The 144,179-nt window shown below is 46.6% G+C and overlaps 1 long non-coding RNA gene across 2 annotated transcripts; it reads right to left on the bottom strand.

Moving 5' to 3' along the window:
* Positions 1–27,201: 27,201 nt before the first annotated feature.
* LOC144142280 (uncharacterized) lies at positions 27,202–129,721 on the bottom strand. Of its 2 annotated transcripts, none has more exons than XR_013316935.1 (6): positions 129,258–129,721; positions 108,908–109,056; positions 108,762–108,835; positions 100,538–100,633; positions 48,502–48,576; positions 27,202–27,551 (listed from the first exon to the last, which is right to left on the bottom strand). It is a non-coding gene; the product is annotated as an uncharacterized LOC144142280 (long non-coding RNA). The 2 variants fall into 2 exon arrangements; XR_013316934.1 differs by lacking the exon at positions 129,258–129,721 and adding an exon at positions 126,518–126,647.
* Positions 129,722–144,179: the final 14,458 nt, after the last annotated feature.

Raw genomic sequence — 144,179 nt, 5'->3', positions numbered from 1 at the left:
GGGTGTGCTCTGAACCTCTTGCCCTCAATGGCCGCCGCCAATTTTCGCACACTTACGGCATCGCCAAAGAAGCTGAGCTCCTTTGAATACTGGGCCGCTTCAAGAAGTGCATCACTCTGCACCAACTATCATCACCAAGTTCAGACTAATTACGGATTCTCATAGTGTGGCACGAGCTTAACAATGCACACACTCACAATGCAACTGCCAGTAACCTCATAGCGCTAATACAGACCCTCCAGCAACAAGGCACGATTGTTCGACTTGCGTTGACACCTGCGCCCGTTTGCCCGATCGCGGTAAGTGTGGGAATAAGTTCTCAACTACGACTTCAACTCTGTCTAGGTAATAAGACTTTTGCCCGAAGCTGATACAAAAGCTCGGTTAAGGTAGTGTTTCCGTCGGGTTTTCTGTCAAACGACTTATTTGCCGTGGCCAACTTTGTCTTATTGGCGTCTTTTTCGTAAGCGAGAACTTAATCGTGAACTTATGCGTACGCGCTAACGGGCCCTGGTCACACGGTTGGAGCAGATTGAAATCAGGAAGCCCAAGACGTTTCAAGGGAGTGCCTCCTAACCTCTCCTCCCATGATTTCTAACCCTCTGCCGGCGCCTACTCCAGTAACATGGTATTTGCAGCGCCAACGCTTGCAACAAGTCGGCAAGAAGAATCTCCATCAGTCGGCAAGAAGAAATTTTTATTAACAATGCCTACGCAAACGCGGCATATACCCCAGACGTATCCCAAAGTGGTATCACGGGGGCACTTCCCTCACATCGGCACCCACGTGTACCTTTTGTGGGCTCGTTACAACGCCTAACCTGTATCCTTTAATCTGGCAGTGCAAGGCATTCGACAACGGCGGAGCCGCCCTGCTTGATAAACGGCCACTGCCATTTGACGCTCACCCGCACTTACAGCTACTCCGGAAAAACGCATCCTTACTCGGAGCAATACGCCGATACGCACTAGTAAGTGGTCTCTACAAAGCAGTGTAGAGCGGGCGTCACCATGTGTTTTTTTAAGCGGCACACAAGAACAAAGACGCCCACGAAAGAAGCTGTGATCCGACAATGGACTTTAGGGGTATCCCCTTCAGGCCCTCCCTACATACCTCGTCCCCCTTCCAAAGGGCTTCGTGCCTTCTTTAAATAATTCATATTCTTTCATTCATTCATTCATTCCCGGCACCGCCAACGCTACGCGCTTACTGCTGACTTTAAACAAACTAAACTTTTCAGGTTTTCTTTTTTCCACACACCATCAGTGATTGCAGTGACCTTGACACCACAAATCTGCTGTCATAAACTGGTGTATTACTGTTGAATTGTGTGCACTTGTATCGCCCACCCTGCTTGGACCACCCTGTGTGTAATAAATCATAAAAAAAATAAATAAACAAAAAACAAACAAACAAATAAATAAATAAATAAATAAATAAATAAATAATAAATAAATAAATAAATAAATAAATTTTAAATAAATAAAATGTAGCGTTGATTATGGACGCAATTGGTGTAATTGACACAGTCGTTCATGTAAGGAATATTTCCCGTTAGGGTGTTCGGCATGCTTCACTCCCGACGACGACAATACGGAACCAGCGCTTGGCGCGACAGTGGATCGAGTGCTGCGTTGGACAGCGCTTGCTTGGCACGACGAAGGTCGGCTTCTGCACATCTCTAACTGCTCGCTAATGGTCCAATAACCCCAATTCAAAATAGATCAATAAAGTAAAAATAACTAAATAAATAAATAAATGCTGGAATGAGAATTTAATAGTCGGTTGTGAAGACTTCGGATGAGTAATATAAACGTTTCACTTTGTCGCGCGTCCATGTTCTCAAAGCATGAAGATGTCTATGTAACGGAGGTAAACCTGAGATGCTGCGGAAAAAAGTTTAATAGGGTGGCTTCAAGTTGCTTTATGAAAATATTAGCATAGGTCGGTGCGAAATGAGTACCCGTTCTGGTTCCCTAACTTGCAAGAAGTAAGACGAATCAAATTCAAAATAAACAAGAGTTAGGACTAGTTTTAATCAATGTATGCACACTTAGGGCGCATGTTGGTGCGGGTTTTTAAAAGCTTTTAAAATAGCTTCGATTCCCTCCACGAGAGGGATGTTTGTGTACACTGCGGCAACGTCAGGAGTAACTAGGCGAGTGTCACTGGATAGACGGCCACCCTTATTTACGTATTATAATATCAGGAGGAGAGGGGGTGTTCTGAACAAAGGGAGGAAGAAGAGCCGCACTGTCGTACAGGTAGTGATTCAGAAACAGAGATGAGGCTTCGGTTTGACGGTTGGGTTGGGGGGGGGGGGGGGGGCAGGAGAAACTACGGGGCTGCCAGGAATGTCAGGCGGAAACAATATTTCTACGGGGACTTTGTGGATTTTTGGCAGAAGGTAAAAACGTTCTACCTCCTCATTATTCGGTTTCAAATTGTTTAGGTGAATCATCGTTATTAATCCTGTAGATTGCAGATCCGCGATGTTTTGAAGGATTGTTAGGCTGCACTCTTTGCTCGGATCGCTAGCGAAAGGCTTTCTTTCGCTTTCCTTGTTGGGCTTCCGGATTTGTACTCCGGCTTCCCTTCAGCAATTGCTCCGGAATGCTATCCCCCTCTCCCTTTTTTTTGCACTGCTGTTTCGTGTGATGCACACATCGTTCCCAGATCTTTTCGCTTTTTTATTTTCAGAAAAGGATCTCCCCAAGAATTTTGCTGTTTGTGGCACGTGCAATTATAGAGTTTTGTGGTTTTTTTATTAGTAAGGCATAGCTATCTAGGTCGCGGGTTCGATTCTCGGCCGTGGCGGCCCCTTTTCTGATGGAGGCGAAAGCAAAAACTCCCGTGTGTACGAGATTTCGGCGCACGTTAGGTGGTCAAATTTAATCCGGAACCCTCCACTGTGGCGAGCCTCACCTCCTGCGTTGCGCCGGCGCCATAAACCTTACAATCAATTATTCAGCAAAGCTATTACTGATACCAGCCAACGGTTCTTTAGCGGCGTGCGGGATAACAAACTCCCAACGCAGCGGATACGGCAGCGCGAGAGTAGGGAGACGAGAGTTTCACTCACGGAGCACACTGTAGATGGTGCGGCGAATTTACCCAGCCTTCCCCGCGTGGAGCCAAGCTTCAGCGGGGATGTCATCTTCGGCGAGAATCACATCCCACGCCTTGTCAGACCATGCCATGAATTCCGAGCCCGCTATCTTCGATGGGGAGCTTGGCGCGTTGCGGAACTTTAGTGATAGCCATCGAGCAATCACCTACGGACATCGACGCCCATGTGACCACATTGAACCCTATATATACGAGCAACGCTTCTGCCTGGTGGGATTTGGAGCCGGCAAGCTGGCGGACATAAAGCTGACCTACTGTTGTTCACGCAGGTTGGTTTGGATTATCCCATTCGGGCATCTCGGCTATTGTGTGCGTTGCCGGCTTCTCACAATTTGGCATTTGCTGATGCTCATTGTCTTTAGAGAGCGCGAGCGCCTCGAAGTATGTCTTTTCTGTTCGCTAAAAGGGTGTTTTATTTGTTCTTACTCTTGTTGCTTTCTGGCGATGTCGAACGTAACCCGGTCCTGTTGAAATGGATATATTACAAAGCCTGCAAAAAGGGCAGACTCAAATCCTAAATAAACTTGCTTCAATTGAATCCCGGATTGCAAAGAATGAAGGAATGATAGCGAACATAAAAGACAGCTTTGGAGCACCTAAGAAGCAAAGCGAAGACTTAGGCAAAATAGTTACAGAGCATAAGGATTACATTTGAATTCTGCAGAAAGAGATCAAGAATATCAGGCTAAGAACGTTGATCTGCAAAACAGAAGTCGGGAACAAAAACTTTTGTTTGATGAAGTTGATGACATTCAAGCAGAAACGTGGGACGAATCCGATGAACTGATTAAAAAAATCCTTGGCGACAAGCTTGGAATCGAGGTGGCATCCTTACAAAAGGCACATCGCATTGGTGTATACTGAAATAAAAAAAGCGACCTGTTATCACAAATTTTGCTTCGTAGAAAGAAAGGCAAGAAATTTTGTCCAACGCGACAAATTTGAAGGGGTCAGATTTCAGCATTGATCAGGATTTTGCGCCACCTACTCGGGAAGTGCGAAAGCGACTGTGGGAATATGGTAAAGCTCACAAAAGTGAGAGCACAAAAGTAAGACTGAACGTTGACAGGATTTCCCTTGATGAAAAAACTTACGTACGGGATGACGAGAAGAAGAAAGTCGTTCCATTACGACAAAAATGACGCATGCCGAAAAAAAACACGCCTTTAATTATAAAATAAATTGTATAAGCGTAGCGAATAAAACGGATGAATTGCCGCGGCTTATCGAGTCTGCTAAAGCTGACGTATTTATCGGAACGGAATCGTGGCTGCACCGTAATATCAGCGACTGCGAGGTGTTTCCAAACGACTTTGTCGCGTACCGCAAAGATCGACCAAGCCATGGGGGCGGTGTATTTTTACTTGTGCGAAGTTCTTTGAAATCTGCTACCCTAGACATTCAGTGCGATATTGAATCTGTTTGGTGCCCCATTACCTTATATGATAATTCTTCATTCGTTTTAGGTGCATTTTATCGACCCGCAAACTCGGACTACAATACACTTCAGTCGTTAAATGAGATTATCTCGGAAGTTTCAAGCCGAACATTCATCCTTGCTGGTGATTTTATTCTGCCAGACTTAGAATGGCGTGATGGAATATTATTACGAGGCACTGGGTGCCGCGTAAACATAAAAATGAAAAATAAAATAGACAACTATGCCCTTACCCAGATTGTTACTTGCCCGAATAGTAATAATAAGGTCTTGACCTTGTATTCTCAAATTCACCCTGTTTGGTGAATAATGCCAATTTTATTCTAGGAATCAGCGACCATATGGCTGTTGTTGCAGAAATCAAAAAAGAAAGTAAAAACACCGCAAATAGGGCGACAAGAAAAGTTTTTGTGTTCAGTAGGGGTGACTACACAAGAATAGTCGAGAAGCTAGAAGACCATTTGCCTGTGTAAATTCCTAGCGGAAAACTATAAAGTGAATGATTTATGGCTTAACTTTAAGGACAAGTTGCTAGCCCTCGTAGATAAGTATATACCCACGAAACAAGCCGGCAAGCTTCGTAAACGCAAGAAGGTATGGATGACCTCCAGTATTTTGAGATTAATCCGGAAAAGGCGACGGGTTTTCGGTAAATTAAAGAAATCTTGAAGCAGTGACCACGTGACAGAATTACAAGCGTTAACGGAGCAGTATAAAGCGTGTGTGGAAAGCGCCAAATAAAATAATTCGAAGGGCTCAGCAATAAAATGAAAACTAATTCAAAGTGTTTCTGGCATTATATCAAAGAGCGGCGATCTGATCATGTTGGAGTGGCTGAACTAAACTTTAACAATATGGTTGTACTTGATCAGGAAGCTAAAGCCACTTGTTCAAAGAAATATTTCTAATCCGTGTTCTTGCCCAAGCTTGACATTCCTTCAAAACCGCACCCAAGCACGATTCCGTCGATGCCACCAGTAGAACTCAGTGACCGTGGCATATGTTCTCTTCTTGAAACGCAAGATGAATCCAAAGCAGTTGGTCCTGATGGCATCTCTCCTCGTATTCACAGGCGATGTGCACAGGCAATTTCCATTTACCTTTATATGATTTATTAAAAATCCCTTTCAACGGGAACTTTACCCGAAGATTGGAGAAATTCTCATGTTGTTCCGGTTCATTAGGGTGGCTCAAAAAAAGATGTAACAAATTACCGACCCATTTCATTGACGTCAGTGTCATGCAAAATTTTCTATCGCATTCTATTCAAGCACATATTGACCCATCTTACTGCTAATAATGTATTGATAAAAGAGCAGCACTGTTTTCGCAAATGTTTTTTTGGTACGACGCAACTTGTAGAGTTCTTTCACGAGCTGCCCAGGCAGCAGAGGACTGTTCGGCCTAACTGAAGCCGGTCTACTTTGGCCGGTGACCATGTTCGGCCCGTGTCCAAATGTGGGCCTTTTGGCCGTATAAGACAGTACTCCCATTACTGTCCAACGGCCAGTGTCCATCGGCCAGTCGACCGGCTAACGTTCATACGGCCAGATTCTAGCCGTAGGGCTCCGGCCATCCCAAAGCCACCCGTGTGCGGCCGAAGTACGGCCACCGGAGGACAGCCGAGATGCGGTCGTCAGACTCCAGCCGGACTAAAGCTGGCGGAAATTCGACTGTGCTACGGGCATTGGAGTTCAGCCACAGTAGGTTACCTGTACTGAGGCCGGTGGATGACCACTGCATGCAGCGCAAGCAGATCGGGTCCACTGCACTCACATAACATTGAGCCCGCGCACAACCACCAGCCTTCCAGCCTTCAGCGCAGCCTTCCTGAAATATCAGCGTCAGTTTAAACCAAAATTAATTTATTCAACAGTGCTCGCAAATAGTCGTTCCTTTAATTGCTGTGCCTCTTTTACTATCGAATACAGCAAATATTCATTTCTTAGCAGAGCTGAAATGAATGTATCGTCCAGGTCCTGATATCTTCTGTGGGGCAGATTACCTGTAATAAACAAGAAACCAGCGGGGGGGGGGGGGGGGGGCGGGAGGAGGGGGCGGTGGCAGAAGGCGCATACTTTAGTGGGTTGAATTTCACAAAGATGAAAGTGCCACTTCAATGCAATTTCTTTTAGCACAGTACTTTCATGGTCTGACTAAATCAAGTATTTTTACAACAGCTGCTTGACAAGTTTTTTTTATATATAAAACCGGTGCGAATGCCTTTACGAAGCGGTTCGGTACTCAACAAAACACTCAGCAGCATTCAATATCTTTTCCTTCACACAAAAGGTATGTCCACTATTTCCCCATTTTTTTGCAAAGAAATGTTCTACTCAATCACCTTTTCTGACGATCTTTCACAGGGCTTATCATAGGAGAGATCAAAAAAGTAGTTTCATTTTCAATATATTTGTGATGTTGTTTTCATAAGTTACGTGCAAACCCCTTAAAAGTCCAAAAGAACTTAATTTTACTCTGAAGTCGCACTATGTTAACAAAGTTCAAGACGTGTTGCGAATGACGCCCTGCTTCAGGTGGCTGCAGTTGTATCCCGCTGTGTTCACGCAAGGAACGGCGTAAGACTAGAGTTTCATATTTTGTTTCAAACAAATAACTTAGCAATGGTAGTATTCATTCAGCAAACCTTGCATACTGCAGCGAATAAAGAAATAAATAATTTTTTGGTCACGTTTGAAGGCGTAGGGTTCTCAACCCGTCGGAGGCGAGCTTGCGGCTCCGCAAGCTTATGTATTTATTTTTATTTATTTATTTATTTATTTATTTATTTATTTATTTATTTATTTATTTATTTATTTATTTGATACCTTCTTGCCTTTGCATATGTTACAGCAGGGAGATACATAACACTAAGCATCAAATATCAGACCAAATAACAAAATATTTCTACAAAGTGTGGTGAGAATCGTCATTATACAAGTAGATACAATCATACGTGGAAGATAATTGCACTCTCACATTGATCGAAAATAAAATGAATCACGCAAGGCGTCACCTTTAAAGGAAAGTTAATAATTTGCTTCAAGCTAGCGGACCCACTTTGGGATATGTAGAATGGCGCTCGGATATATTTCTCCCATTATATTCCAGTTTTCGAATGATAGATATTACGAAAATATTTCAACCTCAGGTTTCGTCTTAATCTTTCCCATCTTACCATTTAAGTTTACTTTTACTTTCCGTCATCCTAAGCTGACAGTGCCAATACCTAATACGAATCGCACTGCCCTATTCGGTATGTTTTCGAGTGTATCAACCAGTTCTTTGTTGTAGGGATCCCAGAAAAAACATGTTGACTCCAACTTTAAGCGCACATGAGTGAAATACGGTTCCTCTTTTAAATTAAGTGGGGGTTCCCTGAAATGTTATCACAAAAAGCCATAAACACGTGCATCCGTACTTTTATGTTGTGAAAGTGCTTATTTCTCTAAAAAACTCGTTAAATAAACTCCTAGTTATTTATATTCCCCTGCAATTCTTAAAGCAGTGTAATTTACTGTATACGTATTCAATCGGAATGAAGGTTTTCTTGTAAAGTTGACGTTAACACACTTTCTAAGTTTCTGAATCAGCACTCCACGGTGTTATTAAATTTGAATCATGCTTCAAGTATTCAGAGTCACGTTCATTCGCTAAAGTCCTGTAAATTGCACAGTCATTCGCGAACATTCTGAACAAAGATTTGAGGCCACTAGTAATAACATTTATATATAACAGAAACAAAAGAGCGCCCGCAACTGAGCCTTGGGGAATTCCGAAGGTCGCGGGAATATATCCGGACGAACAACCATTGAGAGCTACCAACTGCGGTCTTAGAGAAATATACTCGGCTATCCATAAAATCACCAATTCATTAAGTTTATTGCCCGCAATGTACTAACAAGAAGGTGATATGAAACACCGTTAAATGCTTTTTAGCCGTACAAGAAATAGTCAACTAATTTAAGCTTATCTATTGCTAAAGCCAAATCGTGCGTGAACTCAACAAGCTGCGTTGAGCAAGAAAAACCCGACGAAACCGTGTTTGCTAGGATGCTGGTGATTATGTTTAACCAAATGAGTCATATCCCAAGTGTTGGTAATCCCAATTTCAAACACCGCAATTAAATTAATATCCAGGCTTCGTCATTCACAAGGCTCTGTTACTATGGCAAATTCAAAATAACACTTGTTTCTAATTAGGCAGTCATGAAATCCCATGAAGTAACACAGTGAAGGGCACGAAGGTGAGCCTACCAATGCACAAGCTTAGCCTCTTCGACGTTTATCACCAACAATATAGTGCAACATTGCTTTTCGCAGTAGTATTGCAAGCAGTATAGCCGGAAGCTTGCGCTTTAGCGCGCCCTTGCCTTTCTTTGGTGGGGAGTGCTTGACATGGCGCCGGTTGAGCTCCTGCGGGGGGGCCGCTTGCTCGACACCTTTTAAGGCCACTTATTTTGGTGAACCACCGCCATCTCGGGTAACACATCGCTGCCGGGTCGATGTCTTCAATTGTAGCCATTTCTTGAGGGAGCGAATAGCCTCGAGCTGATGCGACGACGAGGCTCACGGGCGGGGCGTTCTAGCGGCTATGACTGGCGAGGCTTAGCTCACCCGTCGGCGTGGCACAGTCTTCTTGTGGCAATAAATGGCATTTCGATGACCTAAAACTTTCTCAGGTAATGTCCAGTTAGTCCTTGCACCTTGCCCGTTCACATAGAACACTCATTAATGTTTGACAAACGTAGTTCATTTAAAACGTAGAAACACGGAACGGATGAAAAACGTTCTGCACCATTCGGCCCCTTAACGGCTCATTCTTCACCCAGGGAAAAACCGGTCCTACATCGGCGGGTCTTCTTCCAAACACCTCTGTGCATGAATTCTCGGCGCCCAGACGCCCGCCGTTGTTCGCATAATGACGTATTACCTGATGCCTTACAAAGGCTGGTCTCCTCTTGACACCGATTCCGAAAATTCTGCGGCCGTTCGCTTACCGTAATTCGGCCGAGGAGCGTTAACCGAATGAAAAACGTATATTCTGGGGCCGTAAGTCGGCCGGTCTCCATTATAACACCGGCTGCCGGAAGAAAACGAATATTCTGCCGCCGGACGTGCGATTCACCGTTGAAAGAGGGAATGCGCGGCAGCCGCGCTCCGGCTGGTCTCTTTTCGAACACCAACTGCCACAAGAATACGGATGTTCTGTGGCCGGTCGCTTGCCGTGCTTCGACTGAGCACCGCTTCCCGAAGGAAAAACGGATTTCCTAAAGCAGTACTTTGGCCATTTTCTTTCTCAACATGGGCAGCCGAAAGGCAACTGAATATCTGGCGGTGGGTAGGTGCCGTTCTGCGTCTGAGCGCAGTCGGTCGGAGAAATACCGAAGCGCTGGTTGCCGAATTTTGGCCGTTCATCGTATGATAAGTGGCTGCCAGATCCTGGATGCTGGCTGGACATGCCAGAGAGCGGCCATAGACGGGCCGGTCTTACGACACACTTTCTGTGCCACCTGGGTGGCTTCCAACGTTGATGAAGGTGGGCAAACAGATTGTGTGTTTTTAGATTTTTGAAAGGCCTTCGATACCGTGTCGCACGCTGTTCTCCTCGCTAAATTACAGACTCTAAATGTCGACCAATATGTCCTCATCTGGATCACCAATTACTTGTTGAACAGGCGTCAATGCGTGCTTTTAAATTGGAAGTTTTCAACCTATGTTAACGTTACATCCGGTGTGCTGCAAGGCTCTGTCCTAGGGCCGCTTTTATTTGTTATTTTTGTAAATAATATTTCTGTGGGAATTTCGTCGCGTATACGTTTGTTTGCCGACGATTGTGTTTTATATCGACAGGTTCGGAACGAAGGTGATGGTGCTTCTCTGCAGAACGATTTGGATTGTATTACACGGTGGTGGCAGACGTGGCAAATGACGTTAAACCCAAAAAAGTGCGTTCACATGCGTGTTTTCAAAAAAAAGAAACCAATAGTAACGGCGTAGACCATAGATACACATACTGTTACTACCGAACCAACATGCAAATATTTTGGCGTTGTTTTGTCGCATGATTGCTCATGAAATGCCAATGCTGATCACATTGTTGGTAAAGCGGCAAGGGCTTTAAACTTTATTCAGAGGAACCTAAAAATTAAATATAAAACATTATCAAACATAAAATTAAAAATTAAAAATACAGCCTACCTCACCTGCGTGAAACCGAATTTGGAATACGCATGTCCTCTTTGGGACCCGATGCAGGCGAACTTGATTGATAAGCTCGAAAAAATACAGAAGAGAGCTGCGCGGTTTGTTTTAGCGCGGCACAAGCGGAGAGACAGCTGCACTGCTATGAAAGCTGAATTGGGTGGGGAATTGCTTTCTTCGCGCAGGAAAAAACTGCGTTTGAAATTTTCCCTTTCTGTCTTGCATCGGCAGACTAGAATTGACCGTCCTAATTATTTCAGTGGACCCAGTTACGTACCCAGTCGACATGACCACCGACACAAAGTGAAAGAGTACCGTGAAAGAACGACAAAGTTTTACAATTCCTTTTTCGCGATGATCATTAGAGATTGGAGCCGGCTGTAAGACAAGCAAGTGTGCTGATGAACGAAGAATTGTTTTATTCCATTCTGTAACCCCTGCTGACAAACCGCTGAAAATCAATTTTGCACAGCAGTGATTTATTGTAATATTAGCATGCCCTCAAAAGATTAGCATGCCCTCTTTAGGCACGGTGTAATTTTCACAATGAAAATTGTGTCCACGTGACGAAAGGGATTCCGTGCTTCTCGGTGACTCGAGGTGGATGCGTTTTACAAACTCTGGCAGCCTTGACACCGCGGATAAAACTCCTCACCCAAGGAAGATTTATAAGTCCAGAGTATTTTGGGCTGTACGCTCGTTTATGACCCAGTACGTTAGACCACACTGCTATATAGAAGCCCCCGCACGGTGCACCTTGAGTAATCTTGGTGACGGTGAGCAGCGACACCGCGGAACCCGAGCTCCCACACATAGGCCGTGTCCAAGCGTGGCGAGGTGTTGAAAGGTGAAGGGTAGAAGCCGTAAACGGTGGCCGTCGGAGCCTCGGTCAAGCTCCGGCCGATGGGCTCCCTGCCTGTCTACCAGGCAGGGAGCTCCAGGACCTTTTTGACTACCAGGGTAAGGTCAAAGAAGAAACTACCCCAGTCTTCCTGCTTTTATACTATGCCGTATGGTAGTTACAACCCCCCCCCCCCCAAAGCGTGATCGGTCCCTGAATAGGGGCCGCACCGAAGTATCTTTTCCTTCATTGCCATCTTTGACATTTCCTGAACCAGATCATTACTCTCGATTTCTTGCCATGGAGTCTCTCAACCCAACCCACCCTCTTGCATCTCAGTCAGTCTTCTTGATCGCAAAATATCTTAAAGCCATAGTAGGATAATCATATAAGTGCCAAAAACAAAGTTCTGGTGAACTCCTCATCGAAACAAATGACAAGCAGCAGTCCATGAAGCTTCTAGCTCAGACTAGACTGGCTGATCTAGACATCAGGGTCACACCCCATCGGAGCCTCAACTGCTCGCAGGGTGTGATATCCGAGACGGATCTCCTGAACGAAACGGATGCGGATCTTCTTGACGGCTTGAAAGATCAGGGCGTCACTGCCGTCAGACGCATCACTATCCGCAGAGACAACAAGGAGATTCCGACCAAGCACATTATCTTTACATTTGGCAGCGCAGTTCTTCCACAACACACAAATGCAGGTTTTATTCGTCGCTCCATCCGTCCTTACGTCCCGAACCCGCGGCGCTGTTTTAAGTGCCAGCGGTTCGGGCATGGTACAAACTCTTGCCGTGGCCGAACGACTTGTACAAAATGCGCGGCGCACGATGATCTGACTGACAACTGTCCATCCGACACCCTCTCTTGTGTGAACTGCGGGGGCACGCATGCAGCCTACTTGCGCAAGTGCGAAAAATTTCAAATTGAAAAAAAGATAATCAACATCAAGGTAACTGAGAACATCACCTTCCCAGAGGCGCGGAAGAGGTTCGCCTCATTCCCCCTGGGGAGGTACGCTGACGCAGCTCGTCGGGGGGCGGAGTGGCGTCTGGTGTCCACTGGGACCCAGTTCAGCGAGTTTGACCTGGTCCCGCCACCGCCCCCCGCTGGGTTGCATCACGCAGCCCAATGAGGCAGCAGCGGTTGTGGTACCAACCTCTACCGTTGAGACCGGTGTCGCTCCCGCCGCTACCTCCCCGTCCTCCAGTGCGTTGGAGGGTGCCGAGGGGATGGACATCGGGGACCCCTCATCGGCTCCCACCGTCACCGCACCGCCCGTGCCACTTCTGGCGTCCCCGACGCCCGCGGTGGTGGCGGCTCAAACGAAGGGCTCCCGAAGGGGGACCAAGTCCGGGGGGCCCGGTTCGACGGGCACCCCCTGGACATCTGATGACGAAATGGACGTCGCCCCGTTCCTGCCTGCAACGCAGCGCAAAGAGCGGCCTCCGACGCCCAAGCCAGTAGAAAGGCTTAAAAAGCCTAATCCAAGAGTAAGAGCCCCGAAAGACGACACATGAACACACACGAACACACACACTCTAGTCATTCTTAAATTTAAATAATGGGAACACAAAACATCATCCAATAGAACTGCAGAGGCCTCCTTAAAAATCTTGACAATGTGCATGAGATTCGGCATGCCAGTCAGCCAAGTGTCATGTGTCTGGAGGAAACCCACCTAAATTCTAAACAAACAAAGTTCTTAAAGAGGTAACTGATATTCAGAAAGGACAGGGTTCGCTGCACCCACTCTTCAGGAGGTGTGGCCATTATCGCCAGGAAATCATTAGCATACCACACTCTCTCTTTAAACACTTCCCTCGAGGCTGTAGCGATCCGTACAATAATATTTATTAGGTTGATAACGGTATGCTCCATTTAAACTCTCCTGATTTTTCACTTCTGAGCTCTGATTTCGAGGCACTGGTTGACCAGCTGCCCGAACTATACATACTAACAGGCGACCTTAATGCGCACAACTCTCTTTGGGGCTCTTCCAGAACGGATGCCCGAGGTCGCCTGATAGAGAAGTTCCTTACATCCTCCGGAGCATGATGTTTCAGCAAAAAACAGCCTACATACCATAACTTAGGACACAATACATACTCGCATCTTGACTTGGCTATTGGTTCCGCAGTTCTCTTTCCATGTCTTGAGTGGGGTGTGGGCACAGACCGATATGGTAGTGACCATTTCCCCACTTCATTTATGTATGTAGGTATAGGCCCGAGCAGTCCATCTTCCCATAAAGGTTTAATGAATCAAAAGCAAACTGGAGCACATTCACACAAATATCTAAACTTCACCACACATCCATAAAACACCTACATGTGGAGGAAGCCGCCCAACTCGTCACGGCGCGCATCCTCGATGCCGCCGTAACGTCCATTCCCCAGGCCTCCAGTGGGTCCTGCATCCCAAGGAGGCCCTGGTGGAACAAGGACTGCAGGCGGGCGCGAGAGGCCCAGAACAAGGCGTGGGGTGTCCTTTGCCGGTACCCCACGTCAGATAACCTCGTTTCTCTTAAACGGGCAAAGGCTTTTGTGAAGCGAGTGCGTCGTGAGGCGAAAAGGGAGAGTTGGCGCACCTTCCTCACTTCTATCAACTCATACACTGACAAACACAAAGTCTGGACCCGAATACGAAAACTAAAAGTACAACAGACACACAGCCTGCCCCTGTTTAGTACAACAGGGGACACACTGGAAGACCAGGCTAATACACTTGCACAACACTTCGAACACGTGTCCAGTTCCGCACACTATATAAACACTTTCATGAAACACAAAACATCTGTAGAAAAAAAGTCCCTGCGTGATAACAACAAGTCGCACACTTCTTACAATTCTCCTTTTTGAGTTCATGAGCTGAAGGCAGCCCTAACCACATGTAAGCCTTCAGCTCCAGGTGCACACAAAATCACATACACCATGACACAACACGTACACTCAGACATCCTTGAAACACTTCTACATCTAGACAATAACTTATGGCTTTCGGGTCACATTCCTCGCTCTTGGAGGAAGGCCATAGTAGTGGCTTTCCTGAAGGAAGGGAAGGACCCTTCTTCCCCCGCTAGCTATCGGCCCATCGCCCTTACAAGCGGCCGGTGCAAGCTCCTCGAGAAGATGATAAACAGGAGACTTGTGTACTTTCTTGAGTACAACGGTTTTCTCGTGGGCTGCCAGGCAGGCTTCAGGGCGGGGCGATCTACAAATGACCAGCTTGTCGCCCTTGAATCATACCTAAAGGACGCTTTCATTCACAAACAGTTTTGCACAACGGTGTTTTTTGACCTTGAGAAAGCCTATGACTCCGCTTGGCGTTACAGGATCCTCAGTGACCTAAAGTCTTTCGGTGTTTCGGGCCATATGCTCAACACCCTTTCTAGTTATTTGTCCGAAAGAACGTTTCGCGTGAGAGCAGGTAGCGCACTCTCAAGAGTTCATGTGCAAGAAAACGGCGTTCCGCAAGGTGGAGTTCTAAGCTTCACTCTGTTCATGGTTAAAGGGGTCCTGAAATGCCTTCCGCCGATGCATGGATGTACATGTAACCAAATAAAGCAATGTATTAGCAATCTCCTCGTGCAAGAATTTTGTTAAAGCGATGAGTATTAGCTGAGAAATCGTAAATCAAAAAACGCGCATAATCGTCGCGCCGTATTTCCTCCTCCTTTCAACTGTTTCTTCGCTGTTGGCCTCCCCTCCCATGATGCTCCGCTCCTCAGCGGTGACGTACTTCCTCTATTGCACTCCCACAGACTGCCGTCTGCTACGCGCCAGCTCTTTCGGCTTTTTCATCTTTGTAGACACCATAGACACTCCTCTATAGGCTGGAAAAGCGAACGAAAGACCTGGCCTAATGTGTGCGGCCTGGCCTTGCCCTTTCACGGTGTACGTAGCTGCAGTTGGTATCGGCGGCGAACTCGCAGCCGCGCGGGGAGAATCGTGCGCTCGTTCCCTTTGGTGCACCGCGCACTGTTTATCCAAAAAGCGCGGTCTCAGATGTGGCCCCGCTGGTGCCGGGTGTTATTTTGCGGTGGTTGTAATTCCTACTACCGGTGGCATGTGAAAAAAGACATTTTAAACCGACACAGAACCCGTGCACAAAACGCGCCGGATCGCATCGCTTTATCAGCGGCGATGAACGGGAAGGCGCAGAGGAAACCAACGCCGCCCTCGATCAGCGAGGACCCGTGTTCTGGCAAGCTGCACCCATGTGTTGCATTCAACACTGACGGGAAAGCGTTTGTTTGCACTTGTTTGGATAGTCGTAAAATGTCCAAACACTCCGGCACTCCGCTAGCAGATCAGCCGGCGAGACATTTCGGAAAACATTTGACAGATGGCGCCGTATGCATTAGTGTGTCGCTACGCAAAACTGATGAGACGCTCTACTAAAACAAACTCCCCTCGCGGTGTTTACGTAGCGGGACGCAAAAATTTAGCGTTTAGCGTATGCAAAGGCCACAAACGCTGTACTAAAACTCTATTAGCAGCAAAATAGCGTGCGTATGTCAGACCGCTTGCGTTTACAAAGCTGCACGCCGAGCGCGTACGTTTCAAACCTAGTGACATCGTTTAAATACACTGGCAAGCACAGTGTAACGTAGTCAGATATCAACCGTATGCTCAGGCGACAAGCAAGAGCTTGTTTTATGTGGGGCGGAGATTGCGCATAAAGGCCCGTTCGCACTTGCGACGAAAGCGAGTGAAAGCGGCAGGAATTCCGTCGCTTTGTCGCGCGACGATCGTTTTTGTCGAATGGTCGGGACAAATTTTCGTCGCGCGACAGAATTCCCGTCGCTTTCGCTCGCTTTCGTCGCAAGCGGGAATGGGAAGTTCTGCCGCTGCCGTCTGCTACGCAGCTCGGAGGTAACCGCGCGATCTGCTCGGCCCGGACCACGGTGTAGGAAGTCCTTCCTACACCGTGGGCCGAACGAACGCGCACTCTCCCGCACGGCAGCGCCCCAAGCGGCAGCCGTCCACGTACATCGCTCCCGGCGTCCGCCTGGAGCCCGCCCTCGGCACAGTAGCCAGTATATTTGAAAGGCACTATAATGGAGGAGATTTTTTGCTTCCAATGAACCTAGTTCTTTGCCCCTGTGTTTTTAAATACGTGAAGTGGTTAGCACGTCGTCCTCACGCAGCTCTGTATCGTCGTAGCATCGCTGATTGTCCGAACGAAGCTTGCAGCTAAGCCAATGCAGCGACCGAAGCTGTGTGTGTGTGTGTGTGTGCATCGCCTCCTGTGTGTTGTGGACGCCTTCGTTTCGCGATGAAATGCGACATTGTACTTCCGCTGGTGGATAGTGCTTCCCATGGTCTGGATTATCTTTCTCGAACGACGTACCACTCAACCTCGCATGGGGTATGTGTAGTGTGCCTGGCTAAAAGCCTTCTCGCTTGCGCGCCAGAGTTGTGACTTGCTGTTCGTCCCCGCAAACCGGGTGTAAGGTGAGTGCCGAATTTACGACGGGCAGGAGGAGGCAACCCATCGTCTGTCAATCGCGGTTAAGATTTGAAAACGCATGTTGTGACGGTGCGTTCGTTCGAAACGCATCTCTGGATGGTTTTGAAATTGAATAAAATGTACGCGTCAAACCCGGGCATTCGGCTCAGGGCGTTCTCTGCGATTGCACCAAAGAAGTGCCACGGGGCTTTCTTTATGGTACGTACTCACGTAAGATAAAATCCATGTCGTGTTATGGCCGTGTTGCATTCAATGCAAACGGTTAAGCCTTTGTTTACACTTGTTTCGTTTGTCGTAAAATCTCAAAGCACTCCGGCACTCCGCTGGCAGATCAGCCGGCGAGCCGACGCTGAGCAGACGACACATCTCTTTGCCGGAAGTGCGTGAAAAAGCCGCCCAATCGCAGGATTTCTACCTCGTGACGAACATCAGGGAATCGATGATGTAGACATGTGAAGATGGCGGCGTCCAAAAACACGAAGGAAAGGGTGAGAAAAGGGCGACAAACTTTGCAACAAAAGTGTGAGCTTTCCGCTGCGCGTAAAAGAGTAATACTTGGCACAGGTGACGTTGACGACCCAATCTAACGATTGCGCTAGTTCATTTAGTGTGCTCAAAATGCCTTTCAGGGCCCCTTTAAGATGAACTCCCGTGGGAAGGCATCCCACCTACAATTTCTTATTCAATGTATGTAGACGACATCCAGGTATCTTTTAAATCATGCAATATGTCCATCTGTGAGCGTCAAGTCCAGCTCGGTGTCAAAAAACTTGCCTGCTGGGCAGACAAGAACGGTTTTAAAGTTAACCCAGTTGAATGCACCTGTGTTGTCTTCTCCAAGAAGCGTGGGATCCATCCGGACCCAGACATTATCCTTATTGGCGTATCAATTCCTGTGAGGAAAGAACACAAGTTTTTAGGTGCGGTGTTGGATGAAAGGCTTACGTTCATCCCTCACAATAATCAATTGAAACATAAATGTCTAAACGCTCTCAACATTCTTAAAATCTTGTCACACCACTCCTATAGAACGGACAAGCAACTCCTCTTGCGTATTTACACAAGTCTAGTGGGGTCAAGACTGAACTATGGGAGTGTTGTGTATGGGTCAGTCACTAAAACCGCACCCAAAATGCTCGACCCAGTGCTTCACTCGGGGCTTCGCCTCTCTTGTGGCGCATTCCGTACGAGCCCAGTACAGAGTCTTTCCGCAGAGTGTGACAAATGATGCTTATCACACCAGCGAACCTATGTTGACGTGTTATATGCCTATATATCCACATCATCCACATCAAAGCTCTTTTTAAATCGCCCATTCATTCCTGTTCCCTTCTCGCATAGAGTGAGGGACGAGGTCACTATTCATGAGGTCTCCTTTGTAGACACATTGAAGTCATCTATCACTGATCTTGTAGCACCATGGCATCCTTGTCCTGTTGAATGTGACTTGTCTTTCTTAGAATAAAATAAAAACAGGACACCAAAAAGTGGGATTTAGCAGCATTTCTTGTATGTAAAGGATAAAAAAAGACTGCAGAGTTTTTCAGCGATGCATCGAAAACGTTCACTGCAGTGTCTTGTGTGGTGCATGGGCCGAATTTTGAAGCATATAGAACAATGAATGTACAGCCAAGTGTTTTTACGTTAGAAGCATATGGCATTTTTGTTCTTGTAAGTCACATAGTTGAACATCATAATCCTAAATCCATGATCTATACAGATTCGCTGAGTGTCGTCCGTACATTGTCATCCGGAGAATCCTCGAAAAAGCTAGTAGTTAACCTTGTCTTGAAGTCAATTGTGCTGGCATATTCCTCAAACCTTCAGGTGACTGTGTGTTGGGTGCCAGGCCACTCTGGCATCGGCGGAAATGAAGTGGCGGATGAAATGGCCGCCAATGCTGCACTCCGAAACACAGTAGACATAACAACACTACCTTACACAGAACTCAAACCACACATAAGACAACACTTGCGCCGAACATGGCAAACACACTGGAATGAACAGACAGACAACAAACTACATGTAATAAAGCCATACTTAGGACGGTACACATCTGAATCACATAACAGACACATGGAAGTCACCTTGGGTAGGCTGCGGATAGGGTACACCCATGCAACGCACTCGTATCTGCAGACGGGATCTTCTAGACTCCAGTGCAGCAGGTGCGGGGAGGCCCTATCCGTAGTGCACATACTAATCACATGCAAGGCACTTCACACAACACCTCACAAACACTTCAGATAACTCTACAGACAACATATTCCCCTACATCCATCAATGTTTATAGGTGACAATGCCATGGTTTCCGTGAAACGTGTGTTTGAGTATTTGTCAGACGTCAAGTTTTTAAACCTCATTTCCTACCACGCATAATCAAATCTGGCCCTATAGACCAGCCATCACCATTATCTTTAATTGATTTTACTACGTTCGGTTTATACGTTTTTTTTACCTACTCTTGTGTGGTAATCACTTCTATTTATTAAATAACCTTTTCTCTGGCGCTCTTTGCCCTCGTTGGCCTTGCGCCATTAAACACTAACCATCATCATCATCATGCTATATAGAAGCACGTCAGCGGGGACGAATTATTATTTTGGTACACTCATTTTTAGTCTACGAGTTGAGGTTCGTATCACTACATAGCCAGATAAACTACATTTCTTTTTTTATTTGAACTACGACATTATTTACTACAGTTTCTGACGAGAGACGTTACTAGGAGAAGGCACTATGAAAGGGGAATGGTCATGACCTAAATGGAGATAAAAAAAACAACTTAAAGCATGGAGTGTAATCGGGCAGCGAAGTACCGGACCAGGTGGAAGTCATTGGTAGAGGCCTTCGTCCAGCAGTGCACCTCAATTGCTGTGGAAGATTGATGACTATTTACAGAATTATTTATTTCCGGGTAATGGGGCGCTTTCCGTTGTTTTAAATACTATCTCTTCGTGGTCACGCAGGCTTTCCATATTACCACGAAGTTAATGTCTGCGAGGAAACGTCGTTCCCTAGTCCATACTGTGAGCTATTTTGAAAGCCCCTATCAGTTGAAGATAAATGTCTCGGGGCCGTTATGGCTCCTGGCGAGCTTTGAAGGTGAAAGCATGACAAAACTTAGTCGCGTAAACCATCGAACTGGCGGTGCCGTATTCACAGTACTTTTGTGAAGGGATCTTTCTATTTACACGACGGCCCGTTGTAAAAAAAAACACATCGTTATTTAATATCCGTTTTATATTCATGTTGTCGCAAACCCACCTTAATCTTACTATTATCTACTACTTTTCCTTAAAACTACTATTTTTACGCTCATACATAGTAACCCAACATAATCCCTTACGCCTACACTACTGCTGATTATCAATAACTGCGCAATTATTCATAAATTATCTAATATCCGACTATATCACGACACAGTTCGCAAGCTAAAGTTTGCTTCTAGCTCTCGTTGGGCGTACAAATCGTTTTTGTCAACGGTCACATGTTACACAAAATATGTCTGTTTCGACTTATTACGCATGTTCAGAGCGTAGCAGGCTAAACAGTCTTGATAGCTGCCTCAGAGAGATAGAACCCTTAGAAGTCAACTCTCGACACTTGAGAGCTACGCGTAAGCTGCACTCATTGGGCATGTTCCCTCATAGTAGGCCGCACCCTCTGATCAGGGCGAGCAAAGTGATGGTTACCATTACTGGAAGGAAGTTTGTATAATAACAGCTCGGTCTTTGACTTGAAAAAAAGCATTAGTAAAACAGGCACAATTGCCGTTTTAAACCACTTTTGCGGGTAGAGATTGATTGGTTGAACAGTTTATTTTTCGCCCATATTTGTCGATTAGCCGTCGGTCAGGAGCCCTTGGTTCCTGGCGGTGGTCGTGGCCACCCGGACGAGCAGGGTCTGGACACCCGGACGGAGCTAAGTAGCGCGATCTTCCACTGCTCCTTCCAACCTATGTTGAGTGCAGGCTGTCCTGCCATACTGCTTTGCAGGTCATTTCTCCGGAGGTGGCAAGACCATACCATTTGATGTAGGTCAGCTCTGCCACCACACGCCTTGCATTTATCTGAATAAAGCCCAGGGTAACTTCGGCTGTAAACCACTGGATCGGGGAAAGGATCTGTCTGCCGCTGTTGCAATGCTACTGATTGTCATTTGCTCAGTGTCTTGTCTGGGGCTGGGTATTTTGCCCTTTCTACTCTATAGTGGTCAACTATATCTCTCTAGTACACTAGCCTGTATCTGCCTCACCGTCGTAGCGAGTGAGCGTCTCTGTTAAAAGTGTTAACGTGGGCATGGTCAGCCAAACCTCGAGCCCCGACGTGCGCACACTCATTCCCGGCCCGGGCAGAGTGGCCCGGTGCTCACATCAGTTGTATTTTGCCTCCTAGCTCCATACTCAAGCCGGATTTTAGAATTTGGAACGCCTCGGGTGAGATAGATCGCACCGCGTAGTTTATAATGGCTGATTTAGAGTCACTTACTATAACTTTGCTCTTGAAGGACGCGACCATTGCAAGGGCAATGGCCACCTCCTCGCCAATCTCCGCGTCCGTCGTCCGGACCGAGCCGGAGGTGATGCAATCAGCCTATAGATTCACTACCGCTAAGGCCATAGCGTCGCGGCTAGTATATTCGGTGGCGCCCACGTACATCACGTCCCCGCATTTTGCGTATCGTTTGTGCCGAGCCTTGGCTCTGGTCTGTCGGCACGCCTGGTTATGTACCGGATGCATGTTCTTAGGGAGTGGCGGTATACGTATGCGGGTCCATATCTCCACTGGTATTTCGACTTTCGCGCCTTGCACACCTCTGTAATTTAGATAAGAGAATGTAGTATTTGCCTCCCTTTCTAACTCTTAGAAAGCCGTTCCTTTTGGCCGGTTAGCCGGGCTTCTGTGAGCTCACTGAGAATGTTATGCAGGCCGAGTGCTTCAAACCGTTCATTCGATGCAGTTAAGGAGTATACACAAGGCTTGTTTGTGCGCTTTTCCTATAATACGGTTTATTTTGTTCTCCTTATCCCGCTTTTGTTAAGGTTAGGTGCACCGTATATGATCCTACGTAAAACAAAAGCTTGTACCCATTTCATTAATTATTCTCTTTTATTCCATGGTGCCTCTTTGTGATGCGCGAGATGAGCCGAATTGTTTGATGGACACTTTTTCCCCGCGCCCGCAAGTTTTCTATGTTCTGCCCATTGGCCAGAATTCTTAAGCCCGGGACCCTGATACATGCGTATCAGAGTACGCTGCGCACGACCTGCAAAAAGGTGAATATTTCTAGTCGTCGAGTCGTTTTTGCATGCTCTGCTGGTCGGACGGTGTATTAACAGGTCCGATTTCTGTGGGGAGCAAATCAAGCCTCTCAGTCTTACATGCCCCTCTACAGCCTCGATCGCCCGTTGTAGAGTGTTTTTTGTAAAAGGGCGGGCTAGAGGACAAAACTCTGAGCGGTACCGCTGCTCGGAGCTATAACGTGGCCGATTGCAGCACCCTTACGGCAAGTGTAGCCATTTGAACCGTAAGAACGTTCCTGGCATAAGCAGACGTCTTGCGGTCTTGTTCCCTGTTTGTATATGTTCTCTAAGACAGCCGAGTGTTTTACGTTGTCGAACGCCTGGTTAGGCCAGGCTAGAGAATCGCCCTAGTATCTGAAGGGGAACATTGCTCCGCGTTTATGATATTGTGCTTAAGCCTGAGCAGGACGTCTTGCGTCCACAATTTTGGTCGAAAACCTATAATCGTTTCCGGAAACAGTCCTCCCTCTTCTGCGTATCTATAAGGTCTTTCCAATATCACGTGTTTTAATATTTTACCTGAGCATGAAGTAAGTGATGTTGGTCTTAGGTTCTCTATCTGCAACTTTTTACCGGACTTCGGGATCATCACAGCCTTGGCTGTTTTCCACTGCCCCGGATTTGACCTCGTTCCCAGCATACGTTCATGTACTGGGTCAAGGCCTCGACAGAGCCGTCGTGCAGGTTGCGCAGCACCTTATTCGTTATACCCTCTGGGCTTGTGGAAGATCTGGTCAGGAGGTCCTGAATGGCACCTCGTACTTCCCCCTCCGTGATTGGATGGTCCATAAGTTAATTCTCCTTGCCCGTGTATGATTTAGGCTCCTCTGTATGGTTCGTCCCTAAATATCTATAAGGAAGTGCTTCTAATAGGTCATTGTCCGACACTTCGAATCAGTGAAGTAAATTCTCAAGTTGTGCTTTTGAGTGGCTTTGCTATTTTCCGTGTCACTTAGGCGGCGAAGAATGCTCTAAGTTCTTGCGAGGCCAATCTTGGGTTTCATGCTGTCGCATGTACAGTACCAATTTTGCTGTGAAAACTGATTTTCCTAGTCACCATTCAACCGTTCGAGGCTGCCAGATGTCTGCGTCAATGACGATTTAACTTTTGTCTTTGTAGTCGGCTTTGTAGGCTGGGCTTGGCGTCCCACATATGCAGTCACCTAGAATTGCCCTCACTGAGGTTTGCCTCTTCCGGTATGTCTTTATTCGCTTGGTCTACGCAACTACGTAGCTGTGCTGCCCATTCCTGGATAACTTCACTTTCCTTCTGTTGGGTGCTGGCGTTATCGCTTGACTCAAGTTCGGCTGTTCTGATCTGACGGAAAGTATTCCAGTCCATAATTTTAGGTCGTCTCCCCCGTTACTGTTTTCCGAGCCCGGCGTCGAATCTGGTCACAATTATAAAGTGGTCGATGCCCAAGTTTTCTTTTGTATTTAGCCACGTCAATTGTGTTCGCGTGCTTTTAGTGAACGTGAGGTCTGGTGATGTGTCTCCACTTACACTGTTTCGTGTCCACGTACTGTGCGCGGGGTCTGTCATCAGGGTAAAGCTGTCCTGCTGCGCGTAAAGCCAGAGATTCCTTCCCTTCATCGTTTTCTGCTTGTATATCCACTCACAATGGTGGGCATTGAACTCGCCTACAATTACCGATGTGCTTCCTTTGGCAATTTCTATAGTGTTGCGGAACAGCTTTGCAAATCTGTGGTTTTTACGATGGGAGCTCTATACATTGAGTACGAAGATACTGCCCACCTTGTGTTTCTTGTCTTGTATAATTTCCAGGAGTACGTGATCTGCGGACGTTGTGCCGTCATCAATGTCGCAACCTATGGCCGGCAGGTTACGCATGACGAGGGTAGCCACAATAAATTTATTTTTGGTTCATCATCCGAGGCGTCATTATCCAGCTGACAGTAGGGCTTAAAGCCTTATGATTTTGCTGGGCCACCCGTCTCCTGGAGAGAGATGACGTCCGGGGTGTCATCTCGATTTTTGGTTTTAACAAATTGCTCTAGGTTACTCCTTTTCCCCTAGAAGCCCCGACAGTTCCACTGCCGAACGGCAAGCTTGTTTATCTTATTCCGCGCCATAGTCACTTAGCTGAGCGTTTTCGAGAGTGGCCCTAGCACTTTCCACCGAAATGGGTCCGGAGTAGGGTTTGGTAGCTTTTATTGGGACTGCACCCTCTCCCCCTCCCACGCTAATGGGCGGGGTGGCGGTTTTTATTAGTGTAACTCTCGTGTTCAAGGCATCGATTTTAGCGCCAATGCTCTCAGCGAATTTTTCCAGCATGGCTTCCATTTTTGTGCTTAGTATCCCGCTCAGTCTTTCCCCATATTGATTAATCATTTCTAGCTTTACACGTTCACTTGCCCCGGATGCCTCGGGGTTTCTCGAGAGGCCGTGTTCTTTGTTAGTCACCCTGCGCTTTGGTGGGGGGACTCAGGTAACTCAGGTGTCAACTCCTCCATCTCGTCACTAGACGAAGTTTTAATAGGGCGATTTGTGACAGCTCTTTTTCCACCAGTGCTTTTGGAGATTGATCTTGGATGTTACCCGTGGCCGCGAGGCTGCAATAGGATGCGCCTGAATTCTGCAGCGCGGCCACTTGATTACAGTTTGCGCCCTTGAGTTTCGCTATTTCTGCTTTAAGTGCCTTATTTTTGCTAAGAATTATGTCCAGCATCTTTTTGATTTTAGTGACTTCTGATTCTTCTAGCTCTGCCGAGCTGGCTTTTCTACCACCGCCTTCCGCGTTGGCCCGAGGAGCTGCGCTGTGGGAGACTGCGCTAGCCCAGCTCGCCCTGCTCTGTTGGTTTCCACTTGGCGGAATCTTGGCGCTGCAAGACGTGGACCATGGTTAATGCCTCAAGTCCTGGGCACCCGCTGCGCTGAGGCTTTGGCGTCGAGAATTCGATGTTTATTGGTGTTGTCAAACGGTGGAATCCTCTCGGGCACGAGCTGCGCGGCTTCAGTCCTTCCTGCTCTGGCTCGCGTGAAGAGGAAGACTCAGGAAGAAGCTGGAACGATCACGCCTTTCGCCTTCCGTGTCAAGCTTCCCACCATGCTTAAGTATGAACGATGCCCCCTCCCCGCCGCCGCCCCCCCCCCACGTCGGCTGCAATGCTTTCCCCGAATCGTTTTCCTCTTGGATTTGTTCTCCCAGTTTACGGAATCGTTGTCGGCATTTTTTGCCGCTGGTGGGGTGATACCATTAAGACAGAGCGCATTTTGGCTCGCACGGATCGTTTCCTGGTGGGTTTTTACTGACACAGTTTTTGAATACCTTGGTGTCTGGTATGGGGCGCACATCAGAAAGGTGTCCCACTTTGCCGCGTGCGTCACATACCTCATGCTGCTTCTTGTGCAGGAAGCATCTGTACTCGGCTCCGCGAGAATAGACATAGTGAGGTACTCTGTCGCCTTCTAAAACGCTGATGACAGAGTTGGCGCGGCCCATCCTCGCGTGTAGAATAGCGGGGTTTTTCTTGTAGGCGAAATTCTTTATCATAGCTTTCGCATTCGGGGATGTTGTATCACCCCTTTGGTAGTGTCTTCTGGCGGTGCCTCGTACGCGGTCACCTAGTAGGTCTTTTTTCCAAAGCGGAGCACTTTGATTGCGTTGTACTTCTCTGCCCGCTCTATGCTGGGGTACTTGCAACGATGATGTTCTTGGCTGTGTGGATGGAGAGGACGTCTCCCTCCGCTTACTCGCATTCCAGGCCGGTCGCGTTTAGCACGCCATCGGCCAGACCAGAGACGCTGATCTTGGTGACATCCAGGCCCCCTCTCAGCCGCAGCAGGATCTTTATGTCGTCCTTTGCAGGTGCGGTTGGCGAGGCGCTCACCGTTGCCTCTACAGTTGCTGTTATGCACGTGGGCTCCGGTTCGTTGACCGGGCGCCGCCAGCGTCTTGCTCAAGAGGGAGCTCCTGGGTCAGGTTCCTGTTAGCGATGGTGCGTGCGCCATGTCGACGATGGTTTGTGAGCCAGCCAGCCTCCTCCGTGATTTCTTCTGGCGAGGTGGGCTCACCTTCCACTTCCAAGCCCTCCATTTTGCGACTCCGGTCCTCGGGGGACAGTCACCCGCGAGAATAAGCGGGGAGGCGGCCGTCGCCAGCGCTCCTCGGTGCGCCAGTGTTAGAAATAGGGTTTGCTGGGCTGGGGCGCTTGCGATAGAAATGTGGGCCCAAAAAGGCCATCCAGGGCCCGCATCTTTAAACCTTTGGTGTGCTCAAGTAGCGGATACTTGGAGACACTCGATGCGATGATTCTTTTCTAGATGGTCATGAAAGTATCGCCACAGAAAGTAAGACAATACAGAGCCCATGTGGACTGTACCTGCACGGCTCGGCCCCCTTGTCACCAGTGACGCCAGAACTATTTCTGGGTAGAGAAAGGTTTTATAGAGAAGGTTTAAAGAATGTTTACCCTAAAGGCGACAACTAATCTCTAAAGCCACAGTGATATCATTCCGTCTTTATCAGGGCCTAACAAATTACTGCATAAAATAGAGCATCTGTGACCATGAAAGAAATTTAGAGTGGGCACAAATTTCGCGTTTCATCAAGACAACCAGGCACCAAGAATCACAAGAAAATCTAAACAACAGCCACAAATTTAAAACAAAATTCGAAGTCACCCTGCTTGTGAACAATATGAATATCCGAAAAACAAAAAATACCCCTAAGAGCCAATTACTTAACAAGAAACTAAAAACAGAGCTGGACCAAATTCTTCTTATGGCATTGTTGCAGGAGTCTACACACCGGGTGGACACATATTAGAACTGTAGGATTACCACTGTGGCGTCACCGGAATCACCACGTTTATTGAACCTGAAATACACAACAGGACAGAAACCAGTCTTTTTTTGTTGGATATGTACACACTACGAAAAGGTATGATGAGGCAACATTAGCTCTCCATCATTGGCGTAATAAAGCAGCTTTTTTTCTAAAACATTTTTTGGGATTTCATGGTTGTCGTAGTATACCAGTCTGGTGGTGGGTCCGGGCAAGATGAAAAATATGTTTCTGTAGTCCTAAAATTGTTGCAAATGATCGTATATTGCTTGTTGCATTCCTTTGTTTCGATAGGGTGAGTACTGTTCCCTTGTACCCTTTCTTGGCATTGAATAGTAATTATTTCTGCGGATAGAGAATGCATTTAAAGAGAGGTCACAATAAATCACAGCAAAAGAGAAAACTGGCCATGAAGAAAGGTATATTTCAAATGCTGCTGAGTGAATTGAATATTTAATATGCACACTGTTCGAATTTCTTTTGTTTTAACCGTTAAAAGCGATAACTTGGACAAAAACAAACTTTCCTATTATGCACGACTTGGAAAAAAAATCAGTGGCTCTGCTCGACTATGTCACGATATAGGTAGCGTGAGCTAAGGATAAGCAATCCAATCCAATTCAATCTAGCCCATTGCAGCCCAGTCCAGTCTCTGCTCCTCGCACATGCGCAGCATGGCTCTTCAGGAGCAACGCGAAATGGCTATCAAGCGCCTCCAGTGCAGCGTCAGACCTGGCTACTGCGCAACAGAAGGGCCACACCCGGGCACGCGCCGCCGCTACTGCGTCTGTCCCGGCTATGACGTCACTCCTCTGGAATGAACCGATTGGCGAATTCGCACACCCAATTATCTACACACCCGTACTCCAATTGGATTGGATATACAATCCATTACGTTTCAATCCAATCCAATGTATTACAATTCAATCCATCCCATCCAATCCAATGCTCGTCGGGGTGCGCTGGACAGCACTTCAAGGGCCACGCGAAACTGCTCAACCTCGGTCAGTGTAGCTTACGCTACAAAAGATTTTTAAGCACTGTTCCGAGATTTTACCTAAATACGAAGTGGGACATTACGCGCGTTTTGCAGACAAATTACTAAATATATTGCAGCGCAACCCCCTTAATTCGGAACTCTGTTGATTAACAAAATGCACAAAATATTCGATTGGCGATTCGTCGAATGAACAAAAAAACAGCACACCTAAGTTATTTTATACGCAATTCCTTTTACGGAAAGTCTGTCTGACTGCAGGTGGGCCGACAGAAGTTCTCGGGCGTGCGACTATGCCTAAATGGGACAAGTATTTCATGTACCGTCATATCAGGAATATTCCAGACCTGCGAGACAATCTTTAGCTTTTTTGTCGTTCTAACCAGTGGGAGTACGCGATCGCACGAGTCCACATCATCGGACGCCACATCCTCCACACCCAGAGGATGTGGCCACCTCAACCACGCTTAAGTGGCCGGCGACAACAAAGTCACCATAATTGGCAACTTAGTCAGCAAGCTTAACATTGGAAGAGAGCAGACCTACGAATGTCCCGTAGTTATCCTCATTTTCTGGCCACGTAAACTACTGTCTTTCACATGTTTCGTGTAAAACACTGCCGCTATACTTGAAACAATGTGCTACAGCGTTGTGCTCCCACGTACGGCACAATATTCATCGTACTCAGAAATTTGACATTGCATGTCTTCTTAAGATCTATACAGCGGAGCCTCTGCTCTGACACTTGCTTCCTCCAAGACGCTTGCATCATCTCCAACACCTTATCACCCCACCAATTAGAACAGCTGACAGTGTGCATTGAGCCATGAGACAGGTTTAAATCTCCCACCAGCCCAACGGGCCCGTCTCCAGAAGAAGCGTGAAGCGCACTTCGGGGTTCACACGCCCCTACGTCAATGCATAATTCGGCAACTGGGGATGGGCGTATACTTAGGCGCGAAATACATGGGCAAAACGTTTTTGTTTTTCTGAACGCCTTCTAAACTGAAGAACAATTGCGAGCTCATGCCGGCTTTCCAACGAGGCAAGTTGCTCTTCAACCAACGTTTTCGCTCAGTGGATTTGAGTTGACTACGGCTTCGGCTACATGTCCGGCAGCCGCGGCTTTCGGCAGTTTTTGCGACAGTTTGCGCTTCTGTTGATTCAGAGCGATCATGTGAAAACGTCGTCGCTGCCATTGTCAACGGATTGCAATCTTGTGAACTAGGCTTTGGTGGTAGTAACCTGAATAATAGTTGGGGATAAAGTGCTCAGCGATGATGAGAAGGATATTCGGAGCGGTGCCGAGTAAAGCGCCTTCACAGAAAAGAAAACCGGGGGTGTGCGGAAGGGTGAAACATCTGGTTCCCCGCCGTAAACATGTTTTCTCGGTGTTACCTGTTGTTTTGTCAGATGGGTTTTTAATGTAAGAAGAGGCAGCAAGATTCTTCCGTTTTGCGACAGCTTTTTTTGTTAGGGTGCTCCACTAACCTGTGTCTGGATAGAACCGTAGCGCGGATACAAATGTCATTCGACTGTTGTCTCGCGCTTGAAGCGAATGGGTGACCAGATAGCTTTGATGCACATAAAAGCTGGAAGAGCTTTTGCCTTTGGGCATTCCTTCATTTATTTTGTGATACTCTATATCGCGATGACGGATTATTAAACGTGTAGAGTGACTGTTTGAATTCTGGGAATACACATACTCTGTAAAATGTTTCGGCTATTGCAACTAAAAGTATGCAAGCATGGACCTGGTGTTTGAACATGCGACGTCATCAAGGGCAAATACATTATGACGGCGACTTATAGATTACCACAGCCTTACTTCCGTTTGAGTTTTCATCGTGTAGAGTCTCTGTTGAAAATTCCGTCGACCAACAATCAAGATTCATTGCTGGAAAGGTTGATTGCGTTTGATTTTCGCCTCGGAAAGCTACATGTACGTAAGAAACTGTAATGAAAGCTGCTGAAAGGGAACGCTAGAACGTGTTGGCAGGCATGCTGGCATGCCTGCCAGCATTTTCCAACGGCTTCCAGCACCTACCTCCATGCTGGTAGGCTCGAGGCGCCATGACGGCAGATGTTGGCGTCACAGGGCAAGCTTGATTGCTGAATTGATGATGGAAATGCATTTTCTGAATGAATGATGGCAAAAAGTTAAAATTTATACGAGAGCGAAGCGCTTGTAATAACGGAAACATAGCGGTGGCATTGACCGTTGCGAGAAAATTACAAAAGCTGCCTTTTTGAAAAGGTGTTGCCAAAAACTTAATAGGCACGCTGCGCAATGACCGCAGATGCTGGCGTGGCGGCAAGTTTGACTGCTGTATTGATGATGGAAAAGCATTTTCCGAACGAATGCTGGCAGCAAGCCAAAATTCATTCGATAGCGCAGGACTGATATAATAACAGAAACATAGAGGTTGCATTGGTAATTTTGAGAAAAAAAAACAACTTGGCATATTAGAGAAAAGCTACTTTGATTACCGCTTCTTGTTTTTAAGCCAGAACGTGAAGGGCTGGTATGAACTGTATGCCCTTTATTGGCCAATTTCGGTGTAAGGGGGGAAGTGCCGACCCTTACGTTGAAAACATGCGCAGCGTTTTTTCGCTGCGACAGGGTCAAACCGTTCGTGTTCATTTTCACTGTGCTGAGCCCGCGGACAGAACCATTCGTGGCATGGCTTAAATTGTACGCGGCAGACTACGGGTCTCGCGCTTCGCCGATCTACCTTAGTTGTAATCAGCTGCCTTGAGACAGATCCAACCCGGTATTATTACACAACATAATTTCCATTCCGGGCGCGCATTCCATTTCTCTCATAGCTACGTTGGCTTTCGTCGGAGAGAACGGGGATGTGCGATATTTCTTTTTGGTTGTGATTGCTGGCTACACGGCTAAAGGTGAGCCTCGTTTTGGAGACTGGTGCGTGCCCAAGAAGCGGTATGACGGCCCCAATGGGTTATAATCGAGACGCAGTAAAAATAACTCACAATATTTGTGCATTCATTGGCGATTCAGCTTGAGAAACCAAATAAATGCCGCTTGTTCAGGCGCGCTTTCCGTATGTGGCGGTGCTGCATTGGTAACGCGCTCGCTTTTGTTGCAAAGTTTGGTGGTTTGATCCTCAGTCAGTCTGTTTTTTTTCGCCTACAGCAGGATATGATTTTTCTTTAAACGAAAAATGTGCCTGTTCTTGGTAGTTTTTAATCAAAAGGGATTTCTCCCCAAGTGATGACGGAGGTTTATTCCACCTCTTGCTTATATACAGGATAGCCCAACAGACTCAACTTTTCGGTGGGTATGGGAACCTAATCTTTCTATTTACATGGCTTTGTGTGTCATTGTTCAAACCAGAATTAGTTTCGACGCATTTTGTTCCCTTCGCGACTTGTATGAACCGCGTTACGAAAAAACAAAGGCCGAAACCGAAACCGAAACCCCGGCCTCAATGCTCCACTGCTCCAACCAGCAACATCGCCACGCCATGAGGCAATCGTTTTTCCCTCCTGCTGGCCGCCGACTCGGTGGAGTTGTACACGCTTGTCGAGTGCTTCGTTGTGGTTGTTTTGAAGACATTGGATTATTGTTTCCACGAAGATATACCGCCTGTGATTTAACATAAGTGACTAGGCTACTTTTCCCACGTTACTTGTGTATTTAACATGGCATGGCTGTTCCGTTTCGTGTTAGATGTTTGCGTCGCCGCTTAGCCCTAATGCTTTTTGACAGCGAATGATTTTTAGGGTTACGTAGATCAGCCTTTCGACCGGGGGAGTAGCAGAAGTAGGGCTGTTCGATTTACAGTCCCGTACTCACCGCAAATTCCCTGAAAGCAGTCAGTCATTCGATTTTCTTGTGTATCCTTATGGCTTCGGGGAATCCTCGGACTCCCGCGGAATATCCGGGTTGAATTCGCGCCTGTAAATCGAAGAGCCGTAGTGTTTGGGCCGTTTGAAGGCTTTTTGTTGAGCGAAGTAGGCTCATACTTGTACGTTGGCTAAACGGTTTGTTGCTCGCAACAACCCATCGCCAATACGCGCGGTCGACCTCTCCAGGTTCAGTTCACAACAGTTATGTTTTTTTGTGTGTGGGTAGTTTTTAAGGAATTGCGATATTCTACTTCTTTGCATCGTTTGTCGTACCTGGACTGGAGTGGTATGCTTTAGGTAACTTTTAGCCGAAGCGCATAGCAGTCTACACTACACTGCATGGATTGTCATTTTTCAAAGCGGTCACTCAGTAAAGTGCAAACAAGGCTCTCTGCGTTCCGATTGAGGGTACGATGGCCTAAATTGGCGTCAAACTCGAAGCCCCGCATGTGCAGTGAATGTTTGAGGGTTTCAATCGATCGATATTCGCTTATATGTTTGTGCATGTGTATCAGTAGCACCAAAAACGTACATTCAACCCGACTTTGCTACCACGTCGAAACTACATGCGTATCGTGCGTCGAGTGCAGAGGCATAAGCAATGCTGGCCGCGCATGGGGAGCGTTTAAGCACTGCAACATTCACTACCGTCTCCGAATAATTCGCGGCCACGCGTGTTGCTCAGTTAAATTTTGTATTGGGCTGTCATTCTGTGGATGAGTGCAACCCGCCCAAGAGCAAATGCTTAAAAAAAGTGGGTCTCCTGTGAACTGGTTAATGCCGAAGGACTCTTTCTAGTAGCTTGTGTACATCATTGCACAGCAACGAATACGCTCTTTGTAGAAACACGACTTGATTTAAATAAATATAGTTATAGAAGATATACCGCTAGAGAAAAGGTGGGAGAACAGCCTTTTCTAGATGGTTATATCACACTGAAAGGTTTCTTAATTTTACAGAAGAGGATAACCTCTTTCTCATCGCAATAATTTTTTAAGCACTGGCTATTGTCATGTTTCAAATTTTGCGGCCTGTACCAATGTGTGTCATTTTTGAAAATCGTTTGAATGGGTTTGATGTCAATGTCAGCACAACCTTAAATCTGGTTCACTATGCTTCCCTAAGACATCGCGGACAATATTAGGCCTAATTAGATGCATGTTTTGAAGGAAAAAAATTGTTGCCGTTGATGGTGCCAGTTGAAAACATGCACCGAGACATCATGTGGGATCCAAGCACTGCGTGGGATGGAGAATTAAACCTGGTTTTAGCTGCAATCACCTAGATGAGACTTCAGAAACAAAAAAAAAATCACGCCATATCCACGGAATGAATGATGATAAGTGGGCGAAGCTCGAGAGGGAGAGATCATCGGTAACCGTAACTCTCCCGTGAAAGTTCGCCCATTACATCATTAAGAAAGATGTAAGACTGTGTGCGTACATTGTACAAATCAACTTTTATTTTCGGAGTCAATACTCCCAGGCCCAGACCTGGTGAAAGATCCCGCGCCATCGAGGACTACCCCGTACCTCACCACAATTTGTCACGTAGGATGGGACACAACAATAAAGAAAGAACTTTTATTTAGGGCGAACTTGTGCCCGAACAAGACGAGAGGAAACGAGCAAAGGTCCTTGCGTTCGTTCGATCTCCGAGAACGACTGCCTGCGTTCGTGGCGTGATCTCTTGCGTGATCTCCCCCTCGCAGTGCACGTGCGCTCGCGCCTCCGTTGGCGAACACAAACAAGCTCGCGCTCTCGGTGCCGAGTTTGCGCTGCTGGTTGCAGCCGGTTCTTGCGAGTGCAACGCGGCCCACTTTGCGACATCTCCGAAAGCATGCGGCAGTCACGTACCACGAGACACAAGGGATGGACAGACCCATGACTTAAGGAGCTTCGCCCATAAAATTGCTTCACTTGTATTTTTGTTACAGAGCTCATCACATAGCCTTTCCAGCCTCCTCCAGCATAATTGTTAGGCTGTGTCTAGCGTTCCGTCCAGAGGAAACACAACTCAAGTTGAGAGCAGCCTCTCTTGATTTTTACCCTACCGGCCAAACCGCTACTGCTCATTGACTAGCCAGAACCACTGATAATTAATAATCATTATTATTAATTACAGATGATCGGACTAACTCTAGCTCAATCTGGACAGATCTCTAAGCTGCCACCCGACGCCCAATTCACAATAATTCAGCGAGTGCAGTCGGTCTTAACTTTTACCTAACCGGCCAAAACGCTTCTGCTCACTGACTAGCCAGAGTCACTGTTAATTATTAATCACTCGTAATATTTAGAGGAGATCGGGCGTAACTGGCGATGGCTACGTCGGCCTTGGGCCCAGCGAGCGGGAGTGGTTCGGCCGCTTGAGTAAAAAACCCAAGACCGACTGCTCTCATCGCGTAAATTGTAAGGCGGGCGTGAAGTTTTGCAATTACAAAACGCTAGAAATGGTGGCTAATCGGCTGGTTTTGATTTGGCGTTCAGTCTGGACAGAACTTTTGCAGTTTTTAGCGTTCCGTCTGGACGGAACGCTAGACACTCCCTAGTTGTTGAGGCAACGTTATCATCATTTAAGTCTGCGCTTTGTCACAGAATCGTGGAGGCAATTTGCCGTAGTAGCAATGAGAGAGCTCATCTTGGCACCTTTTTACGCATACATGAACTGGTCATAATGAACGGCATCTACTTGCAAAGAGAGAATTGAGTTAGAAACTTGATCGTTGACATTGCCACTATGCTGTTATATTCACTTCGGCTATCCTTACATCCAGGTAATGTGGTATTTTAGCGTTCTCATATTCTCACTTGGAGTGTGAAGAACACCTTGCTCGGCACCTTAGTATCGCATTTAGAACTTTGAAGGATTAAGCCTAATGCAACTTGCTTGCTGTTTGCCACTCACTTCCGTCTTGCAGGCTGCTGAGTGTTACACCTTGCTGTGGAGATCAGCTGGCATGCCCTACTTTGATGATGTGGATGGACCTCTCATCAGATGTCACTGGCTGTTTTTGGACCGCGAAGGACCGCAGCCTTAGCGGTCCAAATATTCGCTGAGGCTTTTCGGTCCACAGTCTCGACGGCGGACCGCGACATCAATCAGCGTGGTCTGACAGTGGCTGTGTCGCGTGGATGGAGCGGGGTCCAGTTGCGCCAATAGAGAACGTCGCGGGAGCGTGGCTGTTTCGAAGCGATCGAAAGAGCCTGTCAATCACCCCCGGCGGGATAGGCAGTGGGTTAGGCTTACAATCGAGGTGCATACTTAATGCGCGCTTTCACTAGATACCGCTATGTCTCTTACTAGTGCTATGCTAGCCATCATTATCACATTGTTTCACGCATGTGGACCTCAATATAAGGAAAGAATTCGGTTTCAGCGAGCGGTGACGAGCCGTATGCCACCCGGGTCGCCCCGCCGTCGCCTCTCGTGTCGCCGTCATGCATGTGGCTGGCTGTTATTGTGGGGTTGAAATGGTTCGTGCAGGCTTGTGCGTTACATGTTATCGCGGCCAAACGGTGCCTGTGTTAAACCTTCTAGCTTGTGAGTTCAGACGGTCGGCTATTCGTGGTCCGCTCAGCCGGCCCGCCGTGTGGATGCACCTTGCTCTGTGTCGGACCGCAGCGGACCTTGACGTCGCGTCACGTGACCGATTGGACCGTGGACTTGGTCCAACTTGTGTATCGGCCTTTACCAGAACTTGCCAAATTTGACCGAGAGTGAGCTGCTTTGGTCTTCCAATAGCACTGTATATATATGCATGTCGGCTTCATTTCAGCAATGCATTGCTCTCAGAGTTTGGAATCAGTGAATTTGGATGTATTTAACGTCTTTATGTAATATTTAACCTGAACCTTTGCTGCCATTGTTCATTGGACTGCTGAAACAAAATCAAGAAGTTGGGACTTCTTAGTAATAAAGAGAGAACTAGTATGCTCAAAATGTGAAATTTAGAAGTGACACAGCCGCTTGATGTCCCTCTTTTGGTGCAGCCCGCCGAATGGTCCTCTCCAGCTGTGAGAACGATAGTTCTCTTTCCCTCCGCCGCGTCGCCTGTGGCGCGCGCTATAAGTGATGAAGCGGCGTCAATTCGGAAAGTGACCACACCATCACCAATCCGCTCTAGGAGTTCTGGGTTCGGCAGTATTACTGCAGTTTGTCATGCTTCACTTGAGACACCTTGCTGAACAGGTTGCAGTCACATATATACGTTTAGTAGATGCATGGTACTTAATATGTGATTGCACTATTCAGCTCATTCTAGTGAAATTTGGATTATGAAGCGTGTTCGTGAGCTTTGGGCTTTTTCTGAAGGAACTTCGGGCTGCTGATGACGACAGACGAAAATATCAAGGTGGCGCGGGACAGCTTCATTTTTTCCACATTCAGCTCAATGTGCGATCGGCTTAAGAGTCGAACTGCGTTCACAATTCAGAACTTTTGTTGGATCTTAAAGGGGGCCTTGAGAACAAAACATTCCCTAACTTTCTGCATTCCATCAAACATCCCTCTTTCTCTAGAAGATTTGGTTCTTAATGAGGTGGTTTGGTGAAATAACAAGAACGATGGGTCGTTTTCTCGCACTGGATATAGCACAACATGCGGTAGTGTGTTGTCAACCCACATGCCTAGAAACATGGCGTTGTTTGTCTGGTGGCTGTCTGTGGCAATACAGATAATGAGGAACCCCGCCTATTCCACAGAGTTGAGCACACTAAAATTCCGGTTACGGAGCCGGTCATGCTTGAGGTTCATGGTAAAAATATACCCTGAGCAGATAAGACCAGCCGTGGAAAGCCGCCTCAGGACAAACGAAAAGAGCCTGCAGACTATTTCAGTGGAATTGCCGGTTCGAGGTTCACAGCCGATTCAAGGCCGAAAATTGTGTCGACTTGAAAGCCACAAATTTGTTTTTGCTCCATTGACATTTCGGCAGTATTGAGGCTGCAGTATGGCTCTTTTAGTCACCGCAAGGTTTGTCCCTCCACTTGAAGCAGTTACTTTATTAGGTTTGTTACTCGAGCCTCCTGCAGAAGGTCCGACGAGATTTTTAGTCTGCTTTCACACGGCAGCTCCAGCAGTCTTCTGCCCTTCACATGCTCGTAACCTTTACAAGAAGTCGCCTTCCACAGCATTTTCCAGCAACGTGGGTTCCTGCCTAGTCAGCGTGCCTTATCACTATTGATAATCTGTTCGATGACAAATTTGGCACACCTGTCTACTTTTTGTGCGGCTTCCGAAAGGGTCTTTAGTGCTTGCACAGCTCGGTTGTCCTCATAGTGTTGAACTTTCTCAAATTACATCACAGGTTTGCTGAAGTTTTTGCAAGCGTTTGTTTAGTCAGCACTTTCACCTCAAGACGGTGTGTGTTTTTTTCGTCGCTTCAATGCATCCAACCAGGATAATTGTTATCTGGCATTCTTCACCTTTCAATTTACTGTGTTGCTAACCTTCAACACATTCGCCTGAAGCTACATTTTCTTGCGTCTGGTATTCACTGGCTGCGCTTTGAGCGCAGAATTCTTCTAGACGAGGGTGTTTTACTTTTTTGCCTACCTGCTGCTAACGCATGTTCTCTCGAAATTCTTGCTGGCATGCATGTGCGCTTGCGTCTTACTAAAATCCTTTCCCGTGAAAGGCATTGCCACCATGCGATGCATTTTAGAGCAGTTTAGGTCAAAAGCACCCTTCCATGACCTGAAGGGAGTCCTAGCAGGATGGTTTCAACTTAATATGGTGAAAATGTTCTTTTTCTGCACATTTTCCATTTTTATGGCGAAGAGGAGTGGCAGAAGAAAGGAACCACATCGGAGTGACCATCTCCGAATGTTTACGGAGGCATGTGAAATGTGCGTATACGTTTGTTTTGAGTTGATCTGGATTGTATAAGCTTTAGTGTGTAACTCAGTTTTTTTTTCTTTTCAGCTGCCTACCTGTTCGAAGATAGTCACCATATTTGATATTTATTGATAATATATTCAACGTTAAAACGAAGTTTGTTTTGTGTAGTATTTTGATGCACCCTAGCACACACCTCTAAGCTCTCATAAAATGCTTTATAAGTTTCCAGAGCATTGTAGCAGGATAGCAGAAAAATGATCACGACATGAATTGACAGAGCAAAACACAAGTCACGCAAGCTTACTTATTTGTTGCAAATCTTATTTTATAAATTTATTTGCAAGAAGTGAAACCAGTTTTTAATTATCATTGCATAGCACCTTTCCTTTTCTTGTCGTCATCACTTTTGTGCAATTTCGCATATCTGCTGTCGTACCGTCACCCAACCTGCCAGCATCGACGCTACCATTGCCGTCCGCTACCGTCAGCTACCAGCATGCCGTCAGCTACCGACGTCTACCAGCATGCCGACATCCATCACCCTGCCACCACGCAGTCATCTGCCATCATGCCATCATTAATGCCATTACCATAATCCACCATGTTGATGTTTGATGGATTCCATCAACTCCACATTTTCAATAAGGCTGTTAAAAGGTGCAACATTTTGAAATGCATAATTTAATCATGGTTGCATAAATGTCAGCACCAGCCCCTTTGCTAGAACTCTCGTTTTCTACTCGCAGCTGTCACAACCTGTGCGGTTTGCCGCATCCCCTTGTTGCACGTGTATCTGTAAAAAAGCCCCCAGCTTGGTTGAAGTATGTGAGGATTTTTACAATCTTAATACAACAACGGATTCTGGAGCTTTTGTACGGTGCCTGTGATCTGGTTCGTCGATCATCGGCAATTAAAGAGGATATGTGCAAAATCATGACATATCCTACAATACACAAATGGAGTCCTAAGGAATGTATGGCAATAGGAATTTAGCCTGGAACTGTTCCCTGTTAGAACCCGTTCCTTGTGTAAGAACAGTTATCTCGGCACTTTATAATCTGACTACAGGTAACTTCTGTACACACTTGTTTGATTAAGTATTACAATTCTGACAATTAATAAAATTACCACGATAGCTATCGTTCAAAGGCTGGTTGGTAGGCGAACTGTGTTAAAATTTTATTAAGACTTTCTATTTATTCCATCGGTCATTACTTCAGGTTCTTGCAGCAGATGAAGTTGAGCGTCCATCAGAGGCACCAGATACTTTGATAACTCTTTTTGAGAGGAGTTGAGCGTTAGCTGTGGCAGTGCACGAAAATATGTTCGTTGTCAATAAATATTGAATTCTTAATTTGACAAGTTGATTTCCCCATCCAAGCGACATCGTCTTGTATAGCCACATACTAGAAGCTTTTGATTAAATTGAGGACTCAGTTTTTAGCAAGTTCTGTTCTCTGGCGATATCGGTGGAAATCTTATTGAAATGATCCCTTCCATTAGTTAATACTCGGCGCCCTCATCGTGATGGCACATCTTATGGTTAGAAAAGTTCAAAACACCACAGGACACCTGAAAACAATAACCCAAAATACTGCACCCAGGCAATTTACCCTGACTGACGGTAGGGTCTGGGGCCTCCATGGCTTGTAAGCCGGAAACAGAAAAAATTACGCCCACCTCCCCGCGAGGGGAACCCTGTGTAGATGCGACGCATCGTGGGGTTTACTTGGTGTTTCCGTTGGATTGATTCTGAAATCGCGTGAAACGTGTCGGGAACGGGTATGATTATTATGTTTTATGATTAACATTATGTTTTATTGGCCAATCTTGGTCAATCTCTTTAAGTGGTATGCTTGGGGCTTCGCTGTCGCAACGACCTTTACTCCATCACTGCTGTAAGTGGGAGGTTCTTTATTGCAAGTGTTAATCATTGCCCCATCATGCGTGGTATCAGTAGCTTCTTGACGTAGTTTGAATGAGTCAAGGATAAAAGGCGCGTTCTTAGCATTCGATTCTGTCTCGGCTTTGTGGCGCAGTGGGAAGAGCACCATGTACCTCGCGTTCCGCCCACAGGGTCGTGGGATCGAAACCGGACGCCACTAACTATTATTTTTTTATAGTGTAGGGGGAGGGATGTGGACGGACAACGCCGTATGGAGGGACAAGGCAAATGAATGAGATGCAGTCGCATCTAAAAAACTCGAATAAGCCGCCTACAGACACAAATTGCGGTTTTTAGCATTTCTACTGGGAACACAGACACGGGTGGTCATATCGTATGTTTGGAGACTCTAAATGCGGATTGTCACAGTTCGCCATCACCGTGACAAAAGAACATGCCACATGCAGCAGTCTTGCAGAGTTACCACGGCGGAATTGGAATGACTCTGTATTCATCCAACCTTTTCGGGATTCCGGAATGGAATGAGAATAGAATGAGGACACCGCTTGGAGGATTACAATGGGAATTCGATTAGGCGTCTTTTGCTGGGAATGAAATAGGAATTTTCAGGCGACGGCGTCACAATTGCTGGCGCCTTCCTGCTACTTAAAGTTAGTCCTTGGCGATTACTGCGTCGGTATATCTTAAAGGGAGCACGGGTGACGAAAACGAGAACTCATAATTTTCACCTCGACTAACTGAATCCGTGCAGCCAGCCGCAGCGTGTGTGAAAATGAACTTTGCACCGGGCAAGCGCGTCTGGCTGTTGGCGCCATTAGGTCGGCTCTTCGTGCTTCGGCAGGACTTTTGAGGAATAGCTTTCCCAGTACAACTGTCCGTAGAGCGGATGGAAGCCCGGCGTGTCTCTCAGTAGCAGGCGCTGCGTAGCTAGGCCAGCATGCTTGAAATATCATCGATAAGCAGAAAGGGGGCGAGGAGGGATTCGAACAGCGCCCGTCCCAAACTGCAGTATTTCTCACCTCGATAAATGCTGCGAAATCTTGGAGCTACTAGTATACAGCGGTCGCGCATGAAACACAAAACACTGAGTCTGCTTGGAGTACTCCTACCACCCTCGGTACCTGGCACGCAATGAATAGCCTTGGTCCTGGTAGGCACATCGCAGGAATACAGTGCCAAACTGTCGACCATTCGTCCGGGTGTTCCAACGGGGCCCCAGGGTCCCAGCAAATCAAACCAAGCCAGCAAAAATAAACTTGTTGGTCAGCGCTTTGCGTTCCCGGCACCCGCCATAGGCTTAAGAGGCGAGCTTCGGATATTTTACTGAGCTTTCGACCTCCATGTTCTGTTACGGCAGCTACAGTAGTTGGCAGCTGGGATATACGATTGCAACAGATATTATGTAAGACTATGCATAACACGCAGGTACTGAAAGTCGTTTCTTTCTAACAGTTCCGTCCGCAATAGTGCCCTTTTTTGCGAGTGCTTTGACAGATCCTAGCAGAGGGACTCCTTGCTTTGCTTCGACCTGAATGTGCCGCCCTGTCCTCCAGTTGTGCCAATTCGTGATTTGGTTGCTGTGCTTCTGCGCGCATCACCTTTGCGCTTCGGTACAAATGTACCTGATTATTGAAGCTTTAGTCGCCGGCGTGAAAGTGGGAGCATCGCAACTATTGGGGTAAGAAGGCCTTCTGTCAAAATATTGATCAGGTCCTAGTGCACATTGGAAGATTCATGTTGCGGCCTGGGTAAGCCGAAGACTATTTCAGGTCGTTTTTACGTTAAAGAATTAAAGGAATCTAATTTAACTTCCTGTCCATTCCAGGGGTGGGAATGGGCCAAATTCTGTCATTCCGAGTAATTAAAAGGAATGGAATTATGACAAGTTGCAATTGCTCGGAAAGGAATTGGAATGGACTTTGAATGCCGAGTGCGCAACACTGGCGTGCAGGTACTTTGTGGGCTGAATCTTGGGTCACGCTACCGTGTGGGCGCAGCAGCCTCTTTTTTGCGCAGTCACAGGGAAACTTTTTATCAGTATTCCGAAAGAAAATTGGGGGTTAACTTTTACCTCTAATATTAACCGATATTGCTCTCCATAACAAAGCCAACACCCACTGATCTACATCAATATTTTAAGTGGCTTATGTCCTAGTCACTCTTGTACTCAGCAAGTGTGGTGACGAATATCTAGCTGAGAAGCTGTTTTCTTTCTGTATCGAGCTATTGTGAATACAATGTTCAGAAAGATCCGTTTTAAAGGGACACTGAGGTGAATTTGTCAAGCTCCGAGTTTTTCTTGCACTGCGTAGACTGGCTCGAATTACCACACTTTTCATCTTTTATCCGGTTGATAAGTCTGTAATTATTTTATAAAGTGGGAAAGAATAAAAACAACTATGTGCGGTCTGTGGCGCCGCACCAAGTAAAGGCTGTGACGTCGGGAGGAGGTGGCACTGTGATTAGACGATTGCGAAGGCTTAGCATTCAAACAAATTTCGGTGTCGGTTCTGCAAAACAACATGCTTGAGATCCGACGGCAGTGTTGGATGGGCATTCTCGATATCTCAGTAATCGCCGTACCGCGCTTCTGCCATATTGTCGGCTGTTATATGCCTGAGATAAGCCTCCCAAGATGTCTTGGCATCGTATAAAAAGCTAGCCGAGGCTTATGCGGTGGATCAACGCCGTCATCGTCACCGCAGACGCTCAAAAGCCATGCGCTTTTCACGCATATTCGGAGCTAGCCTCGCTCATGCCTATATCGTAAAAAGAGTGCTCGCTCCAGGCCAAGCTTCGGCTGATTCTGGCCTGTGCATACTTCCCGGAAGTAGTCGGTGCTTGTGGAAACAGCACGCCAACGAGAACTTGCTAGCGCGCCAATGTCAGTCGGCGCGCGTTCTGCGAACTCGCTCTTGGAACCGTGAATGTTACGGCCGAAAAATGGTGAACTGGAGTTTAGAAAACATTGGCCGCAAACGAAAAAATAAACTTACAAAAAAAGCGCGTACCCTGGGGGATTCGAACGTGCGACATGCAAAACAACAATCCTAGCGCTTCAGACCCCTCGGCCAGTGCTGCCACGGCTGCATATATAAGATATAAATGTAAAACCAGTTTACTCTTTTAGTTAGTTTTAGCATTTCAAGTACCTTAGGAGACTATTCGTCGTACAGCACTCGTGCAATAAGCGTCCCCCAAACTTCCACAATATCGATCGTCTAGCACTTGCATTTCTTAAACGTGTACGGCGCTATTTCGGGCGAGAGGAAGGAGCCTAAGGCAGGACAACCGTTTGTCGCAAGGTAAAACGAGATTCTATTTTGTGAGCACCGGCGAGACCCCCCGTGTCATCATGCGCCTTCGCGGCCACGCAGCCTGTGACCATGTCGATCGGGCTGCTGCGCGAGGAGCGGTGCTCGATCCAGCGATGTCGCTGGAGCTGGTGCTACTGGGCTCCCCCCCAAGAGAGGAGCGAGAGTGACAATTTGGAAAAGTCATGCGAGGTTCCAGTGGACATGCCGCGGTGGTCTTGTAGGGGGCACAGCAGGTTCGAACGAAGGGACTTCGGCTGTAGGCTCGAGGTACGCGGGCTTCAGTTCATTAGCCACGGTGTCTTGGGTTCCATTGATGTCCACGACAAAAGTGGTCGAGTGGCGTTGAATGACAGGATAGGGGCCATGGTAATGAAGCCGCAATGGTCCTCGGACGGGTCCATAGCGCACGAACACATGCGTGGCAGTTTTGAGGTCAGGGTGCATGTAAGTCGTCGGGTACTTTGCAAGCCATGTTGGGTGAGGCCGAATATGCCGAATAACCTCTCGTAGGTGATCGACGTAGTCACTTGCGGGGACAGGTTGCGAAGACTCGTCGAACAAGTCCGCTGGCAAACGCAGAGGTGTGCCGTAGACGAGCTCAGCAGACATGCACGAGAGGCCCACTTTGTACGTGCTCCCGATACCGAGGAGCTTCAGTGGTAGCCGTTGGACCCACTCGGTTGGGCATCCGTGCGCTGTGAGTGAAGACTTGAGGTGTCAGTGGAAACGCTCGACAAGGCCGTTTTACTGCGGGTGGTACGCAGCTGTTTGGAGATGAGTCGTGTCGACAAGGTGTAGTAGTTCTGCGAACAGAGACAATTCGACTTGCCGGCCGGGATCCGTGACAACAGTGGAAGGGCATCCGAAGCACAGACAGCCAGGTAGAAACAAAGGCTGAAGCTACCGTGGAGGCCGTGATGTCGGAAAGAGGGCAGACTTCGGGCCAACGTGTGAAACGGTCAACACAGGTGAGGATGTACTGGTAACCTTGGCACGGAAGCAGGGGGCCGACGAGGTCAATTTGAACGACTGAAAAACGTACATCGGGCCTGAGGAATGGCTTGGCAAGGGTAACGAAATGGCGTTGGACTTTTGCACGCTGGCATGGCGCGCAGGCTCGTACCCAGTCTCGAATGTCAGCGTTCATACGGGGCCAAACGTAGCGGGACGCAATGAGTTTTTGAGATGCCCGAATGCCGGGGTGGGCCATGTTGCGGTTGGCATCAAACAGGCGGCGACGATGTGAGGAAGGCAGGAAGGGTCGGGGAACACCTGTGGACGTGTCGCATACGATGGTCACACGACGAAACGGTAGGTCTTCAAGCTTGAGTGCTGTAGGTGCTCCACGCAGATGGGAGAGCTCGTTATCGTTGGCTTGTGTCGTAGCCAGTTATTGTACGTCAAGCGGGTCGGTAAGCGCTTCCTGCGTTCTTGGTGAAATGGCATTTACATCGTCCATACGACTCAGCGTGTCTGCAGGTGAATTTGCCACACCACTGACGTGCTGGATGTCAGACGTGAACTCCGAGAGGTATGCTAGTTTACGCACCTCTCGTGGAGTGTAGAGGGCGTCCGGGTGGTTCAAGGGAAACGTGAGCGGCTTGTGATCGGTGAAGATCGTGAACGTGCGTCCATCGAGGTGATGTTTGAAGTCACGAACAGCGAGGTACATGGCTAGCAGTTCGCGGCCGAAAACGCTATATCGTGTCTGAACCGGAGTCTTGCGCTTGCAGAAAAACGCTAGCGGTTGCCATGCCCCTTTCACTCGCTGCTGAAGGACAGCTCAGACGGCAGAACTTGATGCGCCGGTCATGAGTGCCAAAGGAAATCTCGGATTTTGGTAAGCCAATAGTGCAGCGTCGGCGAGAGCGCGTTTGATGGCTGTAAACGCCCTTTCAGTGGCATCGTCCCAATCAAGTGAAGTGGATGAGCATTTGGTGGAAAGCCGACTGTTGAGAGTTTCGAGCAGCGTGGCACAGTTCCTAATAAAGCAGCGGTAGAAATTTACCAGTCCTACGAAATGGCGGAGATTTGCCACAGACACTGGCTTCGGAAAGTCGATGATTGCCTGAACCTTGGCGGGGAGTGGACATATGTCGGTGGCGTCCAAACGATGACCAAGGAAATCCAAAGCAGTGGCACCCAGCTCGCTCTTGGAGCAGTTGATGACGATGCCGTGAGCAGAGAGACGCTCGAAGAGAAGGTGAAGATGCTTCAGGTGCTCTTCCAGGGATGTGCTGGCCACCTGAATGTCGTCAACGTAGGCGTAGACGAACGGTAGCCCGCGTGTTACGGCATCAATGAAACGCTAGAATGTCTGTGCAGCGTTGCGGAGTCCAAATGGCATGCGCAGACATTCAAACAGGCCGAACGGGGTTGTGATGGCAGTTTTTGGGATGTCCTCTTCTGCCACGGGGATCTGGTAGTAAGCACAAACTAAGTCTATCTTAGAGAATATTGTCGCCCCTTGGAGATGGGCGGTGAAGTCTTGGAGGTTGGCTAACGGATAGCGGCCAGGAACGGTCTTGGTGTTCAAGGAGCGGTAATCTCCGCTGCGGCGAAAGCCACGAGTTTTATTTCGCATCATGTGCAGTGGTGATGCATGGTTACTGGATCATGAACGGATGATGCCCAGTTTCATCATGTGCTCGAACTCCGCACGGGCGACTTTGAAATTGTGAGGCGCGAGCCGGCGTGGTCGAAAGAAAACGGGAGGGCCAGTGGTGATGATGTAATGACGGACGGCGTGGGTGAACAGGCTTAGTCCAGTCAGGTGGCGCTGTCACGGTTGGGAAGTCCCGCAGCAAGGTTGCGTACGGTTCATCGGCAACTGTAGGGCAGGATTGTGCTACATTTGCAGCTGCCTCCGCTGACACACCTTGCACTGAGAGGAGTGTCGTAGCGTCAAGTAGGCGCTGCCCCTTTAGGCCGACGAGAAGGCCAAGTGTTGCGAGGAAGTCGGCACTTAGAATGGCGGTGCGAATTTCGGTGACGAGAAAAACCCACCAGAAAACTCGGAGGAGCCCAGGTTTAGTGAGTGAGCGTTGGGGGTAGACGAGTATGCAGTGCCATTCACTGCTTGTAAATGCGAGATGCCACGGGAATCACGATCCGAGCGTGCAGCGGGCAAAACGCTAACCTGGGCACCGGTATCCAGGATTAACCTCTGTCCGGTGGTGCGGTCAGTGACTTGAAAAATGCGACATTCCTGTGTTGGGCCGAGATCGCTTGTCGCCGTTAGCGGTCGGCCAGGTCGTTTCCCGTCCAGGCGCAGGGCAGACGGCAGTGGCGGGCGTCAGCGCCGAAACTCCGGTGGTGGTAGCAAATGCCGTGGTTGGGCGACTCACTGCGGGGGCGTTCTGAGCTTCGGCGCTGCGACGACGAGCGACGACGTTGACGCAAACGTTGCGGCGAGTTATCGCGGCGTGTTGCGGCAACGATTATCGTCTCTACACGATCGCAAAGGCTGTCCAGTCTAGATGAAGCGGCGGACTCCCAGGGTGCTGAAGTGGGGCTCTTTTGGCAGGGAGGACAAGGGGGCGTAGATGATGCAACTGCGGCCACATCAGAAAAGGGGGTGGCAACATCCATGACTCTGTCTGGCAGCGCGGCGAGTGCCTGCAGGTTCATGGCTGCGGCAGTGGCGAGGACAATTTGGACGTTGGAAGGCAGGCGCTCAAGGAAGAGCTTACGCAGTGGTGTGTCATCTATGGCGTGAGAATGCGTTCCAAGGAGTTGCTTCATGCGCCGTAGGAGATGGCTTGGCCTGCGGTCTCCTAGCTCCTCGGTGGAAAGAAGCTGCTGGATGCGCGTGCGTTTCGAAGCAGCTGTGTGCTCCAGGAGTGCAGCCTTGAGCTGGTTGTAAGGCTCTGCGGGGCGGGTGTGCTTGAACGAAACGAAAATGTCGGAGATCTCCTCTGCGGCTGTCGGTGGAAGGGCTCCGACGACGTGGAAAAACTTGGTTTCTTGAGAGGTGATTCCAGCCAGCTGGAATTGCGCCTCTGCTTGCAGAAACCAGGTCGTCGGGTGGCGCTTTGCAGAATTGCGGAAGACGAACGGCCAAGGCGGAGACTGCTTCGCCGGTTTCTCGTGAACGGATTGAGTCCTGGTTGTCGAGGGACATGATTCTACATTAACCTCGGTGGCGTGTTCGATAGGGTCACCAATTGTAGGGCGGTATGTTGGGCGACAGGAAGGAGCCTCAGGCAGGACGACTGTTTCTGGAAAGGCAAAACGAGGTTCTATTTTGTGAGCACCGGCGAGACCCCTGTGTCCTCGTGCGCCAGCGCGGCCACGCAGCCTGTGACCATGTCGTTCGGGGAGCTTCGCGAGGAGCGGCGCTCGATCTAGCGATGTTGCTGGAGCTGGTGCTACAGACGGAAAAGCGTTCGGAGATGCGGTCTTGCTGCCGACCGCTGCGCTTGTTCAATACGCGCAAAAAAGTGCTTTATGCTCCGTTTTGCCTTGTACGGTAAAAGTTTCGGTCGATTTTATTACCTCAGTATCTTTATTGAATTCGCTGACTCTTCTCGCGCCTTCAAGTGGCATTAGATTTTCCTACTAGCTTGAAGTCAGCGAAGCGTCGCATATGCACATGTGCACCACTTGCGTGGAGCGACCCGGACAAGCAGCGTGGTGCAGTGTACAAACTAACAAAGTAATGAAAGGCACATTCTTCCATTCACAAACGTGTATAAGCTTTGTTTAAACTGAGTGAGCTAATTTCAACGATCCGTCGGCGGCCGGTGGACAAACCGCTGGGCAGACTGACTCGGTTGGAAGGTCGGTGAGCCGGGCAGTAGCGCAGCCATCTGCCAGCTCATCTCCGCCTCACGTCACATAAAAGCGCCGCAGAAAATTGGCGACGGTGGAGAGAGGAGGACAGCATTTTCGAATTGAATTTTCTACTAAATAAATTCGCGTAAACGCGCTCTGAGTGGTCGAAACGTGGCCTATGGACTGCGGACGACAATTTGCGCTAGTAATCCGGCAATATTTACAAATCACTTCAGTGTCCCTTTAAAAAGGTTGGAGTGTGGTTGGTGAAATAGATTCGAAAAACAAGACGAAGCAAACAAACTCCTGAAATGTCTCTGATAAAAATGTTTAAGCGAGAAAGATGCTAAGATAAAACGGGTCAGATGAGTCACTGAATATAATGGTAGATGGAGAGGAACTGTTGTTGCTGTAATAATTTTTGTTTTGTAAATGCAATAACAATGGGTTGAGACAGAAAAAAACGCAGACGTTTTGCTATCTTCCTGATGCCAAATTACCGAATATAATTGACTAACAAACTTAAACCAGTGCTCACGTTCGCTAGGTATGATCGTATAAATGAAGTGAACAAAATCTTACCTCTTTCAAACTTCTGTATATCATCTGTGTTGTTTATATGAATCAATTTCGAAGATGTATTAATCGCCTCTCTTACTGCAAAAGAGAAACACTTGTCAATACGTCTCTAGAAACCATATAGCAAAATCAGCCAAACAAAAAACAGTGTAAAATTTCGCTTGCCTTCGCAAAACGGGGTAATCAAGACTTTAGTCATTACATTATTCACAGATATATTAGTTTTTTTTTGTACTGGTTAGCACAGAAATTAGACAAGTCAGTACAACCTTCCTCTAAGAACACATAGATATTGCCATGCGTGCCTTGAGTAGGGCATCCGACTCACTAATATGGTAAACAGTAAACACACTTTTAAACCGTTCGCGAATGCGCAATGAGATAACTTAATCGAACAGAACGGCGCTGTTCTTAGTGGAGAACACCTAGCATACGAGTTCAACGCTTATTTTACTAACCTGCTTAAAAGCAACCACGACGAATCTATCAAGCAGTTTCTGACAACGCCTAATGAAAATAGCGTATTTTTGAGCCCAACGACGCGACAGGAAGTTTTTGCGGTTTTTATTTCGCTGAGCAACTTAAAGTCCTCGGATGTCGATGGTATTTGCATAAGACCAATGAAGTATGTTCTTGACTGTGTTTTGGCAGCGTTGGAGCATATTTTTAACCTACGCTTGCACTGTGTGGTGTTTCCAGACAAAATGAAACGGGCTAAAGTGACAGTTATATACAAATCTGGAGATGAAAACAATTTTTCAAACTACCGCCCAATTTCTATACTTCTTACATTTTCTAAAGCCATAAAAAGATTATATCAATACGAATCATTTCTTTCTGTGAAAAGCATATTATACTATCAACTAACGAAGTTTGGCTTTAGGAAGGGTAGATCGACAGAGCTATAACTACTAATGCAAAAAGACGTTATCCTACAATCACTCGAAGATAATAAACTTACCATGGGTATTTTTGTTGTTTTCTCAAAAACATTTGGTTCTATTAATCACCGTTCACTATTATTAAAACTTCAACACTATGGTTTCCGCGGTGTTGCCTTGTCATTATTGGGATCATACCTTCACAATAGGGAACAGTGTGTCCTGATCAATGAATGTATGTCTAAATTTATGAAACGAACCACTGGCGTTCCTCAAGGTAGTATACTCGGGCCATTACTATTTAATCTATATGTCACTAATGTCGTAAACATAACTTCCGAAGCTACATTTATTATCTATGCCGATGATATGAGCATCGTTATACAATCTAAAGATCTGCATGAACTTTGCCAAATGGCGAACGCTACACTGCACAATCTAAATATATGGAATACGGCTGATTCACATAAATACCACCAAAACCAAAGGAGGTGTGTTTACTCTCTCCAAGAAGAGTTTATATTAGAAGTTTTGCGTTCGCATTGGCCTAAACAACATCGAAGTAGTGTCACAAATTAAAACACTTGGGGTAATCTTTAATCAGAATATGTCTTCGACTTTGCATGTGAACCGATTATTTAAACCTCTGGCTGAGATATCAGGGGCTCTTTGCAGAGTTCATTATATTTTACCCAACATATTTAGGTTATTAGTTCTCAAAGCTCTTTTTTTCCCAGGTACATTATTGTACATTGGTCTGGGGAACTATATCAAAGCAAAATATAAATCAGATCTACTCAGCCCAAAGAAAGTCCCTCCGACACAGAGCAATCCCATGTTATCATTCACCCGTTGACCACCTTTTCCTTTCCTATAAATTTTTGCCGTTTACTTCTTTATACAATTTCAATTTACTCATCATGTACAAAACAGCCTGAAGCATAATAACCCATTTTGATCTATCGAGTTTTCAGAGAGTCCCTAAAACTGGGTATTCTTTTCAAAATTGGGATAATTGTCGTATTTCGTTTTGTAGGACCAACCACAGCTTGGAAATGCTAAACAACCGTCTACCCCGCATTCTAAATGAATTCGCCTCCTAAGAAAATACTTTACCTAGCATTACACCTACTCAACTGAAACTTTATTACCTTCACAATCATTTGTAAACAACGTTTTTTTCTGGTTTCTTTCTTTGAATTACAATGCAGTGTTACATTTGTATTTGTCATTGTGTGTTTGTAGCGTGATCCCAAATTGCATCAGTTCTCTTTTCCTATATTCTTTCTGCTGTATATTCCTGCAATTTTTCCCCGAAGCTAAATTCTACAAATTCTACGAATTTGTTCCAATGTACTACATGATAGTCTTTTTTTATCCCTCTTTACATTGCACAGCAAGTGTCCAGTGTCATGATTTTTTCTGTGAACTTGAAAAGTATGTAAAAAACTTTTTGTTCCAATGCAATTTTATTTTGCTTGGTGTTGCGTTTTTTTCTGCAAATTAGAAATTCCGAAATTGTTCGCTATGTGACCCACTGCTTTGTAAACGGAGTTGGGTCTCTGTCAAGCTGCCTGCGACCAGCTTTTTGCTCTCCTTCCTGCATTTTCTGTTGTTGTTGTGACGAAAATGGAAAATGAAATGAATGAATGAATGAATGAATGAAAAAATAACCGAGTGAGCTTATATTCGGTAAATAATTCCGGGACAATCTATAACATATACGCCATAATGATAGAAAGGCATGTCCTTTGGCTTATTTTTTTTCGATAGTATGCCCTTTGGCATAAAGTCTTAGAGGTACAAGTTGCCACTCGTTTCCCAGAGGAAATCCAGGAGACAGCGGTGGTGGTGCCTCCACAGCCATCGTTGGAGATAAGGTGGTGTCCCAGGATTTAGGCCTGTGCCGCGAAGGTGTCTCGATCTCGATGCACTCAGAGAAGGGCATGTCCATAGCAGGTGGTTGATGTCGGCGTCTTCAGCAGGAACCGTACAGAAGGGGCAGGAGTTGGTAAACGGGCATGGTATCGTGGTGGCCACGCCAGGGCTACCGCAGGAGAGAGGGCCACCCCAACTCGAAGTCTACGTAGCAGGACCTCCTCCCAGCGAGCGAGCCCAAAGGAAAGGTCTGTTCCACACGGTGGGATAATAGCGCGTGTGGCGCGACGCAGATCTTCCTTTAGTTGGACAAATTGTTCATGTGGGTCCGTTGTCAGCAAGGGAAGTGGTCGTGGAACCTAGCAGAGGTGACAGAACTATCCGCCGCAATATGAGCGGTGATAGTATTACGCCGGATCCACGACGGTCAGAGAGGGCACAGTTACATGTCCAGCAGTTTATGAATCTCTCTTGAAACAGAAGAGTTGGAGGCTACACGGAGAAAATCCCGTATGAACACCCTTGAGTCCGTGTACATTTGTACAGTAAAATTTCCAGGGGCTTGAAGTGCCGGTAGTAGCGCTTTCAGACCGAGTCGGATAGCTGTAAGCTCCGCCAGCATAGAAGGCCAGGTGCGGAGTGTTTCATAAACGCAGTTTTGGTTCGCCTCTGAATGAAAGGGACATTGAATAGCCGTACTTGAAACGCCGTCTTGTGCCCGAGCGTCCAAAAATGTATCTACAACCTGGGGCTGGTTCATTGCCACTCGTAATGGTGCGCCCGCGGTCTGCGCGTCTGCGTTCCCGGTCGACCAACTGTGGAGTCTAGTTAGCGGCCTGTTGTCGGTCACTTGATGGTATAGCAAGGGCGGCCTAGTTACAGGGTGGGCTAGTAAGGCGGGTAGAGGACGGCCCATATAGATCGCCAACACCGCTGCCTCCGCAACAAAATTACGTTTGTGCTGACGGGCGTACCGACGCTGATGTACAAGCTCATCCAGGGTGTTCAGTTGAGCTTCTGCCTGAAGAGATGGTATGGGTGTTATTTGAGGGAGGCCGGTGATTGTCCGCATCGCAACTTTATTAATTGATTTAAGTCGGGCCCATTCCGCTTGGGTCATATGCTGGAATTGAGCCTGATAGATAATTCGAGGCTGAAGTATTGACCGCACCAACAGTCGGGCTACTTTAAAGCAGGAGCATCCGGCCTTTTGTGACATCCGTCGGATAAAGTGCAGCATTTGACCTGCTTGTTGGCGGGGAGATGGAAGCTATAAGGCAGCTGACCCTTACGACGAAATTTCAAATTCCTGCACGCGGAGAGACGTAGCCGTGCGCACAGGCTGGCCGCATAGTTATAGCGCGATATAGGATATCTCCAATATACGACGGCCCCAAGCATTGGCAACGGACAGAAGCGCTGTCTTCTCGACTGAAACCGATAGACCAGTGTATTCACACCAATTCTGTGTGTCGGTTAAACCTTGTTGCAGGCTCGCCGAGACAAGTCTGTGTGGACAGTCCATACTGTAATATCGTCCGTGTAGAATCAATCATCGTCAGCGTTGCACCGAAGACATCACCATCATCGAAGCCTGTCGTCATTACACGATCGGCGAGCGCTCGCGCTACTTCTTCTTTTAAGTCGCCATTAAACCTTCCGACCGCTCAGTCGCTCCCTCCCTTGTCTGAAGGCCTCTCTCGTCCTCAGTGGCTTAAGAATCCCACAATCTCGTGCCGAAACCCGGGATACAACGACAGCGACAGGCAGGGCCTGACCACCCTCAACGACAGGGCCTGCTTGACTTTCCACGAACCACCCACTGATGACCCGAGATGACCTCCCTGGAGCGCATGCTGAGGCGCCGAATCACATTGCGAGCCAAGCTCAACGGCTTCTTAAAGGAAATCGAAGACGGCCTACGTGATGGACGCTTGACCACACCGATGGATTTTGCTATTTCCCTCGAAAGAATCGAATTCATGTTCAAGCCGATCCAAAAGCTGGATGAGGACATCTACCGCGAACACCCACAGGAACTCGACGCGGAAGAGACCTCCGACGTGACGATGTTCAACGATAGCGTCGTCAAGATCATGGCAGAGCTTCGTTACCGCTCCCAAAACCATCTGACCGGTGAGTCTCACCCTTCAAATTCATCGACTAGAGCCAACGCTGCTGAGACTGTACCGATACGGACGAAATTATCGAGAATAGAGCTAACGAAGTTTGACGGCCATCGTAGAAACTGGCACAAGTTTCGGAGCCAGTTTGAGAGCTCTATTCATTCGAATCCTGAGTTAAAGGACAGAGGCAAATTCCACTACCTGACGAACCTACTAAGAGGAACGGCGGCTTCTGCTATATCAGGATTACCGATTGCGGATGCCTGCTACGCTGACGCTGTAGAAATTCTTAAAAAGCGATTTGGAGACAGTGAAGTCATCGTACAAGATCACTTGCACGCTTTGATTAACCTGAAACCTGTCTCGTCATCGTCAGACGTAGCAGAGTTACGCAAGCTGTACGACAAAGTTTAGGTGCACTGTAGAAGCATGAAAGCGCTGGGGACGCATCCCCTGACGTACTGCTCAACGCTCCACGAAATCGTGCTTCAGTCGCTGCCTCGAGATATCGTTCTGCGTTATCACCAGCGATCGAAGATAAAACGGAATGCGGCCGATTCGTGTACCACAGAACCTTCGTCGCAGCCAGCGGACAAGCACGAAAAGAAGTTTGAAGACCTAATGACCTTTTTCGGCCAAGAGCTCGAATGTCTCGAAGCGGTAATGCCAGCATTATCGAAGGGATCGGACCCCCCGAGAGCCGCGAAACAGCATGATCTGCGTCGCACATCAAACGTCGATCACTTACCATCTGCGGCAGCTCTACATGGAGGAACTAATAACGTGAAGAAACGTTTCTTCTGTTCGGCTCCACACGATGCAGCTTCTTGCTCATCGAAAGAAATCAGCATCGACCAAAAGAGAGCCCTACTAACAAAATCTGGCCGTTGTTACCGATGCCTAACTCCAGGACATGTCTCGAGACAGTGCAAGAAAACAGTCGTTTGCGGACACTGTTCAAGACGACACGTTTCGTCAATGTGTAATCCTGATATTCTAAATCAACTGCATGGTCACGTGACAACCGCACCTGTCCACCTACTATCTCCACAACGAGGACAAGTGGTACTACTCCAAACACTGAGAGCAAAGGTTTCGGGAAGAGACAAGGAAGAAAGCTGCAGAATGTTGCTCGATGGAGGCAGTCAGCGAAGTTTCATCCGAAGTGATGTCTCTAGGAAACTAAGCTGCGAACTCCTTGGGGAAGAAACACTAACGCTAGGAGTGTTCGGAGGAAAGGAAACGCAAGAGACGTTAAGAAGGGTTCGCGTGTTTCTCCATTGCTCATCGAAGCAGACTACAATTCCCATAGAAGCGCTGGAGATTGAGTCTATCTGCAATCAGCCTATACCCAACCCAAACGAAGAGATGCTAAGGGGACTTCGAAGTAGAGGCATCGACACTAAAAGTATTTCAAACGAAAGTAATGCTGAAGATTCAATCAGCCTACTTATAGGGTTAGACTTTTACTGGGAAATTGTGACGGGAAAAGTATTGACAGTACGACACAGGATGAGAGCCATCGAAACGCGGCTGGGCTGGACTCTACAAGGACCGACGCAGACACCCGCTGAAGTCGTCCACTGCTCCAACATCGTTGTTCTCAAAGCAAATACGTCGCAAATTACAGCCGCTTTGAGACAGTTCTGGGAGCTAGAGAGCATCGGTATAACAGAATAAGCTTCACCGATAGATCTCGTCGAAAGCGATTTCCAGAACAGCAACGACTTAAAGGAGGGCGGTACGAAGTGAGCTTACCTTGGAAGTCAGACGTAGACGTTTCTGACAATTTCGCGGTGGCTGAAAAGAGGCTTCACCAGTTGCTAAAGAAGCGGTCTGCCAGTGCTTCATCTCTGCAAGCATACGACAACGCGATTCGTCAGTACATTTTAGACGGAACTACTGAACGAGCTCCCCGACCGGAACCAATAGATGGACGGTACATCTACTACCTCCCATACAGAGCCGTAATTCGAGAGGATTGACAGACGACGAAAGTTCGAATCGTGTTCGATGCATCGTCTCATGCCAGTGGAGTTAAATCACTCAACGACAACCTGGAGGTTGGACCAAACCTAAATTCAAAGATCGTTGCACTGCTGCTTAGATTTAGGGAATACAAGGTTGGCATGACAGCAGACGTGGAAAAGGCATTCCTTCAGATCAGTCTGCGTGAACAAGACCCAGATGCTCTCCGCTTCCTCTGGTTTGAAACATGCCCACAGCCAGGTCAACCACTGCCTCTTTAAGAAGTGTGGAGAATGTCAAGGGTGCCATTCGGTGCAACTTCCAGCCCGTTCCTGCTGATGGCAACTTTACGACACCATTTTCGATCCCTCCAAGAAGAACATCCGACCACAGTTCAGCGTTTGATGAAGTCAATGTACATGGACGATCTGATTATTGGCGCTACTCAACGCAAGAAGCAATCGAAATGTATCATCAAACAAAGAAGATCTTCAATAGTGCATCGATGAACATAAAGAAGTGGATTACCAACGTCCGGGAAGTGGCTGCTGCCTTTTCTGATTCCGCGGCTGACAACAAAGAAGTTTTGCTTACCTCTACATGGAACTATAAGGTACTTGGATTGCGGTGGAATATATTGACTGACACTTTTGGCTTCAAACTAGAGTCTGTATCGAAGACCTCAACCGGGCGTGCCGTCACAAAAAGACTTGTTCTGCACTCCATTGCAAAGGTGTACGACCCACTTGGTTTTCTGAGTCCTTTCGTGGTTACTGCGAAAATACTCCTACAAGATTTGTGGAAGCAAAACCTCGACTGGGACGACGAACTTCCCGATGACTCACTGCACAAGCGGTTGGATTGGTGCGAGGGACTCCAGGCTCTAAGCGAACTTTCCGTTCCGAGGTTCTTGGATGAAAAACTACAGGGACGCATAACGACGACAATTTTGCACATTTTCACCAATGCTAGTCCTCGAGCGTACGGTGTCGTGGCTTACGCCTGTATCCAAGATACAGAGGGAAACAGGACGACGCGCCTGTTATTAGCTAAGAGTAGAGTCGCACCCGTGAAGGCTGTCACGTTAGCCAAACTGGAACTAACTTCGGCTTCTCTTGCTGCACGAATGAGTACATACATCAAGGACAATACCAACCTGAACATCGTCGAGACGCATCTGTGGTCCGACTCCTCGATCGCGTTGTGCTGGATACGCAAAGAAGCCGATACGTGGAAGACTTACGTGAAGAACAGAGTCCACGAGATAAGGAGTATTACGGCACCCGATCAATGGCGATTCTGCCCAGGTAGAGAGAATCCCGCCGACCTCCTGACACGAGGAAGTACAGCGCGGGAACTTCTACAGTCGACGTCATGGTTGCAAGGACCTTCTTGGCTACCCGACCCAACCATCTGGCCCACCAAACCGGAAACACCTAACGTACAGGCTTGCTATGCTGATGCGGAGATGAACCCGTTGTCACTGGCACTTCCAGTACCCACTTCGGAAGGAACGGATTTCACTCGCTTCAGCTGCCTTCTCCGCCTTCACAGGATGATGGCGTGGGTACTCAGATACGCCAACAATCTTCGAAACCAAGAGAAAGTTTCCGGACCATTGACTGCCGACGAAGTTGAGAACGCCCAGAGCTACTGTATCCGACACACACAAGCCTGCTTCTTCAAAGAAGAGATACAGTGCGTAAAAGAAAACCTCCCCTTGCCTACAAACTCATCGCTGAAGACCGCTCCTTTGTTTCTTGATGAGAACAATCGCCTTCGGGGTGTAGGGAGGCTACAGCCCAGTTTCGAGAATTACGACTCGAGACACCCTATTTTGATACCCAACCAGTCTCATTATGCAAGGCTTCTTGTTCTCGACGCACACGCAAAGCTTGGACACGCCGGACTTCGCGACACGCTTGTCCAGCTTCGTGAACGTTACTGGATTGTTCGAGGACGTCAATTGATAAAGAAGCTCCTGAACACCTGCGTAATTTGCAAACGCTTCCACTCAAGACCACTTGTTCAAGATGAAGCGCCACTTCGTCAAGACCGCGTAACAGCAACGTCCCCCTTTCTCGTCTGTGGTGTAGACTTCGCGGGACCACTGTATACAACAGATACATTTCAGGACAACCGTTGCAACATCGCTCTTTTCTCGTGTGCTTCAACTAGAGCTCTTCATCTCGAGTTGGTGGAAAATATGACTGCAGAGAGTTTCATATGCGCGATGCGTCGCTTTGTCTCAAGGCGTGGATTGTGCAAGACCATCTACAGTTACAACGCGCGCGCATTCAAAAGAACCTGCAGGGAGCTCGCCGATATTTGGAGTACGCTTCAACACCCGGACGTGCAAGCCTATTGTTCCGCTTCCGCAATTTCCTGGAAGTTCATTGTGGAAAGGTCTCCTTGGTGGTGTGGATTTTATAAAAGAATCGTCCGCTCCGTCAAGAACACGCTAAAGAAGATGCTGGGTCGACAGCAGGTGAATGTTGTGGAGCTATCTACAGTTCTCACGGAAGTTGAGGCGATCATCAACTCTCGCCCACTGACGTTTGCACACAACGACGTAGCGGAACCTAGCCCTCTAACACAAGCGTGCTTCCTCGTCGGCAGAAGGTTGACAGCGTTGCCCCCGTCTTTTTACACCGAGGACCTGACCCATGGATCGACGTCCACAAACCTCCGACGGATGTGGCAGAAAAGAGAAGACACTTTAGAGGAATTTTGGAGGCGTTGGAGGAAAAAATACCTCCACGAACTGCACTCTCAAGGCCAGAGACGTCAACCTTCAACCGAGAAGCTACAGCCCGGAGTAGTTGTGCTAGTCGAAGAAAACGACACACCAAGGTTGTTTTGGACTCTCGCCCGCATCGAGCAACTTCACCCAGGTCGTGACAACAAAGTTCGCGCTTGCACACTACGACTCCCAAATGAACTAGTGACGAAAAGACCGGTGCAGTGCTTATATTTGCTTGAAGCAGGCTGACACCTGACATCCGTGGCCGGGGAAGATGTAGAATCTACCATCGTCAGCGTTGCACCGAAGACATCACCATCATCGAAGCCTGTCGTCATTGCACGATCGGCGAGCGCTCGCGCTACTTCTTCTTTTAAGTCGCCATTAAACCTTCCGACCACTCAGTCGCTCCCTCCCTTGTCTGAAGGCCTCTCTCGTCCTCAGTGGCTAAAGAATCCCACAGTCCCCGTACACCAAAAGGTGTATGTAGGTCTGGCATGGAGCCAAGATGCCAGGCAAGTGGCAGCATAACTACGTTGAATAGGAAAGGTGAAATCCCGATCCCTGAGGCACTCCACGGACGGGCATAAAATGGCCATAACTACATCCACCAATCCGTACTGAAAATGATCGTTTAGTCAAGAAGGGCAGTATAAAAGAGCGGTATTTTTCCGGCACAAGTAAGCTCTCGAGAACTTCGTGGATAGTACTGTTGCTGACATTGTAATATGCCTTGTGAATGTCCATGGCAAGCAATGTCCGCACTTTACTATATCGACCGCCCAGTAGCACCATTTATGATAAATTCTCGAGTCCATCCTCTGTCCCCAGACGAGGTCTGAACCCAATCTGTGCCGGGTGGTACCACCGGTAAGTGTCCATCCACCAATGAAGTCGTGTAGCCAGCATTCTCTCCAACAGTTTCCACAAGGTGCACAATAATGCGATTGGGTTGCAAATTGGGGAGATGCTCGGGTTGTTTGTCTGGCTTCGGTATAGCGACGACATCTGCCCGGAGCGATGACTCAGGGATTTGGCCCTAGAGCCACACCTCATTGATGGAATCCAGGAGACGGCTCAGGGTCGGATCGTCGAGGTACTTATAAACCTCGTACGTAACGCTGTCTGGGCCGGGAGATGACCGAAGTTTCGCCTGGTCTATCGCAGCTAGAAACTCTGCCATGGTGAAAGCCGATTACATTCCACAGACCGCGCAATCAGAAGGAGAGGCTCCCACGTGGCGCGGTAGAGGAAAAGGGGCACGGGTTGCTAGCCGGGAGGATGTGAAATGTAGGGCAGAAGGCGCGAACCACATCGAAGGCAAACTGGGCCGGCTTCTTGCCTGATACCAGGCATACACTGGCTGCTGCATTCGGAATGCGGCCTCCGGATTCCATTGCCCGAAACGTGCGCCAAATAGACGATGTGGTGGACGAAGGGCCGAGCGACTCACACCAGCTAAGCCATTGTTGCCGCGAAATACGTTTGTCGTGTCGTCTGGCCGCAGCGGTTAACCGTTGCAAACGCATTCGAGTCGGCACACGTGAGATATCCCGCGAGGCAGCCACATCAGCCTGTGTGCGCTGGGCCTACAGCTGCAAAAGTTGGAGGTCAGGCCTTGGCCAGGACTCTCTACCCCCGTCCTCCGACTGGAACTGCTCAGAGCCTCTTTAATCACAGTGGTAGAGTCGGTGCCGGGGGCCGTCATGGGTGCATTGATGTTGTGCCGGAACTCATCCCAGTTCATTATAGTGTAGCTGCGCCGAAGAAGACGCGTCGAGTTCGGGGCAATGCCAAGCCTGATAGGGTGATGATCACTGCCCCAGCAGTCGGCCTCTCGCTGCCAAGATACCACTGCACTACCAAGCCACCAGGTTAAGTCGGGTGAGTAGGACGGTATCCGGGAATGAGTGCATCAACGCGTAGTACATGATATATCATTTAGAAGTGCGAAGTGGGCATCGTTGAAATGTTCAAATAACGTACGTTTACGTTCACTTGAGGTAGGGTATCCTCAATTGCAATGGGGCGCATTGAAGTCACCCGTTACGAGTATGAGACAGCCAGCGCTCGAACGCCGCAGAAATGCTAGCCAGCCCAATCGCAACAGGGGTGCACGGCCGCTGTGTGGCCGTACATAACACGACACAAGAATTATGGCACTCTTGGGCAGTTGCACCTTTACCGCAACCACTTCCTACCAAGCCGTACACCATGCTTCTAATGAAATCGCAGTTTGTGCATACGCCGTGTGCTCATAAATTGCGGCTTTGCCTGGTGGAGACGTGGTGGAGCCACCGCGCCCATCAGGTATGGAATGCACAGCATAGGCTCTAAAATTGGGGAGGTGAGGTAACCCGTTCGTATCTTAGAGCAGAACGCCCAAGCTCTAAGTTTGCCTAGGCGGAAAAGTTCAGGAAGCTCACCCATCTTCGTTGTGAGCCCCCGGCAGTTCCACTGGACTATATTGTGGGTCAGGCATAGTAATAAGAGGTCTAGCGAAGTTGGGCTGCTCACACAGACACCAAATTCTGTAGCTGCTGCACCACAAAATGAAGGAGCTCTTGCTGGTTGCGGATGGAAGGGACTGGCTTTTGCTGGTGCAGGCTTGGTTGTGAAAGACCGAGCTGACTCGATTGACTTGGTTCTTCTGGCGGCTGACGTTGCGACCGAAGAATTAGCCGAGCACGGCGCTGGCTGAGCTGGGTGACCTCAGCTTGCAGCACAGCCAACTGTTGGTCCACCTCTACTAGCTCGTCTGTAACCGGAGGTGCCTTTCCAGTGAACTTGTGCTTATTCTGCCGGCGTCAAGAGCGACGGAGCACATCGCGGTAAGAGGGCTGTCTGTACTCTTTCGCTTCTGCAGCGACTTCCTCCATAGCGTCTTCGTTATCCTCCACCAAACACTCGAAGCGATCGGGCCTATGGATTGCCTTGGGCTCAGACGGGCGTCACCACGGTCGTCGTTTAGCAAGTGTACCTTTGCATTACGTGGAACATTTCTTGTCCGTAATGTCATGGTCATCGCTACGACACAGACCGCATCGAAACGGACCTTTGGCGTCGTGGCCGACGGGTTAGCTGGCGGTTCCGATTCAGAAGTAGCGAGTGGTTCTGTGGCAGAGGAAGGGCACGAAGTTCTCATGTGCCCCAGCCGAAAGCATCGGTAACAGTGCACCACTCCGGCCTTGAACAGGCGGCGCCGAAGTACGCAGCCATTGTACAAAAGTCGTTCTGGTGGTTCTAGCGGACCACGCAGGGTAACCAGGCACGTGCGGCCAGAGCCCATGTAGCGGGCAAGAAGCACCTGGTGAGTGGCTCACCGGAGGCTGGCACGAAGGACTTCGGGATCCTCGCCAGGGTCTACCCCAGAAACAACATATCGCCGGATGTCACTTCCCGACAGGAGGTACACTAGTACAGGAAGCTGCATTTCAGCCGCTAGTCGACTACGGTGTAGGGAGCATAGCCGCTGGACAGCCTCTAGAGACGGCACCCACACAGATATAGTGTTTGTGCGACTGTGGTAGGCGTAGCCAGTAAATCCAGAGGTTTCCAGGCAGCTGTCGAGAGTCTGTTGAAGTAACTTCGTTGGAAGCGACATGATGTTGAAGCGCTCTCGAGGTTTGATGGCGAACTTGTACGTGGAGGAGCTGGCCGTCGCTGTAAAGCCCCGCGGAGCGGCGGTCGCTGCACGGGTGGTGAACTGCGCTCATCCGACCGCTGAAGTGGCTTGTCTGTGTCCGAGCAACACGCCCGCTTGGCCGCAGGTGAAGTTGAGTCTTCCGTAGTGACTTGGGGTGCCCCCTGGTCAGACGGATGCTTAGATAAACTTAGATAAACTTAGATAAATCCTCTAGCGTCGGGTGCGTAGTCGCTTCTGCAGCAGCAAGGGTCACCGCCAATTGCGCAGACATGTGGGACATAGCTGAGTGGTGCCGTGCCCGCCAATTGGACTGCTATTGAGGTGCTAGGCCTAGCGGCCAGTGTGCGAGATCCGAAGCAGCGGACGTCCCCGAAAGGTAATCCTCTTGCTTTTCGACTGTATGTGGAGGGGCCAGAGACGTTTCAGCGTGGATCAAAAGGCACACGAGGGGATAAACCAGCTGATAATTACGTATTCAGGAGAAAACAACGAGCATGGAAGAACGCAAAGAGACCGCTCCTTCTTCGTCGTCGTCCTTTGGATTATTTGCTTTTTAGGAGTGCATAGATCGACCTCGTTAGGAGTGCATAGATCGACCATAGATCGACCTCGCCATTTTCCAGTTTAGCCTCGCAGTCCTCATACATCTCGTTTACTTTTTTGGCGTTTGTAACCAGGCGCCGCTTGTAATCACCAGTGGCGCGATAGCTGCGCGGCATGCCCACGTTCGGCAAGGGCGATAGGGTTAGGTAGAAAGCAGCAAAGAGGAGGCGTACTTGAGCATGAGCACTGTGCTAAAACAGAGGAGCACGTGCAGCCAAGCACTAGACCTCCGCTTTAATTGCGTGTGTTCACATCAAAAATCATTTTTCCTCTCCCCCGAACTATCGCTCTTGCACTTGCCGCTAGGCGGCCGCTGCCGTTCGTAGACCGGCGGTTTTTGCTCATTCTTGGGCAAACACCACCGCAAACATATATCAAAACATATTGAAATCTTGCCTTCACTTAATCCTGCTTTGTCACATCGCGATTCAAAAACAGTAGGTGTCGCAATGCAGAACTCGGTTTCGGCTTGTGGTTTTATTATTTTTTTTGTTACGGTTACTGAGCACCAAACCGCAGTCGCAACACAAAACAAAGGTTCCAATAAAAGCTGGCGTACTTTTTTCCTGCATGCGGGTGATTTGCTAATAAGCATGCTTCTGAGATGCAACACTATGTTGCATGCCACCCCGCATGCATTTCAACATTCAGTCTTTCCTACGCTCTGAAATGACAATGAGCGCGCGAAGCGTGCAGGCCCATACTAGGCTCTCCAAGCGAACACGCTTAAAGGACGACCACCGGTGACGTGCTCGTTCTGGAAGAGTACCACTCAAGCTAAAACGTCGCTCAAAAACTTTTCAAAAACGACATAAACCTGCTACTTTTATCAGTGGAAGACATCATCTAGAATGTCACTGCAGGAGCCCTTGAAGATAACGCAACCAACAGCCATTGACAGTTACAAATGGTTGGTGTGTCGTCCGTGAGCCATATTTTGAGTAATACAGATTAGTGCAGTGCACGCAACCGGGCAGGTCCGAAAGCCCGAGCCCGGCGCGGCGCGCGTGCCGGGGTCGGGCCGGGAAGGGCGCAATTTCTCAGGCCCGGGCCGGGCTTGGGATTGAACCATAATTTTGTCGGGCGTGCCGGTCCGATACGGCCCGGGCAGTTCCTGAGGCACGGCTATCCTGTGCCGCAAATTCTCAAGTGTTGGCAAGAGAAAGTTTTCTTGTTGACATTTCAGTAAAAGTGAAACCAAAAAAGGAAGTGCTAATTCACTACCGCGCAATTAAAAGATATGATAAAAAGACGATTGCACTTAGGAAGCCTTCAAATTAATAAAACAAACGTCTGGGTTCCATCAGCATCGTAGGAGAGAGCGGGACAGAAAACGAAGTACCTCCAGCCACAGACTAGAACTAGATTGTATTGTTTTTCCTTTTGAAACTAAGACAAACAAAGCAATTGTGACCTGGATTTCGCAGTGTATGCAGAGTTTCAAGAACCAATTTTTGAAGCTGAGCCTATGATTTTTTTGCGGAAGAAGTTTTTTAGAGCCATGACTAAAGGCAAAAAAGAACAGAAGCGGGGATAAAATCATGCTGCCAACGTAACTTGAGGGAAAGACAAAAATCAAATATTGAAACCGGAAGCATCGTCTGATCAAATTGCAGCAAGAAATTGAAGAACGAAAGGTGCAATATCTGTTGAAGAACTGCAATCATAAAAATATCCACTTACTCGGAATCATGTAGGGTATGCTCGGGTGTGCCTCGATTTTGAAAACTGGCAAATGAAGTGGCAAATGAAGTTACACGACTACCGAAAATACAGCTTCTAAGTGAGGATAAGTTGTACAAAGTTTGGTCCAAGTTTAAAGGAAATTTTAATTTAAAGTAGTCGTATTCACTTTGTGCTTACGCTTTTTAGGTTAACAGCAAACTTCTTCAAGTTCACATATGTTAATAACCCGTCGGGCTAGGGATGATATTTAACAACACTCTGGCGGGCTCGGGCCGTGCTCGGGCTCATATTTTAGAACTTTTTCAGGGTAGGGCCGGGCTCGAGCTGAGATTTTAAAAATTCGTCGGGCTCGGGCTCAATTGTTTTTAAATATCTCGGGTCCGCGCCGTGCCTGGGCTGTGTCTTCATCGGGCCGGTTTGGGCTGGGCCCAGAAATTGCGGCACGTGCACTGCTCTAGTATAGATGCTAAATTTATTAACATAAATACGTAGAAGATTTACAACACGAACTGGTTTCTATAGTGCAGTGCCCCGCAAACTAGTGCACACTGTTTTGGCGGCAATTATTTGCACTAAATAATCATCGCCTTCTTTGATCGCACCAGTGCAGCAAATGCAGGTAAAGAGGGCTGTAGTACTTTGGAACTAAAAGAGTGAGGAGTACAAAGAGACCGGTCTTGCCAGAGCAATTCAGTGTCCAAGACATTCTGCTGATGTCACCACGAACACGGGTTCAATCCCGACTGCGGTGGCTACTCGTCTAATTAGGGAGAAGACTGAAAACTCCCCTACATCGATATTTTGTCGCACGTTAAAGATCCCTACCTGGTCAGAATAAATCTCGAACTCTCCGCTACGCTGCGCCTGATAGCCCAGGTGTAGTTTAGGCGTCTTAAACAACTCAATAAGCATCAAACAAAACCAGCCTATGCTGTAGACAAGGCTCATAAAGAGTGTTCAGCTGTGCAATGATGCTAGCACCAGGCCTGTGCACCCTTACAGCTTGCTGCTGTTATCACGGGTCTTCTTTTTCTGTTATACATTCGTCTGCCCTGCGCGTTCGGCACTTTCGCTATACTTTTTTCTCAGTTAGTTTGTAGCACTTTAGATTGCACAGACAAGCAATAAATATGTGCCAGAATTCTAGCGGTACAGCTAGTGATGCTTTCGCACAGTGTGTTTTGTGTAGCACTGTTGCTGCTGACGCCAGCGAGCTGAACACCTCTCGATAACGTCAATATTTTTTTCTTTCTGACAACGAGGCGCAAATATTCTCGCAAACGTTCAGAAAAGAGGCGCGGGAGATTTTCAGGCCTCAGATTCTCCGAGGCTATACGTGATATCGCATCCACAAAGACTATACTTTCTTAACGAACAAAATCTCGAACCTCGAACACCTGTCATTACGCACTTCAAGAAAGACTACTACTAGGGCCCATATCTTCCTGCAAGACAGATGAAATAAATTTGCTGTGATGATTACACAGCGTCTACATTTTTGTTTTATGCACTCCACTTTAGCATTGAAGCCATGCTAAGGGTTCCGTCGGTGAGCATTAGCATTTTTCCGGCTCAAAAGCGGTGCCTGTGGGAACTTAATATGTTGGGGGTAAAAACAATTGCGTAACATGAACGAAAGAAGTGTAAATCCGGTATTTTATTAGTTTTTACATTTTTTGTATAGGCGATATCTCCTTTCTGGAGGTTCGTACACAATTGCAATAATATTGTTACGTGGGACGGATATGCATATTTGCAGCTGTTTACAAGTGAAAATCGGCTGAGAAACGTTGGGTGACCAGCAAGGTGTGTTGCAGCCGAGCATCGTAATTCTCTCGTCCTCTTCCACCAGTGGCACAGTGCCGATGGCATGCTGTCTCCAACAAGGATTTCCCCGTAACATGACCCCCTGGGGAAGGGGCACCGTTTCGGTGCTGTCTCAGGAGAACCGGTCGGATGGAGATGCTATGGCTTGAGACGGGCGACGTTAATATTACTAGTAGGCAGGACAGTAGAAGACGAGGCCCCACCCAAGAGAGATGGTAGGAGTAACCTCTTACATGACATCAGTGAGGCGACGCAACACTTTGTACTGCCCAGAAAAGGCTGAAGCTGTTTTCCGAAGAGGCCAACGCGATGTGCGGTGGACCAGAGCAGGACGAGAGAGCCCACAGTAAAGTGGACCATGTGGTGTCGTTTGTCGTAATGTGTTTGCTGTAATACTTGCGAAGCAACTAGGAAATGGCGAGCCGTTTGGGGGGGTTTATGGTTCCGAACGATAGCATCGCGAGCGAATTTGATGGAGCTGGCAGGAAGGAGCGATTCCAAAGGTAAAGCCAGTTTAAGGCCAAACAATTGATAAAATAGGAAGAAACCGGATGTGTCGTGACGGGAGGTGTTGTACGCAAAAGTGACTTATGGTAATGCGAGGCCCCGGTCTCGGTGGTCAGAATACTTGTAGAGAGACACCATGTCGGTCAGCGCCCGGTTCAAGCGCTCGGTGAAGCCATACGTATGCGGGTGATAGACCGTGGCCCGCTTGTGTTTCATTGTGCAAGAGCGGAGGATGTTGTCGATAACTTTGGAGAAATGTTTTTTTCTTAGTCATTTAGGAGCTGGCGGGGAGCGCCGTTTTGGAGAACGACGTCGTAGAGAAGAAGTCCGCGACGTCAGTTGCGCAGCTCGTTGTACGGAAGTGAGTGACGGCGTACAACGTCGTGCAACCCGTCGCAACGGCCACCCACTGGTTTGCCTCGGAGGACAGTATGAACGGACCAAGTAAATAGAGGGCCACCCGGAAGAACGGCTCATGAGGAATGTCGATGGGTTGAAGTACTACAGCAGGAAGTTTAGAGGCCTTTGTCAGACGCTGGCAACAGTCGCACGAGAGAAGGTAGTGGCGTACACACCGGTAAGGACCAGGTCAGAACCGACACGACCCTCGATCATAAGTCCTGGTTATCCTTAGCTGGCCTGCGGTGGGCATGTGGTGTAGTTGGTACAGGACGCTCGAACGCAGGTGGCAGGGTACAACGTGGAGGAGGTCCGGACAGTAAGCTGTGGCAATAAAAACGCCATTTTGGAGTGCGAAGATGCACATGGAAGTGTCCGCTGGCGGGAAGGCCTGGCGTTGAATAAATGCACAGAGCAACGGGAAATGGCGCACCTCGTCGCCGATGTGAAGAAAGTCAGATATTGTGAACTCACAAGCGACAACAAGTAGGATGGTCTTAGGGGACCCAATAGGGTGACGTGAGAGGCTGTCAGCGTTTTTCTGCAAGCGACCCGACTTATAGGCGACGGAAAACGCTTATTCCTGCATACATAATGCCCAGCGACCAATCCATCCGGTTGGGTCTTTAAAGTTGGCAAGCCAGCACAACGCATGGTTATCTGTGATGACGGTAAAAGGTCTGCCGTACAAGTAGGGGCGAAATTTTCTGAGGGCCCAGACAAGAGCAAGACAGACTCGCTCTGTAATTGAATAATTGCGCTCTGACCTGTACAGCGAACGGCTGGCGTGCGCAATCACACGGTTTCGACCAGCTTGTGATTGGGCCAGTAGGACGGCGATTCTGTGGCCGCTTGCGTCAGTGCGCATTTCGGTGGGAGCGGAAGTGTCAAAGTGTCCCAAAATTTGCGATGAGGTTAGAAGGGAAGTCGCAGTCCTGAAGGTTTGGGCTTGATCAGGACCCCACGTAGAGGTGGCGCCGCTCGTCAGAACATCCGTAAGAGGACGAGCTAAGTCGGCAAAATATTCTATCAAACGGTGGAAATCGGAGCTAATTTCGACGAAGATGCGGAAATCGTGAGTTGAGCGAGCAAAGGGAAAATTGGTGACGGGTAAACGTTTTACGGGTCAGGCTGACCTCCAACGGCGTCGACAAGGTGCCCAAAAGTTTTAAGTGCGAATGCACTTCTTAAGCGAGCCTGAAGCGTCCGCCGCCGTCCGCATAGCAACAGCTGCGGGTGCGCGCGCTCCTCGTCTTCCTTGGCAAATGGGGGGAGATGGGCGCGCGCTGCCTGGCCGCTGACATGGCACATACCCACGTGGGGGATTGGCCAGGAATTGGGCGTGAGAAGGGCTAATGCACCCGCCTAAAGGAGTACTGATACGAAATTTCAAAGCTGAGATCCACTCTAGCAATCAAGTACAACGACAACACGAATAGGTGTCTTTGAATAAATGCATCTTTCTTTCTTTGTAGTTGTCTGTGTGTGTGATCTCTCTTTCGCGAACATTACCGAACCGCGCAAATTCAACTCGTGCATTCGCACTTTCACATTCATCCCTTCGGGGAAATGCGGGGAATTTTTTTATTCATAGGTGGCCAAAGCAACACTTCTTTAAATTTATTTGGAGACGAGCGCGTGGAAATATTTCAGGCATATCCGACAGGCGTTCCGCATGCATCTCAAACGTTGCTGAGAAGACAATAAGGTCGTCTAGGTAACATAAGTGTGCGGTCGACATAAAACCGTGCAAATGGGAGCCCATCAGTCTTACGAATGTCGGAGGAGCATTGCAGAGAATAAATGGCATAACCCAGAATTGGTAAAGGCGATCAGAGGTCACGAAATTCGTCTTATCCCGGTCTTTCTCATCGACGGCTATCTGCCAGTATCCAGATCTGACGTGAATGGACGAAACGTATCTGGGACCAAGCAGGCAGTCAAAAGCGTCGTCGATGCGCGGAAGCGAATTGACATCTTTTTTGTGATCTTGTTTATATGCCTGTAATATACGCAGAAACTATTAGAGCCGTCTTCATTCTTGATTAAAATGACAGGAGATGCCCACGAACTAGAAAACTGTTCAACGATTTCTTTGCTGATCATTTTCTCCATCTCTTGCTGTATCACGAAGCGTTCAGCATAACATACGCAATAGGGTCGTGTCCACACAGGCGGTGAATCAGCAGTGTTTATGTGGTGCGTCACGCCGTGTGTTGTACTCAGTGTACTGCTGCCTATATCAAAGTGGTCTTTATAGGACGTTAAAGATAGCGAAGAACGTCCGCGTCAACGTGCGAAAGTTCGAGGCTATCATCGCTGTGATTTTATTCGCTGGGAGTGATGACTGCATAGCTTAACCTTAACAAGTCTCTAATGGTGTAGTTGCGGTATGTGCTTCTAAAGGGCACTGCGTTAAAGCGCCATTCTTTTTTGGTAAATCTTGAGGGCAGGAACCGAAGTTAAGAAAAGGGAGACAGGTTTCATTGTCAACAATAGGTATTATAGGAGGAGTATAGGATGAGGTTGTAGTGGCATTGCGTGTCAGAAGTACATCCAGAATAGGTGAGGCGGCGTAGTCAGAGTTGGGAACTGGGGAGGTCGGTGATAAGATATAGCTAACACATTTTCGTAGCAAACGAACGTGTTTGCTGTTGCAGAAGCGCAGCTGGGGTGCTTCACAAAAAGGAGGAAAGGGAAACTGGAGGCGGAGGAGTCCAGAAAAACAGTCGATGAATGCGGCAGGTTCAGAGAGAAACTCAAGGACAAGAATGAGGTCATGAGGACAGTTTTCGAGTACGCAAAACATAACAGCTGTTTCTTGGTCAGCGATGCGGTTGCGAGCGGTGCACATTCCGACTGCCGGAGGCGTGCTGCAGTTGGTGACTCCACCTACACGAGACGTCTGCGGCCTAGGGACATTGTGCAGACTGTGCCGAAGGCTGTAACCCATTAGGAAAATCACGGCACCGGTGTCACAGGAACTCTATCGACAAAGACGTCAAGTAAAGTGTGCTTAGTCGGCAAAGTATGTAGAGGATTTATGGGCTGGGTCGTTGATGCAGCATCCCCTCCTCGAGCTGCATGACTTAGGTTTCCTCTCTCTCTCAATGAAAAAATAAGAGTAGAATAGTTGTGATTACAGAAAACTGCACAATGTGACAAAAATACACACAAACGAACAAATACAATTGTAGCGGGTACACACATATAAAACTACACATTTTGACACACACAAACACACACACTTACAAGCACACATTCATCCAGAAAGGTAAGGCCTAACAGTAAGTCATATCTGACTGAAGTAAACTAGACAATTAAAAAGTGAATAAAAACAAGATTTATTTAAAGGATAGCTGATATAAAGCCACAGAATGAAAGTCGAATAAGCTCACGAACTCAGGTATAAAAGACAAAAACAGAATAAGTAAAGTTGACAGTTATGCCAATACGAACTCACATGCATGTTTGCGAAACAGATTAGGACAATCATTAAATATATCAAGGTAATCCGAATACCGATTGTACGAATTGCAGTCGGAACACAGGCACAAGACACGCAGACATTTTGCATTGCAAAAGGTATCGTGTTCCCTGGTCCACTTTTGCGGCAAATAAAGTGGATCATGTGGCAGCTCACCACAAGACACTATGCCGTGAATGAGTTTAAGGAAGAAGAGCATAACAGACCTATTCCCCCTGGATCTTAAGCATGTTAGCTTAAGTTAAGAGGGTGATCTAGGGTTATATGCTGCTATCACCAAACCGATAGTTAAATATAGATAGAAACCTATTTTGTACCCTTTCGGTGCACGCGGTTTGTTTTGCTTGCGCTATTCCAGACAACAGATGCACACTCAAGCTGAGGACGTCATTTAGTTGTGTAGAGCTTGTCTAGAGAATTCGGCTGCTTGAACTCCTTCGACACGCGACACCCAGCGCCAAGCGATCGAATAGCTCTACAGTAATTACCTGGATATGGGGAGAGAAGCCCAGTTTCCTGTCGAAAGTGGCGCCTAGGTTTTATACTTGACCACACGTGGTAGTAATTCACCGTTGATGTTAAAGGGGAACAAGATGTTGTCAGTCCTTGTTGTGTATGTCATTACCTTAGTTTTACATGTGGTGATTAGTTTTTTGTATGATCAGCAATGCGGAAAGGACGAGATTGCTCTCTGGAGAGCGGAAAAGATGGCAGAGTTGGAAATATATTTAAATATTTTTACATCACTGGCATATAAAAGAAAAGTACAATAATCGGATACTGCTGAGACATCATTTATAAAGATTGAGAGGAGAAGTGGCAAAGGAACTGTGTCCTGAGGGACACCACAGGTGGCCTCCTAGGAAAGAGAAGACTGTCCAAAGAGAAGACTGTCAAACAGTTTACAAGCAGCACATAGAATCGATGTCGGTTCGTAGTTCGTGGGGTGCACTTTTGAACCAATCTTAACTAAGGAAACAACCCTAGCATTCTTCTAACGAGCGGGGAACTTGCCAGACTTCAGAGCAGTTTGAAATATACACGTCAAGACTTGAACAAATATATTACCAATGCTTTTCGTACAGCAAAAGGAATGCAGTTAGAGCCACGCGAAATTCACCAAATGCTTTTGATACAGCTGAAGGAATTTTGTCACAGCCGCACAAATATTACGATTGTAATTGTCATAGAGCTTTCGAAACACGACTTTCGGAAACCAACACTACTGAGCATTTATAGTAACCTAAAGACGGTGTAGGGGGCTAAGCTGCACTTTTTTTCCCCAGGCGGAACGTAAATGCCCCGCAAAGGCATTGGCAACGTAAGATATGCTCTCTCATCGATCGTCGATGAGTTTAATGTTTCCAGGTGAATTTTTAGAGGTTTGAGAACAAACATAGCCCCAGTAAGCTTTGGCATTGCGTGTTGCGTCAGCATCAACCGGGGCAATGTAACTCGGCTTATCTCGCCTAACCTTACATTTACAAACAGAACTCAGTTGAAGCTTACTATGCCACCCTGCTTGCCCCGTTTTCTTAGCTTGCTTTGGCGCACAATTTTCCTCCCCAAAGCTCGTTTCAGTTCAGCAGAAAACCAACGCGAAAAATACCTTTTATTTTGAATTCTTGGGGGAATACGGCTACTCAAGCCATCCTGAAGAACTTCGCTAAAAATTCGCTATGTTCGTCACCGTCATTCAGTCTAGCTGTTGGCGACCAGTGATGGTTATTAAGAAAGTGTAATAAACCAATGTAGTCCCCAGGAGCAAAGTCGTCACTATGGCTTCCTGGTGTGCAAACAGGGGGACTGGGATGTAGGAGAGATACGTGATGCAATGAAATAATAGAGGATCAAACTTGTAAGATTTTCTAAAGTTAGTATTACTGCGCAAAACACTGACAGTTTCCAAACTTGTCAGACACAAATCTAAGACGTTCCCACACGAATTCCAAATGAGGTTGCATTGCTTCAAAGAAGCAAAGGAAATAAATTAGAAAGTCAGACTTCTGAGATATTGTATGAGACGCCTGACTGAACAGCCGAGTCTTCCATGAAATCCCGGGTGCGTTCAAGTCCCTAGAGAACAGGAAATGGTGATGACTGCGAGATATTACACTCGTTTCGACTGTGTTTAGGATATTTCGAAACTCAGTGCCATTTGTCTTGAGGAAAATGTAGTATGTGCTCAGTAAGAGGCATTCGCCCATATCACAAAACACCTGTAACCAAGTGCACTCACACTCTATTTCAAGGTCAAGGCGGCATTTGCACTTCATGGAGTCATGTAGGGCTATGCGAACACCACCGCACTGTGGTTTACCGCGTAATGAGTCTCAATCATACCGGAAAGCTTGGAAATGTGGAGGGAGCAAGGTTTCTGAACCTACGTCCGGAAACAACTAAGTTTCGGTCAGAATAATAACAGGCTAGCATGAAAAAACGACATTCGAGAAACATTCAGCTGACTTAGTGCTAATTCGACGAACGTTCTGATAAAAGCAACCAAAGGTATTATTAATTTCGACCATTATCAAGTCGTTGCTCCTCAGCATGAATCATTTCCTCGTGCAAATCACCGCGGAAGAGGTTAAAGAGAGCGTGCCGAGGCCAGAGCGCAGGGCCTTTGACCCGCTCAAAACACGCGGCGTAGCAAGAGGCATAAGAGTCATGCCTCGTCGTCAAACGTTTGCACACAATTGGGGCGTCCCCCTCGCGGGAGAGGTGATCGAAAACTTGAGCTGAAGTTGACCGTGCCAGTTTTGTAACAAACACAGCTTTTGGGGACCTGCGAAGGCTGACAGCCGCCAGTCCCGATCCCTCAGATACACCAACAGCCAGGGAACACGGTACGGAGCTCTTGGGAGTACGTTGCTGCAGGGATAGATCCCGGCAAGAAACCACCTTCGAGCTGGCATCGGCTCACAGGAGATGCAGCAGGCGAGGCGCTCTGCGTCAGCGTGGAGGGAGACGGGTGAGGTGGGCGGGGGGCATTGTTTCCGTGGTCAACACGGTGGCCAGCAGCGGAAACTCGGCTAGCCGAGACAGGGAGGCAGGCTCGCCCCTCAACCGAGTCAAATGTGTGCGCAGTGCACGCAACTTATGCCGTGGGGTCTTCACAACATCAGCGTGAGCTTCTGCCTTTGTCGCGATATTTCGGCGCAGCCGCTAGGCGTGCTCTCCCAGTTTGACAACCTGATCGGAGAGGAAGGAAATTCTTTCCAGGGCGTTCACGAGTAGGCCGCGAAGGAACAGCAGCTCGGCGCCAACCTCAACACGTTGGGCGGCGGGGACTGTGCGGGAAGGGCTCGACGAAAGGGCCGCTGTCGAAGCAACGCCGTAGCTTGGCCGCACATAAGGCGACGAGGCCGACTTTCAGGCATTACACAAAAAACAACGTGCGCCAGACTTAATAGACTGTAGGTCCTGGTCCGGCTGCGTTTTGCACTTTGCGTGAGCAGGCCTCTTGCACTTACTCCAACGGAGAAATTTCTGTTTCCAGTAAAACGCAGGAGCACAGAACAGAGGTATGCTTACTGGGTGCAATATTTTGAAAGGATGGCGCCCAGTAATAACAATAGTAGGAGTAGTGGTTATATCAATAATAGCAACAACAACACCAACACTAATGAAAATATAATTAATAATATTCCATCAATCAACCTTTTTTTCCAGCGCCCAGGAACAGCCGGAAGTTCTTGGTTCTGTACACCGTAAAAAACACTCAACATGGCACAACACACAAAATCTATATATGACAGAAACAATAAACTAAAAATACAGAAATCTAAAAAAAAGCCAAAAACGAATTCCAGTGTTGCAAGCTAGGGCACTCGGTGAGCGAAACGTTCAAGGCACTTGAGAAAAAAAAAGTAGAAGAAAATACACAATGTACCTGGTAGAGACAGAGGATATATATAAAAAGAGAGTTTCGGTTTTTGAAAAGTTGCACTGCAATAAAGTATTACCGAAAAGCTACCAGCGATGCTTTTGCGATGTCCTATTTTGTGGAGACCACGCAACAAACATAACAACAAGTTTGACAGAAAATATCGAAAAAACAAACGCAGGAGGGTAGGCATAATGGTCAGATCAACAAGTCGCACAAATAATAATACTGATCAATAAACGAATCAATTAACTGTTTATTAGTGCTTCCGGGAACTATCTGCTGGCGCGGAGAGAAAAGAAAAGTGCAAATCTCCGAAACATCTAGAAAATAGCCCTTGTTAGCCTGGATGAGAATTAGGTACTTGAGATACACACGCTCCGACACACACACACACGACCCACACACGCAGGCAAACAAGGTGTTGCAAACACCGCCTAGCAACAAGGCACTGCATACTACTTTGGAGACAATTGAAGACAACAAGGCATGATTTAAAACACTACATTGAAACATGTAACCCGTAAAAACATAGTTAAAAATCACCCCGCAAAAAAGGCAGAAAACTTACATACACAAGCCAATCCTCGACATAATTAGCACACACATAAATAAAACTAACCCTGGCAGCATAAAGTGTCTGAATGGAAGTTAAATACTAGGGTAAGCAAGCTACTCCTGATATATCAAGCTACGCAGTTCCTAGCAAAAAGCTGGAAAGGAATGATGGAATACGTCCAACCTTTTTGCGAACATATTGTACAGGTGCTGAATGCGTCCCACAGGACACTTGTCACGGCCGGGGACATGAAGCGGTCTAGGCGCCCTGGTGTTGCCAGTCGGTGTTCTCAAATGGATCGCACCCTGCAACTCTGTAAAATCAAGGGTGCTCTAGACTAGTTTGTAAAAGAACAGTAGGCCAGCCTTGGCACTCCGGCTGGGTAATGGGTCCATTACATGCACTCTTGCGGCATTCGCACCAGGATGACCTTTACCCTTCACAGCAGCGTACCTACGCTGTAGTATTGATAAATATAAGGTTTGTACTTCCTCAATTGGCGCTGCGTTGGGCCGACACGTTGCATTTGAGCCCATGGATGCATAATCAAATAATAATAATAATCATAATAATAAAAATAATAATAATATTAATCAATCAATCAATCAATCAATCATGTTTATTTACGTGCCCAGGAACAGCCAGAGGCCTGAGTGCTGGCGCACGGGTAGTTACATCAAAACAAAATACAAGATACATATAGCAAGAAACAAACAAGCGACAAGACACACACAAATTGAAGTAGTGAAAATGACAGAATTAAAGCACAGGCGGAGCCGTGGGTACAGGTAAAAAATAAAAAAAGAAGGTGCCTATGTTGCTGTGCCTGTCGTAAAGGCCACACGACAGGCAGAGCAACAAATTTTGACAGTAATACAACAAAAACAACGGCAAGAATGTAGAGATAAATGATAAGACGAACAAATGACAGTAAACAGTTTCAAAAATAGGCAACTATCAGTTGGATAGACACAACCGCAGTGAAACCAAATTCCAGAAAAAAAAGAACAAAACAAGAACGACAGACATATCATAGGTGTTTAACATACTGTATTCGACAGCGCTGTACGGTAAATTGTAAACGATATCTGAAAGATGTAAAGGCGTTCAAAGAAGCGGTTGTAACAATTCTGTACTCTGCGCACAGGAGAATGATTGGAGTTGCGCGCAGCTGTCAAGAACGGGCGATGCGACCTGGTGGGCCTTTGTGGTACACTAAATTCTAAACAGTTAAGCAGGTCTGTGCAAGAAAGGTCACCATGAACAATTTTGTGAAGAAATGTAAGGTCTGCACACAAACGTCTGCAGTTCAAGGAAGAGATGGAAGGGACTATGGGTAAGTCGGAATCAGGATGAAAACTGTGATTGTGATGACGGTGCTTAAATATGGATAAAAACTTCTTCTGCACACGTTCTATCAATTCACTACTAGATTTGGAGATGCCGTTCCAGGCAACAGAAGCATATTCTAACTGTGGTATACATATTGCATTGTATAGCATTAGAAATGGATCTGGAGAAAAGAATTCCTTTGTAATCCGACGCACATATTCAAGACTTCGGAGTGCTCGCCGGGTGATGAGCCTGATATGAGGAGAAAAAGAGAGGGTACTGTCGAAAAGCACCCCTCGGTCCCTAATCTCCTCAACCCTTTGCAGATGAGCTCCCTCAATACTGTAGGAAAACAGCAGACGGTGGGTTTTCCGGCTGTAGTTGACAACCTTTGTTTTAGTGGGGTTTAAAATTAGGCAGTTTTTCCTGCACCAGACCGATAATTCCGACACATCCCTCTGCAAGGCACAGCAGTCCTGGACACCGCTAATGTGCCTAAACAGTTTGACATCATCAGCATAGAGAAGAAAAGAAGAGGTATTAACACTGTTGACACATCATTGATAAAGACAGAAAACAATAATGGACCGAGCACGGAATCCTGGGGAACACCACTTGTTGCAGGGTAAACGCTAGACTTTTTGTGGTTAACATCTACATAAAAGGACCGGTCAAGGAGATAGTTGGACAACAAGGCAACAAGGCTTGCGTCTACACCGGACTTAGCAAGCTTGTTAATTAATAGCTGATGGTTCACCACATCAAACGCCTTACTGAGGTCAAAATAAATAACGTCCAACTGGCCGTTTTCGCAAACTGCAGCCGAAGCCTGTGTCATAAAGCTTGCAAGATTTGTGACCGTCGATCGACCCGAGAAAAGCCGTGCTGATTTGGTATCACAACGTTCTTGACGCAGACAGCAAGAACTTTGCGCAGAGCTGACTCAAAGAGTTTTGAGGCGACACAAAGGAGTGAGATCGGGCGATAGTTAAAAACGGCTGACTTATCACCAGACTTAAATATTGGACAAATTCGAGCGATCTTCCATGCACGAGGAAATTTACCTAAAAGTAAGAGGTTAATATAAATGGAAGTTAAGACAGGCACAAAAATGTTGCCGAAAGCCTTCTTGAGGGCTGCTGGAATTCCATCTGCACCACAGGAAAGTGATGGTTTCATCCGTTGAAGGCTATCGTTGACCATTTTTTTCATCTAACATAAGTGTGTTAAAATTAAAGTTATTAAACGATAGGCATTCGTCGTTGCCATCTGGCAGTTGTAAGACAGAATGAAAGTACTGTGCAAAACTGGTGGTAACATCCTCAACCTATTCACCATCGGAATTAAGCAGGCTAACGTGTTCTTTAGACGCCTTAGAACGGCCGCGTACATACCTCCAGAATTCAACCGGTTTCTGAGACGCAGCAGCCTCTAACGATTCTATATAGAGCTGGTGGTCACGCCGGTAGAGGATTTTACAAAGTGAGCGATACCGACTAAACTCCGCTTTCCACTTGTCAGCCCAGAACGCTTGGCCTTTTTGTGGGCGCTGTCCTTAAGTTTAAGCGAACTTCGAAGTTCTTTAGAAAACCAGTGGGGAAATTTGGAAGGAACAGACTTATAACAATGGATGCACTTTTCCATGCCACTTCTGGCGATTTCGGTAAAACATCTAACCTGTTTGTCAACATCATTGACATCCAAAACACTAGACCATTCAGCCGATGAATAAAAGTGATACAGCCCAGCATACTCTCCACGCTTGAAATAATATCGCGGGACTGCACAATTGTCAACACCGCCAGAGCGATGCTGGGTCGCGACCGAGACAGAGACAATAAGAGGGGGGTGACACTAGTCGGGGTGCACAAGGGATATTTCGGAGGCACACACTTGTACATTTTTTAAGTTTGAGAAGCACACATCTAGAACATTACCACGAGAGTTTTCTATGTGGCAAAACTGCTGCATGGAGGTGAACGATTGAAATTCTAATAGCACAAAGCATTTCTGCGCTGCATAATGGTTTTTGTGATCAAAGGAAAGACTGTTCCAGCGAATACCGGGGGTTTTGAAGTCCCCAAGTATAATTAGCTTATGGTTGGAGTGTGCATTTGAGACATTTCCTATGGATGTGAGTGTTCGAATAAATTCAGAAGGTAATACTTCCGGGGATATATAATGCACCGATGAGTAGCCTCTCGCCCCTCCTGAGGCCTACCTCAAGCCAGACTGATTCGTCTAGGGTCGCGAGGTCAGCATGCCGCATGCACTGCATTGAATGATCAACGGCAATGAGAACCCCGCCACCTTTTTGTTTAGGTCCAGTTAATTTTCTGTCGCTTCTAAAGATTTGATAGTTTGAAGGGAAATAGTCGGAAGACGAGATATCATCGGAAAGCCAGGTTTCACTAATGACAATAGCAGAAAAGTTAGAGCATACAATATTTCTAATAAATTCAGAGGGCTTAGTTCGTAGACCTCGAGAGTTTTGATAGTATATGTCGAGACTCTCGTACTTGGTCATTTGCAGTTATTTCACAGCTGTGCAGCATACCAGGGTGGACCTTGCCTTGGAATGGCTTGAAACGGCAGCCTTTTGGCCACATAGACGGGTCGATCAGGCGCCTAAAACACTCCTCGTTAACAGTTACGCAAAAAGAAGAATAACAGTCGTACTTGGTCCTAAGGCGTTTGGACTACAATGGCGTAACTTGCACAGTTGACAAGTGGGCCAACAGCTGAGCAGTTGTGGTGTTAGCCGACAGTTTTGAAACAAAGATGGCCCTGGAGCTCGGTAGTTGGTGTTCCAGAATCAACTGAGAAGCTTCCGACGCACCCACGCGCGGAGGGCTCCTTTTCTTCTGCAAGTTCTTCGGCGGACATTAAACGCAGTGTCGGAACTAGGAGGTGGGGGCAGCGGGTGGACCGAAGGCGAAACCAAAGTGCTCAAGGTCGTAGCAGGTTGACTGCTAGGGCGGTCAACGAACGGCGAAGCGGTGGTAGAGGACAGGAAGGGGGCACCTTCACCAGCTGCAACGGCGGCGGCTTCGGCGAACGACGACCTCGTAGCAATACGAGACTGCGGTTACGTCACCGGCAGCATGAAAGGATTAGCAGGCTTCGGGGAAGCAGGCGGAGAATGCGGGGGACGCGCGAGCTCCCCTCACAGGAAGCGAACCTCCTCACGCAGGGAAGCGACGATTGCAGCCCGATGGGCAAGGCCAGCCACATTGTCCCGTCGCAGAAGCCGGTACTCCTAGCGCAGCTCGGTGACAACATCCAGAGAAAAGAGAGGCTGGCGCAGGCTTCGGGCAGGAGATTCTTCAACGCAGCTACCTCTGCGCGTAGGTCCGCCGAAGGGTTGAAGCTTGCTCCGAAAGGGGACGCCACTCGTTTGGCCGGGATGTTCGCTGGCTCACCGTCTTCGCTGGCTTGGTCACCGGGGTTGCTAGGCCTAGCGGGTGACGCCGTAGCCACACACAGATTGCACACGAACGGCTGCTCATCGGAGATCAAACGCTGAAGTTCCTCGTCCGGAATAATAATAATAATAATAATAATAATAATAATAATAATAAAAATAATCAATCAATCATGTATATTTATTGTGCCCAGGAACAGCCGTGAGGCCTTGTTGCTGGCACAAAGATGGATACAAGTGAACAAAAAGGGAAAATTGAAAAGAAAGAACACTTTGGCAACGTATAAAATAAAACAGTAAAATAAAATCTTTTACAATGTATAATACAAAGTATACCGCACAAACCACTACAATACGTAGATTGCGTATACACTACATGCAATGAACACAAACAAAACTGACAGGATACAACAGAATTCGTAATTACATCGTACAGATGAAACAGAACAACTGCACACTACAGATAATCGTGGAACGTTATAACAGCAATCCACAAAACGGAAAACAACAAAAAAGTCATTTAAATAGCATACTATTCATATAGTTAGGCAAGCAGGTAAATAAAAGTTACTATAATCAGTACAAGATCCGTTCAGGATTACGAGCAAAGAAATATTCCATATAGTTCCATGTAAGAGAATAGGTGGGAGCTTATTAGCGAATGAAAATTCTGCAAGTGTCTGAACTGAACTGATTGAGGGAGCTGTTAAAAATAACTACGGCTGCAGAGTAGAAGGTACACGTGCTCTGCAGCCTGAACAGGGGGCAATGTTGGTTACAGGAGCTGAGAGTACGAAAAGGATGACATTTTCTTGTGATTTTAAGAGGCACTGTTAGTTGGAGCTCAGAAAAAAGTTCCGCACTGCTAATTTGTCCATGTATGAGCTTAAAAAGAAATAAGAGGTCAGCTGTATCGCGCCTAGCCTTTAGATCAGGCAGCACTTGCAAGTACCGTGATCCGGAGTCAAGACGGTGATACTGGCGAGGGAAGCGATGTCTAAGTATGGCCAGCAGCTTATTCTGCACTTTATCAATGGCCCCGCTGTTAGATTTGCATGCGCTATTTCAGACAACCGAGGCTTATTCCAGCACGGGACGACAGACAGTGGAGTACAGTTTCAGGAAGGACTTTGCACTACGGAATTCTCTAGACATCCGGCAGATTATGCCCAAGCGGCGGAGAGCTCGCTGTTTGATGGATCTATCATGCGGTGTTAAAGTCAGCTGGTTATGAAAGAGCAGGCCAACATCAGTTGTCGTCGAGATTCGAGGTAAAGTAACATCATGAACTGAGTAGTGATAAAGCAGGCAGCCTGTTTTACGCATGTACGACAACACTTTGGTTTTCGCTGCATTCACTATCGGTTCGTTCTCTTTACACCACAGTGTAAATGCAACCACGTCTCTTTGCAAATGCCCGCAGTCGCTAAGGCACGAAACTTCTCTGAAAATCTTGATGTCATCAGCATAAAGTAAAAAGAAGAATGCCGTATAGCAACGGAAACATCATTGACAAATAAAGAAATGAAAAGAGGGCCTAGAACAGAATAATAATAATATATTGATAATAAAAACAAAACTTACATTAATAATCAATTAGGGTGCACAAAAAAGGGCGCCACCAAACACCTCAGTAACCGCCGACTCATCAGGGTACAGCTAGTTGTACACAAGATTTTAGCAAAGTATTTCTTAAAGGGGTCGGTCGTGCAGATAAAATAATATTGGCTTTGCTTTATTATATCTGCTTTGGTAGCCTTTTAAGAGCATCAATCCGAAATATTTTCTGTGGTTCTTTGCGTTTGATTTTGCGGTTTTGAGGTGTATCACAAGTGTTCATGCTACATCGTCTGTCGGCAAAGCACCTAGCAGCGGCTTTACGTAAACGACAATCTAGAGTTAAATACTCCTCGTGTATATTACTTGCTGAACCTGGAATCCCAATATATATTAGTAATGCATACTTTATTAGTTGATGTAAACAGTTTTCTTATCCATCTGACTGCCATTGCAATGGCTTCAGTGGTGTTTCAACAACTGTAACAGAACTCAGAACTACGGGCTGTTTCCACATTGTTTTCCTGCTGACGTTCATGTTATTTCACCGCATTGGATTCGTGATAACCTTTTTCTTTTCAATAGGCTGAAAGCGTTCAGGCAAAAAAAATTGCCCTCGTATGTGCTCCTTTCGTTGCAAATATCGACGAAATAAAATACAATAGTCTTTTTGAGCCTCTGCCTCCGTTCTTTTTCCCGCTCACCTCCTATGCTGTTCCTCTGTCGTCAAGCTCCTCCCCAGGGTTCGTACGGGCTTCAAAAGCAAAAATTCAAGGGTTTTCAAGGACTTTCAAGGACCAGAAAACACATTTTCAAGGCCCCCATCCAATGTTTTATCTGGGATTATTTATAACTTTTTTCAACACAATGCAAAATTTTCTTATTGCCCAATACCTAAGCACATTAGTACACATTTAGATAGGCGCTAACAAGTTCGTGAATGCTCCCCCAGCTTTATTTTTTATTTCACAGTTGGTATTTAGAGGTCTTCCTTTTTTTCTTAGTGTTTTGCTGAGGCTGTTCGATTTCAAAACTCCATTAATGTTGCCTGCATCTTCTGCTTTGTCAGCAAGAGTATCTGCTGAAATTAAATCAGCAAGTGTTGTTGCAAGGTAAGACAAACTATGTACATGTCCACCATTTGCACGTAAGAGCAAACGCAGATGGAGCGTATGAGGCACAGCAAACAGGCAATGAGCGGCCGTCCACAGACTAGATGGGCAATGCAAGATAAAGAAGAGAAGCCAGCTTTCACTGGATTGTATCGTGACATGGATTCTATTGAGGAGTGCTGCTCTCAATGTTGCCTCGTAATAATGACAATCCACCAAACTCTTAATTTCACGCAATGCACTAAAACTTGATTGTTACAATGTTTCTGTACATTTTTAACACCTAAAATCCACGACAAACACTTCAAATTCTTGAGAAATGACAGCGCCATTGGTTCTCTCCAGGAAAATCAAGGGTTTTCAAGGACCCTTTAAAAATTCCAGGACTTTCCAGGCCTTGAAATTGACAGTTCTAAATTCAAGGGTTTTCAAGGTTTTCAAGGACCTGTGCGAACCCTGCTCCCAAGATTTACACGCTAGATGCATGCTCAAGCCAATATAAATTTACCGCCTTCCATTGCTCCAGGCCAGGTGCATCGCTACAGACGCTGCCGTACGGCGACGACGCGTTTTAATCGAGGCACCCAAAACCACGTTTATTGAACCACATTGTACTGTTCCACGGAACTTTTCGTTACTGCTTTCATGTGATTTCTTAAAATTCCGCTAGCAGCTATAATGGCGCGGGTGACAACAGGCGAAGAAGCTAGTTTTTTTCTGCTCAGGGTGTCTTGTTGAATTTGAGCATCAATGATTTGTTTAATAAAAGAACACCGGAAACAACAGTTATTGATTGATATTTTGCCTGATATGTGCCTAATGCTTCGTGCTTATTCAACAATGTTGGTAATCATCAACATTGCCACGGGACTTAAAATTCAGATTTGGCGGTGGGTATATAACCATTTTGTGCCGATTATGTTTCCCTGTGGCCAAGCATTCGTGTTCAAGTAGTACAACAAAGACTATCGTCTTAAAAAAATTGGCCGTGTATCTGCTCCTTTTCATGCAAATATAGAAAAAAGAAGATAGTGTTTCGCCGACATTGGCCAAGTAAATGGCTCCCTTAGCTTTCCTGCTCACCTCTCATATTCTTCCTCGCCCGTCGCCCTCCCCCTAAGGTAGACACGCTTGAGCATTGCTCAAGTCAAGTTACACTTACCGCGTTCGAATGCTCCAGCCTGGGTGCCTAAATACCAGCGCTGCCGTGCGGCGGAGACGCGCGTGAATCGAAGCGGTTATAGAACCAGGCTGTTATACTCTACGGGCGTTTAAAGCAAAACGTAGAACCCTTCGTAACGACGGCCGTTTTGTATCTTAAAAGTCCGCCAGAAGCCATTGTGGCGCCGGCGGCAAAGTGAATTTTTGTTTTGCAGTGGATTTAGTATTTTCTTTGCTTTCCCAAACTCAAGCATACATACATTTTTTTTATAATAGAACACAGAAACAACCCTTATGTATTATTTTATGCATCATATTTCCGTAATATTTGGTTCTATTTTTGTTTTTTGCTCAAAAATGTTGAGAAGTTTGAAATTGCCACCGGACTTAGACGTTTAGACATGGCTGCCGGAATATAAACATATTGCGCAGCTCGTGTTTCACGTTGGCCGGCTCGCCTAATCTAAGGGTAGACCGACAGACCAAAGTTTTCCCGTTCAGGTAGCCGGAAAAAGGCTATGACCCCTTTATTAACGTTGCCGCCGCGAGTGATTCAAACTTGCGGTAGCAGGGCCAGCGTTCATGGGAGTGGGGTCTTTTCCCGCTTGCCCACACAAGTAAAAAGCGCCCACGGTTGAAAACTGCGGCAAAAAGCCGCTCCGTACGTGCAGAGCACCGTTGTGGTTTGTTTCCATAAATTATTATCTAAAAGTAGCTTTAACCATGAAAACGTAATTATCTGTATGTGAGCAAATCGAAACGGTAAAACAACGCAAACCACAATGTTTGTTGCAGGAAGGCAGTTGAAGTGTGTGTTCTTAAGAATCGACGCCACATCAATTGGTGCTTCTTACTCGTTATGTAACTGTGCAACCGTAAACGACCAGTTGATTTTATTTCAGACTACTCAAAATTACGTCGATCAACGCGTTCTGGTACAAATCCTATTTTAAGCGTTCGTTCATTTATATCATCAGGTAGGAAATGTATGTTGGCATAACATATATTACACGATGCATAGCTCGAGAAGTCCAACTAATACCCAAAGAAGAAGTTCAAAGGCTCTCATGGGCAAAAAATTGTTAAATCCGCCGGTGACAGCGAGATCACCGTGGATATTTTTTAGAGATGGGGGGACGGGGGGGGGTTGTGCTGGGAAAGCTTGATACGCTGTTTTCAAAACGCTTAAAACTTTTAAGGGGCATAGGCTGAAGAAACACCATCATAAGTCTGATATTCTGATTCACAGAACAGGAGACACCAAAAACCTTAAGAACCTCAGCCTGATAAGTATTCTCTCAGCTGTATATAATATATTTACCAAAATAATTGTAAAAGGGGCGCGAAGAGAAAATGAATCTGCGTTTGCCTTGTTTTATATCCTTAATCAACCTTTTCAAAACACAATGCAAAATATTTTCAGTGGTGCATTGCCTCGGAAAATTGATTGATTGTGGGGTTTAACGCGCCGACGCAACGCAGGCGATGAGGCGCGCCGTAGTGGAGGGCTCCGGATTAATTTTGACCACCTGGGGATCTTTATCGTGCGCCGAAATCTCGTACACACGGGCGTTTTTGCTTTTCGCCTCCATCAGAAAAGCGGCCGCCGCAGCCGGGAATCGAACCCGCGACCTCGTGCTCAGCAGCGCAACGCCTTAGCCACTGAGCCACCGTGGCGGGTGCCTCAGAAAATTAGGAAACGCCTTTGATGGTGCTCTTTTCAGGCACATCAAAAGCGATCATGCGGTATCGTCGGAGGGCAGAGCACCTTACAGTGACTTTATGTGGTGAACATTCTAGAATTAAACGCGCTGTGTATATGTTACTATTTCGAGCTGGAAATTCCATACGTTAAAAGTGATGCATCCTTTATTACTTGCCGTAAAGAGCTTTCAATCAATGCCCCTGTAGTACACACCAGCTTGACTTGTGTCAGCAGATCTAGTAGAACTATAACCTACAAGGTGTGTTTACTCAGTTTGCATGATCAAGTGGACGTGATTATAAAAATTTATCTTTGGAAATATTCTTTTCCTATCAATCGGCACAGAGCCGCTAAAGAAAAAAATTATAATAACCGCTGCCCCACTGAACGAGTCAAACTTGCGGCCGCCGGGCCCGCACGGATCTAATTCGGACGCTTTGGCCGCTTCACCACGTGAGTAAAATGTGCGCGCCGTTAAAAACTGTGGAAAAAATCAGCTCCGTACTTGCAGAGCAGCATTCTAGTTTGTTTTTAAGAATTTTATTCTACCCATAGCTGTAATGTCTAAGTCACAGTCGAAAGTTTACGCAGTTGCCCACAGGTGAAAAAACAGAGTTGAGGAAACAACTTTAACCTTATTGTTCATTTTAAATGAATGCGGTCCAACATTGGGTTGGTAACACTCGGCGACGCCTTGTATCACTGCTTCTTGCTGGTTATACCACGCTTCAAGAGAAAAATTCGTGTTTATTTTAATTTCTGGCTTCTCGACGTTCCATCAGTAAACGTGTTCCGGTAGCTAACGTTCATTTTAAGCTTTCGGTCATATATGTCGTCATATCAGAAAGGCAACATTGGCACGGTACCGATAAGCTGTACACTAGTGCGAAATCCCTCACGGGGCACCATCAGTGATCTTGCTGACGGTATTGGGGACACCGCGGATTCCGAGCGCTGATACTCATTCTGTAATCTACTGTTGCCAGAAGTTTTACGGTGAAGGGCCGAAACTACAAACGGTGCCCGTCAGAGCCTTGGTGAAGCTCCGGTGGATGGGATCCCAGTCTGTTTACCTAGCAGGGAGCTCCGGGACGTTTTTCGGCATCAGGGTGCACCGAGCGAAAGAAGTACCCCCGTCCCCGGCTTGTTCAATATCGCATGGTTTTTTTCTGTATTCCCCCATTCTAATAATCGGCCCCCTGAAGTGGCAGCACCGGACTACTACCTAAAGGTAAATCAGAACATTTCCACACGTTTCCTGACATTTATTCTAGAAATCATTCCTGTTGCGAAGACGTATGTCATTCTGTCGGCGAAATGTTTCGAGTCTGTTGTTGGGTCATGCTTTGATGTCAGGAAACGCAGCTCAGGTGATGTACTGCCCGAAGTAAAAAGGAAAAATCAGTGAGAACATATTGAAGTAGACCACATTGGCTTACTCGACTGTCACTGTGGCGCCACACTGCACCCTCAAATCCTGGCAAGGAGTCGTATCAGAGAAAGATCTAGTGTGAGAAAAGGGTGTATCTTCTTAAGGTGCTCCACCCTCAAAGAGTAACTCCAGTGAAACGAATCGTAATCCGGAGGGCGAATAAAAAAGGTCTGACAAAGCACCTAATCCTTACGTTTGAACGCACAATGCAACCAGAAAATGGTTGAAGTGCGTTTTTTTAGCTGAAATGTACGACCATATGTACCAAATCCGAGGCGCTGCTTTACGTGGTAACAATATGGCCATGAAACTCTATCATCCAGAGGAAGGTTGATATGTGACAAATGTTCCCAAATTGATCACTCATGAGAAGATTGTGAAACCACCGCTCTCAAATACCCGAATTGCCGCGGACCACACGGTTCTCATTCGCGTGTATGTAAAACATTCCAACCCAAGAAGGAAAGCATCCATTAAAAGAGAATATAAACATCAGCTTTGCAGGAATGCCAAAAGCAGAAGCTGCTTTCGGCGTCTTCGTACCCAGACGCTGGTCACTTGGGGTGGGGCGGCGTTTGGTCAGCACGGCAACAGACTGCAGCCTTGTTGCTGATGTGTTGCTGTCCTGTCACCTGGTTGCTGCTGCCTCTAAGACCCCTGCAGGGGCGGTGGTGGCCCCGTCTCTTGTCCGACTGCCTTCGGCAGTGCAGAATTATGAGGAATCGCTGATTTGGGCGACTACAGCGAATGTGGCAATTTCGATCGCCACTGGTAGCTCTGCCGCTGTCACAGCTTCCTCTCCACTGGCCCTAGGGACACCGGAGGGCACCGAGGAGATGGACACCGGAGGGCCCACTGCACCGCCCATCTAAGCCGTATCGCCTGGCCCGCCCGCTCCACTCCCGACACCTGCGAGGAGGGTGGCGGTTGCAACCAAGGGAATCGTAAAGGCTGCCAAGTCCAGGAAGCTCAGTCCGCCGGACACCCCCCGGACATCCGATGAGGAAATGGACGTCGGACCGTTCCTGACTGCATCGCAGAGCAAGGTACGGGCTGCGGTGTCCAAAGCAACAGAAAAGCCCCAAAAAACCCGCTCCCAGAATACAAGCCCCGAAAGACAAAGCATGAACACATGAATACAGCCTCTTAAATGTAGGTAATCTGAAGAAAAAATATCAACGAGTGTAACTGCAGAGACCTTCTTAAAAATGTTGATGATGTTACCGAGATATTTCATTCCAATCAGCCAAGAGCACTGTGTCTACAAGAAACACTTTTAAGCTCTAAACACACAAATGTATTGAATAACTACATGGTATTTAGCAAGAACAGTGATGGTGCTGGTACATGTCAGGCTGTGTGGCCATCATTGCACAAAAATAATTCGCATGTCACCCTATCCAATTACAGACTTTGTTTGTGGCTGTTGCCTTTGAACCATAACTTTCAATTGGCTAGTTACAGCACTCCATTGACATCCCTCTTGATTTTCAGCTTTCAAGTTCCGATTTCGAGGACCTTGTAGATCAGCTACCGGAACTTTTCATTCTTATAGGCTACCACAATGCACACAACTATCTTTGGGGCTATATCCGCACGGATGCACGATGTCACCTAACCGCAAATTCACTAACATCTTCAGGAGCATCCCTATTTAACAAAAAGAAGCCTACATACCATAACATAGGACACAACACTGCTTTACACCTTGACTTGGCTATTGGCTCTCCAGTACTCTTTCTGTCGCTTGAGTGGGATGTCGGCACTAACCCATATGTTTGTGACGAATTCCCTACATCACTAACATACATAGATAAAGGCTTTAACCGTTCACCTACCCATTGAAACTTTATCGAAGCAAGAGTAACCTGGAAAACATTCACAGACACATCTCAAGTACACTACACATACATACCACACCTGTAGAGAAGGCTACAAAGTTCGTCGTGGCGCAAAAAGTCAATTCCCCAGGCCTCCTTTGCCTCGCGCCACCCAAGGAGGCCCTATGAAGTAACGACCCCAGGCCTGGGTGGGAGGCCCAGAACAAGACGTGGGGTATCCCCCGTAGATACGTCACAACTTTCAAACTTATTCCTTTCAATAGAGCAAAGGCCTTAGGCAAGTGTGTTCGCCGTTAGGCAAAGAAGGGAGAGCTGGCGTTCCTTTGACACATTTATGAACTCATACACAGGCAGCCACAAGGTATATACAACTACGTAAATTCAAAGGACAGCACACACGTATCCTGCCCTTAGTTAGCACTAGCGGGAACACATTGGAAGCCCAGGCTAACACACTTGCACAACACTTCCTACACGTGGTTTGTTCTGCACACTACGCAAACACTTTCATGCAACACAAAGCATCTGCAGAAAAGACGCCAGGACGTGACAAGAACACATTAAAGTCTGCATACAATTCGCAATTTACACTCTATAATCTGAAGATTACTCTTGCGACTTGTAATCCTTCAGCTGCAGTGGCAGACAACATTGCATACACTAATATGGAACACTTCATGTACACACTCTTGAAACACTCTTACACCTGTACAGCCGAATATGGATATCGGGGATCTTACATATTTTAGAAGGGAGGCCACAGTTTTGGCTTTTCTTAAAAAAGGGAAAGACTCTTCTTCCACAAGCTATACGCCAATTTACCTGACAAGCTGCCTGTGCAAGCTTTTCGAGAAGATAATCAACCGGAGGCTTATCTGCATTATTGAATACAATGGTCTTCTCGTAGGCTGTGAAAGTAGAGCCTCCTGCCACCGCAATGTTTGTGCTTAGTGACTTGCAGGAGGTCTACTCGTTATTTATCGTTACACCACACACCGTCTCACCTCTGACACCCTCAACTGCGCCCTTTGTTCCCATCCTTCCCACAAGATAACGCTGGTACTCTCCCCGGTTTCGTCCATGTTGTGGCCACATGTGTACCATCCTGGCACTAAATAGATTTCACAACACCAGGCACGCCGACAGCACCTCTGGGCGCTACGCGCAAGCTGACAGTGTTTTCCGGTCCCCCACCTCACCATCTCCCACGAAGCCACATTTGTGGTCCGGAAACCCGAAACCTCCTGTCTTATCACTCCATCCTGTATCCACTACATACAAGGTATCATCACGCCTCCCACGTGCCCTTCAACTAACAGCCCTTCCTACCCATCAGTACCAAACCTTTACTGGAAGTTCCATCCGCCAGACCTACCACCACACCGGCGTTCCCGCATCGCTTCCTGGGAAGATTGCTTCAACCCGGGTCCTGGCGCAGATGTCGAATCGACGCGAATATTTCTGGTGGCGCAATGCCTTCTGGTTAGTGCGTACCCCTGGGACTTCTACAGACAATCCTTCTCTTAATGAAGAGACTCTGACACGATGTCCCGGACTAGCGCTGCTTAGACAATAAAGTTTCCCGTCTCTCTCTCTCTCTCTCTCTCTCGATAGAGAAAGTTGCCAGGGCAGGCTTCCGGGAAACGCTATCGACGAATGATCAACTTGTTCCATTAGCATCCTACGTTAAAGATGCCTTTATGAACCAACCGTACTGCATGACCATATTTTGGAGATGTAAAAATTGTGTGATGCGCCATGGCGTTACGGCATTCTTGCAGATCTAAAGTCCTATGGTGTAACAGGTAACATATTGAACATTCTTGAAAGTTGCCTGTCCAAACGAACGCTCTGTGTCAGAGGCGGGTCGGCACTTTCAAAAGTTCGTATTCAAGAAAATGGCGTGCTCAAGGTGCAGTTTTGAGCTGCACGTTATTTATTGTGAAGCTGAATTCTCTGCGAAGAACATTGCGTCCATCGTTTCCTATTTAGTGATGTGGATTACGTGCAATTTTCTTTTAAATTTTTAACATATTCATATGTCAACGTAAAGTCCAGCTTTCTGTAAACGTTCTCGCTGGACAGAAGAAAATGGTTTCAAGCTTAATCCTGCGAAAACTACCTGTGCCGCATTCTCAAGGAGACGGGGAGTAAGGCCCGTTCCTGAAATAAACTCAATGGTGACCCAATCTGGTTCAAAGGGAACACAAGTTTTGGGGTGTGGTGATGGACGAAAAACTCACAGATATCTCCTACATCAAACAACTCAAACAAAAATGTCTAAAAACAAAGAATTTGCTTAATGATGATGATGATGGTTAGAGTTTTTTGACGCAAGGCCAGCTGGGGCAAAGAGCGCCAAACAAAAGTATCTAAAATAAAATAGTGGCTACTAAAGCCAAAACAACAATAAAATCAACTAACGGCAATGGTGATGGCTGGTGTATAGGGCCAGATTTGATTATGCGTGATAGAAAATGAGGTTTAAAAACTTTACTTCTGATAACTACTCAAACACACGTTTCACGGAAGCTACGGCATCGTCACCTATAAACAGCGATGAATGTAGTCGGATATGTTGTCTGTATAGTTCTCTGAAGTGTTTTCGTCGTGTTGTGTGAAGTGCTTTTCATGTGATTAGTATGTGCACCACGGATAGGGCCTCTCCGCACCTGCTGCACTGGGGTCTAGAAGATCCCAGTCAGCAGATACGAGTGCGTTGCATGAGTGTGCACTATCCGCAGCCTACCCAAGGCGACTTCCGTGTGTCTGTTGTGTGAGTCAGCTCTGTACCGTCCCAAGTGTGGCTTTATTACATGTAGTTTGTTGTCTGTCTGTTCACCCCAGTGCGTTTGCCATGTGCTGTGCAGGTGGTGTCTTATGTGTGGCTTGAGGTCTGTGTAGGGTATCGTTGTAATGTCTACAGTGTTCCTGAGTGCATCAGCAGCGGCCCTCTCGTCTGCCAACTCGTTCCCAGCGATGTTGCGTGTCCTGGGACCCAGCAGAGGAGCAGCTCATGCTTTTGTGCATACACGGACATAATAGTGTTGAATAAAAGATTACTATGTGGTTTTTTGGGGGTGTATGCGATGACAGTGCGCGAACAACACTCAAGGAATCTGTGTAAATGATAGACTTCGGAATTTGATTTCAAGTATGTGTCGCACAATCAGTAAAATCCCATATGATTCTGCTGAAAAAAATGTTGTGTGGACGCTCATGGTTCTGGCTGCACTGAAATTCGGACCACGAGCAGCGCAGGAGACCATAGTCGAGGTTTTAGACGCGTCACTGTAAAATTCTGCAAGTGGGTATTTAAACTGCAGAGACAGAAATTGCTGCAGTATTGCAGCTCGCGGTACCCGATTTTGGTCAAGTTTCATAAACGAAAGGTCGGAGGACACAGGACGAACTTTCCAAGGTGGTAAAATGTCTGAAAAGGATGATCTGCACACATCTAAAAACGAAGCGCTCAGATCCGAGGCTCGTTCTCTCACTCTAAGTGAAAAGGGGAGAGGAACGGATGGGCGATTTACAAAAGGCACAGATGTGGATGTGTCGTTAGAGATAAGATAAATAGGATGGTTATTCAGAGATGAAATTTTAAAAGCATAAAGTAAGTCCATGTACGTCCGTTGGTTCTCAAGGCTCCACTTATTACACTCGGCATACAGACTCTCGACAGGACTAGTGCGAAAAGCACCCGACACAAGCCGTAGTCCCAAGTGTAGCACTGGGTCAAGCATTCGCAACGCTGTTTTAGTCGCCGACCCATATACCACACTGCCATAGTCTAAACGAGACCCAACCAAAGCAGTATAGAGCCGTAGTAGGAGTTCTTTGTCGGAACCATACGATTGATTGGAGAGAACCTTAAGTATATTCATTGTTTTCAGACATTTATGTTTAAGTTTCTTGATGTGTGTAATGAATGTGAGTTTCTGGTCAAACACAACACCTAAGAACTTGTGCTCGTTGTTCACAGGAAGCGACCCGCCATTCAGAGTAATGTCTGAGTCCGGATGGACCCCGCGCTTCCTGGAGAACACAACGCAGGAGCTTTTTGCAGGATTCAATTTAAACCCATTCTTGTCTGCCCAGCAGGCAAGCTTCTTGACACCAAGCTGGACTTGACGTTCGCATATTAGACATATTACACGACTTCAAAGATATTTGCACGTCGTCTACATACATATAATAAGAGATTGTTGGTTGCAGTGCCTTTCCAAGAGAGTTCATCTTTACGATAAAGAGAGTGCAACTCAACACGCCACCTTGCGGCACGCCATTTTCTTGGACGTGAACCTTTGAAAGTGCACAACCAACTCTTACTCTGAACGTTCTCTCCGACAAATACCTAACAGTGTGTTCAACATATTACCCGAAACACCGAATGACCTGAGGTCGGCATCCTTGATGTACGAGTCAAGAGCGACCAGTTGATCGTTCGTCGATCGCCACACCCTAAAGCCTGCCTGGCAGCTCTCGAGAAGACCGTTGTACTCAAGGAAGTACACGAGCCTGCGATTAATCATCTTCTCGAAGAGCTTGCACAGGCAGCTCGTCAAGGCAATAGGACGGTAACTTGAGGGGGACGACGGGTCCTTTCCCTACTTCAGGAAAGCTACAACTATAGCCTCCTTCCAAGAGTTTGGAATTTGGCCCGAAAGCCAAATCTTGTTATATATGTGTAAGAGTGTTAGAAGAGTGTCTGCGTGCAGGTGTTGTATCATTGTGTATGTGATGTTGTCTGGTCCTGGAGCTGAGGGTTTACACGTGCTCAGAGCAGCCCTAAGCTCATGTAGTGAAAACAGGGAGTTGTAAGAAGTCTGTGACTTCTTGTTGTCGTGTAAGGACTTCTTTTCACAAGAGGCTTTATGTATCAGGAAAGTGTTCGTGTAGTGTGCTGCACTTGACACGTGTTGGAAGTGTTGTGCGTGTGTGTCAGCCTGGTCTTCCAGAGTGTCCCCTGTTGTACTGACCAGGGGCAGGCTGTGTGTCTGTTGTCCTTTGAGTTTGCGTATACGTGTCCATACTTCCTGTGTGTCTGTGTAGGAGTTTATTGATGTTATGAATGTACGCCAACTCTCTCGTTTTGCCTCACGGCGCACACGTTTTCCTAATGCCTTGGCCCGTTTGAACAAGAGGAGGTTTCCCGACGTGGGGTACCGACGCAGGATACCCCACGCCTTGTTCTGGGCCTCTCGCGCCCGCCTACAGTCCTCATTCCACCACGGCCTCCGCTGGTTGCGCGGGGCACCAGAGGCGTGGGGAATGGACTTTTCGGTGGCGTCGAGGATGTGCGCCATGAGGAGTTGGGTAGCTTCTTCAACGTGTAGGTGTCCTATGGATGTCTGGTGTAGTTTGGATGTCTCTGTAAATGTATTCCAGTTAGCTCGTGCTTCATTGAACCTATTGCGGGAAGATGAACTGCTTGGGCCGTTACCTATGTAAGTGAGTGTAAGTGAGGTGGGGAAGTGGTCACCGCCATATGGGCCAGTTCCCACACCCCACTCGAGAAGAGGAAAGAGAACTGCGGAGCCAATAGCCAAGTCAAGACATGAGTATGTGTTGTGACCTATGTTATGGTATGTAGGCTGTTTATTCTTGAAAAGGCATGCTCCAGAGGATGTAAGAAACCTCTCTATCAGGCGACCCCGGGCATCCGTACGAGAAGAGCCCCAAAGAGAATTGTGAGCATTAAGGTCGCCTGTTAGAATGTACGGTTCGGGCAGCTGGTCAACCAGCGCCTCGAAGTCAGAGCTCAAAAGTGTAACATCAGGAGGAATGTATATGGAGCATACGGTTATCAACCTATTAAATACTATTAAGCGTATTGCTAAAGCCTCAAGGATAGTGTTTAAAGTGACAGGGTGGCATGCTAAGGATTTCTGGACGATTATGGCCACACTGCCAGAAGAGTGTGTGCAGCCATCCCTGTCTTTCCTGTATACCAGGTAACTATTCAAGACATTTGTGTGTTTAGAATTCAATTGTGTTTCCTGAACACACATTACACTAGGCTGATTGGCATGCAGAATCTCATACACGTCGTCAAGATTATTCATAAGGCCTCTGCAGTTCCATTGAACAATATTTTCTCTTCCCAATATTTAGTGTGAGAGCTACTGGAGTGTGTATGTTTATGTGTCGTCTTTCGAGGCTGTGACTCTTGAATTGGGCTTTTTGGGCGGCCTATCTGTAGGCTTGGACGACAGAGGCCGCTCCTTGCGCTGCGTTGCAGGCAAGAACGGCACGACGTGCATCTCGTCGTTCGATGTCCTGGGTGTGCCCGTGGAACCGGGCCCCCCGGACTTGGCCCCCCTTCGGGGGCCCTTCGTTTGAGCCGCCACCGCCGCGGGTGTTGGGGGCACCAGAAGTGGCACGGGCGCTGCGGTGGCGGTGGGAGCCGGTCCGGGGCCTGTGGTGTCCATGGCACCCTCCAACGCACTGGACGATGGGGAGGCAGGGACGGGAGCGGCACCGGTCCCGACGGAAGAGGTTGCCACCACAACGGCTGCTGGCTCAGCGAGCGGTGCGGAGGCGGGTTGGGCTGCCAGAGGCCACCCAGGGGGGGGGGGGCGGGGCCGGGACCAAATCCGACTCGCGGTACTGGGTCCCCGCCGAAACCAGACGCCGCTCCGCCCCCCGGCGAGCTGCGTCGGCGTACCTCTCCAGGGGAAAAGAGGCGAACCTCTTTCGCGCCTCGCGGAAGATGATGGTTTCAGTTACCTTGATCTTAATGATTTTCTTCGCTAGTTGAAACTTTTCACAGGCGCGAGAGTATGCTGCATGTGGACCCTGGCAATTCGGGCAGGTAAGGTTGGTTGCAGTGCAGTTGTCGGAGAGATGATCATGCTGGCCACATTTGGCACATGTTGTTCTGCCACGACAGGAGTTGGTACCATGCCAGAACCTCTGGCACTTGAAACAGCGCCGCGGGTTCGGGATGTATGGCCGGACAGAACAACGGATGAAACCTGCGTTGATATGCTCGGGCAGTGTGCAGCAGTCGAAAGTCAGAATCAGATGTTTGGTGGCTATATCTTTGTTATCTCTCCTAATGACGATGCGCCTTACTGCTGTCACGCCTTGATCTTTTAGGCCTTCGAGCGGATCGGTCTTTTTCCGGGTTAGGAGGTCTGGCTCAGATATCACACCCTGGGAGCTGTTGAGACTGCGGTGGGGTGTGACTCTGATATCCAGGTCTGCCATGCGGGTTTGGCTCATGAGAGTTGTGGCTTGCTTGTGTGAGGTAACCTCAACTAGGACCTCGCGAGTTCTTATTTTTTTAGCATTGTGTGTGTTGCCTAGGGTAGATTCAAGAAACTTGGATAGAAAGAATACAGATTGTGAGGAAAGAGGCTTGGATTTGTCAACCGATTCAACTATCAAAAAACGTGGGTAGTTGTCAGGTTTCGGTGAGTTGATGGCAGGAAGACGTGGAAAAGATTCTTCGGTGCGGACCCTTTTCAAGGTCCGATCATGTTTGGGGGGGGGGTTTACGATTTACCATATGACATGTAATAGAACCAGGGGACGGGGGTACTTTCTTCTCAAACCTTACCCTGATAGCCTGAGAGGTCCCGGAGCTCCCTGCCTGGTAGACAGACAGGGAGCCCATCCGCCGGAGCTTGACCTGGGCTCCGACGGCCACCGTTTTAGGCTTCTACCCTTCACGTTTAAACTCATCACCACGGTAGGTTACAGTTTATGTTGGGGGCTCGGGGTCCGTGGTGTCGCCAAAACCTTCACCATGAATACTCAAGGTGCCTCGTGCGGGGGCATGTTCTTAAAGTCCTATCTCACCAACCACACGGTGCCGATAAACAACTCCTGCTGCCCTTTAGAGCGCTTCTTTGGTAGGGTCTCGTTTGAATTGCGGAAGTGTTGTCTAAGGGTCGGGCACAAAAACAAAACTAATAATGCTCAATCCAGTGCTGAGCTTGGGGCTTCGGCTCTCGTGTGGTGATTTCGCACAAGCCCGGTGCAAAGCGTGCCTAGAATACCAACAAACTTATGTTGATCTTTTATATGCTTGTAAAATCTCATCTATCGACAAACTACCATTTTAGCCTGGTTTTTTGGATACATCCAAATCTAGGCTTTTTTTAAAACAAAACTACCATCCATTTCTGTTCCCTTCTAACAAAAGAGTGAGATAAAAGTCGGCTTCACTAAATGTCTCATTTTTAGATACCTTCAAGTCATCTAGCATTGATTTTATACCACCACAGCAGGTTTGCACTATGCCGTGTTACTTCTCCTTCATCCAAATGACAAAAATAGGGTTATTGGGGTCAGGTTAGGACAGGCCACATGTATACAACACACACCCACCCACATACTGGAACCCTAAGCCCTATGTGCAGCGGGAGTGGAGAGGGCCTATGCGTAATCTACATACTCCTTCAAGCAAGCCACTTGAAACAACATGACTCATACGTTTCCCATACCTATGCACACGACCTATTCCAAAAAATCGGCCATACATTTTAGCTCACGAGCCCATGTTTGCAATCAAACCCTTTCTTGAGAATCTTACCGAGACAAAATTTCTACATCTCATTTCTTATCATGCATCGTCACAACCTGGCTTTTCACACCAGTCATCTTCATTACGTTGTGTTTCACGTTGTGTATTTTTACTGACATTGTTTATCTTTACATCCATGGAAATTTCATGAAATATCTTTTGTTTGGCACTCTTTGCCCTTAGTTGGCCTTGCGCCCTAAATATTGAAAAATCATCATCAAACTAATACGAAACAGCATAAACTGTTTACAAATATTTTTTTTAAACAATGTTTAAAATGCACGTGCAACTCCTCCGTATTGTTTGCAGGCTTTTGGTCATGTTAATCTGTCGAATCATACGTGAGATAATTCCTGTTCAATGGCGGGAGAATTTCACCACGGCGCCAAGGTTGTAGTTCTACCTGGACCAATAGGAGCCCACTCTATGCCGACATGTTGTGCAATCAAGGCGGAGCTATGATTGCTTCCCTGACCTCACATCATTTCACGACTTCAGGAAAGTTTCTCTGAAAATATAGCTGAATTTTTTTACCTATGTGCGATTATTTTGAGTTAAAATTGAGTTAAAATTCATAGTTTGTTTGTCAAGGTTCCACATTTTTATTACAGGCAAAGCACGATGTTTTTTGTTTCAAAGTTTCTTCACCAACAATTTACCTGAACAATTAACCGCCTAGATTCGCATAATCCCAGCGAGGCGGCTGTGTTAAGAAATAGATACTAAAGAATGGATAGAATACAAACCGTCAACCAAGTGACAGAAAATTGTCAAAGTATAAGAAACGTCTTTGGATGGTATGCACAGACTGCGAAAGAGATTTTGATTGAGTGAGCCCCTAAGGATTGCTGAAAGCATTGAAAGAACATCAACAGAAGAGATCTACATAGGATGCTTAGACGACATGTATAAAAGATGCACCGGCACAATAATATTTCACAGCCAAGGTGCAAATTCATTTTCCGCAATGGAAGACGACAGGGTGATAGAGAGAGAGTTGCTTCATTTGAAGGAAAAAGAAAGTCTACACACCCGATAACTGCGCCTCAGATTGAGGGCACCTCAATTAACACTGAGTCTCTCGACAAAGTGGTTCACTCCTCGGCCGGGGTTGCAGGAACTGGGTATTCAGGAAACTGAATTGGGAAAACTACGGGTAAAAGGAGAGTACTTGTGCCGGTTAATGTTGCCGAACAACATGGTTTTGCTTCAACAAATATAAATATTCGCAAATAACTATAAGCTGCGTGGGGCCCAAAATGAATATAAACATCACACTTAAACAACAAGACTATTTAGAACACGCCCTTTTCACTATACAGAACGAAACGCTACGTTAAGTGCCAGAATATAACTACCTTGGTCAGGTACCTATATTCCCCACTCATCCCGACCGCAAGAAAAGGACCACCGAAGAACAGATATATGACGGGATGCACTCGGCAAACGCTCTCAAAAATAATGAAACACCCGCTATTTCTATAACTGAGGTGGAGAGCATTCAACCCATTTGATTTGTTCTCACAGTGATAGTGTGTCGAGCGAAAATTTAGCGTATCAATAAAAAAACTTGAGAGGAACATTGGTCGCCTAAACCAGCAGTGAAAAAAAAGGATGATAGGAGCTAGCCTAAGGGGGAAGAAACAAGATTTCCGAATGAGAGAGCAAACTACAGTCGATGCATAGTTTAAATTCTAAAAAAAACGGTCCTGTGCAGGCCATGGGCAAAAGGAAAACCAGTAGTTAACGAGGGTGACACAGTGCAAACAGAGAAATAGGTCTAGAAGGGGCAGGTCAATTACCCGATGCAGTTATAAAATGTGAGGATTCTAGGGCAAAGCATTGCCTCGGCGGCGGGAGACAGGAGCGGTTGGATGTTGATCAAGAGAACGCCGTCCTGCAGTGGACATATTCGACTGTTGAGGAAGATGATGTATATTGCGACGTTGCGAGACACATAGCACGCAAGCAGACTTGCGTGTTTACACAAACTCTAATGGCACTGCATTTATATGGTGGTCGCATTTTCTCCCCATAAAGAGCCCTCCCTTTTCCGGTTTTTTGACAGCCTAATGCTTCTGCACATAACTAAGCTACCAGAGAGAAGTGTCCGCGCATTCGCCAGATTTTACCACGAATGGTTTTGGTTAGATTGGTCCATTACGCCATGAGGATCAACCGCCCTGGTAAAAATGGTGAGCTTGTTAAGGTTTAAATGCACCGCCGAATGTTCCAGCCGAGCTGTTGAACTGTCTTTGCCACCTGCCTGGACACATCTGCAAGAAATTATGTGAGCGCCGCTAAAGCACGTAATAATTTAAGAACAGTTAGAAGTAAGAAAAAGTGAGCCATCGGGTTTGCCATTATTACTCGCCCTATACAAGCCAAAATATGTGCCTGGAATGATGTTCGGACATTAGGTTCATTTGTTTATTTTGAATATCTTGGTCCTATCCTTCAAGGGCACTTGAGGTGAGACTGATTTTGAATGAATTAAATAGACAAACAATTTGGTTCACTCTGCCATTTTCTGCCAAAAATCTCTACGAAGAAACACCGTCGCTTAAGTTCTCCGTGTGACTATTCTCTTCGTTATCTGACTTTTCCGGTGATCTAGTTCCTTTTCTGTAGCCTTCCGATATGTGACCATTATATTTTCAACCACCTGAACGGGGAGCTCAGATTGAAATTTTCAGAGACCGGCCAGCACTGCCTGCAGGAAGCACAGGTAATATTTTTCCAGAAAAGTTAACAGCCCAAAAATTCTTCAGACAGGGTCCCGGCGAGATAACACTTATATTTGTACAATGAATTACAATGACTGTTTAGTCAAGCATAACTACTCCTACTAACCCCGATGAAACTTTCTTCAGAACTCTGTGATACATTTCTCTTCTTAAACCTGTATAAAGCTTTTTATGGAGCATTTTATAACGACATTCTCCGATTTTGTTTATCCTTTCCCACTTTCTTGTTACTTTCTTGTTTTACACGGATGAATCAAGAACAATTAGTATAATAACATGGAAGACCAAGTGGTACAACGTGCACCTCTACAATGTTTATCTTAAAAGTGTTTTAGTTGTCGTTTTTATATTTTCGTATTGACGCTAAGATTTACTCAGAAGTTATAAGTGAAATTAACGATAACTAAGAGGAAATATCATGCAAAAATTTACTTGTGGCATAACACCATCTGTTACTTTGCGTCCCATCCTCAACTGAAAATGTTTGGCTTCACCAGGGCTATCGTTTATGCAGTTCTTTTTTCTGATATTTGATACTTCATCTGCTTGTCTTACATATTTGTGATTCTGATCTCAAAGTTTTATCTTTATAAGCAGAAATCGCTTTTATTCCGGCTTTTCACAATATAGGCATATCTTACAAGAAAATTAGTAATTAGCGCAAAAGTAGTGCTTGTGCTGCTTTTGTGCATTTTGATTGTTACTTGGCGTGTTTATAGGATACGAAAACATTGTATTTTGGCAAAAAATATTATTGCAGAAGTTTTTCAACTTGGAAATTCTACAGCTTTGCCATCCTATGAGCGGGGATACGTTTTTTTATGAAACACAAGTACGTTTCCTTGTTAGAAGTTTATCAAAAATGGTTTCCTAAGCGGCATAGTAGAATTACAGAAAAACTAAACAAGAACTTCATAAAAATTGTTTCCTAAGCGGCATGGCATAATCACAAAAAAACTAAGCAAAAATAACTACATTTTCGGTAAAATCACTTACACTCAATGGAGGGCCACCAGATGGAGTAAAATACACCGCATATGTTTTTGGGAGATGAATAAAGGAGAATATCCATGCGGACATACGTGTCGTAGACTGCAGACAAGAAAATGCCACATGTTTGTACCTTTAGTTTAAAAATCACCGAAAATGAGGCCGCAAAGCAAAGTAGATTTTCTTTTGACTAGAAAAAACACTTCAGACACATCATGAACACAGTTTCAAGTTGTTCCATTATTTTTCTCGTTCAGCACTCACCCATTGGCAAAAAGATTAATAAAAAACTAATCTTATACAACTTGGTTCCCGACAAATTTAGTCTTTTTGACAGTTTCTTTGTGTCAGACAAAATAGGACCTGAATATTTAGGTACAAAATATAACTTTGGTCAAGTGTTTATTATACACAAGGTATGATTTGTAAAACTTCAATCACCGCAAAAAACAAACCGGCGTTATGCGTATGGTTCTTCCAGAGACCCTAAAATACCATTTTAGCCTTTTACATAAATAATTATTTATTCCAATATTACTTGCTTGACGGCGAATAAGAATAATGTTAGAAACTTCCCACAGCACTGTTTTGGTTGAAACACTTGCTCTGAGATTAGCGGGGAAAGTATAAACATGTAATTTTATTTGGGTTTTCTTTCTACCTTGAAGAATTCGGCTAATTTGTTAGCATAATAAACATATAGTTTGATTGTATACCTTATGTTTAAGAACCTGTCCAGAGGCAGCAATTTTATATGGTCAAGGGATATTTCCGATGCTTATTACTCTTTCATGGAAGGCCCTATTTTTTCCATAGATTCAAAAAAACGGCCGACGAGCGTAACTTCGTTATCGCACTCCCAGAATGGGTTGAAGGCTCAAAGTTGTGTTCACTGGTGCGAAGTCACTCAGGCGACTGCAAAAAACTGGCTTGCTTTTTTTACTTTTTGCGAGGCAGCTTTTGAGGACTGCACGGGATACCAGTGGTGCGGAGCATAAGGCTACAGAGAGGCCTTTTAGCACGACCCTCAAGTTATCATCGGCGCGCTTTCACAGTGATCTAACGGCCCCTTGCCTGGATGGGGAAAGACGTTATGAGTGATATTTATACACGAGTGCGTTTTATGGAGAGCTTGCGCCCGCCATACAGAAAACTCAATGAACAACCATGCAATGAACGAGACATACTAGTACATCTCCGTTTGCGCCGCTATGCGGGCGTTTCGCTGTAATTGCTGCGAGAAGTGAACAAACTACCGTTTTGTTGCGCCCCTACTTCACAAACGTGATGCTGCTGCTGCCAGACAGACCGAACGTCTGCATAATTTAGGAAATTTCAATGGCACCGCAAGATTTACTCACAGATAGGTCTTAAGAGATTTGAATGATTAGGCACCCCTCATAGAGTAAAAAATGTAGAGAAACGCAGCTATAAATACTCAATGCTTGGTTTGTGCGCACTTCCTCTGCAGCTTGCCTCCATCAAGGTTCACATGGTGAGACGCAAAATTACTGCTTCGTTTTTTCGTCCATTTTGAGCCATTGTGTGCGAGAAGAGACTATTGTAACGTCGACGAAAACTAATATGTTACGAACCTTAACTAAAAGTGCTTTCCCACATCCAATTCACCCAAGAAACACTGATTTACTGTTCTCTTGTAGATCACGTCCCTGAACGGTAGGAAGGGCGTCTTATGAAAAACCATCAGCAGATATTCTGCCTATGCCTCGGTTACTGTTTCCAGTGACTCTATGCAGAGCACGCCTCCATGGTCCACACGCGAAATAACGAAACCTCTAGGTTATGTGGATACTTTTGTCACAATGAGCAGCATTTGGATGTGAAGATGTGCAGCCAACAGGGCTAGCGGCGGCAAAGCGAACTGCTAAGGTCGTACAATCATCTTAATCACCGTCATCATCATCGTCGTCGTAGTCAGGCTAATAGGATCCACTGCCAAGCGAAGGTAAAAATTAACGAAATCGATTCTTTCATTTAATGGGGGGATAATGGGCATACGTTATTGGGGAATAGCATCTTAATCGTTTTGTGATTTTTTCTGGTACTAATATTTAACAACACCTATTGCGTTACTCACAAAATCTCCTGCACATATCTGAGGTTTGCATTAAGCAGCATAAAAATTTCATCGGTGTGGTTAGTGGTGTTATTACACTTAAGCACGTTGCCCGGTAAACAAAAACGTTTATACACTACAATACACAATGCGTTGGTTCAAGATTCACACGAAATAAGAATATATTAATATTCTACCATGATCTTTGTAGTCGAAACTGTTTGGTTGTGTTCGCTGGCAACATGACTCAATCGCATTGAGCCTCGAGCTCTGGACCACAACAGCTAGCATTTGTTTTTTAAGAATGATTTGTCTAACCGCTAAAAGACTGAGAGGAGCTTGAATCCCTTTTCTTCCCTTTCGTTTCCTGGGGCATGGGTCGGCTGGTGTATGCGAAATATATTGGTGTTTCCCGGAGAGCGCAGTTTTACACACCATGTAACAATGCTGACGCTCAATGTTTTTTGTGGTATCGGGTCGGGTTCGGGGCGAGTTCGAGCCAATTTCATTCAGGGCTCGGCCGGGGCGCGGGCCGCGCTCGCGCTTAAAGTAAAGGGGTGGCGGAAGGGGCCGGGTTTGTAACGTAGATTATTATCGGGCACAGGTCGGACCCGAGCCTCGCCATGAATATTATAGTCGGGCTCTTGCGGGCAGCGCTACGTAAAGACAGGCCCGCGCCGGGGCTGGGGGAGAAAAAGCGGCTACTGCAGTGCTCTTAGACCGACCAAAACAATCTTGCGTATTCTGTGCACGTATCCACCTCTAGAATTTGCACGTCATGACCACTGGTATAGACCCAGAAGTGGGGAAGTTGTCTGATGTGTCTGATGTGTCTGATGCGAAGTTGTCTGATGTGTGGCTTCACGTCGGTATAGGGCAACGTAGTTATGTCAGCTATATTTAATAGTGTAGCAGCAGCAGCCATTCAACCCGCGGCTTTTTTCACAGCTATACCACAATGGCCAGGGACCCAGCAAAGGACCAGTTCAAATTTGTGGACATATCAGACATAATACCCTTGACTATCAAATTGACAACGTGGTTTTTTGATGAATTTGTTCATGACATTGCGCGCACAACACCGAGGGAATGGATGGTGGGATGTGGCTTGAAGTATATGATTAACATCAAGACATACACCACAAGCCTCTGCCGTAAAGATACTAGTATTACTATTCAGAGTTTTTGTGACATTAAGACCAGGTTCATGAGCAGAGCAAGATACAGAGTTGGCAGTTTTACAGGCATCCGTATAAAATTCAGAACACTGGTACCTCTGCTGCAAATACAAGAGGTGCTGCAGAATTGATAATCTAGGAGTACGGTTTTTATCTCCATGTGTGAAAGATATGTCGCATGATACAGGGAGGAGATGCGATGGTGCTATAAAATCTCTTAGATATGTTTGCATTGTATTTAAAAAGGAGACAGCAACCTGTGACGCTTCCTCTCTAGCTCGGTAAAAGAAGCGCGCAGATAACGATGGTCGAGTTAGCAGGAGTTCAGTCACGGAGGTATCATAAAACACTGATCTAAAAGGATGGTCACGCATAAATGAAGTTTTAAAAGCATAAATGAGATCTCTGTACGTTCACTAACTTTGTAGGTTCTATTTGTTGCACTCTACATACAAACTTTCGACTGGACATGCCCGTAAGGCACCACACGACAAGCGGAGCCCTTGATGAAGCACGTGGTCCAGAATTCTTGGGGATGTTTTAGTGGCTGACCCATAAACAACGCTACTGTAGCGGCCACTTCACCATCGACTGCAAGCGCCCACCATCACAATCATTGGCCGCTGCCTCTATCGTAAGCAGCGCGTAGCCTCGAGAATGCCCGACGATCCACGCGAGACAGAACATCATGGCTTCCGTGCTGCTCGGCCGCACTCCACGGGCGTTCTCCGATTCTCGGGCCCATGTTGTCGTACCCACGCAATTGTGAATATATGTGGGCTAGGCCTAACCACTTCATTCGGCCGCCTACACTACCATAGTCAAACCGTGATCCTATTAAGATGGTAAAAACACGCAAAAGAAGTTGTTTGTCAGCATCAAAAAAAATGTGCGAGAGAACCATCAGGATATTCATTGATTACAAGCATTTATGTTTTAGTCGTTTTATCTGGGGGGAAAATGTGAGCTTTTCGTCAAAGGTAGTACGTTAAAACTTCGTTTTTTTTTACAGAAATCAAGACACCGTCCAGCTGAATGTCTTGATCCGGCCGAATGCCACGCCTCCTTGAAAGCAACACACAATGCACCTTCATAGATTAAATTTAAAACCATTGCTATCTTCCCAGCCGGCTAGCTTGTTAAAAACAAGATGGCCTTGTTGCTCACAGACAGACAAGTTTTAGTATTTAAAGGTGAGCTGAACATCGTCTACATAGACTGCAAAAGAAATTGATGGTGGCAGCGCCTTCCTAAGAAAATTTATTTTCACAAAACAAAATGGTGGAGCTCAAAACTCACCTTGTGACACGCCATTTTCCTTCACATGAACCCTACACAGTGCAGTTCCACTTGCAAGCGCAATGTTCTTTCAGAAAAGTAACAGCAAGGGTGCTCATCATGCTACCCGAGATGCCAAATCACTTCAAATCATAAGGATACCATACCCCTAAGCAGTATCATACGCCTTTTGCAGAGCAAAGAATACTGCCATACAGCACTACTTCTCGAGGAAAGCTTCTTTGATATAAATGTCTAATGCAACCGAGTTGATCGTTGGTAGATCGCCCCGCCCTGTAGCCTGCCTGGGAGCTCTCGAGAAGACCATTGTACTCTAAGAAGTACACACGTATCCTGTTTATCATCTTCTCGAAGAACGTACACAGGCAGCTTGTATGGGCAATGGGACGACAACTGGCAGGGCAGGAATGGTACTTCCCTTCCTTAAGAAAAGCCTTTACTATGGCCTCCCTCCAAGAGCGTGGAATGTGCCCCGAGAGCCATATTTTATTCTATATGTGTAAGACTGTGTCAAGAGTGTCTGGGTGTAAGTGTTGTATTATGGTGTATGTAATCTTATCTGCGCCTGGAGCTGAAGGTTTGCACATGCTCAGAGAAGCCCTCAACTCATAGAGTGTGAATTCAGAGTTGTAAGAAGTTTTTGATTGGTGTTTGTCATGTAGGGGCTTTTTCTCTGCAGATGTTTTGTACTTAATTAAAGTGTTTGTGTGGTGTTCTGAACTGGACACGTGTTCGAAGTGTTGTTCAAGTGTGTTAGCCTGGTCTTCAATTGTGTCCCCTGTTGTGCTAACCAGGGGTAGGCTGTGTGTATGTTGAACTTTAAGTTTGTGCAATCTTGTCCATACCTTGTGAGTGTCTGTGTATAACTAAATGGATGTAAGGAAAGTGCACCAACTCTCTCGTGTTGCCTCACGGTGCGCCCGTTTCCCGATCGCCTTGGTCGTTTGAACGAAAAAGGTTACCCGACAGTGGGGTACCGACGAAGGATACCTCCCGCCTTGTTCTGGGCCTCTCACGCCCGCCTACAGTCTTCTTTCCACAACGGCCTCCTCTGGTTGCGCGGGGCACCAGAGGCGTGGGAAATGGACTTTTTTCGGCGTCGAGGATGTGCTCCGTGAGGAATTAGGTAGCGTCTTCAACGTGTAGGTGTCCAATGAATGTGTGGTGTAGTTTGGATTTCTGTTTAAATGTATTCCATTTACCTATTGCTTCATTGAACCTGTTTGGAGAATCAGGACTGCATGGTTCTTTACCTATATGAGTTATTGAGGTGGGGAAGTGGTCACTATCTAATGGGTCAGTGCCCACACCCCACTCGAGAAGAGGAAAGAGAACTGCAGAGCCAATAGGCAAGTCAAGATATGAGAGTGTTTTGAGTCCTATAATAACGTATGTGGGGTTATGTTTGTTGAAGAGGCATGCTCCTGATGATGTAAGGAATTTCTTTATCAGGCGACCTCGGGACATCCCTGCGAGCAGAGCCCCAAAGAGAGTTGTACGCATTAAGGTCGCTGTTACGATGTATGGCTCGAGCAGCTGGTGGACCAGCGTCTTGAAGACAGAGCTCAATAGTGCAAAATGAGGACGAATGTAAACGGAGCATAGCGTTATCAACCTATTAAAAATTATTGTGCGTATTGCTGGAGCCTCAAGGACGGTGTGCAGAGTGATAGGGTGGCATGCTAAGGATTTCCGGGCTATTATGGCTACACCGCCCGCAGAGTGTGTAGCCAACCCTATCCTTTCTGAACACCATATAGCTATTTAGGAAATTTTGTTGAGTGGAATTTAAATGTGTTTATTCAACAGACTTTAAACTTGGCTGATTAGCATGCAGAATCTCATACACGTCGTCAAGAATATTCATAAGGCCTCTGCAGCTCCACTAAACAACTTTTTCTCCTCTCATTGAGATGTGTTAGAGCTACCTGCGTGTGCCAATTTACGTAAGGACTTTCGAGGCTTCCAGTCTTGGTAGGATTTTTTTACCTGATAAGGAGATTTAAATGAAGACACCCGCTCCTTCCGCTGCGAAACAGACAGGAAAGGTCCTACATCTATCTCCTCATAAGATTTGGAAGGGGTACCCGCAGTCCCGGACCCCTCGGGCTTGGAACCCTTTGCGGTGGCCTTCGTTGTGGCCGCTGCCGTCCAGGGCGTCAGGAGCGCCCGGGTGGCTTAGGCGGTGTGGCGGGGGTTGGAACTGCCGCTGTTTCCTCTTTCTACATTTCCTCCGAGCTCTCACGTGTGCTTCGGGCCGGTGTAGAGGAAACCCTGGGAGCAGCGGCAGCCGCAACGGACGTGGATGCCACCACAGCCACTTCTGACTGATCAGGCGGTGTGGTGACGGGTTGGGCTGCCGCATGCAACCCAAGAGTGGGGGGGCGGGGTCGGGGTCAAGTCCGACTTGCGGTACTGGGTCCCCGCCGAAACCAGACGGGGTTCCACTCCCAGGCGAGCCGCGTCGGCGTACCTCTCCAGGGGGAAAGAGGCGAACCTCTTTCGCGCCTCTGGGAAGGCGTTCTCGGTGGCTTTTAAGGCAATGATCTGTTTTTTTTTGTTTGCTTTTTTCATAGCTCCTAGAACAGGCAGCGAGTGGTCCCAGCCAGTTCGCACAGGTGAAGTTCTCGGATTCGCAGTTGTCGGTTAGGTGATCGTGTCCTGCCCATTTCTCGCACGTCGGTTTACCATGGCAAAAGGTTGTGCTATGGCGAAACCGCTGACACTTTAAGCAGCGACGAGGGTTTGGCACGTAGGGTCGCACCGGATATAGGTTTGGACCGGGCTCAGGAAATTTTGAGCGGTCAAACGTCAAGATTATGTGTTCAGTAGGTATTTACTAGTCGTTTCGGCGTATCGCAATTAACCGCGCGGCTGTCACGCCCTGATCGCAAAGGCCCTCGAACAGATCTGCTCAGTCTCATTTCTAAAATCTCAATCAAAGATCACACCCTGGCAGCTATTGAGACTGCGTTGGGGCGTGATCTTGTTGTCAACATCAACCAAGCGCTTTTGCCTCAGGAGGTTAACGATTGTTGTTTGTTTAGGACTTGATTTAAGACTTCTCCTGTTGGAAGCTTTAGCCTTGTACGATTTGCCAACAAGGCTTTCAAAAAACTTTGAAATGAGAAAGGCAGGCTGGGAATTGATGGGTTTTGATTTATCCTGGGATTCTATTAGCAAAAAGCTCGAGAAAAAAAATCGAGCTTTGGAATAGAGACCTAAGACAAAGGAGGAAATGATACGTTGGTGTGCCCCTTTTCCGTGACCGATCACGTTTTGGGATGAGTGGGAACAGTTTGAAAATACCATATGGCATAGTATAGAAGCAGGGGACAGTAATACGTTCTTCGTTACCCTTACCCTGGTAGCTGAAGAGGTCCCGAAGCTCCCTGCCTGGTAAACAGACAGGGACAGACAGTCAAGCTCCCCCCCCCGCCGGAGCTTGACCTGGGCTCCGACAGCCACCATTTGAGGTTTCAACCCTTCACCTTAAAACAAATCGCCACAGTTGGATCCAGCTTATTGTTGGGGGCTCGGGGTCCGTGGTTTCGTCAATACCGTCACCAAAATTGCTCAAGGTGCCCCGTTCGGGAAGGCTTGCATAGTTGTGCTATTTAAAACTCCAACGGTCGTTCTAGCGTATAAACGTCTAAATATAAGCCTGTTACATTACCTGGATCCCTCAGAAGCATCGATCTTGGTCCTTGTTTTGGGTCAAGAAATTGTCCCCGAACCTCTTTTGATTGTCTAAAAAACCATTAGAATAATATTTCACAAATTAGTCTAACGTACGCAACACGTGCTTGTTTTTCAGCTTACCGAACGCCTTTTCGAGTATAGTTGCTGAGGAAAACAATTTCATGGACGGTTACACATTCTGGGTGATCTACTGTGCAAATAATGGTGGATCGTTTAGTGGGATCTCTTGTACCGACTTTAACAGTCCAAATATATGAAGCGTTCATAAACTGAAAAAAAAAACATTAAACAACAATGTGTACCGAAAGCACGGAATCTTTCACGTATCCTCAAGTAATGAAGTATTATACAAGCAGTGATTTGTTGAAACCAAAAAACATTCCCAAAACCACAGAGAATTTTTTTATGGTGTTACATATATCAGGAACACGTAGATATAGTTTGTGTTTAATATCTGCCTAACGTTTTCAGAAACGGCCGGCGCGCTTGTCAAAACTTCAATACCCCATTATGATTGTTTGCCTCACTTCGCGCCGCCATTTTAAGGTGCCGGCACCGTCAGCATTTTTGAAGCCGACCTGCAATCTTATTAGCACTGCTTGTTCTTTTCTGTGGCTTGCGATGAAGAAAAAGTAGCGAAGGTGGAAAGTAACTTTAATTTGTCAAAAGCTGAGAAAGCGCATTGATGTAGCGGGAGATACTTGAAACACTTCTTCCTGTAAAGCAGCCCCTCGTAGCCGAAATGCACACGTGGGGGCCGAGCCTGGTTCGACCAGCGCTTCACATGCTTGCTATATATTTGGTGCTCAGGATGCATGTCTTCCACTTTTATAGACTGGGGTTTTGGACTGTTATCTACGCAGGGAGGATGTAAACGAACCAAAAAGTGCGCTCCACTCAATGATGAGGAGCTGGTAAGCAGCGAACGTTTATACACCATCTACCACCGTCACGTAGGCCCACTTGCTTAAATCACTCGTTATACTGTACCTGTAACACGTTCTTTGTAGTTTCACTTCAGCACGACGTTCAGAACGGCCATATGATTGGTGTGATACACGCTCAAATGTTGCGTTTTCACCGAAGTCCTATTATTTAGGAAGTTTAGGTCAATGCCCGTGTAATGAATGGTAGTACGTTTTTGGTATCGGTGTTGCACAAGAGTTTGAAGTCTTTGAGGACGAAATCCATGAACCACAGGTTTTACGGTTTTGTTACGTCAACGTTAAAGTCACCGACGGCGATCATGAGCGCAGCGTCGTCATTTTTAGTCAAGGCACAGTGCGTTCGCTTGAAACGTTCCATGTCTGTCTTAGGTGTGTTTGGCGCTATGTAGATCGTGTAAATGGCGATACCATCCCTCTTAATTACGGCTCATATGTAGCCGCAGTTGACGTCTTGGTCCCCCTTTTTGAGCGTGCGCGTCTGACTGTCGTTGCTAACGTAATCCCTCATGTATATTGGAACACCCGATGCCCGACTGGCCCCTCGACTGGCAACTGCTTTTAAAGCAAAGCTCTCTAGCTCTACCAGCCAACTGGTCTTTCGTTACGTGAGGGGACAAAAACTCTGAATGGTAGATTATTTGAAGTGATGAAGTCAAGTGAACTGACTTGGCGAAGTGACTATTTGATTTATCGAAACTTCATCTGAAACTGACACAGCTCACCATCGTTTGTGCAGTGATTCTGAGGCTGCTCATTCAGCATGCGTTAATGTGATGTACACAGATCATGTACTGAAGAGGATCCGGCACCAGGCGTGGCTACTCCGTGAACATGGCCACGATGTTACCATCCCCTAAACACCCGCGCATTGTCCTATGCCCGGTAACGAGAACGATCATAGATTAGAGCGCGCTCATATTGATACCGCGCTTGCCAAAGCCTCCGATACTCTTTTTTCTCTCCTAGCTACCACACGCGAGCTAGCAGGTCCGATGGCAGACAAGCATTTCACCAAACAACAAGATGCTGCCTACCTCACAGCAATTGGCAATCCACTCTCGTTACCACCGCTCCCTTTTAAAGTATTCACACGACGAAAGTCTGACCTGCTTCGGAGAATTCAGACAGTACACCCCTTACTCATTTTTGTGCTGAGCCGTTTTCACAGGGTTGATAACCCCCACCCGTACCGGGCACCTGCTCCTCGTGCAACTGCCGTGCTTATCTCTATCACCTGTGTGTGGAATGCCCCCCTACATTGCAGCTAGGCTTCGTGCCCTCACCACCATAAAACGGGGACCCTGGCCTTCTTCTCTGCGGACATGGCCATGTGCGGATCACAAGCCTCCGGTTCGAGTCACCGAGATCTGGCGAGCACTCTTTTTGTTCCTTCAACACCAGGCGGCACCACAGGTTGGTGATCGGCTCCGCAACAGCCACAAGATTCAAGCGGACCCCAATTAGCTGCCTCCTAAAGGTCCGGTAATTAAACGGAGGGAGCCCTAAACTTTCCCTCTGTGATGAAACCGTCTTCCTTTGCACCCAGTGCCTTCGACACAATAAAATGTTGATTAACCTGGTTTCATTCATTCAACGCAGCAGAACACAGTGTAGATGGCGGGGCAAATATTATACCCAGCGTTCCCGCGGGCAAGTGCCTGCTTCCCGGCAGCTGTGTCAGGGGGTCGGCTTTCTCGTATTCTTTAGCGGCGGTTTTTCGGCCCTGTTTTGGCGCAGCTTCGCGTTCATTGAGACATGCGTCGCAAAGTTTGATTAACTTGTTCGAGATCACCTCAAGGGTAACCCGCACCTGACGTATGTAAGTGGTCGTACGGCAAACATACGATAAGGATCGGTTTGCAGGGCGGGAAAATAAAATGTGGAAACCGCATACAGACATGTGGCCGCTAGATAAACGCCACCCTTTGCAAACGGGATGCGACGAATAGGAATCCGTTTCCTGAATTGGCTAATGCGAATTCGGTTGTGGTTTAGGAGGTCTAAAAAAGGCGCAACTAGCCCCTGGTTCTGATGAACTGCTGTTATAAAAGTTCCCTTAGCTTTCTAGCAATTCTCAAACTTACTAAACTAACTAGTTTAAATCAGTATAACGAGGAACCGCAAAGCACACTTGCTGATTTTTTTCGGTGTCAGTGCTTGTGTCACGACGCGCTGTAGCCCCAAGCTATGCTAGGTGGCTAGGTTGGGGCTAGGCTAGGTGGCCTAGCCTAGGTAGCCTGGGGCTAGGCTAAGATGGCTAGGTTGCGATGTTTTGCCCTACGAAAGACGCTCCTACCCATTTTCTTTCTTCCGACTCACGGTCGGGTTACAGTGGCTGCGTCCGCCGCTCTAGCCTGGCCATGGCCGAAGCTTCTGGTGTGATCGGCACGCCACCCCCGCGAATTCCGGGTGACGGCTTGCAGAATGTCTGGTTTTACTCTTTGTAGAGCCACGTTTGTTAATTCAAGTGGAGTTGCATGGGCAAGTGTTCGGGGTTTAGTTTACAGCTTTGCTTTTCAAGCACGTTCGCAGCATGTATTGAAGCAATTTTTTTAATTTTTTAAACCAAAATAACGTCTGACAAATACTTAAACACGCGTTTCACAGAAACCATGGCATCGTCACCCAGAAACAGCGATGGGTGTAGGGGAATATGTTGTCTGTAGAGTTCTCTGAAGTGTTTGTGTCATTTTATGTCGAGTGCCTTGCATTGAATGAGAATGTGAACTACGGATACGTCCTCCCGACACCTGCTACAAAAGGGTCTTGAAGATCCCGTGACCAGGTTCGAGTGCGTTGCATGTGTATTGCCTATCCGTAATCTAGCTAAGGTAACTTCAATGTGCCTGTTGTGTGAGTCAGTGGTGTATTGTCCCAAGTGTGGTTTTATTACGTGTAGTTTGTTGTCTGTCTGTTTGCTCCAATCGGCTTGCCAAGTTTTTCGGAGTTGCTGTCTTATGTGTGGCTTGAGGTCTGTGTAAGGTAGTGTTATGTTTACGGTGTTTCGGAGTGTAGCATTGGCGGCCATTTCATCCGCCAGTTCATTTCCGCCACTGCCACAGTAGCCTGGTAGCCAACACACAGTCACCCCCAGGTTTGACGAATAAGCTATCATAAGTGATTTGAAGACAAGGTTAACGACATGGTTTTTCGATGACTTTCCTGGTGACAATACACGGACGACACGTAACAAATCTGTGTAAATGATGGATTTAGGAATATTATGTTCAACTATGTGACCTCAACAAAGAAAAATGCCATATGCTTCCGCCGCGAAAATACTAGTATTTACATTCATTGTTCTACTTGATTCAAAGTTGGGTCCATGTGCAGCACAAGACACTGCAGTGAACGTTTTAGAGGTATCACTGAAAAACTCCGCAGCCCTGTATTTGTCCTGCAGATACACGAAATGCTGCGAAATCGCAGTTTTTGGTGTCCTGTTTCTATTGTACTGTACGAAAGACAAGTCACACGACACAGCACGAAGATGCCATGGTGCTACAAGATCAGCGTGAGGTGATTTGAATGTGTCGAAGGAGGAGACCTCATGAATAGTCATCTCGTCCTTCACTCTCTGCGAGAAGAAAACAAAAATTGATGGACGGTTTTAAAAGAGTTGAGCTTTGGATATATCCTTAAAAACTGGTTTAAAGGAATGGTTATCCACTGATGTGCATGGGAGCAGCATTCGTGAAACCATGCCGAAAATTCTTCTCTACGCCCCGCAGGTTTTTCTGACCGTCTTTTTCGTCTCGCCATTTCGACTTACGCGCACTGATCCTGGGCAGGCCTTTCAAGCGTCAACTGGTGATGACGTTCTGGATATCTACAATTGTGGCTGCGAAGGTATCAACCTTCGACTAAGCAATTCGACACTCACCCGGAACACGACCAAAGTGACGGCGGCAGCACTGTGGCGCACGGATATAAACAAGCCACGCAGCACACTTGCCTTTAGTGGGCATGGGAGCAGCATTCGTAAAACCATGCTGAAAATTCTTCTCTACGCCCCGCAGGTGCGGAATTTATTCTCACTTTTCGCACAGCGATCTAGCAATCGCTTTTGATACTACTCCCATGCCCACAAGTGCTTTGTGAAACATTGCTCGATTGGGTTCATGTCGCGCTGTTGCTGCTTCTGTCAGGCGACATAGAGACTAAACCTGGTCCTCATACCTGAAACCAATCCGAAGCTCGCGACGAACCTCCGGATGCAAACTCGAGCAAAGGAACACAATGCTTCAGATACTCAAAGACATTAACGAACAGAAAATCACATTAGCTAAAGGGCAAGCGGATCTTCAAACAGATATCAGAGAATTCAAGTCTGTCCAGCAGGCAATAGAAACAAAACTGGTTGATATTTTTGGTCGTCTTGAATGCTTAGAATCAAAATCGGAAGTCATAGAGCAGATGAGTGATGACCTGGCGGCTGTCAGCGACGCTGCAGAGCGCTTTATGTCGCAGAAGGACGTCTTCAAATCTCGCCTGGACGGTCCAGAGGACAGGTCAAGGAGAAATAACCTGCTCGTTCATGGCATCCCGGACTCGTGGGAATCGTGCCAACACACACAGGAGAAGACGCTCGCTGCGCTATCAATTGCGACAGAAAATACATTACTGGAAACGATGTTGATCGCGTTCACCGCTTAGGTACCTTTTCCAGCTTCAAATCTCCTACTGTGATCATTAAATTTCGCAGCTCAAAGATAAAGGAAGCGGTTCTTTCCGACCGCGCTGTTTTAAAAACTAAAAACATTGCGGTATCGGAAGACTACTGAGCCGTAACTAGAAAGAAACTTCTAGAATTCGGCAAAGGCCAATCACACTCTCCCCAATTCCAGTTGCGCTATAACAAACTAATAATAGATGACCGGTGCTTCATGTACGATACCGCGTCTGACAGCGTAAAAGATACCGCGTCTGACAGCGTAAAAGAAATAAAACGGGCGCCACCTACTGCGCCACTTTCCAAGACCGCGTCCGCAGCACCGCTTTTGGCGAGTGCGTCTGCTTCACCCGGCAGCCCGACCAGCTAGGAACATGGAGGGGAGCTGGTGCACCGCTGCCAGGTGTCTCCGTAATTCTAGCAAACACTCGCAGTGTAACAAGCAAACTGAGATTCCTTAACTATGCCATTAACACCGTTAGCGCAGACATTGTAGAACTCACTGAAACATGGTTGCACACACATATTCATGATAGTGAAATCTTCGACATGTCTTGTTTTAACATCTATCGCTGCGATCGCCCCTTGCGTCAAGGCGGTGGCGTAGTACTTGGTGTCAAAACGTCTTATTGATCTCACTAAAGTCACATTCATACTGATTTAGAGTCTGCATGGTCTTGCGTTGACATTGGGCACCGGAAATGTGTTATTGGCGTTTATTACCGTCCACCTTCATATCCCCCAACGTTTGTCTCTGAAATACACGATGCCCTCAATATTGTTTCAACACGACACCCCACTGCTACTATATTCCTTTATGGGTGATTTTAACTTCCCCCATATTTATTTGTCTTTGGACAACCCCGCATCCAAACCACCTTCATCTCAAACAACTGAATTTCTGAATCTTTGTACATTATTTTCCTTTTACCAGCTCGTTTCTGAATCGACTAGAACCACGCAAGAGACCACTAACATACTGGATTTGATATTAACTACAAACAATAATTTGACTTCCCCGATTTCATACTTACCCGGTCTGAGCTACCACTCGCTCTTTTCGTTTAATATATACGTTCCACTAAGTAAGGCTACGATTTTGACTAAGCAAATTTGTGACTACTCAGGAGCTGACTTTGAAACTATTATCAATAAACTAGCTTGCTTTTTGGACATTTTCTTCTTGCATTTCGATACGGGTACCGTTCAAGAAAACTGGAACCTATTTAAAAATAGGTTTCACGAACTGAATAATAAATACTTCCCTCGGCGCACTATAAATTCAAACCCGGAGGCGCCTTGGTACAACAAGCAGTTAAACAGGCTATCTATTTGAAAAAAGCGCTGCTATCATCTGGCTAAAAAATCCCCGAGTGATTACCAATAGAACGCATACAGAAGCCGCCAACAAAGCATATATTGCAGCAGTAAAACTTGCCAAATCACACTTTATTCGGCACACCCTTCATTCTATGCTTATTAACGACCCTAAAAAATTCTGGCGTGTGATCACTCCTTCTAAAACGAATAGTATTACATTGACTGGGCCAGATGGTTCCATCTTACCCAGTAGAGAATGTTCTTCCCTACTCAATGCAGTTTTTTGCCAGAAATTTGTTGTTTCTTCTAACTCCTCACTACCTGAACTTCAGAACTGTAATTATCTCTCCATGGACCCCATTGTTACAGACCCACGTGGTGTAAGTAAAATAGTCCAGTCATTGAAACCGTCATCGACCCCCGGTGTTGTCCTTATTAATACGAAGTTCTTCAAAAGTACTGCTGTGTATTCCTCTATTATTTTGTGTAAAATATTCCAGCAGACCCTCGATACGAGCATCCTGCCTGCGGACTGGGAAGTCGGGAAGGTGGTGCCACTCCATAAGTTCGGTAACAAACACACGCCTAACAATTTCCGACCCATATCACTAACAAGTATTCCATGCAAAATTCTTGAACATGTAATTTTTTCCATTTGGTCAAATTTTTTGTATTTACTCTTTATTCTTACCCGCGCAACATGGTTTTCGCAAAACGTTCTTGTGCGAGACGCAATTGCTGTCATTAACACACAAGCTACACTTAATTTTAGATCGCCGCTCAGTCGCTGATTGTATTTCCTCGACTTCTCGAAGGCTTTTGACAAAGTGTCTCACAAACTTCTCCTTTACAAACTAAGCAAGTTAAATCTAGATCCTAAGTTATATGCATGGATTGAATATTTCCTTTCTAATCGTTTCCAGTTCGTCAGAGCCAATAACTACGAATATTCACCCAGTTCTGCCCATTCCGGTGTTCCCCAGGGCTCTGTCTTGGGACCAATTTCGTTTTTGATATACAGTAATAATCTACCTAGCTGTGTTCTCTCTGATATTCACTTGTTTGCAGATGGCTTTGTTATTTTTCGAGAAATTAACAACGATAACGACGTTACGGCACTGCAATCGGACATCATACAATTCCTAACTGGTGTGAGCAATGGTTAATAGACCTTGATACTACTAAGTGCAAAGTGTTACGCATTTCAAGAACAGCCCTTTCATATGCTTCTTATTATCTTAACAACACTCTTCTTGAACCTATAACGTCGTACCGATACCTGAGAATTCACATCACAATTGATCTTACCTGGTGGCTTCATATTATTACCGTTATTAATAATGCTGATCGCATGCTTGGCTACATTCGCCGACGCCGCAACTTCTTTTCTGCACCTACCTCTTTAAAAAAAATTTTGTACAAATCATTGGTTCGTTCTAAACTCGAATATGCATCATCCATTTGGGACCCGAGCCATGACTATCTGGTGACATCACTTCAGCTCCTGCAGAACAACGCAGCACGTTTTATTCTCAGTAATTTCACCCGTGCGGCAAGTGCCACGTCTATGAAAAACTTGCTTCAATTACCTACTCTAACTTCACTCCGCAGACACTTTCGTCTCTGTCTCTTTCACAAAATTTACTACCATAATTAGCCCCTATGCAGTGACTTAATTACTCCTCCTTCATATATTTCTTCTCGTATTGACCACCGACACAAAGTAAGAACAATGTCATGTAACAGCAACGCCTTCTTTCAGTCATTTATTCCTCGGACGTCACAAGATTAGAAAAGCCTTCCCGCACTGATCTTCGCAATCGAAGACAACCATCAGTTTCGTGCAGCACTAACTAACATTGTATGAATAGGGCCCATCTATGTTTGTACTTAGTTGCTTACTACTTGTGTTGCTGCTTTCTAGCTTTGTGTATAAACCTTGTAACCCACTACCCTCTGAAATGCCTCTCGGCCTTGATTGTACAAATAAATAAATAAAAAAAATGATATTTTGGAGGCATATAGAAGGTCAACATGGGTTCGCTGGTAAGCTAAGCACCATGAGTTGCACTCTGCAAAAAGACTGTGAACAGGACTAGTATTGGATGCGCCACAAGACAGGGGAAGCCTCAAGTGAAGCACTGGGTCGAGCATTTTTAGTGCTGTTTTCGTGGCTGACCCATAAACAACACTTCCGTAGTCCAACCGTGACTCTACCAACACGACATAAAGGTAAAGAAGTTATTTGTCAGCACCGTTTGAATGGTGAGACAGGTCTTTTAGAATATTCATCGTTTTAAGGCACTTTTGTTTGAGTCGTTTTATGTGAGGGATGAAGGTGATTTTTTCGTCAAACACCACAACCACAAACTTGTGTTCCTTTCTAACTGGGATTCAATCGCCATTGAGTTTATTGTCAGGATCTGGCAGAATGCCGCGCCTTTTTTAGAATACAACACAGGTACGTTGCGCAGGATTAAGTCTGAAACCATTTTCGTCAGCCCAGCGAGAAAGCGTGTTTACACAAGCTGGACCTGACGTTCACATATGGAGATTGTACATAATTTCAACGATATTTGAACGTCATTGACATAAACGAGGAAAGAAATAGAGGGCGGAAGTGCCTTTCGCACTGAGTTCATCTGACGATAAACAATAGGCAGCTCAAAACACCCCCTTGAGGCACGCCATTCTCCTTCACGTGAACATTTGATAGTGCCGAGCCAACTCTGACACGGAATGTTTGTGTATACATGCAACTAGAAAGAGTGTTCCGTGTTTTACCTGAAATACCAAAAAATGTTAGGTCTCTAAGAATGCCGTAGCGCCATGCCGTATCATATGCCTTTTCAATACAAAAAATACTGTCATGCAGTATTGCTTGTGTATGTTTGCATCCATAATGTAAGCCTCTACGATACAAGTTGATCATTTGTAAATCGCCCTGCCCAGAAGCCAGCATGGCAGCTTTAGAGAGGACCATTGTACTCTAGAAAGTACACAAGTCTCCTATTGATCATCTTCTCGATTAGCTTGCACAGGCAGCTTGTTATGGCGATGGGATGATAACTAGCAGGGGAAGACAGAGCCTTTCCCTCTTTCAGAAAAGCAACTACGATGCCCTACCTCAAAGACCCTGGAAGGCGCCCCGAAAGAAATATTTTGTTGTAGAGGTGAAGCAGTGTTTCAAGTGTGTGCGCGTGTAAATGTTGTATCATAGCATATGTATTGATGTCTGCGCCTGGAGCTGAAGATTTACAACTACTCAGTAATATCTTCACCTCTTGAAGTGAGAAGAGGGTGTTATAAGAAGCAGTCGGATTCTTACTATCCCGCAGGGAATTCTTCTCACAGGATGTTTTGTGTCATAAAAGTGTTTGTGTAGTGTGCAGAGCTGGACACGTGTTCGAAGTGTTGTGCGAGTGTGTTAGCCTAGTCTTCGAGTGTGTCCCCTGTTGTACTAACCAAGGGTTGTACTAACCAAGGGCAGGCTATGTGTAAATTGTCCTTTAGGTTTACGTATTCTTATCCATACCTTGTGAGTGTGTATGAGTTGATGGAAGTAAGGAAAGCGCGCTAACTCTCCCTTTTTGACTCAAGACGCACACACTTTCAAAAGGCATTTGCCCGCTTAAACGAAATGATATTATGTGACGTGGGGTACCGGCGAAGGATACCCCACGCTTTGTTCTGGGCCTCTCGCGCCCGCCTGCTGTCCTCATTCCGCCAGGGCCTCCTTGGTTTTTCGGGACGCACTTGAGGCCTGGGGAATGGACTTTTCGGCGGCGTCAAGATTGTGCGCCGTGATGAGCTGGGCGGCTCCTTCCTCGTGTAGGTGTTTTTTGGATGTGTGGTGTAGTTGAGATGTTTTTGTGAATGTGCTCCAGTTTGCTTTTGATTCATTAAACCTTTTATGGAAACATTGACTGCTTGAGCCTGTACCCATATATGTTATTGAAGTGGGGAAATGGTCCCTACCATATGTGTCCGTGCCAGTCTACTCAAGACATGGAAAGAGAACTGCGGCGCCAATAGCCAACTCAAGATGTGAGTGTGTATTGTGTCCTAAGTTATGGTATGTAGGCTGTTTTTTGTTGAAAAGGCAAGCTCCGGAGGATGTAAGGAACTTCTCTATCCGGCGACCTCGGCCATGCGTTCTGGAGGAGCCCCAAAGTGAGTTGTCCGCATTACGGTCGCCTGTTAGGATGTATGGTTCGTGCAGCTGGTCAACCAGTGCCTCGAAATCTGAGCTCAGAAGTGCAAAATCAAGAGAGATGTAAATGGAGCATACCGTTATCAACCTATTGAATATTATCGTGCGCATCTCTACAGCCTGAAGGACAGTTTTTAAAGAGAGCGGGTGGAATGCTAATGATTTCTGGGCGACATTGGGCACACCGCCGGAAGAGTGGGTGTAGCCATTCCTGTCCTTTCTGAATGCCATGCACCTATTTAAGAAATTTGTCTGTTTGGAATTGAGGTGAGTTTCTCGGAGACACATGATACTTGGCTGATTGGCATGCAGCATCTCATATACATCGTCAAGATTTTTAAGAAGGCCTCTTCAGTTTCATTGGATGATGTTTTCTGTTCCCATTATTTACATATAAAAATGACTGGGATGTGTTTGTGTGTGTGTTCATGTGTCGTCTTACGGGGCTGTTACTCTGGGATTGGGCTTTTTTGGCCTTTCTGTAGGCTTGGAAGTCGGTGGCTGTTCCTTGCGCTGCGTTGCAGGCAGGAACGGGTGGACATACATCTCGTCATAGGATACCCGAGGGGTGCTTGTCGGACCGGGACCCCCCGGACTTGGCCCCCTTTCGTTTGAGCTGCCACCGCCGAGGGCGTCCAGAGCACCAGAGGTGGCACGCGTGGTGGGGTGGCGGCGGGAGCCAGCTCAGGGCCCGTGTTGTCCATCCCCTCGGCAACCTCCAACGCACTGGAGGACGGGGAGGTAGAGACCGGAGCGGCACCGGTCCCGAAAGAATTGGTTTGCACCACTACCGGTCCTGTCTCAGCAAGCGGCGTTGTGCCGGGTTGGGCTGCGTGAGGCAACCAAGCGGGGCGGTGGGGGCGATACCAGGTCAGCCTCGCTCAACTGGGTCCCTGTGGACACCACATGCTGCTCCGCCCCCGGCGAGCTGCGTCGGCGTACCTCCCCAGGGGGAAAGGGGCGAACCTCTTCCGCGCCTCTGGGAAGGTGATATTCTCCATGACCTTGATGTTAATTATATTTCCTTCTTGTTGGAATTTTTCACACTTGCGGGAGTACGCTGCAGGCGACACGCCGCAGTTCACACAAGTGAGGGTGTCGGATGGGCAGTTGTCGCTGGGATGATCGCGCGCCGCGCATTTTGCACTCGTCGTTCGGCCACGGCTGGTGTTCGTACCGTGCCCGAACAGCTGCACTTAAAACAGTGCCACGTGTGCGCTATGTAGGGAGATGTGGAGCACAGATAAAACCTCCATTGATATGTTGTGGGGGAACTGAGCGGTCAAAGGTCAGAGATGACGTGCTCGGTGGGAATCTCCTTGTCGTCTCTGCGAATGGTGATGCGCCTCACGGCAGTGACGCCCTGATTCTTCAAGCCAGCAAGGAAATCCACAACCGTTTCGTTCAGGAGATCTGGCTCGGATATCACCCCCTGCCAGCTGTTGAGGCTCCAATGGGGTGTGACCCTGATGTCTAGGTCAGCCAGTCAAGTCTGAGCTAGAAGCTTTTTGGACTGCTGCTTGTCATTTATTTCGATGAGGAGGTGACCAGACCTTTGTTTTTTGCACCTATAGGATTTTCTTATTATGGCTTTAAGACATTTTGCAATCAAGAACACTGACTGAGATGCAAGAGGGTGAGTTCGGTTGAGGGATTCTATCACTAGAAATCGAGAAAAATCATCTGGTTCAGGAAAGGTTACCGCTGACAATGGGGAAAACATACTTCCGTGTGGCCCCTTTTCCGGGACCGATCACGTTTTGGGGGTGGGGGGTTGAAAATACCATATGGCATAGTATAAAAGCAGAAGACGGGGATCCTTTCTACATTAGCCTTACCCTGATAGCTGAAGAGGTCCCTGAACTCTCTGCCTGGTAACAGACAGGGAGCCCATCCGCCGCAGCTTGACGTGGCGTCCGACGGCCACCGTTTGGGTTTTCTGCCCTTCATCTTACAACTCGTAGCCATGGTAGATTACAGCAAGAGTATGGGGGCTCGGGGTCCTTGGTATCGCCAATACCGTCACCAAGATTGCTCCAGGTGCCCCGTGCGGGGCACTCGCAAAAGCAGGCGACAATGCCGTACCGCCGACGCCACCGCCAGCCATCAGGCATTTCCGCACAATGAAGGCTGGGTAAATTCGCCGCGCCATCTACAGTCTGCTCCGTGACGAGAACCCTCCGTTCTCCTGTACCCCCCTACGCCTCTGCCGTGTTGAGAGTTTGTTTTTCCTCTCGCCACGAAAGAACCGTTGGATAGTAGAGCTAGAAAGCTTTTCTGAAAAAATAGCGCAACTTACACTAGTAGTGCAAGAGGAAAAGAGCAGGTGGCATGACCCAGGAGAAAGTTATCTGAATTTCTTGCCAGACTTGTGGACGCCAATTCGCTTCTCGGGAAAGTCAGCGGAATTTTAAGCTAGTCTTCTTGAACATGTACGACCGAGGAAAAACCACGCATCTTCATGGGCCGTTATGTCTACCGCCTTGAGCACGTTAAAAGCGACCGCCTTGAGAACATCTGTAACGCATGTCCCAGCGGTGCTCCAATGTCTTGTTGAGTGCCATGTGCAGAGCAGACATCCCGCTTTCGGCCTTGTTGAATTATTGAACGACGCATGTGGTACAGGATAGTGCTTGATAATTACTTTAATAACATTTTAGAGCTGAGCCCCGAGGCAATCCAACCGTTGAATTGGAGGAACGGACGACTGACTGCGGCTGGGAGAATCTCCAAGCCCCGTTGGGCACTCCGAATCGGGGCCAGAACTGCTCGATGACATACAACTAGGTGGGTTCTAGGCATATGTGTGTACTCGCTCTTCAGCTGTTTTTTGCGTTTGTGCTCGTGTTTGTTTCGTAACCGTCAAATTCTGGCAGCTGGCCATCGCCAACGGCGTGGAGTAGAGATACATGATCTTACGCGCCCAACCATGGTATATCTGTGTAAACGACAACTCCTCGGCGTTCTTATCGCCAAACCGAATAATCTGGGCCCTACTTCGCCCGAACCTTTTACCAATTACAGCCGCAGCGTGTTAAGATGCGGTAATATGAAAAGACCAACAATGTATCGTGACAGCTGCGCATGCGCCTTTTGTACGTGCATTTCGCCTATCAACGTTTCTGTACCGCTTGGTTGAAATAATGCAGCTGTTTTACGCTACATCCCACATAAACCTCAGACATTACGTAGCGAAAACGAGTACATTTTTCTAAATGTTTGAATTTCGTAGTATGCACAGATAATTCTCGTCATTGTTTATTTGCTATGACGTTAAATGGTAAAAGTTATCAGATGTGCAATATTGCACGCTGGGACTAAGTTCTCGAAAAACCCATAAAACATGATATCATAGATGGTGTGCGTGTGTGTGGATGTGGGGGGGTGTATTGTGTCTGTGTTCTGTTTGTTGTGTAGCGTGTGTTATGTACGTTGTGTTTTGCGTGTGTTTTGTGTACGTGTGTGTTGCGTTGTGTTGTGTGTGTTTTGTGTACGTGTGTGTTGCGTGGTGTTGTGTTGTGTGTGTTTAGTGTATGTGTGTGTTCGTGGGTGCGGTGTTGTGTGTCGGTCATATGTTTGTTTTTTGTTTTGTGTTGTGTGTTTTGTGTTGTGTGTGTTGCGGTGTGTGTGTGTGTGCGTGCGTGCGTGTGTGTGTGTTTGTGTGTCTCGGTGTTGCCGATGGAGATAAGAAAGCCAATCGGTCATAGAAAGTCTGTCCTCTAGTTGACATCATCAGAAACGCTTGCTTCACTCTGCTGTGTTCACCAAACATGTGCGTTGACGTGCAAATTATTCCCTTCTCCGGTACAAGACCAGTTAAGGAGTTCTGTCCTGGGTAGTCCCACCAGACAGGACTGAAGAACGTTATTTTGGAAAGCCCTTAAGGCCATGTATTATATTTTGAAATCTCGCAGTATAAAGGAAACCTAGCACAAAAGAAACAACAACGTGTTATCGGTGCTGCTTGTCCCCATTTGCCGTTATCCTCCAAAGAATTTCGAAAACAGAGGCCTCAGCGGCAGCTCAAGCGATTTCCCTTATTTAATAAGAATAAAAAAAATCCCGTCCATCTTCACTGACGTGAAGCGTGGGGAGGGGCGAAGCATGCAGTGTGTACGTGTATTCTTCGAGGGTTGGCATTTTTGCCAGTCGAGGTGATGCATACCATGTAGAGGTATGCATCTTTGTTGAAAAATATTTTTTTCTTTGAAGCACCAAGATCTCTAGCGGGTGGCGTAAACGAGTGTGCCAGTGTTTTTATTGTAGGTGCTACGAAGCGTTCCAGCACGGGGTGAACAAGTATGCCTGTGTTTTTTCAGTACGCGTAACGTTCCAACGCGAGGCATAAACAGGTTTTCCAGCGTTTCATTACTGTAACTACATAAGACGACGATTACGACGACGACGACAGAAGAAGTCAACAGATCAGCTCTTCACGGGCTTCGCCTTTATAGACGCATAATTTTAGGATGAAGAAATGAGCAAATTGAAATAATGGGTTCTGCCAATTGCGGTCACAAGGAATCAACATTGTCTTGACGTGCGACCTGTTGCACATGGAATTTAAAAGTTATATGAAGAAGAAAACGGAAAAGGCAGGACAAAATAACAGTGGTAAATGATACCTTAGGCTTTTATGTGCCCGTAAGACGAAAATTAAAAGTGTCACCGCATTTTACACATGCAAAGGATTTAATTTTGCGGCGTCCAAAGACGATTTCCGGACTGAAACACGGTGCCGACCCAACTGCAGTGACTTGAGTCGTCGAGCGACGCATGTACGACAGCTTTTTTAGGTTACATAAAGGCTATCCGGCTACATAACTCGTATTAACAGCAACATGGGGCTTGTTTAAAAATCGGCGAATCGGGAACAGGCAGTATCAGCGTGAGGGACTCTCAAATACAACGAAAAACTAGAAGCAGCCAGCCTTATGTACTAAGAGCCCAGGTTAAACTGGTGGCGCTATCTTTTTAGATGGCGTACATGTAAATTTCCTGCTTCATGTTCACGCAGTGGCTTCTTGAAATTTCCGTAGGGGAGTTGGATATTTTTTAATGCTGCTTTTAGCGCTTTTGAGAACTGAAAACCAATTTTTCAACACAGGAAACACGACAGGCTCACGAAGAATTGCAAACCGACGTACAACCCAAGTAGCTCCCAGTCACGGTGGCATGTCTAGTATTTACGGTCTGCTAGAACTCTTAAAACGAGTGTTCCCGGTCCGGGGCCGTAACGGGCAGCACTAGATGTACCGGAACCGTTTTTCGACCTGCTATAACTCTGTAATGCAACGGTCTCACGATATGTACCTCCACGCTGCCACGAATACACGTTCTTCTTTTTGTTGCTTCAGCGTTGCCTCCTTACTGCTGGATGCCGGAACAGATGTGGGGATGAGTTATTGGGGGGCCGTATTATCACAAGCACGCAGGGTATGCGCTATTCTGTTCGTCCTCTTCTACATCGGGTTAAGATGGCGCAGTCTGCCAGCGCCGGCATCCTCCGTCTCGTAGCATTTTGCGCTCAGTATTTTTTGGTGTTTTTTAGGGCATTCCTCACTAAATGCATGCTCACGTACGCTCAGTTTTTTTTTTATTTTGTTTTTTGGCGGACGGCAGTCAGTAGCTCAAACTGCTTTGACGTTAGAACCTAAACAGTTTGATGCACAAGTAAAACACAAAGTGCTAAGATATTAAACCGACCTGTCCGCTCGATACAACATTGAACGGGTTAGATGTGGCTCCCTACAAAGCGTCGCTGCTGAGTAGGCGCGGCCGTGCCATTACTGACGCTGATATCAAAGAACCTGGGAGCACGTTAGAGCCTTGAAAGAAGCGTGTTGCCGATGACTATGCATCCACGGACCAAAGCTACCGCAACAAAATGGCGTACGGACCTTACTGCTCTCTCTTCATGGGTAGATCTTTTATATTTGCGCTAAATCAGTGAAACGATAAATAACAGACGAAGCGCCCTCCGCTCGCGGGTGGCCATCTCCTTGCTTTCCTCCTTCTGAAAGCATCACCGCAATTCGAAGCTCGTATTTTCAACCCGCTCATTGGTCATCCCCCAATTTCTTCTGGCCCTGAAACCGCAGCCGTTGTTTGGTTCTTTACAGTGGGCGATGTCGCACAGGAATGGTCTAAATCTTTTGTTCACCCCGAGTGCCCGGAAATAATTTATAAACACATGGGTCACAGACTTTCTCTGAGCCTGTGGGCGGAGAACAGAAAGAAAAATTGCATAGAATCTAGCAAATGTACGACGTCACAAAGAACCAAACAGTAGTATTAGACGATGTATAATATTACTAGGCTTTACCACAACATCACGGGCTGTTCACGGGCATCTGTGCCGGGAGGAAATGTTGAACGCATGCGGCAGTGTTTTTCAAGTAGGGCCAAGAGTTAGGCAGTCGTTTTCTGGGTAAGGGGGCAAGTTGTGTACTGAAGTTACAGGCCGACAGACATACCGACACGCCAGCCAAGACTTCTGCGTTTCTGTATTCCAATAAAACATTTAAAATATATCGTGAATTGGGCTGAGTCATAAACAAAATTAAAGTATCATATACTTGCGTGAGGTTAACCGCGTTGTTGTACCTCTTGATACGGGAGAATATTTCTCCATATGGTATCAAAGCCACTGATGTAGGAACCAACCATAGTGCAACTAACATCGCAGTCTGCATCATTGTTAATTACATGCCCTAGGCGAACGCAAAGCGCTATATAAGGCATAAAAAGCCAGTTGTTCAGCCTTGTGGGCTTGCCAATCCAACATTCATTCTTGACGTGCCCAAGAGGAAAAGATGAATTTACCAGCTGTGGCATTTGAGACGTGCGCAGGAGAAAACATATCTAAAAGTGACACTATGCTGCGGACACTTGCCAGCTTTCTCAATTGGACTAATAAAAATATAATCGTACAGGGAATATCTGCTATAATGTTTAATGCCATTAGAAGCAAAGGCAAGGAAACGGACTGTAACCATAACTAATATCTGCGTTGCATCGACGTTTGCAAATATACACCAATAAATATTACGCCAGAGGTTTAGAATATTCCACACGTTTAATACATTACTATTAAAGAGGTCAGAAGTTTAACCAATAAAAGTCGCGTTTTAGGAGCTAAAATAGCCAGGCGAAACAAAATTTAAGCTCTCCAACCTAGTAAATATATGCACCATAATATTTTAAATATCTGCAAACGATTTCAACTAAACACCTCAATAATCTTTATATGCAACAGTAAAACCAGAAAACCAGAAATATGATTGCTTATCATTACACAAAGCCGCCAAAGCGGTACATATCCATTCAATCGATTTTTAAAGCTTCCGGAATACTGACAATTCATGGGCTCAATTTCGAAAGCACATGTTCAATTCAACACTCATGCTCTATTGTCGCTTGATAGATCGTTTAATGTTGCAATGCAAAATAGGCATACAAATATTTTAGAGCTGGGAAGACCTATTAAAAGCACTACTTTATGTCTTTCCGTCTCATTTTCATTAGAACAGAACAAAAACAGGCAGGAATATATAAACACAAGACAGACGATGGTTGGTTAATAATTATTAAGCTTTTACATAAACACTGCTAGGTACAACTATAGCAATTTTTCATAGACAATGACATTATGGGAACGCTTCGGGCAAGACGTCCAAACATGAGCGCCTGCCGGTGAGTCCCAAAGGGGCCTATGCTTTTTCCTCAAGCCCAACCAGCACAATTTTCTCTCCCGTCTCACCCTTACTCTACCTCCCCGGTTTTACCCTCTCGACAAACTCCTGTCGATGCTTATGCATTCCAACACAATTGCTGTTACAAATATTTCAAGGACATTTTTTAAAATGTGTTTAGCATCCGATCAATACTTTGATGGAAAATCGCAATTTAGAACCACTTCGTAGTGGCAATTTTCAGGGATCAGCATATGCAGCTGCTCAGTAATGTTACGGAGAGTGTGAGTGTGCTTCTTGAAACCGTGATGCGAATGCAGATGTTTCAAGAAGTTGGTTTAAAGAGCACACGGACTGCAGTTTCAAATCCTTGTGACAGTAGGAGAGATATATTGTCACGAAGCCAAAGACGACGCAGTGGTCTTGAAGGAAAACCCGTTTATTGGACCGAACGTGCCCCCCCCCCCCCCTAACTAAAAGAATACACAGGCGCCGAAGCAGCATTCAACAAAGTGACGTGTGCCGGCGAGCGTCGGCGAGTCGAATGCCGCGGCGTCTGCTCTGCGCTCATTTTTTTTCTCGGCGCGAGGGCTTCTGGAACAGTCGAATTGCATGCAGTAACACTGTAGGTCACAGGAGAATATTCTAGGCTGGTGACGTTACTTCACGACACTCTCTCTATCAAATGAGATAGCACATGCCGCATAAAGAATAGAAAATGCTCTACACTTGGCCCACGGATAACAGAGATAACATAGCCAGGCTCAGCCGGTCGGCAAGAGCAAAACATAAACATCCAAAAAACATGGTTTGTGGCATTACCCCCCTCTAAGAGGGCATCGACCCGATGCTAAAATTAAAGACAGACCGAACAAACAACGAGAAAGTATAATCTTGCGTTGTAAGGTTTGAGGCAAACCACGTGGACGACTTCGGGCCGCGTGCGTCGTCGGGATGTTCCGGAATCACCATCGGCGATCACCTCGTTGTGAAGTTGGCCAACGTATTGTAGAATGTGGTGGGTTCAGAAATACCATCTCCGAAGCTTCTCATTGAGTCCATGTCCTCTGATGGAAGTCCAAACCCACACACGATTCCCTGGGAGGTGCTCGGCGCCTCGGCGTCGGACGTTGTAGTGTCCGGCATCCAACAGCTGCTGGTTCTTTGTGCGAACTCTAGCGAGCTAGCGGGCCTCCTCCGCACACTGAAGGTGTCCTTGGACGTCGGCGTTGAGGTCGTCCTCTTCTACGTGCGGAAGCATGGCGCCAAGCATCGTATTCGCCCTACACAGCGCCTCCAACAGATGTCCGGAAGCTATAGACGACGCACTTGTTTTGAAGGAAAACACGTTTATTGGAGCTAATTTGAGCTCTCCTAACAACTCAAAGAATACACAGGCGCCTAAGCAGGAGTCAACGAAGTGACTGTAATGAATGGGCCCAGGATTGGCGTGAAAGTCACGAGTTTGTGGCCAGTGCGTCGCGAGTAAACGTTGCTTTATGCATGACGCAAGAAGAAGAAGATAGAGCACGGAAGCAAGTACGCGATACTAAAGAGACCAGCGTTGAAAAAAAAGAAAAGGCTAACGGAGAAACGTCCACAATAAAGAAAGGAAACGGCTTACGGGGTTGTGTCGCAGCCTCTCGAGGTGTTGAAGTCCCGATGCGTGTGGGGTTGACGAGGATGTCATGGCGAGGCTGGCTCGATGACCGGCTCTAGGCAACGTCCCAGGCATCGTAGACCTTGCAGCTGAGTCACGGCTCGATGGCGTAGCAGCGGGTTTGAGCGGAGGATTCCACCTCCAGGTGAGTCTGGACCCACGCCCTCTTGCCCACCACGTCACCAGCTCCAGGAAAAACCAGCCCACGGGTTGTCGTGATCAGCGGCGGATGGCTCACGGACACAGCAGCGGTTGCGAACCAGGTTCTCACCCGAACACGATCACAGGGCCGCGCTCTCCAGCCCAACGCGTCACAGGCGTCCACTGAGCACCGGACCGAATTCGATTTTTTCTGCACGCACCCGTTGCAGCTGCGCGCTCAGTCTCCTCTTCCTCGTCGTCCACCGCCACTTCATCACAGTGATGTGTGCCGGCGAGCGTCGGCGAGCCGAACGCCGTGGCGTGTGCTGTGTGGTCATTTTTTCTCGGCGCGAAGGCTTCTGGAACAGTCGAATTGCATCGAGTGACACTGTAGATCCTAGAAGGATATTGTAGGTTGGTGATGTTACTTCACGACACTCCCTCTATCAAAGAAGATAGCACGTGGCGCATAAAGAATACAAAATGCGCTTCACTTGGGTCATGGATTACTGAGATAACGTAGCCCGGCGCAGCTGGTCGCCAAGTACAATAACGTAAAGAAACAAACCCAGAACATGGGTCGTTGCAATATCGAGTCACCACCATGTCCAGATTTTTGGATTTAAATATAGGGCTCCTGTCACGAGGTATGAGCGTACTGCCTCTCGCGATTATTATGCGTGAGTTGGTTGAACAAGAGAACGAGGCGGAGCCCCATGGCGTTATGAAAAGTCAATGCTGCCCTCCCATATGAAGAACGATCTGAAAGTGCAAATTCAAAGTTCAACTTCAACTTCAAAGTGCAATTTCAAATTCAAAGTGAAAGTTCAAGCAAATCAGGGTTCACAAACGCACCGGTTTTAAAAATGTGAAATTATCAGCATTTTTGCGCATTTATGACCAAATGCCAATGTAGGCACTTATAGGCACCATAAAAATCCCGAAATGCACTTCTTCGCCTCTACGTTATGCTCATATATCATGAAGGGCGACAGGAGTGCAAAGATTGTTGCCTAAATTTCGGTATCTACTAATAACAGTAACTCAACGCTGCGATAGCTCAGCTGAAAGCTACATCACGCGCAATGTGCGTTGAAAGTACTAGAGCATAAAACATTTCTGCACTTTAAATTGCGAGGGAACCCACAAAAACGCCTCCAAAATCACCACAAACTGATGATTCAGAATAACTCTGCACGCTTTACTCTTTCAAACCATAATCATACAGCAAGCATGAGAACAGTGAAGTCCTGTGACGACCTTTTAATTATTTACACTCGTAAATTTTTGGACGTAACTTTTTCCAGAAACTGTACCACCGCGATGCAATATGTGATAAGTAACTTTTTCTTCCGTCACATGTTTCCCACCGTATAATTTACGCTTATAAAGTACGTTTTGATACATGTTATACTGAAACAATAAAACTTTCGTTCAGTGCTCTATACCCCGTAATTAAGGAGGCTGTATCCAATGTCCACCAGAAATTGTAGGGATTAGTATATTTGGTGACAGCTTAGCTCTGAAGCGGTTTTTTCAACTTCAATGTGATTTTTTGTTATCCTTAACCAATGGCGTCTCACCGCTTGTGTGACGCCTGCAAGGTACGTTTGAGAGACGTACTTCCAATATGGCCGTGGTCGCTGGCAAACCTCTGCTGCTTGTCGAGCGACAACATGGTTGACGAAAACCAAAAGATCTGTATGATAATGAAGTTGCGAATGGCAAAATGGCCAATGGCGAAAAAAAGGTAACTATAGACAGACACAAGAGAAAGACAAAAAATAAAAATAAAAGTTTACTGACGTTTGAGGAAGACGAGTTCCTTTCTTCAGAGTAGAGAATAGGTTGGCTTCAAGATGATATATATGCAGAAAATGTAGCAAGGGCGAGGGCAGGGCAAAAGAAGGGAGGGTTTGTGCAATGGGATCATAGTTGATGGGCAGCAAAAGATGACGCTTATCGCCGTCAGTCCCGTGTGTTTCTTGCCGCCTCGGAATTTCAACGTGAGGAAATTGCGGTGGGCTGTTTTTATAGGGACCGGCGTCACCGAGGTTGATCTGAGAACGTCGAAGCATTGAAGCTGCAGCCGTTGCTGGTGTGATTGTGAAAATTGTTTCGGTGGAACGCAACATCTGTGAGGAACAAATACGATTTGCTCTTCTACGGCAGTAGCGGTGACAAGTTGCGAGCGTTCCGTTTCTTGGTGTGAACGTAGGTTGCGCCTGATGTTGAGCGTATGCTTACATGGTGTCTGTCTGGCCCAACGCGGATTGTGCAAATGTTTGTGGCGTGTTTTTAGGCCTTATACGGCCGCTCGTGCACTTTTACGTGGTATTTAGTCAGATTGTAAAATTTTACAAGGTATCTTATCTTTCCTTACTTATTCGCAATCACTTACTTGTCGGGGTACGGACCGAGCAGCGCCAAGGTCATGGAGGAAAGAAGTTCAGGAGGGAGCATCACGTGACAATCGTGAAGCCTAGTCATAAAAAAATAAAAAGGAAAGACTGATGGGATGTTCCACTCACGTGACAGGCAAGCGGTAGTTCTTTGCGCCTCATGTGGCCCTTCGCCGACGCTGCGTGCGTGCGTCTATCCGTTTGGTTGCCGGGCCGTCCGCGTATTCGAGTTTCGGCGACGAGTCGTTGCGCGCAGCTCTGCCTGCAACCTGAAACGCGCAGTGGCCTCATCGTGCGGGAAAAGTGGTCGGACGGGAGAGGCAGAAAGCATCTTTGTTTACTGAGCTTTCGGACCCGTCGAAGGCACGCCGCAGTGGGAGAGTTGTGTGCCGCCGCCTCGTGCAGAAGTGGAGATGATCTTTTCAACTTTGCCGCTCAGGCAAAGTTGAAAAGATCAGGCATTCTAGGTAATCAACCATTTATTGCCAAGGCGCAGTCAGTCCACAATTCAGCAAGGTCCCTTCCAGGCGTAATCTAGCATTCGTTTGTTTTGTTTTTTCGTATACGTATCACACCGATCGAGCGGTCCTCAGCGGACAAACAGCCGTACTGCTTGCGACGCGAGGTGGTCACACCCAACGTAAGGGTTATGAACCCTTTGTTTTCTAGTGCACTGAAGTAGATAAATACGTACCACCACGCCGGAGCACCGAAGAAGCGAACGTATGCAAAAAGCGTGCGCGAGTGAAACCAAAGCTAGTCTCACCACCTCCCCGCCGACACGACACTCGTTACGCGTGATAACTTAGCAGAATGCCAAACGCAATCGTCACAGCACACCTGGCAAGCACCGCGCAGCTGTAGGCCGCGCCATGCTTGTGAATGTTTACGGCGGCGCGTTCGAGCGCTCCAACGTCAGAAGTGAAATTCGGCTTGCAGCTCGTGAGGGTGCTTCGTAAGAATGCGATCGAAGTCTCGCCTTGCTTTGAACAGCGACAGCGGCAGTACTTCCACGATACGAAGCTTGGAGCGCAACGCTGGCGAACAATCTTGTGCTGCTTGTACGGCGCCTTCGGCGACGGCGCTCGCCTCCACCTCCACCGGCAGCCAACCGGAGCCACTAAATGCTACAGCGGGCCTGAGCGTGGTGGATTTTTCATAATGCATTGCGCGGGAGGAATCCGAGGAGAGGAGAAAGCAGCTTCAGAGGAGGTTGGCTTGCTGAAGCTGGGCCGCCTGACGTCATGCTCCCTCCTAACATTTTTCTTCTTTTCTTCCTCCATGGCCAAGGTGAAAAAATCACATGGCCCAGTTAGTGGGAGAGAAGGGAGGAGGGGGATGCCTCCGCGGTAGTTCCCCACCACGCATACCAACGGCTTAGAGCCGCGGTTATTACGCGGAGAATCGCGACCAATGTCGTAGCAGCGCTGTATATAAGGGCAGAATTCTAGTAGGGTCGCTGCTTACACATATACCGTGCTTGAAACCAGCCAATCGACTTTAACAGTACTGTGTTGTTGTTAAATTCAAGGCTCCTGCTTGCTGATGTTTGAACTTGGGCTGGTGGGTTCTTTTGCGTGTTTATGCATATTTTGACAAAAACCGCACGTGTTTTTGACATGTGCTTTATTTTGGAAAAATACATGTATTTCCATTCCCATTCCATTCCGGGCAAAAGACACTGAATTCAATTCCCATTCCATTCCTTGAAGTATTGTCACCATTCCATTCCCATTCCATTCCGGGGTCGCGAAAATGTGGAATGATCCCGGATTCATTCCGATTTCGGACTGGTAACTCTGCAACACTGCTTGAAAGCAACAAAGCCCGCTAAGGTTTGGCACGAGAACATGTGAAGCAGGCACCCCAGATTATGACAACCGGGCAGACCTTCCGGTTTTAATATCATTCTCTGCACCGAGGTTCCAAACCCGGATACCCGCCAGGAGATCATTTACTGTGCCAAATAGAAGCAGTGGCTCTAGTGAAGTACACACAATTTCTTCCCCACACACCACAATACCGCCCACCACCTAACCAACTCCGCTCCACCGTGTGCCTTCGACCGCTTTACTCTAACATGTTCTGAGCTAGCAAGGATACGGCTTACATGGACTTAATCATCCGCTCAGGCCTTTCGCGGTTTGAGAGTGAAGTTGTCAACACTTGTCGATATACACGTTGATAGGTAAATAAAACGCCTGGGATGGTTGCAGAAGCACCTGCAACCTGTACCAAAGACCCTGCCTGTGTTCTGCCATTGTTTTAATGAAATGCGCGTTTTCCGTTCTCCTTCACAAAGATGTTTTCCACATAATTTGTCTGGCACCCTTCCTATATACTAGAATGTCAAGCTGTAGTGTAAAAGTCGGTTTACACACCAATAGACAGTGTTAAAGATCAGAATCACTCCGGGGTACACATTAGGCGATATAACGAGCATGAATACGTTTCTCTGTCGCTCCATTCTATTTGAAGGGGCCATCATTTCTCATAGCATTTTGATGTGGTGCTTGTGAAACAAACTCTTCCGCTTCAGGGGGTTTGAATCTTTTCCGCACATTCTACGTGGACGACATCAGCAATGCTAACTGGTATCATTATTCCGCGGACACCCGTTTACATGTACACTCCAAAAAAGAAACCTGATCAGTGGCAATATATTACATACGAAATCACAAACGATGCTTTTTTTCAAAGAAGGATACCAAATAGCGTGCAATAGGTTTTTGTCGCATATATGATAATTTAGTAAAGGTCTCTGGCGAGAAAACGTAAGTCCTCTACGAAAGCTTCGCAAGAAGTTTTGCCCTAATTTTTTCGAGCAAATCTGTGCACGAACGCTAAGATCTTGGACGCATTTAGACAGGATAAATTGCAAACATTACAAAACAAATGGCGATGGCTATAATAGGTAAAAATATGAGAAAAAAGACGATCAGATTAAGCCAGGTCACATGCCCGGGAATCGAACTCAAAATTTTAATCAAACATTGGAATAAGAGAAATGACCAAAAAATTGTTTGTAGGCGAAGTTGTGAACACAAAACAATTGTGGCTATTCAGGCAATAAAAGGATGACTACAGGTGGAAGCCAGATTAACGCAGAAATTTTAACGCACACAGACAGTCTAGTTGGTTCACGCATTTAAGGTTATGAAACTTCAGCAACGAAGCCAGCGCGTTCTGTTCCAACAACTACATATATTATGTTTGAGCATCATCTATAAAACAGAGTTAGGTAGCGGGCTTTACCACTGTTTATACACACCCTTTCTCGGCCCCTTGCCCTGCTGAGGCGAAGGAGGGTGAATATATTTAGCGAGGAGGAGAGAGTCTTAGACAATCCTTTTTTGTCGAGGAACAGCGGAAACATACCATGTGTGCGGCAATACAAAAAGAAAAGCAATATGATAGTACGCTGCAAACTGTGCTGATACGCCAGTGTCTCTTATGAGTATCCTTGTGCTCATAATTTGCGTTGTGAATTACTGGATGGCGTAAACTGCATTACAGTGGAAAGAGATAACACTTGGTTATCTTCTATTGGTAGCTCGCAAAATCACCCTCTCTAGTAGTATAAAATGCTTCCGATGTAAACGTGACTCGTTACCAATGCATAAAAGCCGCGATCGCAAAGTAAAGACGTGAATAATATATCAGTAGCTCAAAGCTGGTTAGCGTGTATTTTATGTACTAGACTCGTTATGTTGTTTCTGAAATTGGGCTCCTGTGACGCCAATGGCGTTTTGTGGGGACATTTTGAGGATAAAACCGGGCTCAACTTTGTGCTTTGTGCTTGTAAAAATGTTGTAGATGAGGGGGACAGGGACGTGTAAAGTTTTGCCCTTGAGGGTTATGACGGTGCTTGTGAGTCAGAGTGTTTAGCAGTCAGTGATTTATGACGGCATAGTAGATAGCATAAACTCCATTTGAGGGGAGCGTTTTTTAGGCGTGAATAACCCTTCCGCCTTCAGTTGCTTAGGCAAAACCAGGTGCCAAACAATTATTTATTTTTTCAGCATGGACGACGTGACCTAGATCATGAGTATTTTTATTGCGCTAATGCAAAAAATGAACTACACATTAGGACTGGCTAGGTATGAGAACAAAAAAAGTCATATGTGTGTGTGGCACGCCTAAATACAAAACCGTGCGAAAGAAAAATTGAAATCGGCACTTGACAACAAATTGAGGTTGGAACTCACCTGGTAAATACCGAAATAATTTTGGAAGATGTGACTCAAACATGACGTTGTTTTGAGAAGCCTAAGCCAATTAATAAAATGTCCGCCCAAAGGTAACTAAACTTTTATCGCAAATTTCAAACAATTTTCGTAATAGTGGAAGAGCTTTTTTAATTTCTCCTGTGTAGATGCGTCAGAAAACAATTTCCGTGCGTGTAAAGAGAGACCTGACCTTCTGAACACGAAAGGTAGGGACGGGTTGAGCGTATGCGCGATCCGAGAACACCTCAAGCTCGTCTGGCTACCCGCAAAAATTAGTGCATTAGGGCGTGCTCAGCCTTTTGAGGAATTTCACGCAAGAAGTCCCACCTTCTACCCCCCCCCCCCACCCCACGCGTGCAAAATTCGGGGGCAGGAAATACGTTACGGACCTTAGCCGTAGGTGCGAATTAATCCAAGAGAGAGTTTTCACTGTGGCATTTCTGGTTTTAAATAAACTTGCGTGTGACGTTTGAATGGTGGCATTGTGCTTGGTGCAGTAGATGATACTTTGAACAGTGGCAGGTAGTGCGTGGATAAATACTATACATAACGAGGCAAGTTTAACGACGGAATCCCCTTGCGAAGAAGCTACCAGCTCCAAGCGCTGAGAACACAATCGAATCATAGGTCGGTGAACGACGCGCATTTTACACAGGAACACCTGCCTGTGCGTCCGGTGCCATCCAGTGATGCCAGTGTTTGTTTATGTAGCATCCCGGGCATCACCCCGCTTGTCGCGTTTATAGCCCTGATAATGCGATGAACGGGTACCAGCATTATTTAGTTAAAAGTACAACCCATGGTGCACACGGCCAGGATAGAACTGCCGCAGCATCTGCAGCCTGAATAACACGTACGACGAGGCAAAGAAAGGTTTATTTAGATAACTAAGCCGGGGTCCTTACTCCTTGTTCTGGAATTCTGTCCGATCAAAGAACAGTTACCAGATGGCTGGTGATATCCAGCATGCACGCTGGAGTCCCAGTGCGTGGTGGAATTCCGAAGGCAATGATTTAGGGATAGGGTATTCGAAGGTTCTTTCGCTTTCACAGTTTATTACCCGGGGGTACGATCCGATATCTACGGGGTATAGGTTTTAAAACATAGCAATAAATGGCACCATAAGTAAAAAGAGGGGTTGTGGTTGGGAACGACGTCTCAGAGAGAACGGCCCTTGCAAAGCGTTTTATAATAACTAAAAGAGACAACCGGTTTGTTGCACACTGCCAAATTGAAAATAAATGCACTGTCTTCGTTTCTCAAAGCGCAAACAAAAGGCATACCAAAAGCAGTCCATTCAATTGGAGGGAATGGAGAGTGTTTTGGCGTATGTGTTTTTTAATACAATAGGTTGAAAAAAAAACACTGATGTTTCTCCTCATTGTCTATCTTTGGTTCGCAATTTGGTTTTCAATATTTGAAGGTTGTATAGCACCAGGCGGTTCCTATCGCATGCTATATTCGGCTGTGACAAGAGGTGCCAGTGTACGCCGGTACATCGAGGATGATGGGAACTTAACCTAACGGAAAGCAAACGAGCAAAGACGCGGGGATGCTTACCTTCACCATCAATACTGCTAATACACGTCTAAGGATCTAGCTGTGCAGAACCACCAGGCGACAATTTGATCCATCAGAAAGTACTCTGGCGCATCCCCACGCAAAGCATGTGAAGCGACAATAAAAAAACACACTTTGCCATGCGTGTCATCAGGCGGTGAAAAAGATTTTCTTTGAGATATTTCTTCATCTAAAGAAGTGCACCCATACCCTTAAACATCCTATAATGTTTCTAGGGGGTCGCCTGGAATAAGCGGTCTTTTTGTGTGCAAAACCTGTAGGGGGGGGGGGGGGGGGGGGGATCCGGTGAGTATGGGTAATTATTTGTAGGGAAAAATAAAGTGGTTCGGTGTGTCCCTTTCAAGTATGTAGCAGCTGCAATGCTAAGCACCACCGTAACAGGAATTGGTGGAAGGGTAAATAGAGTGCAGTGATTTGCTGCATCAACTGTCCGGTTGTTTGCTTGAGGGGTGCCTTGTTGAGTTTAGCATCAACTCTGCCATCCACGGCTACGTAGATACAAATATCGACACTATTGTGGCGACGTTTCTGGTGTGGGTGTTGGTGGGAGCGGGTGGGTTTTAAATAGATTTGGCGCGTTTAGCAAACGGTTTTTTGACACAGGGACTGCGGTAACAACCTCGCTATAAAAATGTTAAGTGAAGATACTGCAATATCAAATGAAGAATAATTCGGAAACAGTTGTTCTACACGGGGACTGTGGTTCCAGCATTTATTTTTCAACACCGCACCACGTGGGCTGGTAAATTGTATGGGATGAAAATAGAATAGGGTAGCCTGGCAACTTATCCCTATATGTAAGACAGCGCCAGTTAAGTTGTGTGTATGATAAATGCTGCCCCCAAATGATCCATGGCAGCCAAATTTGTATTTGTGTGTAAGCCGCCTTTATATGTAGAACTTGCCGACAAACTGAGGACACCTCTTTTCCACCGGAGGAAATATTGCTAAAACGTCTTCCTTGACTGATAAACAAAACCTTTATTTGACCTACCGATACAGGTAGGCTGGAGGGGAAGTATTTGGTCCAGCTTTGCGCCAGCTATTCCCGCCACGTTGTCCATTTCCGTCAGCTATTGCTCCCTTTATGGACAGCTGGAAAGTTCACTATTGTACTGTGCCTAAGCTGGCATCTCCTTCAATCTAAATATGGTGTATTTCGCCATGGTATACAGGATTGGATTACAAGCAGGCGCAGATGTAGAGTGAGTGTGTTACGTGTGGTCTCCAGGGGTTCGGGGGCATGTTTGCGTGTTGGAACATGATACGGTAGTAACAATATTTTTTTAGTTTGAAGTTGAAGTTATCAAACAAGGGAAAATGGTGATCAATTCGCTCGTCACTCTCCAGCAGTGCGCTGCTCATAAATTTTCTGGGGCCCGCTGGGACCTTTTTGTTGCCGAATAAGAAGTCGTACATGAGGGTGCACGTATTTTCAAGTTTTTTGTAATTTTTATTGTAGGCTACTGTATAGATTCCCGCCTTAAAATATATTATCTAACGCGGCCTTCGGCGCTCGGTATATTTCAGAAAAAGCTTACTCGAGTAGGATCAGATGTGGAGCTACCGTTTATTATAACGTAAAAACATCGTGTACATCTATTATGATGGAAACGTAAGTGCGCTGTTAAAAAAAAACACGGCGTTCATTTTCATTCTCAAACAATTAGAAAACGCATCTCCGAACAATTTCAATGTATAGTAATATCTAGTTTACAACATAATAATATGCTATTCTAATCCTTTTTTATTTACATGCGTGTTTAGTCTCATCCAGAACCATTTTGGTTTTGCGATTTCGAAGGAATCGTTATGACACAATATAATCTGTTCTGGCCAGCGAGCTCACCAGATCATTTGGTCTACGAAGCGGTATTTCGGGAAACGAAGTACTTGTTTCTCAGAACGTCATCGGGCCTTAAGATAGCCTTTGCTTTAAAACACAGGAACCCTTTGTACCAAAACTCACACTAGCCGACGCAACTGCAAGCGTTATAATCTCAAGATTACTCAGCGCACATCTAACCCCTCTATTACGAAGGAATTGTTTCAACAGAAAATGACGCAAACACTACCACTACCACTACCAATGACGCAACCACTACCACAACTACTACCACTACCAATGACGCAACCACTACCACAACCACTACCACCGAAGGATCGCAAAGCTTGAAATAGGTACTTCTTGCAAAAGACCTAGCTGGATTTACGAATTCGACTCTTTCCAAATGGCTGTATTCACCAGGATTTCTGGAAATAGCAAGCACCGTTGTTTAACGCAAAAAATAGTTGCCAAGAGGCAATCCCGAGTCGCAGTATAATTTTTGTAGCTCTTAAAACCAATCTCTTTGATCTTCCCGCAAATAGGTCCGAATGCCTTGGGGGTTAATGTTTCCCCTAAATAAAGCTGCGCCATTATTTTTCCACGAATGCAAAGAAATGTCCCCTTGTCTGCAACATCGCAAACAAATTCACACGTGACCCAGCACGCTGAGAAATCTGGAAAGTCTAAGTGGCGTCCGCTTCTATTTACATGTTTGGTGTTTTTATTCTCAGCAAATTGGTTTCTCTTCGACCACATAGAGCATTTAAACAAAGTTTCAACGTACATTTATCAGGCAGGCACATGTCTGAGCCTCTCAAGCCCAGTGACGTACCTATTAAATTTAGAAAGACAATTTATGACTGAATGTCGACAACAGCCTTCAGCGAATGGGGAGGTGATGACTCGTGCCACACAAATCCGCAACGTCCAATTATACGTTTACTTTAACGACGTAAATATATTATTAGTGGGCAAATTCCGCCGATCCTACGTGCTAAACATCAACACAGTTGAAAGGCCACCAAAACACCCTAATTTTATATTTTTCTTGTCGAAATGCAAAGAATATTTTTAGAAGCATCAAGATTTTAAAGCAAGCTACGGGTGCCGCCTTCCGTACTATGGTAGTCTCTTCACTTGCCTGTAGCGGCCCACAGCGGGAGTTGGGTGTCCGATTCCTATGCGAAGAGTTCCGTTTATACGGAATTACGGGAATTCTGAATTGATACCGATTTGTACGCAGCCTTGGCGCAATAATGCAGATAATCTTTGGAATAAATCAATGACCTCTATTTATTTTTACCCGAACGTCGTTTTGTATTCACTTGGGCTTTTTCTTTCTGGTTACATGCACTTCCGCTAAAACATAACAATAAAGATAGCTCTCGCAAAAGCATCTTTGAAGGACTTTTTTTCAGAAAATTTGATTTTGGTTTTGCTCTCCATGCGCTAGAGTCATTTGTTTCGCGGGGGCACAGATTGACATCCCCTAGACCGGAAGGCTTAAGTAAAACGAAGGCAACCGCTTCAACTTTTCCGTACATTTTCCGTGCACTTTGTACATAGAAAAATGCTTTTCTGAGGTTTGTACAGAGGTAAAATCAGTGTCAAAAATTTTTAACGTGGTACCGCACTCTATCATTACGTGTCGTGGCAGGTATCCCTTTTTTTAATGTGGTGGGGTCTCAGCAACAGATATAGTCAAACTCGCCCAACAGTGCGATCCCTCAGAGTGATTCTGCCTCAAACTCCAGCGTGAGTATGAGTAAGCCTGAGTTTGAGTGCGCGTGACACGAGTGTGCCATCGTGAATTTCAGCCCTAGTACGTTCGGACCATGGTGAGTCCGAGTGAGTTTGAGCCCGATTAGTTTGAGTACGTATGAGCTTGTGTGCTGCTGAGCCCTATTGACCCCCATTAAGCTTCAGCCCAACTAAGTCAGAGTAATTTTCATCCCAAGTGGGATCCGACTGAGTTTTACTATGGCAGAGCCCGACATAGTTTGAGCCCAAGTGATCCCAAGCGAGTTTGAGGCAGACTGAGCTCGAGTTCTCCTGAACGCGAGTGAGCTTGAGCACAAGATATTCCAAGTGAGTTTGAACTCGAATAAAACTGACTCCAAGTCAGACTTCATGAGAACACTTCACGCTGTGCCACGGAAAGTCGGCGTGATGCTGCAACAGCTGAGCCGGACTCAGTGAATTTCTGCAGGAATTAGAATAGGCCACAGTAGTTATCATAAGATTTCAGTTTTACGCCGAAGTGCATCCATCAGTTCAAATACCCAAATGAATTATTAAATTGCGTTGCGAATGTGAGCAAAGCCATGTCTTCCATTACACCACATGCGGTGAAACCCCGTTCGTACGTTTTCCACCGACCAGCAAAATAAAATGTAACAACCAGGGAAACGGAGCAGTGAGGAAACCGTCTAAAATGAACGAAAACAGCGTAGTTTGACTTTCAACCATGTAGTTCGGCAACTCCGGCTTTTGAACTTTCAAAATCTCGAGAATGTGTTTCCCGCTTTCTGCGATCGCTGGAAAACACCACGTCTGGCAGGGCAGTACAAGGCCCCTAACGATGAAGTCTTTCTTCCGCGCTGGCTGCTTTTCTAATTCAAGTACGTCAAGCTTTTTCTGAAAGGAAAGCACCTCCCAGTTTTCGCAACGCTATCAAGGCATGACTAAGTTCGCGGTTGCAAGTTCAATGGTATTCTGAATGCTTGAAGCGCGTGATGACGACGAGAGCGCCTACTATTCTTGCGGTGGTGCCTAATGGCAACACGCAATACCAGCATTGTAACATCCGTTGTAAGAGCAGTGATGATGGTGGCAGCATAGAGTAAAATAGCACCATCTAATGGTGATGAATCGCACCGGTGTGCGGCTTCATGTAGTCGGTCCCGTAGCCAAGCGTGGCCAAGGCTCGTCAAACGCCAAATTGGCGATCCCCGCATGTTGCCGGGCGGCTTCGGAGTGTCAGATTGTGACGCTTGATCCGGAAAAGTACTCTCATTCACGACGTAACAGTGGGATTTTATTACATCGGAATCTATGTTAGCAGCACCGGGGCTGGACAAAAGCCTCGTAAAAGCCGGGAATCTGCAGTACTGAGGAGCGTAAGAGCGGCGTTCTACTGCGCTTGTGCGACAGGAAAATTCAACGCTGCCGTGGCTCAATATAGTAGTTGTGAAGAGCTTAGTTTGTAGATTGCATTTGGGCGACGATTTTGTTCAAGCTAGGATTTCCAGAACTACACGATTGTTCTTGGACTACAGCCCAAATTTTATGGACGCGTTCGCATTTGTCATTACGTACCTGCGTTGCGTAACTTGATTGATTGTTGAGAAAGTTTTTGCGTCATATACAAGGCCGGTATGCATGTTGGCTGTTCATTTTCATGCGGCACGTACGGCTCGGCTTTCGGGCTACGTGCCGATGCAGCAGGATTCACGCTGCGCATTGTGTTATTGTGCGGTGTCTGATCGTCAAATGTTTTGCTGCAATCGTAATGATGATCGGCATTTGCTCTCTACCACTCTGAGAACCCGGACGTTACTATTGACTAGTGAAATTGTAAATTGATTCTTATTTTGCCTTTTCCTCCTGATGGAACCTCTGGAAAAGTGTGAGATGGTGGTGCTTCGCTTGCTTCTGTTAAGTGTTTACGATATCTTAAGGGTCACAAAGTGAGAGCTGAAGGTCAGGGGGAAAAGAGGGTAACGGGGACTCACCGCCCCCTTCTCCGTCTTAAATGAGGTGTAAATTGAAAGATCCTGGCGACCACCATTAACCCCAAATAATGACCGTGCAATGAGAAAGTGAAGGTGAGTTATAGATTGGCTGTAAATTTAAATTGATGCAGCTAGGATGTGCGGGGTATCAAAACAAAGGTCGCGATGAGGTGAGTCACACGGGATATTTGAAAATAAGTTTTACGGTTATAGCCAGGAGATAGTCATAGTCAGTCATAAACCGAATTAATATTCAAATTGTTTCGACTAAAGCGTGCGGTGCATCAATTTAAAAGTCTCAATGAGAGGAATCACGTCAGGAAAATGCAAAAATGCTTCCTGAATATTATCATGAAATAATTATGGTGAATCATAGATTGGCAGAAAATTCAAATTGCTCGCGTAGAGCGTCTGGGGTATCAAATAAAGTTCGATATGAAAGTGAGTAATGATGGGCAAGCACAACAATGCTTCTTGAACTTTATTATGACATGCGCCTGGTGGGACTGGAATGGAATAAACTTAAAAATTCATCTGCTCGGTCGCATAGAGTATCAAAAGTGTAGGTAGGGGAATTGCAGGTGAATATATAAATCTGCTTCCTGTTCCTAGTCGTAAGGTAATCTTTGTGAGTCGTAGATTGGGATACACAACTAATGTGTGGCCACTAGGGCGTGTGGGTTATCAAAATAAGGTCTTGTTCAGCGGAATTGCGAAGAAAAAATACAAAAGGGTTTTATGGCTATAGTCATCAAGCAGTCATGGTGGTAGTGGATTGGAGAAAATTTATTACTGTGCCACTACGGCGTGTGGGGTACCAAGGAATTCATTCATTGAGTGAATAAATTATTTATTTATTTATTTATTTATTTATTTATTTATTTATTTATTTATTTATTTATTTATTTTAAGGTTTAGCGCGCTGACGTCGTACAGGCGATGAGGCGTCCCGTAGTGGAGGGCTTCGGATT

The sequence above is a fragment of the Haemaphysalis longicornis genome, unplaced genomic scaffold, assembly GCF_048455015.1.
Source record: "Haemaphysalis longicornis isolate Haplotype H1 unplaced genomic scaffold, Haemaphysalis longicornis Haplotype H1 scaffold_6, whole genome shotgun sequence".
Lineage (NCBI taxonomy): Eukaryota > Metazoa > Arthropoda > Arachnida > Ixodida > Ixodidae > Haemaphysalis > Haemaphysalis longicornis.
This window is presented reverse-complemented; position numbering and strand designations above follow the sequence as displayed.